We start from the raw sequence: 144179 nt of genomic DNA, 5'->3' as shown, positions 1-144179 counted from the left end.
GAAAACATGACAACTCAAGACTGAGAACAGTAAATATTTAGATGCCGCGAGCTAAGGGATTTGGGGAAAACAGAGACAAACAGGAGAGAGTGTCTTTTCTTTTAACAAACAATTCCTTTGTCCTATATAAACATACAAACCAGCGAAGGGGTGGCTTACTAGACTTGAGTGTACCAGAATTTGGATGTGACCGGTTTTAGTGAAGCATGTTCATTAGTGATAAGAGTAGAATTAGGCCATTCGGCCCATCCAGTCTACTCCGCCATTCAATCATGCACTCCTAACCCCATTCGCCCGCCCTCTCTCCATAACCTCAGACACCTGTATTAATCAAGAACCTATCGATCACTGTCTTAAAAATGTCCATTGACTTGGTCTCCACAGCCTACCGTGGCAATGAATTCCACAGATTCATAACCCTCTGACTAAAGACATTCTTCCTCATCTCCTTCCTAAAGGAATGTCCTTAAATTCTGAGGCTATGACCTCTGGTCCTACACTTGCCCATGAGGGGTGTATTGAACATGGATGTTCTATGTACAATAAGGGTGGCACGGTGGCGCAGCGGTAGAGTTGCTGCCTTAAAGCACTTGCAGCACCGGAGACCCGGGTTCGATCCTGACATCGGGTGCTGTCTGTACGGAATTTGTACGTTCTTCCCGTGACCGCGTGGGTTTTCTCCTTGATCTTCGGTTTCCTCCCACAGTCCAAAGACGTACAGGTATAGGTTAAATGGCTTGGTGCAAGTGTGAATTGTCCCTAGTGTGTGTAGTGTTAGTGTTCGGAGATCACTGGTCGGTAGATTTGTGATTATTACGGCTGTCAGCAGGACAATGGGGAGAAAGCAGGACAATGGGGTTGAGAGGGAAAGATAGATCAGCCATGATTGAATGGTGGAGTAGACTTGATGGGCCGAATGGCCTAATTCTTTTCCTAGAACTAATGGACATCCAGGAACAGTTGCTTCCCTACACGTTTCAGGTTCTTGAATTGATCTGCACTGCACAGTATAATCTCAGTATGATCCTACTACAGCAACGGACAGCCTCTTGCACTACGTAGCTTAGTTTAGAGGTACAGTGATTTCCCCATCTGACCAACGATATACCCGTATACTAATTCTATTCTACACACAAGGGACAATTTAAAGAAGCCAATTAACCTATAAACCTGCACGACATTTGGAGTGTGGGGGGAAACCGGAGCACCTGGAGAAAACCCACACGGTCACAGGGAGACTGTACAAACTCCATACAGACAGCACTAGCAGTCAGGATGTCTGGCGTTGTAAGGCAGCAACTCTACCTCTCAGCCGCTGTGGCACCTTAAATTGACTTATTTTTCCTAGGATGAAGAAACAAGTTTTTTTTCTAATTGTGTTTTGCACTAATATCTCGTTTTTGCACAGTCAACTTTTCTTTGTACTATCTTGCAGTCGCTGTGTTTTTGGTTGTTGTCCGGGTCTATCTGCTGCGATGTTGCTGCAAGCAAGATTTTCGTTATACCTGTGCCTCACCGTGCTTGTGGTGGAAACAAGAGCATCCAGGGAAAACCCACATGGTTGCAAGGAGAACGCCCAAACTCCGTATAAATTCTTACATTCTCAACTCTTGTGAGCAGCTCCTTCAATGGTTTGTATTTTTACATATAATAAAGGAATTTGTCGTAAAAAAAAGACACTCGATCTAAAGAAGGGTCTCGATCTGAAATGTCACCGTTTCCTTTTCTCCAGAGATACTGCCTGTCCTGCTGAGTTACTCCAGAATTTTCTGTCTACAGCCGATCTAATTTGTCTTCCAACACCTTGCCATTTCTTGTTATGGTGGAATTAGTTCGCCTGGACACTGCAGTTGGACTGCTGGACCACGGGAGAAGGAACAAAGGGAAGAGATAAAGACTTTGCCTTCCATCACAGTGTGGAGATGTTGGAGACTCACTGTGATGGATGTTTATGTAAACTGTGTTAAGTGTGGGTCTTGGATTGTTTTGTAATGTGAAAAACTGTAGAAATGATATTTCGTTCAAACCTAGGTTTGAATGACAATAAATTGCATTCTATAAATTGCATTCTATTATAGATAAATTACATCAAATTAATCTCTATCAATTAATGTGTTACAGATTCGGATGCACTGCATGAAACTCTCTTTGGGAGAAGCGTTTGGGGAATCAAAGAACCCATGTCACCTTTCCCTCTGAAGAAGGCTGGAAGCCAAAATAACTCACGTAATATATTATTCTCTAAGGAAAAATCTAATCTGGGTTTGAACAAATCAGTGCCAGCTGAGGCACCGAATCAAACCAATGTTTCTGATTTTGACTTGCAAGTTAGCTTTTAGGGAGTCTTGCACCAGGCCTCCCAAGTCCCTTACACCTCCTATTTCTGGATTCTCTCTCCATTTAGAAAATAATCTACGCCTTTATTGTTATTACTAAAATGCATGACTCCGCACTTTGCCGTCCTGAATTTCATCTGCCACTTCTCTGCTCACTCTCCGAACAGGTCCAAGTCCTTCTGCAGAGTCCCTGCTTCCTCAACACTGCCTGCCCCTCCGCCTATCTTAGCATCATCCGCAAACTTGGCCACAAAGCCTTCAATCCCCTTAACCAAATCGTTAATATACAATGTGAAGAGAAACGGCACACTGCTGGTGTCTTCCACTGTGAAGACCGATGCAACAAAGTTCTTCAATTCCTCGTCATTCCTTAATTTCTTAATTTCCCGATATCTCTTCTCCTGCATCATTCTCCACCCGCTCTTGCCTCTTTATTACTCTTTATTTATCCATAGATAGCTATCCTCTTTTATATTATTGGCTAGCTTCTTCCCGTATTGTCCTTTTAGTTACCTATTGTTGTTCTTTAAAAAGATCCCAACCTCAGGCTTCCCACTAATCTTTGCAATGTTATCTGCCTTCTCTTTTGCTTTTATGTTGTCTTTGACCTGCCTTGTCAGCCATGGTTTCCCCCTGGAATCTTTCTTCCTCTTTGGAATGAAATGATCCTGCACCTTCCGAATTATCCGCAGAAACTCCTGTTCTACTGTCATTACTAAAGCCCCTTTCCGGTCAATCTTTGCCAGCCCCTCCTTCGTGCCTCTGTAGTCCCCTTTGCTCAGCTGTAATACCGACACATCCGATTTCACCTTTCTCCCTTTCAAATTGCAGGTCGGGCAGCATCCGAGGGGAAGAGAGAGACAAGAGTCAATGTCTTCATCAGAACTGGGGTGGTGGGGGAGACAACAGTTGGGTGTAAAGCTGTGGGGAGAGTGGGGGGGGGTGGGGGGGGGACGTCTTTGACAGGGTAAAACCGGGGTGACCATGGGGGTGATCGGTAAACTAGGTAATCTGCTCAATGAGTGAATGGGAATCAATAGAGGGTGTGGACATAGACAATAGGACATGGGCGTTGTGAAATGTGCTCTGGGAAAACATGCCCGGCCGGTTAGGTGGGTGATATCGTCAACTCCTAGAGAGAAAGAAGGGAAAGAAATGGAAATGAAACTGAAACTCAGAAGCCTAGCTGATATCACCGGCGGGCTACCTCTACAGACAGAGACCTCATGTTACCCAGAACTGTAGACTTCAACACTGAGTGCAGAAGGCTGCGGCCTGCTCAGCGGGAGGAAGAGGTGCTGGTGTCAGGACAATAACTCCTCCTCAATGTCAGCAAGAAACTAGTTGTCCACTTCGGGAAACGAGTGGAAAACTCCTGGAGTCAGGAATCAGCTCCCCCTCTGCCACTGGATCCTCCACTCTCTGACCCTCAGACCACCATCAGTGAGGATAGATGACAACACCTCTACAGACAGAGATGCGTTCTCCGTCTCTACTACACTCCATGTGCACTCATGACTGAGCGGCACAATTCAGATGTAACTCCATCTACGAGTTTGCACGCGGCATCACTGTGGTGGCCGGATCACGAACAGTGATGAGATGGAGCACCAAGTGGAGATGGAGAGATTAACAACAACGGTGTCAGGCCAATAACCCCTTCCTCAATGTCAGCAACACTAAGGAGCATTTTCAGTTTAGTTTAGTTTAGAGGTACAGCGTGGAAACAGGCCTTTCGACCCCCGCACTGGCCAGCTGTCAACCCATTCTCTAGCTGTATCCCACACACTCTGGCAGAAGGTACAGAAGCTTGAAAGCACATACCACCCCTCTCAGGAACAGCTTCTATATTATAAAGACTTCTGAGCGGTCCTTCCATAAGCCAGGGTACTGTCCGATTCTCCTCTGCGCCGTTGCGGATATTGGACTTTGTCTCTGGGACTGATGCGCTACAATGCTGTGAACTAGATTCTGCACTCTGTATCTCCCCTTTGCTCCATGTATTCTACCTGAGTTTGACCTGGTTTTATTCTTATTTTCACTTTAGTCTTTATTGCTTTTATGCATACACAAATAAAACACAAATATAACAATGAAACATACAACAATGCAGTGAAATGTACAACAGTGTAGCGGGGGGTCCAGTTTACAATTAATGATGCCGTATACAGAACTATTTTCTTATTAAAACATTTCCCAATAACTTACATTATTGTCAATACAATTATACAGTGTTGATGTCTTTATTTCTATACCTAATCCATTTTTCCCATTTTCTGTTAAACTCATCTTCTTTCACTCTTAGAGAATATGTAATTTTCTCCATGACAAATATTTCCTGTACTATGTGTAACCATTGTCTAAGTCTGGGTGTGTCTGCTGCAAGCCAGTTTCTTGTAATGGCCTTTCTGCCAGCTGTGAGTAGGATTTTAACCAAGTAAAGATCTTCCTTCAGCACCACTGTATGTATGTTACCCAGGTATAAAATTGAACACTTCTTGGAGACTATATATCCTAATACCTCCTTTAATTCTGAATTTACTCTGTCCCTCTGACCTGGTTGTATTCATGTATAGTGTTATCTGATCTGACTGGATAGCAAAGCTTTTCACTGTAGCTTGGTGCACATGACCAAAATGAACCTAGAACCTAAACCTGACGGTGGTCAAGATCATCAAGTTCCCATGCATAGATATCACTGAAGATAGACACAAAGTGCCTGAGAAACTCAGCGAGTCAGGCAGCATCTGTGGAGAAATAGGATGGGTAACCTGGCTGTTTCCAAGATGGCGTCCAACACCGGCGACTATTTGAGTGCTGGCCACAGAAGCAAATCTATGATCACATATCATAATCGCTCCAAATCTCTATTCCCACTGCAACATTTCTTACCCTCAGACTATCCTTGATTGGACTTTGCTGGCTTTACATTGCACTAAACGTTATTCCCTTATCATGTATCTATACACTGTAAATGGTTCAATTGTAATCATGTATTGTATTTCTGCTGACTGGATAGCACGCAAGAAAAGCTTTTGACTGTACATCGATGCTTGTGACAATAAACTAAACTAAACTAAGCTAAACGATTTGGGACAGGATCCTTCTTCAGCCTGAAAGTAGTGTGGAAGGAACTTGAGGTAAGAAAAAAGCAGAACAAAGCAGGGCCGGCAGCAGATGACCAAGGGAGGGTAGAGCCCACAATGGCCCATTGTTGGCTTGGGAAAAGGAGATAATGAAGGGATACAATGATCCGAACAGTGGAACTAGCAGGACAACAAGGGTAGGGGAGGGGAGGTAGAGAAAATGCAAGGGTTACTTGAAATGAGAGAAATCGACGTTCGTATCGCTGGGTTGTAAGCTGCCCAAGTGAAATATGAGGTGTTGTTCCTCCAATTTGCATCCACACAATTGGAGACCCAACACGAGCTTGAGGAACGACACCTCCTCTCCCCTCAGCGCTCCAACCTTCCAGTATCCGATTCCACACCTTCGGATCCCTCGCCTTTCCTCTCCAGATCCAATCTGCTGCAAAACATCCACCTGGGATATTGACTCAGTGTTTCTCTCTCCATCTGCACTGCCCGACCTGCTGGGCATGTCCCGCGGTCCTGCACGTTGCAACCTTGCAACCCAAAATAACTCTGTGACTCAGGTTGCACAGATGCTGCCTGGCCTGCTGAGTGTTTCCATCAATCTCTCTTTGGATTCCTGCACCTGAAGCGCTTTGATTTTCTTTATTATGGTTAGTATCTTTTGTAGATGTCACGTGTAATCTTTTTAATAATTGCTATGACATTAATTTTTATCTGGGTCAAGTTGCTCCGGGAAATCTCCATGTAGAATCATTCTAGGCATTTATCGGAAATTGACTCATGCCATATATATGGTATGATGATCATTGCTCAAGATATTACTGTAATCTCTCTACAGCTCAGGCCCTCTAGTGCTCGAAAATCGTCTTTGCTCTCTTTCCAGCCGAATTACATCCTTCCTACAGCAACATTCCTGAACATCCTCATGTGTCCTCATGCCAGTGTTTTAGCAGTGTTATTGTGGAGGGTATTCCGGGATTTAGTGAACAGTAGGATAAAGGTGCTGTCATATTTTTCCAAGATCAATGGAGGAGTCCATCAGATTGCATGATACGATGCGGAACGATAGAACTTTATTTATCCCAGGAGGGGAGTTAGTCTACCCCATGACAGAATGGGGGAGGAGTTGTACAGTTTGATAGCCACAGGGAAGAAGGATCTCTTGTGGCGTTCTGTGCTGCATCTTGGTGGAACCAGTCCGTTGCTGAAGGCACTCCTCAGGTTGACCAGTGTGTCATGGAGGGGGTGAGCTCTATTTTCCAGGATGCTCCGCAGTTTAAGGAGCATCCTCCCCTCCAAGACCACCTCTCATGCATCCAACTCCGCCCCCAGGACGGAGCCAGCCTTCCTGATGAGTTTGTTAATCCTAGTTTGTTTGCACCTGGGACCCTTGACCAGGGGGTAGACATTGGAAGTTTAGGGGGTAGTTTGGGGGGGGGTGGGGGGGGCTTTATCTTGTACTAAACGTTATTCCCTTTAACATGTATCTGTGCACTGTGGATGGCTCGATTGGAACCATGTATAGTCTTTCCGCTCGCTGCTTAGCAGGCAACAAAGGCTTTTCACTGCACCTCAGTACACCTGACTGTAAACTAAACGTCAACGTTTAAACTAGTTCCATTGGAGTAGCCAAGGCAAGTAACTGCAGCACATTATCTACGTTGGTATACACAGCCTCTTTATTTAAAAAAAAATTATATCTAATCTAATCTAATTAATCAAGAATAGAAATATAAACGAAACAAAACTGTCAAAGAACTTCACACATTCAATGGTGTCTTACTCTGTACTCCTGGTATCTGTCTTTACACAAAACCCCCTTGCCACGCATGTGCCCCCCTGGGGTGATATCCCTTCCCTTGTTTCAACCCCTCGGTGCCCAGTAGCAGAAGGACCCTAGATTGGCACAACTTTGCTTATCACACGTTCTATGCCTGTACAAGACTTGCAGCAAGTCATCCACCCTTGATCACCCTTGATGTCCACTGAACATTTGTTTTCATGCAGTCAATGCTCTTTAAGTCAAGTTGCTTTGGGCAACTTACAGACATAATTGGTCTTTGAAACATATAAAGATAGAAAATAGGTGCAGGTGTAGGCCATTCAGCCCTTCGAGCCAGCACCGCCATTCAATATGATCATAGCTGATCCAAAATCAGTACCCTGTTCCAGCTTGTACCCCATATCCCTTGATTCCGTTAGCCCTAAGAGCTAAATCTAACACTCTCTCGAATACATCCAGTGAATTGGCCTCCACTGCCTTCTGTGGCAGAGAATTCCACAGATTCTCAACTCTCTGGCTGAAAAAGTTTTTCCTCATCCCAGTCCTAAATGGCCTACCCCTTATTCTTAAACAGTGACCTCTGGTTCTGGACTCCCCCAACATCGGTAATTTTTTTCCTGTATCTACCATGACCAATCCTCTATGAATTTTATATGTTTCTGTAAGATCTCCTCTCATCCTTCTAAATTCCAGCGAATACAAGCCCATTCTTTCATCTTGTTTGACCAAAGACAATTCTTTGGTCTTGTTACGGACTAGTAACACATATTACAAATGTTACTGACTATTAACAAAAATTTGTTATTGCTACGAGTGGAAACATTGCCTGTATGTTACTGTACTGGTTATTAAATGAATTAAATGATCAATACAGTGTCTGAGTTTTTGGCCCAGTGGAAGTTATGGGATAACGTTACTGGTGAATTTTATCTAAAGGATAAGACTGCACATGGGCCTTCTCCCCTTCCTCCCTCATTTCCCATCCCGCCTCTTTCTCAACTCTTCCCTCTGAGTCCATTTATCCACAGAATAAACAAGAGAGCCCTGCACAGGAATTCCTTCGATCCGTGCCAATTATCCACGGATATTTCTGTGGAGTTTTGTAAATGTACTGCAGGCGGAAAGGGGAATAAGAAGTTATTAATCAGTTTGATACAGAAGATGAGATGTACAAGACTTGTAGCAAGTCATCCACCCTTGATCCTCATCCCCTTTGATGTCTCGTTCTGACACTGCACCCTTCCTTATCTCTGTGTCTCCCTCTCCCCTGAGTCTGAAGAAGGGTCTCGACCCAAAACGCCACCCATTCCTTCTCTCCAGAGATGCTGCCTGTCCCGCTGAGTTACTCCAGCTTTTTGTGTCTATCTTCGGTGTAAACCTGCTGTGTCTCCCCACGCACGCTGTAGTAACTGTTTATTTCTCACTGTCAGTGTGGTCCAACCTCCCGAGCTTGCCCTACAGCTCTGCGTTTTCCACTTCTCTGTTTCCCTCCACAGAAGCTGCCTGACCTGCTCAGCATTCTTGATTTAGATTCAAACATGTGGCGAACTTGGATTTTCATTTTTTTTAATCATCACCTTTCAAATAGTCACATGTATGTACACTGAACATCTATTTTCATACAATCATTTAGGTCAAGTTGCTTTGGGCAATTTACAGGGATAATTGGTCTTAGAAACATATAAACGTAGAAAATAGGTGCAGGAGTAGGCCATTCGAGCCAGCACTGCCATTCAATATGATCATGGCTGAGTGGGCAAGTGACCCCTTACTGTGAGCTGAAATGTCATCTGTTTCTCTTCTCACTGCTGCTCCCTGATCTGCTAAGTTTCTTGCATCACAAAAATGCTGGAGACTCAGAACTGCTGTAGCTTTGGGAGCAACAACAGCAGCAGGAGGAGATTAGCAAGAGATACGACTGATTGGCTCTAGCCCAAGTGGGAGGAGAGAAGTGAGTCAGTGCTGGGAAAACAGTTGAAAACTGAGGAATTTGGTTTGTAAATTGGTAAATCAGGCAATTTATCAGTCAATTTAAGTAAGACTGCTCTTAGGGAGCGGCAGTGAGTGAAGTGCCCTGTGAGAAAAGTGTGAGTCTTTGGCTCGAGAGTCTTCGGAGAGGAGGCTGAGGAGAGGAGACTACGCAAAACACTGCAGAGGGAGAGACAAAAGAAGGAGATGTCAGGCAAGCTGATTCAGTGTGATGCTTGCAGTATGTGGGAGGTCAAGGACACCGCTGGTGCCTCTGGCTGCTACAAATGCGAAAAGTGCATCCAGGTAGAGCTCCTGAAGGGCCGTGTTGGGGAACTGGAGAAGCAAGTGGATGACCTCCGGTTCGTCCGAGAAACGGAGTCGTTCCTCGACAAGTCCTACAGTACGATTGTTACACCTAAGGTACTGGAAAAGAGAAGGTGGGAGACAGTGAGAACGGGAGGGAAGCATGGAATGCCAACGTCCCCGGGGGTTGTACCTCTTGTGAACAGGTTCACCCACTTAGAAGCTGTCGGGACAGAAGAGGTGTTTACACTGGGCGGCGGACTGGCTTGTGATGCGAATAGGGCTGTTGAGCCAAAACCAAAAAGGCCTAAGGCAGGCAACGCCATTGTAGTAGGAGACTCCATTGTGAGAGGTACGGACAGGGGTTTCTGCGGCAACAGACGGGATGCGAGGATGGTGTGCTGCCTTCCTGGTGCCAGGATCCAGGATGTCACGGACAGAGTGCAGAAAATCCTCAAGGGCGAAGGTGAACATCCGGAAGTGGTAGTGCATGTCGGCACAAACGATGTCGGAAAGAAGGGGATGAATATTCTGCAGCGTGACTTTAGAGAGCTCGGAAAAATGCTGAAAAGCAGGACCTCCAGGGTTGTTATCTCCAGTTTGCTTCCAGTTCCTCGTGCTGGCGAGAGCAGGAACAGGGAGATACAGGACCTGAACGTGTGGCTGAGGAACTGGTGCACGGGGCAGGGATTTAGATTCTTAGATCACTGGGATCTGTTTTGGGGTAAGGGGGAACTGTACAAAAGGGACGGATTGCATCTTAACAGGTGTGGGACCAGCATTCTGGCAGGCAGGTTTGCCACTGCTACACGGGTGGTTTTAAACTGAATAAGGGGGGTGGGGTGTCGAATGGGTTAGTGGAGGATGGAGTTAAAGGGAAAGGGTTTCTTAAATGTGTGAGCGTAGAGACAGAGGGGTGTAAAATGAGGGTAGAAGCAATAGGTAGCAAGGTGAAAAGTAAAAGTGGCAGGCCGGAAAATCCAGGGCAAAAATCAAAAAGGGCCACTTTTCAACAAAATTGTATAAGGGGTAAGAGTGTTGTAAAAACAAGCCTGAAGGCTTTGTGTCTCAATGCAAGGAGCATTCGTAATAAGGTGGATGAGTTGAATGTGCAGATAGCTATTAATGACTATGATATAGTTGGGATCACGGAGACATGGCTCCAGGGTAACAAGGCTGGGAGCTGAACATCCAGGAATATTCAATACTCAGGAGGGATAGAGAGAAAGGAAAAGGAGGTGGGGTAGCGTTGCTGATTAGAGAGGAGATTAACGCAATGGAAAGGAAGGACATTAGTTTGCAGGATGTGGAATCGGTATGGTTAGAGCTGCGAAATACTAAGGGGCAGAAAACGCTGGTGGGTGTTGTGTACAGGCCACCTAACAGTAGTAGTGAAGTTGGAGATGGTATCAAACAGGAAATTAGAAATGCGTGCGACAAAGGCAAAACCATTATTATGGGTGACTTCAATCTACATATAGATTGGGTGAATCAAATTGGCAGGGGTGCTGAGGAAGAGGATTTTTTGGAATGTATGCGGGATAGTTATCTAAATCAACATGTAGAGGAACCAACGAGAGAGCAGGCTATTTTAGACTGGGTATTGAGTAATGAGGAAGGGTTAGTTAGCAGTCTTGTTGTACGTGCCCCCTTGGGCAAGAGTGACCATAATATGGTTGAGTTCTTCATTAGGATGGAGAGTGACATTGTTAATTCAGAAACAATGGTTCTGAACTTAAAGAAAGGTAACTTTGAGGGTATGAGACGTGAATTGGCCAAGATTGACTGGCAATTAATTCTAAAAGGGTTGACGGTGGATATGCAATGGAAGACATTTAAAGACTGCATGGATGAACTACAAAAATTGTTCATCCCAGTTTGGCAAAAGAATAAATCAGGGAAGGTGGTGCATCCGTGGATAACAAGGGAAATCAGGGATAGTAACAAAGCGAAGGATGATGCGTACAAATTAGCCAGAAAAAGCAGCATACCGGAGGACTGGGAGAAATTCAGAGACCAGCAGAGGAGGACAAAGGGCTTAATTAGGAAAGGAAAAATAGATTATGAAAGAAAACTGGCAGGGAACATAAAAACTGACTGCAAAAGTTTTTATAGATATGTGAAAAGAAAGAGATTAGTTAAAACAAATGTAGGTCCCTTGCAGTCAGAAACGGGTGAGTTGATCATGGGGAACAAGGATATGGCGGACCAATTGAATAACTACTTTGGTTCCGTCTTCACTAAGGAAGACATAAATAATCTGCCGGAAATAGCAGGGGACCGCGGGTCAAAGGAGTTGGAGAAATTGAGTGAAATCCAGGTTAGCCGGGAAGTGGTGTTGGGTAAATTAAATGGATTAAAGGCCGATAAATCCCCAGGGCCAGATAGGCTGCATCCCAGAGTACTTAAGGAAGTAGCTCAAGAAATAGTGGATGCATTAGTAATAATCTTTCAAAACTCTTTAGATTCTGGAGTAGTTCCTGAGGATTGGCGGGTAGCAAACGTAACCCCACTTTTTAAGAAGGGAGGGAGAGAGAAAACGGGGAATTACAGACCAGTTAGTCTAACATCGGTAGTGGGGAAACTGCTAGAGTCAGTTATTAAAGATGGGATAGCAGCACATTTGGAAAGTGGTGAAATCATTGGACAAAGTCAGCATGGATTTACAAAAGGTAAATCATGTCTGACGAATCTTATAGAATTTTTCGAGGATGTAACTAGTAGCGTGGATAGGGGAGAACCAGTGGATGTGGTGTATCTGGACTTCCAGAAGGCTTTCGACAAGGTCCCACATAAGAGATTAGTTTACAAACTTAAAGCACACGGCATTGAGGGTTCAGTATTGATGTGGATAGAGAACTGGCTGGCAAACAGGAAGCAAAGAGTAGGAGTAAACGGGTCCTTTTCACAATGGCAGGCAGTGACTAGTGGGGTACCGCAAGGCTCAGTGCTGGGACCCCAGCTATTTACAATATATATTAATGATCTGGATGAGGGAATTGAAGGCAATATCTCCAAGTTTGCGGATGACACTAAGCTGGGGGGCAGTGTTAGCTGTGAGGAGGATGCTAGGAGACTGCAAGGTGACTTGGATAGGCTGGGTGAGTGGGCAAATGTTTGGCAGATGCAGTATAATGTGGATAAATGTGAGGTTATCCATTTTGGTGGCAAAAACAGGAAAGCAGACTATTATCTAAATGGTGTCCGACTAGGAAAAGGGGAGATGCAGCGAGACCTGGGTGTCATGGTACACCAGTCATTGAAAGTGGGCATGCAGGTGCAGCAGGCAGTGAAGAAAGCGAATGGTATGTTAGCTTTCATAGCAAAAGGATTTGAGTATAGGAGCAGGGAGGTTCTACTGCAGTTGTACAGGGTCTTGGTGAGACCACACCTGGAGTATTGCGTACAGTTTTGGTCTCCAAATCTGAGGAAGGACATTATTGCCATAGAGGGAGTGCAGAGAAGGTTCACCAGACTGATTCCTGGGATGTCAGGACTGTCTTATGAAGAAAGACTGGATAGACTTGGTTTATACTCTCTAGAATTTAGGAGATTGAGAGGGGATCTTATAGAAACTTACAAAATTCTTAAGGGGTTGGACAGGCTAGATGCAGGAAGATTGCTCCCGATGTTGGGGAAGTCCAGGACAAGGGGTCACAGCTTAAGGATAAGGGGGAAATCCTTTAAAACCGAGATGAGAAGTACTTTTTTACACAGAGAGTGGTGAATCTCTGGAACTCCCTGCCACAGAGGGTAGTCGAGGCCAGTTCATTGGCTATATTTAAGAGGGAGTTAGATGTGGCCCTTGTGGCTAAAGGGATCAGGGGGTATGGAGAGAAGGCAGGTACAGGATACTGAGTTGGATGATCAGCCATGATCATATTGAATGGCGGTGCAGGCTCGAAGGGCCAAATGGCCTACTCCTGCACCTAATTTCTATGTTTCTATGTTTCTATGAAACTCAGCGGGTGCAGCAGCATCTATGGAGCGGAGGAGAAGGAACTGCGATTTTCCAGCATCTGCAGTTCCTTCTTGAACAAGTTTCTAGCATCTTCTGTTTTTATTTCAGATTTCCAGCTATCTGCTCGATCCCCCCCAACCCCAACCCCAACTTATTTTGTAAGATAAAATGTCAGGAAGATTCAGCTGCCTGAAGTCGCTTTATGAAAGCTCAGGAGTATGTGTCTATGTCCAGAAACGGAACAATGGAATTCTTGCTTCCAGCAGCGCTGAGTCTCAGTCTGATCAAGGGTCTTCGGTGTAAACCAACATCTGCAGTTCCTTGTTTTACAGATTGTGACATATATCAGCCGGTGGAGAACCGTTGCTACTCTTATAGTTTGTGGCAGAGTTTCACCGATCTAAATTGGTGAAAGAGACAAGCGTTTAGCCCTTTTATATTTTCCGAATAAGGGAACACATTCTCAGTGCAGAGGTTCCAGACCAGACTAGTCTGGTGAAGGGTCTCGTCCCAAAATGTCACCATTCTTCTCTCCACTGTCCCGCTGACTTACTTTCTAGATCGGTACCGCCTAGTCTTCGCTGCCTGCTTTCTCAGTTGCCGTTCGCTCTGTGTGAGTTACGTTTAATTTGTATTCTTCCCCCTTCCCCCCCCCCCTCCCACAGGCATTGAACTCGGTGCCAGGGGTTTACACGCCCTTGTCTAACCCGCGGCAACCAGTCATTGCAGCCCAAACCTGCTGAGATTGGATCTGAGTCAACAAGGAAGTGAATCGCGGGCCGGTTTGCTCTATAAAAGCCTGGAGACTGCAGGAGGATCACAACACACTCACTCTGCCTTCAACCAGTGATAAGGAGGTCCAGGACTCGCATCAAGCAGCGCTCGCAGACAAAGGTACTGCAAAGAGACTTCTCATCTCAGTTACTTTAATATAATGTTGTGAGATTTTTTTTTAAATCGACTAATTTTAAATGCAGAATTGCAAAGTACTAAATGGTGTCTGAGTGCAATGTTAGATGCAATGGCCACGTGTAAGAGGCATTTAGTCGGGCATTGGAATGGGTAAAGCATAGAAGTGTACGGTCTTAATGTGGGCAAAAAGGATGGACAAAAGGGATAGGATGTGCGGGCTGAAGAGCCGTGACGGTGCTGTACAACTATTATTCTGGGTTTGTTAATTTGCAGCGTTGGTGAGTAAAAACTAGAATAATACAGAAGGACATTCGGCGCATCTTGGCCCTGCTGGCTCTTTGATTGAAATATCTATTTAATTCCTCTCTGCTCCATCCTTCCATTCCTTGAAACTTTGTAAATATGTTAATATTTATCATATTTTAATTGACTTAATGATTGGAAATTATTAGACGCTGGTTTAGACTTTATGGGGTGGACTTGGATCTGGAGAGCGGTCTGGGAGAATATTACTGATGTTCTCGACAGTTAAATATTTCCCAAAAATTGGTTATGAATTGTTGCAGCTTTTAATAAAGAACTTAAAAAGTTTGCTGCTTCTTTCACTTTAACAGCAAATATTGAGCAACTGTTTAACTCAGCAGTCGTTCAAATTTTAATTAATTTGCAGTACAGGCCAGTTTTTATTGCTGTGTATTTATTGTGAAACTACTTACCTTGCAGATGTAAGGTTTGAGGTGTGATTTAAAAAAAAAAAATCAAATTATTCTGAACCCCTAATTTACTACTCCTTTGTCTGAATCCCTTCGATTTCTACTCCACTGAAAATGATGGGCAAAGGTCTTTGACCTGAAACATTAATTCTGTTCCTCTCCCGCGGATGCTGCCTGACCCGCTGAGTGTTTCCAGCTTTTCTTTTTTTTAATTAAAAAACGTGTTCAGCTCACGACGAGCCCAGACCTCACTTAATCTACAAACCCCGGGCCCATAATAGGGCCCATAATGTTTTCCAATCGACATGAAGGGGACATGCAACAATTCTGTTCTTTTCTTCGTTGAGTTTCTTATCTCCGCCAGTTAACTAATCATTTGAATTACTTACTTACTTACTGCCTATTCTGCCTCCTGGCATGTCGGGCAGCAGCAAAGGTCCTCCACTCCTGGTTGATTCCTTCAGTTGCTGTTTCCGTAACATATGTGTTTTACGAGACAGGGTTGTTAGCCGTGTGCTCAACCTCCAACCTGGAGGACCAGTGGAGCCCTCTTCGTCTCGCCTCTACCCTTCGACCTGTCCAGCAAGGGAGACCCTAACAGCAGACGAATCTCCCGCTGGCATAGCTCTAGGGGTCACTGAGACACACAAGCTCCCCGACCACGACAAGGTTGCAATCCAAGTATCATTTGAATTGGGAAAATCCAATTTAGTGGAGCAAACCTGAATTTCAGTTTAAAATATTCAATAGTCAAGATTGAAATTCTTCCTTGCTGCAGCTTTACAGACACATTAAATGCAACAACACAACAAATAAATAGGACATAGAACAGTGTAGCACAGGCCCACAGTGTCTGTGCCAAACATGATGCCAAGCCCATCACCTATCTATCTGTATATAATAACCCTTAGCCATGTGTCTATTCAAAATACTTCAAAATGTGACTAATGTATCTGCTTCAGCCGTCACCCCCAGCAGCATGTATCAGTCCTTTGTGTAAAATAAAAACTTGTCCCGCACGTCTCCTCTAAACCTTGCCCCTCTCACCTTAAAAGCTATGTCCTTTAATAATTGATTTTTCAACCCTGGGAAAAACATCTGAAAATCTCCCTTACACTAAACATGCAATAAAATATCAGTTAAATTATTTTAAATTGAGAATCAACATGGATCATTTTGATTTAAGATTTTAAAAAACCCATAAAAGTAAAAAAAGTAATGCTCTGAATTGCAGTTAACTTGATTTAAGTCCATTTTATGGTTATTTGAATGCACACCTATGGGCTTGTCAGAGACAGTGTGAGGAGAGAATGATTTGTGGTAACCCACTATTTCACAACATCCGGCTGCTAATTCTACACTCCTTCTTGAACCTTGGTTGCAGAAGAGGCTGTTACTCCTCTAATGCTGTAATTCAAAGTTTATCAGGTGCCCATAAAATTGTAGCTGCCCGATGCCAATTTCCTCATTGCTCTTTGATAGACAAGAAAAACTGGTGTAACTCAGCGGATCAGACAGCATCTCTGGAGAGAAGGAATGGGTGACGTTTCGTGTCGAGGCGCTTCCTCAGACTGCATCTTCAGTCTGAAGAAGGGTTTTGACCCAAAACGCCACCCATTCTTTCTCTCCAGAGATGCTGCCTGTCCCGCTGAGTTACTCCAGCTTTTTTGTGTCTATCTTCGGTTTAAACCACCATCTGCAGTTCCTTCTTACACACTCCTCATTGCTTTTTATCAGCTGGGGCTTAATTTTGAAACATCTAGTTTTGTGTTGCATTTCCCTATCCCTGAGTTTTGTTTAATAAAGATTTTTAAAAATTGCCCGTGGTGTTGACGTACATTGAAAAACAGGAAATACTTAGCACGTCTGTGGAGCACAGCTGTAGTTGACCTTTTGGATTCATAGGGTTTTTGTTTAAAGAATGTAATCTTTTGAAGTCTAAAAGGTTAACCACTCCTTTCTCTACAGATTCTTTCTGAATGGATGATTCTTTCCAGCCTTATCTGTTCTATTTCTGATTTCCAACATTAAAATGTCACTTGGGTGCCGCTGTTAACTATCGTTAATTCAATGCAGTAAAGTAATTTTTATTTTGGATTTGTGGATGGAGTCGGTCACCAAGCAGTAATCGTTTTTGCTGCTTGAATTGGCTTTCCAAAACAGCATCACATTTTATTTTAGGTACACAAAAATGCTGGAGAAACTCAGCGGGTGCAGCAGCATCTATGGAGCGAAGGAGATAGGCAATGTTTCAGGCCGATGTCACTCACCAGCCAGCTTTTGCCCCATCCACTCTTATCTTTTCCAGTCTTTTCCTCTACCCCACGCCCCCCCCCCCCCCCCCCCCTTCTGCCTGAAGAAGGGTCCCGGCCCTAACATCGCCTCTCCATTCCCTTCCACGGATGCTGCCTGACCCGCTGTGTTCCTCCAGTGTTCAGTACCAAAACTGAAGGGTAATGTGGGTGGTGTGTGATATTGGAACTGTTTTGCTCTAGTGAATGGAGTCCTGTTGCAAGTACTCAACATTGCAATTCTTTCTCCTCTCCTCAGGTTAACCATGTCTGTCACAAACCAGGTGTGGCACACGGAGATGAGCGCCTCAGTGGAAGCTCCGGCCGGGACGTCAGTGGAATGCCCGGAGGATTCCATGGAAGGGCTGGAATGCACCATCTGCTTTTCCGCCTATGACAACATCTTCAAGACCCCCAAGCTGCTGGAATGCCAGCACACGTTTTGCTTGGAGTGCCTCTCCAGGCTTATGGCGACCATGCCAACTGAAGAGTCCGCCGATATCGTCTGCCCTCTTTGCAGGCAGCACACGGTGGTGCCCGATCACGGGACCCCCGCCCTCCAGACGAGTCAAGACCTGCTCGCCAAACTCCCCCCTCAGCTACAACTCGAGGAGCCGGTTTGGGCGGAGGGCAAGAAGCTGTGTCACAAGAGCTCTGATGCGTTGGGCACCACTGACCTTTGCATCTGTATTGACATTGGTGAAGGCAAGCAAGAGAACCCGTCTCCTGAAAGCAACAGTGAAGGAAGCAACTGCTTCTCCTTCCTTGGCGAATGGAAGAGACTGGTCCTGTTCATAGTGGTGTTGTTCATGTTTGTTGGCATTGTGTTGTGGCCAATCCAGTGTATGGTCATCACCAAAAACCTCAGCTGCGCCCCTATCGCCTCAGCCACAACAGTAGGCCCAACAACCACACCTGTTCCATTCACCAGACCGTATTGAGCCAGCATCGGCAAGTCAGACGGGAGGAAGAAATCTTGGCGCTGTCAACCATTTGGAAGGTTTTCCCTTCTTCAGACTTGGAGTGTTTCCAAACACAGACCAAAGTTGTTCTGTAACATGGGGAGTTTGTTTTAAAACTTCCTGCAGAGAGACACTAGTGACTTTAACAGCATATGAACATTGAGATTTGTATGTGCAGAAATCCAGTGAGACAAAAATTGTACTGAATCACAGGCAATCCTTGTGGGCTGATGAGACAACAGCTGGTCTGATGTTATTTCTGTTGCCACAAGTTGACTGGAATCAGTTTGCTTCTGTCTACACTAACCTGTGTATGTTTTTTGAGAACTTGATCAATCCAGAGAACTTTGAAAATCTATCAATTACAGTTAATGAATATTTTCTCTTTGACAGAGTTTTGCAAGCACTTTTCAGAAATACCTGTACATAGTTATTTGATAAATATGTAAATCTTTATATTTACAGAAGAAAGCTCCTTTCAATAGTGTGAGGGTTTAGAAATCTTATAGAATTACATAATGTTTCCTCAGCACAAAATGCTATAATGTGAAAAATGAGTAACTGTTGGCAATATTTAAAACAAATATCATGGTCTTCTGGAAGATTGTGTGAAGGGGAGTGAGAGAAGGAATATAGAAACTGAAAATAGGTGCAGGAGTAGGCCATTCGGCCCTTCCAGCCGTTTCACATTTCAATATCATCATGGCTGATCATCCAAAATCAGTACCCACTCTGGCTTTATCCCCATATCCCTTGATTCCCATAGCCCCTAAGGGCCTGTCACACTGTACGAGGTAATTCAAGAGTTCTCCCGAGTTTCCCCTGATTCGAACTCGGAGAATTACGGTAATAGCCGTTCGAAGGTACTCGGGGCTCTCATGGACATTTTTCTGAAAAAACTTCACGAGTTACCGCATTTCCCGAGTACCTGTCGTTAGCATTACGAGCCACTACAGGACATCCACGAGCTCCGACGTAGACCCTACGTACTTACCACGAGTTAAATTTTTTGTAAACTCGGGGAAGCTCTTGAATTACCTCGTACAGTGGGACAGGCCCTTAAGAGCTAAATCTAACTCTCGCTTGAAAACATTCAGTGAATTGGCCTCCACTGCCTTCTGTGGCCGAGAGTTCTACAGAGTGCTTGCTCTTTGTCACACTTCTCCCTAATTCCTCCCTGAGAATTGGAAACCCACATTTTATAAAAGACTGTCACACACATTTTCCTGCCATACATATGACCTGCAATAAGCACACTGTCATTTACCAGGCATAATAATGTGTTTTGCACTGTAACTTGGTTAGAGGTTTGCCAATCTCCACTCTTCCCAAACTGTAACCTTCAAGATTTGCCCAATCTACAAGTTTAAATTTGGCAGGAACTGCAGATGCTGGATTACAAAAGAAGGCACAAAGTGCTGGAGCAACTCAGCATGTCAAGTAGCGTTTCTGGAGAACATGGATCGGCGACGTTTCGGGATGGGACCTACCTGTAACATCCTGGCTCAAAACGTCGCCTATTAAATCTAGATTCCTCAGATTAGTTTTTAATCTGCAGCTGACCAGCATTTTCATTTTCACCAAAACATCTATCTGCTAATGAATTTCCTATTACACATAAAGCTGCTGTTCACCTTTACACATAACACAGTTCCCAGTGAGTTGAGGGGAGACTCCAAATTTTGTAGCATGTCAAACCCTGCCAATACATTTTAAGCACTATCTCTTGGACTGCCAAAGCCAAATTGTGTGTTAATGGGATGTTTGAATGTGAATGATAAGAATATCTAGACCATGATAAACAGATTGGAGTTAACTGTACAGTTGTGCAATGATATACCTTGAGGTTTGTATCAAGGAGAAGTCCCATTAACAACAGCCTTAAGTATGTGAAACTTACTCTTGCTGTTGTGAACTCAGGAAATTAATGCAAAAATCAATACTCCAACCTTCAACTGAACTGTCTCCATGATTGTTCTTGTTACTGGCAAGGATTTATTTTTCATATGTAGCCTAATCTCTTGATATGAGAAATGTGTAGATACAAATAATTTATAATAAACTTTTTATAAAATAGCTTGGCTGTTGCATTGTGATATCTTTATCAGTTATAGAGAATCTTACAACTTCACACCGACCGTGAGCTTTCCAAAACTCTGTTGGTACAGAGGCGTAGAGCTGCTACCCCACAGTGCCAGAGACCCGGGCTCATTCCTGACCTTGAGTGCTGCCTTTGTGGAGTTTGCACGTCCTCCCTGTGACCACGTGGGTTTCCTCCAGATGTTCCGGTTTCCTCCCACATTCCAAAGACTTGTGGGTTTTAGGTTTATTGGCCTCTGTAAACTGCCCTTGTTGTAGAGGGGGTGGATGCAAAAGTGGGATAACAGAGTAATAAAAAGAAACTGTGGATGCACATTTATCCTAAAGATGGACGCAAAATGCTGGAGTAACTCGATGGGTCAGGCAACATCTCTGGGAAAATTAGATAAGTGATGCTCTGGGTGGGGACCCTGCTTCAGACTTGTGGGATAACATGGAGCTAGTTTGTACAAGTGATCGATAGTGGGCGTGGGCTGAAGGCCTGTCTCCATGCTGTGTCCCTCGATCAATCAAACTCATGCACTGTACGAGGCGGAACGTGGGATAAATCAGCATGTCAATGATTTATGCGTTGTCAATTCTAATTCTTTTTAAATTTGATTTTAAACATTAAATTCTATTTAAAACTTGCTTCGCGGAGAAGGAAGTTTTAAGAGGCAGGACATTCAAGATCCTAACATCTCATCCCGTCACATCTGCAGTTTCAGCACTGCTGAATATGAGGTTTGCAGTGCGCAAGTGTTTGCAGCTGGCAGCATTTATAAATCACCTGATTTTGTTTGTTGTTTTTGTTTTAAACCGGTATATCTGCTCGTCTGTCTATGATCTTTGTTCATGCCAAATCCCCAACATGGAAGCTTTTTGTTCTATGCCAAACCTGTTTCGAATGCAACGTGTCATTTTTATCCGCGATGCAGTTTTTAGGTTAGATCGGCAATAAAAAGCACTTCATCCTCACCTTGTTTGGGTGTTCTGAAAGGTGTTGAGTGTAGCTTTGGAATTGCAATACCTTGAGCAAAAGACAAGGTGCTGGAGGAACTGGGTGAGTCGGGCAGCATCTGGGGAGGGAATAGACAAATGCTGTTTCGGGTCAGAAATCCTACAATACTTGGTTATAATTAAAAATTAGTGTTTCCAAACTGACTGCGAATATGGTTCGATAGTGCTTTGTGTTTGTCCCCAGGTAAAATCATTGACCAGTATCTCACTAACATGTTAGCTTGCATGGTGCAAGCTGCTGTTCCCATTACAACAGCACTGTGCTGCAAAATGCTTCATTGGCTCGTGGACTTTTTGGAATGACTGAATTATGAAAGTCATTTCTCTTTCTTCCTCCCTGCGTGGTATAATAGTTTCTGTAAAACAACCCAGAATGGCACAGTGGCGTAGGGGGTGGCACACTGGCGTAGTGGTAGCGTTGCAGCCTCACGGCGCCAGAGACCCAGGTTTGATCCTGACTATGGCTGCTGTCTGTATGCAGCTTGTACGTTCTCCCCATGACAGCGTGGGCTTTCTCCGCGTGCTCCGGTTTCCTCCCACATTCCAAAGACGTACAGGTTTGTAGGTTATTTGTCTTCGGTAAAATTGTAAATTGTCCCTAGTGTGTGTAGGATAGTGTTATCCGTGTGTGGGAATCGCTGGTCGGTGCAGACTCGGTGGGCTGAAGGGCCTGATTCTGTGCTGTATCTCTAAACTAAACTAAACCAGAAATTAGTCTAGCAAACTCTCTGCTTCACATTGCCTAAGATCATACATTTCTCTGGCTTCCACTGCCCAGCCCATCATCGGCTCTGACCTCCCTACCATCGAGGGGATCTATCGCAGTCGCTGCCTCAAAAAGGCTGCCAGCATCATCAAGGATCCACACCATCCTGGCCACTTAGTCATCTCCCATCTGCCTTCAGGTAGAAGGTACAGGAGACCGAAATCTGCAACATCCAGGTTCAGGAATAGCCACTTCCCCACAGCCATCAGGCTATTAAACTCATATATATTAATTGGTATAGGGTCACATTGATCTGATCTGTTCTGTATTTATTTATGCCTACTATATTCTGTTGTGTTGAAGCAAAGCAAGAATTTCATTGTCCTATCTGGGACACATGACAATAAACCCTCTTGAATTCAATGAGAATCTTGCAATTTCCATTGTACAGAATGGGAGGTAATATATGGCCTTTCACCTCCCAATTGCCCGACGTGTGGATATGGGGTTTAATTTTTAAACCAGTTTAAAATCCTCATTGTAAAATAGTGGTGCAAGGCCCTGCAGCAGCCGGGCGAGCGTGCGGACTGATCGCAGCCTGCAGAAGCTGCACAGAGCGGCGGTGGAAGGAACTGACGGCAACACGCGGGGCCAGACCCACCCGCACATCATCCATCCAGTGCCGCCAGGACACCGGGAACTCAGAGTGAGGAAATAAGAAACTGCACATTTCCTTGGCCCAGGATCGGATTTTTCAGAGATTTGGAAGGTGCAAGAGTGTGGCAACACTTAGCGTGTTGTCCCAGAAGAGTATCTACTTCCAATTGAATGATTGGACTTGTGTATGGCTATGGTTTGACTGGATAGCTTGCAGATCAAGCTTTTCACTGCATCTTGGTGCAGGTGACAATAAACTAAACCGGCCACACCAAGTCTCAATTTTATGATGCACCTGACTGTTGTATGCCAACTTTCCACCCCCAACCACACTCTTCCAAAAAGAAAGTCCCTCAAATGCAGTAACTTTCCAAATATATCCTCCTCTTGAGGGCTAATTCCTAATCGCCCACCCACTACTCAACTCACTCCTTATTCTCTAGAGTGGACAGTTCAACCCCACAATCTCTAGCTCTGCAACAGCCACTGTGCAGGAGATGGGCAGCATTATTTGGCTTCAAGCACTTCTGAGGAAGTCATAAGGGAATTGCTACTGAACTGAAGCAACAGAATAATTGAAATATATTGAGATCCACGAGCCACGTGAAACTGCAGATGTTGGAATCTTGAGCAAAACACAAAGTGTTTGGGTAACTCAGTAGATTAGGCAGCAGCTACGAAGGGAATGGGTCAGCAACATTTTGGGTCGGGACTCTTCTTCAGACTAATTTAGTAGGAGGGGGTCTCCTTCCACCTTTTATCCCTCCCTCTGTATTTAGACTTACATCCCACCTCTTCTCCCCTTATCTGACACCTTGTCTCTTTTTCATCTCTAGCCTTTCTCTCTTACTTCATCTGCCAATCTCATCTCCCCCAGTATCCATATATCACTTGCCACAGGCTTTGTCCCACTCCATCATCTGAAGAAAGGTACTGCCTTGAAACATCACCTTCACAGATGCTGCCTGACCCGCTGAGTTACTCCAGCACTTTATATATTGAACCCTATATACAAAGCATGCATTTACACATATCCCCATGGGTCTTGTTTTGTTCCAGTGTGATTGATCCTGAGAAGACCAATTTCATGCTCCATTCCTAGCTGAGCGGATGAGGTGGGAGTGTGTGAATTTTCCATTGCTAGCTGAGCTGATGAGGTGGCAGTGTGTAGCCTGCAGACATGGTGCAAGTGGCACGTGGACATTCCAAAGTAATAACTCATCGACAACAATGAAACTGTGACATTGTTCAATGCAGGGTGGTTTTTGAGCTGGAGAGAAACAAACTGTTCTTGCGATTCTTTTTAAGTCAGTCATGGGATGTGGATATGACTGATACAGCTGGTACATATATTCCATTCCCAATCACCCCTTGAATGTTGCAGTTTCTAAGCATAGGGATGTTCGGGTCAACCACAATGGTGGGTCTCACCCAACTCGTACTACGTAAGGGCAGCGACAGCAAACTTACTTCTCTGAAAAACGCCAGCGTATTATGTTTTTACGACAATTTAGTGGTCACCATGAACAATCGTAGGGTTTTTTTAAGTTTCAAAGTTAAATACTTCAATGTAAATTCCTCAGTTGTTGAGGTGGGATTTAAACTCTTGCCAAAGATATACACATAGTTCTAAGTTCTCCAATGACTTCGTTTCAGGTCGGGACCTTTCTTCAGACTGGGAGAATGGTCTGAAGAAGGGGCCTGACCCAAAACGTCACCCATCCTTTTTCTCCAGAGATGCTGCCTGACCAACTGAATTACTCCAGCACTTTGTCTCCACCATGAATAAGTTGATATTGCTGGAAGCCCATCTCAATTTTTTTAGGCCAGTCAAATAAGATATAGAAAATATGGAATAGGTTAGATCAGTCGACATGGAAGTAGGCCTTTCGGCCCACCGGGTCCAAACCAACCATCGATCCTCCTTTCACATCCACTCCCTACACACCAGGGGCAATTTACAGCAGGCAATTAACCTACAAACCTGCACGTCTTCGGGACATGGGAAGAAGCCGGAGCACCCGGAGGAATCCCCTATGGTTGCAGGGAGGACATGCAAATGCCACACAGAGAGTACCCAAGGCCAGAATCGAACCTGGGTGCCTGACCGGACACTGTGAGGCAGTGGCACCACATTGACAGAACTCAACATCATATTATTTAATTTGAGAATGTCCAGTTTTCTGCAATCTGACAGGCTTATGGGCCTGTTGCACTTAGGCGATTTTTCAGCGGCCTACCGGCAACTGTCAGGGTGGAACACGAACATGCACACACACACACCGCTTCCTTCACCAGCCTGTTATGCAGGTGGGGGACAAGTGGGGGAGCGCTGTCTAAAAAAGCCAAGGTGATGCAGACACACTCCGCGATGAACTGGAAGGTTGGCGCTGTAATTAAGACGGCTAAAGCACAGTGTTCGGTAAGTACTTTAAAAGAGGGGTGAGTAGAGGGGAGAAGGAGACTACCCGCGAACATGTGGCGACTGCATAGTCTCCAGCAGTCGCCTAATAGGCCCATTTGGGACTTTTTGAAGACGCAAGTACGAATATAACTAACTTTATGAATATATGCTTCAACGACCAGTAGAAATCTTTTGGGAGAAAATAAAATAGTAAGGCATACAGAACAGAGAAACCATGAGGATGCCAATCTACCCACTCCTACAATTGGGCACAGGTATGATGGAGGCTGCAACACTGGTGGTGTTTAGCTGGGATAGTCAGAGTAAATTTCCTTGATATCGTGAAAGTGGCCAATGAGTACACTGAGAGAACCGATTGAAAACAATGGCGGATGCTAAGTTAAACCAATTCTTAACAATGGCGGATGCCTCAAACCAAACTCCCTTCTATTGACCTTGCGTCCGGATGGCATTAACATTGAATTCTCCCAATTTTGCTAGCCCTTGCTGTCTCCTCCCCTTCCTTAACCCTCTAGCTGTCTCCTCCCACCCTCCCATCCGCCCGCCCTCGGGCTGCTCCTCCTCCTCCCCTTTTCCTTCCTTCTTCCCCCCCCCCCCCCACCCCCCCATCAGTCTGAAGAAGGGTTTCGGCCCGAAATGTCGCCTATTTCCTTCGCTCCATAGATGCTGCTGCACCCGCTGAGTTTCTCCAGCAATTTTGTGTCCCTTCTATTGACTCCATTTATACCTCACGCTGCCTCGGCAAGGCCAGCAGCATAATCAAGGACGAGTCGCACCCTGGCCACTCCTTCTTCCCCCCTCTCCCACAGGGCAAAAGGTATAGAAGTGTGAAAATGCACACCTCCAGATTCAGGGACAGTTTTTTCCCGGCTGTTATCAGGCAACCGATTCATCCTACCACAACCAGAGAGCAATGCTGAACTACTATCAGCCTCTTTGGTGACCCTCGGATTATCCTTGATCGACTTTGCTGGCTTTATCTTGCACTAAACGTTATTCCCTTATCATGCATCTCTACACTGTAAATAGATCGATTGTAATCACGAATTGTCTTTCTGATGACTAGTTAGCACGCAACAATAGCTTTTCACTGTACCACGGTACCAGTGACAATAAAGTAAACTAAACTGAACTGTTTAGCACCAAGTTAGTGGCAGCTTCCTTCTCATTCGTAATCCCATCTTTTATTTCTCACTGCCACCACCAAACAAATATATCATCATGACTCACGACTGAGTCACCAATGTTACCTGAAAGGATAAATAGAATTGTTATGTTGCAACAATTGGAAACACTAGTCCCACTTTTAAACAATGACGTACATAAACTGGTATGCATTTTGAACACAATGAACTACACAGAGCAACGCAGCGACTGAGGAAGTCAGATGATCATTAGAGGCACATCAGACTAAATATTTCCAGTCTGAAGAAGGGTCTCGACCCGAAACGTCACCCATTCCTTCTCTTCCGAGAAGCTACCTGACCTGCTGAGTCACTCCAGCATTTTGTGTCTACCTAAATATTTCCATTTATTATTGGTGTAAATAATTTAATGTACATTTTAACAGAGAAACCCCTAACATTAACAATAAGAATTGGATTAATCAATAGATGATGAAAATCCCTTCATAAGTTACAACCACATATATCGGCAGGGAATCGCTTTTGCTAAAACAGTACACGAGAGGTTACTTCGGGTATCTCCTTTGCTGGGAACTATAAGAAATTGTATTCACAAATAGTTTTGTGGCAATATAATGGGCTACAACCGATGAGGAAAAGAGGCAATGACTGTTGAATGTAGTGAGAATATAATTGCTCCTGGCAATCGGCACATAAGGAGTGCTTTTGTAAATAGTATTTACTAGCCAAGGTAAAATGTAAAGGAAAATCTGGAACTTCTGTGAGATGCACAAATCTCTGATTTCTCTTCTGCCTGACACTAGATTTGACTTGTTAAGGTGTGATGAAAGAACATAGAGTGTAGAAAAGTACAGCACCGGCTCAGGCCCTTTAGCCCGCAATGTCCATGCCAAACACAATGCCACGTTGATGAGGGGTGATCTTATAGAGGTGTACAAAATCATGTGCGGAATAGATCGGGTAGACACACTTCTTGTCGGAAATCAAGAACCAGAGCACCTAGGTTTAAGATGGGGGGGGGGGGGGGGGGGGGGGGGGGGGGGAACCTGAGGGATAACTTTTTCCACACAAAGAATGGTGGGTATATGGAACGAGCTGCCTGAGGAGATAGTTGAGGCAGGCGCGATGGCAACGTTTCATAAGTGATAGGAGAAGAATTAGGCCATTCGGCCCATCATCTACTGCCATTCAATCATGGCTGATCTATGTCTCCATCCTACCCCCATTCCCCTACCTTCTCCCCATAACCTCTGACACTTGCACTAATCAAGAATCTATCTATCTGCCTTAAATATATCCACTGGCGGCCTCCAGTGGCAAAGAATTCCACAGATTCCATAGATTCACCACCCTCTGACTAAAGAAATTCCTCCTCATCTCCTTCCTAAAAGATCGTCCTTTAATTCTGAGGCTATGACCTCTAGTCCTAGAATCTCCGACCCGTGGAAACATCCTCTCCACATCCACTCTATCCAAGCCTTTCACTATTCTGTAAATTTCATTGAGGTCCCCCCTCATTCTTCTAAACGCCAGCGAGTACAGGCCCAGTGCCGTCAAATGCTTAAGAAACATTTAGATAGGTACGTGGATAGGACAGGTTTAGAGGGGCAAAAGCAGGCAGGTGGGACTAATGTAGATGGGACATATTGGCCAGTGTGGGCAAGTTGGGCTGAAGGGCCTGTTTCCACGCCACAAGACTCTATGACACTAAATTAAGGTAATCTCGTCTGCTTACACATAATCTACATCCTTCCATTCCCTGCATATCCATGTGCACATCTAAAAGCCTCCTTGGCCCATAATATTTATGCCAGACTTGATGCCAATTTAAACTCCTCTGTCTGCATATGTTCCATATCATTCCTTCCCCTACTTTTCCATGTGCCTATCCAAAATCCTCTTAAATGTCACTATTGTATCTGCCTCCACCACCTCCCCTGGCAGCACGTTCCAGGCACCCACCACCCTCTGTATAAAAACAAACCTGTCGCACACATCTCCTTTACTCTTTGTCCCTATCACCTTAAGACGCCACCGTTAGGTTCCTCCACTGATGTGGCAGTGCCTGCGAGGCCAGCTTTGATTTTGCTTGCGGGTCGAAGTCTGAGAGAGTCCAGTAGTGAGAACCTACTGATTGTCCCCTTTAAGTAATGCACTTACACTGCTCTCCCTTGGGCTCCTCAACGCAATCCGCAACCCAGTGGCAGAGAACAGTACAGCGCAAGAATAGGCCCCTTCTGCCCGCAATGTCTGTGCCTTCTTCTTCTTGCCTAACATGATCATGATGCCAAAACCAACTCTTACCTCCTGCACATAATCCATATCTCTCCATTCCCTGCCTATTCGTACGCCTATCCGAAAGTCTCTTAAACGCCACTATCGTATCTGCTTCAACCACTACCCTTGGTAGCGTGACTGTTTAACATGGGGACACAAGAGACTGTAGGTGCTGGAATCTATAGTGACAAGCAAACTGCTGGAGGAACTCAACAGGTCAAGCAGCACCTGTGAAGGCAAAGAGATGGTCGGCTTCTCAGATGGAGGCCCTATTTAACATGCCCAAGCATCTACTGTTCAACTGCAAGGTGTACATATTTTCTGCATTAATGAAAGCAAAGTGATAAAGACCATCAAATGTATCTATTCAATTTGAGTAAAAATTATGCTTTCAATGTTCATATTTGACTTATTTTAGCACAAATATCAGCATAAATTTGTGGTAAAATTGCAATTTTTGAGCACCTGGAAGACACAAGCAACTGGTTATTTTGTGAAGATGTACAGGAGGTGAAATCTAAGTTCATAACTCTTAGGAGCAGAAATAGGTCTGTCAGAATAAATTACACCAGACGTGAGCGACTATCAAACGGTAGCTACTTTATTCACAATAACTTGTCAGATAAGGAGAATAGTCAAGTTAAAAGACTCTCTCGATTCAAAGCATGCAAAATGAAGAACAGCCAGTTCCTCCCACAATTCCCACAGGCCGTACCACTTACGAAAAGATTTCTGTTCCTGTACATCCTCAAAGGAACCAATTACTTGTGTCTCCCAAGTGCATAAAAATGGCAATTTTACTGCAAATATAAAATCTAAATTCTCTCTTTTCAGTCTCTCAGGGAAGAGGAGAGTTCTAATTGGTGTCAGCTTTGCTAGATTAGATCTCAAAAACGTCACTGTTGTGTGTGTCCACTATCCAAGAAGGAGGGTGACTAAAATTAATATCTGGTTAAATATTGTAAATGCTTACATTAACACTAATGTGTAATAACTTTCTATGGTCCTCTTCAGAAAGGGAAAAAAAGTGCTCATGTTCTTACCCATGAGCGCAAGAGAACTAACATCTGGCCCTCATGATACAAAGAAGGTGTCGGAAAGGAAGCTGTGCTCATTAAAAGATAAAGCATCATGAAAGGATCATGTAGATATTGTGTATCTGGATCTCCAGAAGGCGATTGCCACATAAAAGGCTGGTGCACAAGATAAGAATTTGCCGCAATGGGGGAAGCGAGTTAGCATAGACTGAAAACGTGTTATCTTATAGAAGGCAGGGTTGGAATAAATGGGATTTTATGAGGAGTGATGTCTGTGACTAGTGGTGAACATAAAGGATCATTCCACGGCCCTCAATCATTTATGATTTATATTAAGGAGGGAGAATATGCTGCGATGATATTTGGTCTCTGCAATGGGATGTATAGAATGTGCAGAAACTTGGCAAATGGAGTTTAATATGGGAGAGTGTGAGGTTATGTGTTTTGTTAGGAAAAGGGTGGCAAAGTAGCATATCTGGTATAGGTACCGCCTCACAGTGCCAGAGACCCAGGTTCAATTCTGACCTCGGGTGCTGACTGTGTGGAGCTTGCACCTTCTCACTTCGGGGTGCTCCATTTTATCTTCCACATCTCAAAGACATGCCTCTTTAAATAGCCCTGAGGGCGTGGGGAGTGGACGCTAATGTCGGAAAATATGGAACATGGAGAATATGGATAGGATAGCATGCATGTTCTTCAGGAATGCTGCCTGACCTGCTGAGTTACTCCAGCACTTTCTGTCGTCTTCTTGGTTAAAAAGTGAGATTGATCTAATGGCAAATTTGTGGCATCCTCGCTGTTTTTATTCTTTCAGAATTCACAACAATGAAAGAATGATCACAATGATAGACACAAAATGCTGGAGTAACTCAGCAGGTCAGGCAGCATCTTTGGAGAAGAGGGATAGATGATGTTTTGGGACGGAAACCCTTCTTCAGATCTTTTCCCCAGAGTTGCTGCCTGATCCGCTGAGTTACACCAGCTTTTTTTTTGTCTATCTTCAGTGCAAACCGGGATTTGCAGTTCCTTCCTGCACAAAAGAATGATCACCTTAAGTGAGCGGCCTAATGGATAAAATCTCCCCTTTGGGAATAACCAATGTACAGGGCTGGTGATAAAAAGGAAATGTTTATTCTGTCAGACAATGGACACCAAACCTCAAACAGAACACAGGTAAACAAAAATACTACTGCAGACAGATGATTCATCAGGTTATACAGACCACCCCATTGATACAGTTGTACTGGAGCATCAGCTAAGTAAATGGGAGTTACAAAAGGTCTTAGAGCTAATAGTAAAGAGCAGATCTTCAGTCATACTTCACCTTTTAAACACGGTTTATTTCAGATGGGATACTAACATTTATATAACTATGGTACAAGAGTTTACAGTAAATTGGCCTACAAGGCTATTGAGGTTTTATTTGCTTCTGAGATATTTTAACCCATCGCCCTACGAATGAATTGAAGACCTTTACCTCATCATCGGAAGCGAAGATCAGCTCATGCGGCATAATAATGCCTAGAGAATATTTCTGCTATTATAGTATTCCCCATTATAATTAAAAATAATATACTGAATACAGTTTACTTAAAATAATAAGCCTGTAGTTGAAATCATTGTACTGAACGCAGAACAGTATAGGGACAGTCCCTTTGGGGTCTCGCTGGCCCTCCACTCCGCACTGGACCACTTGGACAACAAAAACTCATATGTCAGGCTGTTATTCATTGATTACAGCTCGGCATTTAACACAATCATCCCCTCCAAACTGGTTACCAAACTCGCAGAACTGGGTCTCTGCGCATCCCTCTGCAACTGGATCCTTGACTTCCTCGTCCACAGACCACAGTCTGTTCGTATTGGTGGAAATGTGTCAGCCTCAATAACAATCAGCACGGGAGCACCTCAAGGCTGCGTGCTCAGCCCCCTGCTGTACTCACTCTATACCCATGACTGCGTAGCGAACCACAGTGCGAACTCCATCATCAAGTTCGCTGACGACACCACTATTGTGGGGCGTATCACTGATGGGGATGAGTCAGAGTACAGAAGAGAGATCGAGCAACTGTCCATATGGTGCCAGCGCAATAACCTGGCCCTCAACACCAGCAAAACCAAGGAACTGATTGTGGACTTTGGAAGGAGTAGGAGGGGGACCCACAGCCCCATTTATATCAACGGGTCGATGGTTGAAAGGGTCAAGAGCTTCAAATTCCTGGGCGTGCACATCTCTGAAGATCTTTCCTGGTCCGAGAACACTAATGCAATCATCAAAAAAGCACATCAGCGCCTCTACTTTCTGAGAAGATTACGGAGAGTCGGATTGTCAAGGAAGACTCTCTCTAACTTCTACAGGTGCACAGTCGAGAGCATGCTGACCGGTTGCATCGTGGCTTGGTTCGGCAATTTGAGCGCCCTGGAGAGGAAAAGACTACAAAAAGTAGTAAACACTGCCCAGTCCATCATCGGCTCTGACCTTCCTTCCATTGAGGGGATTTATCGCAGTCGCTGCCTCAAAAAGGCTGGCAGTATCATCAAAGACCCACACCATCCTGGCCACACACTCATCTCCCTGCTACCTTCAGGTAGAAGGTACAGGAGCCTGAAGACTGCAACAACCAGGTTCAGGAATAGTTACTTCCCCATAGCCATCAGGCTATTAAACCTGGCTCGGACAAAACTCTGATTATTACCAACCACTTTCTGTTATTTGCACTATCAGTCTATTTATTCATGTGTGTATATATTTATATCATGGTATATGGACACATTTATCTGTTTTGTAGTAAATGCCTACTATTTTCTGTGTGCTTAAGTAAAGCAAGAATTTCATTGTCCTATACAATGTCCTATCCTATTCCATCCTGGGAAAAGTACTCCAAGTATCTATCATGCCCTTACAAAATGTTTGTTAACTTACCATTAATATCAGATAATCCTTTGTTAGATAGTCATTATTCAGTGCTGACTGCAGAAACATGACTATCATGATCAACAGGGTCTTAAATTTGAAAAAAAATACACGAGCAAACTCTCATTAATTTGGCTATAGTGGTTGCATAAACTAATTTTAATCGTGGAAATGCAATTCCAGAAAAATACTAAATGTACATGAATTGTGCAGAATTACACTTCAGCAAATCTCAGTAGTATAAAAGTCAAAGTTTCTGCAATTTTTTAATGAACAAAATTACCACAATCATTTGATTGCCCTGGAAATAAGGACAAAACAAAAAATCAGATAAACACAGAAAATGCTGAAACTATCCCACTGGTCAGGCACCACCTGCGCAAAGAGGAACAGTCAAGATTTTCAAGATTGTTCTGAGGAAAGGTCATTGACCTGAAATGCTAATGTTGTCATCCCCATGGCTGCTGGCAGACCTGCTGAATATACTAGCGTTGTTTGTTTTTTATTTCAGATTTCTAGCACCTGCAGGTTTCAATCTGCTGAAAAATTAGATCAAGCTTCACCGTGCTCTTATGTGCAATTAAATTTCAATGAAAAATAATAAAATTAGAGCAGGTGGCACAAAGTCCACAATTTGCCTTCTCGGTATCACAGTGGTTCAAATGTGTTAATGCATGAGGAGGCTTGAACATAGTGGTATTCATTGGTGTGACGTTCTGGTGTAGGGTTTTTATAAAGGAGCACACAATCTGAAGACAATGCTGGCCAGTCATTCTCAACAAGCTTGTACAACACAACAGAGTCCTGTGATGGAACAACAGAGGGTGGTGAATCTGTAGAATTCATTGCCACAAAAGGCTGTGGAGGCCAAGTCAATGGATATTTTCAAGGCAGAGATTGATAGATAGATTCTAGATTAGTACGGGTGTCAGGGGAGATGGGGAGAAGGCAGGAGAATGGGGTTAGGAGGAAAGATAGATCAGCCATGATTGAATGGCAGAGTAGACTTGATGGGCTGAATGGCCTAATTCCGCTCCCATTGCTTACGAACTGATGACCTCTTTGGCATTAAAGAGTATCAGAAATCTGCAGAGGTTCGAAACTCAAATTAAAAGCAGAAATCAGAACTGAAAATCGTGAAAATACTCATCAGGTCAGATGACATACTGTATGTGGGAGGAGGAAGGGAGTTAACTTTTAATGACAAAGGTCCTTCAACTGGGTAAGAGGAAAAACAAATTGGGAGGGGATGGTTAAGACCATTGATACATCACTGGTAAGGAGGCTGGAAATCCCCTGGGTAGTCTGTATGTTCTAAACAAGGTCACTTAGTCAATGGGTTAATGGGCGCAGTTAGAAATAGAGAACAGTTCATTGCTCATAATAGCTGTGAATTGAGGGCAGTCACACAGTGAGAACACAGACAAATGAATGCACAAGTTATAACGTGCAGGACTGCAGGACTATTTTGTCCACATTCTAACTCGCTGACTGCCCCCATTGTTTGATTGTAATGAACAGAGGACTGCGTACTTTCTCCCTAATTGTCCCCATGAACCATGCACCAGATGACCGATTTTATAGTTTAGTCCCAGTACAAATCTGGCTTCAAGCTGCCAGAGAAATTCTCTTTGGCATCCCTATTCGTCCTCCATCCTCCCTACAGTTTAAAACAAATGTGAGTCCTCTCCTTCCCAGTTCTGATAATGGGTCTTCAACCGTATTCCTTTTCCCACAGCCTGATTGTTTGTAGCATTTTCTGTTTTTATTACATAAACAGGGACTACCTGAGAATTTCTCAATCCAATGCTGTAAACCTATTTTAGTTCGTTCTCATCTGGTTCAAACTGTAGGACATGCATGTGACCACCATACCCCACCCCTAAGTTCTTGACTCTATCCCAACTTTCCCCACCCGCTGACGTGGTAGATGGAGACAGTGTGACCCCCCACCCCCCAGCAGTTGTCCAACTTGAATAAATCTTGATCAAAACATCCTGCTAGAGAAACTCAATGGGGAGTCGGCCCAAAATGTTGACAATTCCCTTCGTCCTACATTTGCTATTCAACTCGCTGAGTTCCTCCAGTAGTTAGTTTCTTTCCTCCACATTCCAGCAACTTGAATCTTCAACCTAATCTTGCCCTGCCCTTCGAACTTTCCAATGCCCAACGAATATTGATTACGGGAGATAGAGGAAAAAGTGCTGGAGCAACTTAGCGGGTCAGGTAGTATATCAGGTGCAAGTTTCGCTCCACACCTACGCTCAGTCAACCCTGGCCTATGCAATCTCCCGGTTGCCAGACCTTTTAACCTTCCCTCCCATTCCCACACTGACCTTTCTGGCCCGGGCCTCCTCCACTGTCAGAGTGTGGCCACATGCAAATTGGAAGAACACCACCTCATATTTTGCTTGGGCCTTTTACAACCCAGCGGTATGAATATTGATTTCTCTAATTTCAAGTAACCGCTGGATTCCCCCCCCCCCTCCACACCCTAGTCATTCTACTAGTTCCACTGTTTACTTCCCTTCATTATCACCTCTTCCCCAGACAACAATGGGCCATTAAAGGCTTCACCCTTCCTTGGTCATCTGTTGCCAGCCCTGATTTGTTCTGGCCTTTACCTACTTACTGGTCTTTAACCTCCCTCTACCTTCAGTGGGTCAGGCAGCATCCCTGGAGAAAATGAACAGCTGACGTCACCTGTTCCTTTTCTCCAGAGATGCTGCCTGACCCACTGAGTTGCTCCAGCACTTTATGTCGATCTTCGGCATAAACCAGCACCTGCAGTTCCTTCCTGCAATTACTGATCACCTCTCCCTCCAGCTTTCCCAGCTCCACTCAGGTACCCCAGCCAACCCCTTCTGCTATACTCCTGGTCTAATCCTTTTACTGATCCTGGTCTTGATCTTATACTTACTCGGCGCAAACTATCTTCCTACCAATTTGCCCATGTCCCCTTCTGACCACCTCCCCGCATCCTTCGGACTTGCTCCTGCAACATACCAGCCCCTGCCCCAGCATTGGATTCACCAATTTTCCTTGCCGTGAAGGAAAGGCATTTCATTGCGCACGGTATATCCTGCTGCAAGCAATATGTTGGCCCACAACAAATGCCCTTCCGTTTCCAGGCTGATGGTTTCAATGTTTTTTCTACTGCATGTCAAAGTTGCACTACCACTTAATTCCTGCTTGAGGCACTGTTGTCGAGTATATAAATGTATTACTGCCAGGATTGTTGCTATATGGGCAGGTACCACCAGAACATCTTAAGCAGCACTGCAGCTGTTTGCAACATTTATATTAAAATACATTTGCAAAATACAATGTTAATAATTTATCTTTTTTTTTATACAAAAAAAAACCAGGGAGAACATAACATGAAAAAAAGAGCTTATAGTTTGTCAAACATTTATCTTTTTCTCCCCGAAAGCAATGCATAGATTAATCATTAAATTTTAACATAGGAAAATTAAACTCATCCATTTATCAATTCCAAGGAGAGGCACTTAGAAGTACATTTCTAAATACAAGCTGACAAATAACAGTATAATTTAAAAAAATATCTTCCCTACTTAATAAATTAAACAGTTTTTGGAAGGCAGTTTTCTTCAGGCATTTGGTTCACAGAAGTGCAGAGCACAGGGATCCAGAGATAGCTGTGGTTGAACAATCGTCAATGCAGGTGCAGGCCGAAGCTTTATGTAAACAGAGGAAATACTGAAGAGAACAAAAAAAAAGACATGATATGATATGATGTGGTTTCGTTTAGTTTAAAGATACAGTGCAGAAACAGGCCCTTCAGCCCACCGAGTCCACACCGACTGTACACTAGCAATAGCCTAAACACTAGGGACAATTTACAATCTTTACCAAAGCCAATTAACCTACAAACCTGTACATCTTTTGAGAGGAAACCGGAGCACCCGGGGGAAACCTATCTGGCCAGACAGCACCCGTAGTCAGGATCAGAACCTGGGTCTCTGGCGCTGTAAGGCAACAACTCTACCGCTGTGCCACCCCTTATGACACTTTATTATTGCTGAGGTTTGAATATATGGTAGGAGAAATTAGAGTTTGAGAAAACTATTCAAACAATATCGGATGACAAACAGCTCTGCAAATGTTTATGAGATTACCAAATATTTTATCATTAACAGGATATACTGTACCACCTCTTATATGAGCAGTTACAAAATATGCTCTATAATTGTACGAATAGTTTAGGGTTCATTTATATCTTCAAATAGAAGTTCACTTGATTGCTATACTGGTTTGGATGATGGTGCTTAATGAAAGGAATAAAGGACATTCCAAACATTAAAGATGAAGATTAAGCTAAGGGACAATAAGCTGAGAGAAACCACACCATTTATTGGCATTGAGCTGGAGTTTGTTATGTTGACGTGCTTTCAATATAATGCACGAATTGAGAGCACTAATTTTTAGCATGGCTCATACCAGGCAACAAATTGAAGAGCATGCCGTGAATATACAGTGTAGATAGTTGATGACATTACACAATGTGGATTTGACCCTGCCAAAACTGGATTGCAATGATCCAAATTTAACATTGTGTGGATGATTCACAGGAAACCAGTTGATTATCAACTGGATAAGCAAACCCTTGCAAGATAGTGCCGAGTGCGTTGCATTTTACACGTGTGAGTGTGTGGGCTGAACCCCAGCTGCCGGTAGGTAGATGGTAGTGGAACAGAAAGTGGTGGATCAGGCAGATAAAGAGAGGATGCGTACGAAGGAATGGCAGATGCTGGTTTAACCTGAAGATAGACACAAAACGCTGGAGTAACGCGGAGGGTCGGGAAGTCATGTCAGGAGCTCCTTTCTTGTCATACCATCAGCGGCAGTCTTAGTACTTGGAAACAGGCCCTTCGCCCACTGAGTCCATGGCCGATCATCGTTCACCCATTCACACTAGTTCTATGTGTTTAAGAAGGAACTGCAGATGCTGGAAAATCGAAGGTACACAAAAATGCTGGAGAAACTCAGCGGGTGCAGTAGCATCCATGGAGCGAAGGAAATAGGCAACGTTTCGGGACGAAACCCTTCTTCAGTCTGAAGAAGGGTTTCGGCCTGAAACGTTGCCTATTTCCTTCGCTCCATAGATGCTGCTGCGCACACTAGTTCTATGTTATCCCACTTTTACATCCATTCCCTACATGGGAAATTTTACTGCAGCCAATTAACCTACAACTAGATATGAACTATTCTGACTGTAAAGTAAGCATACTCCTCTGAACTCCTACAAAACCTATTCACCATATACCTACATACTCTTGATTTGGAAACCTTTACCACAAAGAAAAATAATTAAAACTACCCTATCTATGTGTCTCATACTCTTAGATACTGTTATCAGGCCTCTCAGCCTGCTTCGGAAACCCACACATCTTTGGGAAGTGGGAGGAAAACGGAGCACCTGGATGAATCCCACGTGGACACAAGGAGAATATGCAAACTCCACACTGACAGCACCCGAGGTTGGGACGACAGCTGAATGTCAGGAATGAGGAAACCAAAGCAAGCAGCGAATATCACAGTGAGAATGATAGAAGGTGCTCAGGTTGTGGTGTACGGAGATCAGGGATTAATTCAGAATGAATAGAATAGAGTCGTGGAGTCATAAATGCTTCAGACCAACTCGCTCATGCCGACCCAAAGTTACATTCTGGACTAGTCGCATGTGCCTGCATTCAGCCCGTATCCTTTTACATGATTCTAATCCATATAATAAAAGGTAATAGAAGAGTTTACCAGCATAGTAGTGGAGTAAAGGCAGGGAGATCGGAGAGTCCACGGTATAGTGTAGAAGGGAACGAGGATTACAGTATGAAGAGTCTGAAGGATCAGCAACAGTAGACCCTTGGGGAAATGAGAGAGGCTGGGCTGGAGACTGAAGGTCATACCCGACCTTCACGGAGTAAGGTGAATGTCAGGCGTATGATTGAGTGAGGAGGATTATAGGTGTGCAAAGCCACAAGAAGAGCCAAAGAGCAAACGCCGCACGGGATAAGAGAGAAAAGCAGCACAGCTGACATCCAAACCATGTATCTTGACAGATGAACAGCATCCTAAATCAGGGTGGGTGACGACACGAATTCAACAGAATCGCGTAAAAAGTGTGCATTGTCGGTATAAGAAAAAGAGGGGAATCATTATTTTTAGTCGCCAATAGTAAAACATACAAAGGTATTGGCCAACCGTTGTACTCAACACCCAACTTCAATTTTTCTGAACGCAATGAAACCTGCTCTCCGTAAAATCAATGGCTCATACTCCAATGAATGGGGCGCCAATTTCTTTCCAAAAATCTTTATAAAATCATACGTACGCAGCCAGTTCACTTGGTGCTTTTATCTTTTTGCATTGCTGCCTCCTGATGCTTTAGAAGTTTTGATGTTTAAATTTTCATAAAGACAGGATGATTCTTCTTTTGACCTTCAGAGGATGAAGAAAATAATAGTAACTTCAAATTCTTTAACACAGACTGAAAGAGAGACAGCATGGTAACAGGCCCTTTAATCCACTGAGTCTGCGCTGACTGTAAACCACCCCTTTACACTATCCTATGCTAATCCAATTTTAGATTTTTTTTCTCCCAGATTTGATAATCTTTTTTTTGCCATTCACATCAAGTCCCCACCCAGATTCAAACGTTCACCTACACTCTCGGGACAATTTACAGTGGCTAACTGACCTGCCAAATCCGTGTCTTTGGGACGTGGGAGGAAACTGGAGCTCGGAAGGAAATCCTTGTGGTCATAAATAGAACGTGCAAACTCCACACGGACAGCATTTGAGATCAGGATTGAACCCAGGCCTTTGGCGCTGTGGGGTCACAGCTCTATTAGCACCATCCATGCAACTGACATAATAAATCAAACTCATCAAGAAACAACTGCAGTTTGTAAGGTATTTTCTCTCTCTAAATGTACTTGAACAGATGCTGCAAATATTTTTATGGATATGTCTCACAACTCGAAAGTGATCATAACAGAGCAATAAACTACCAGATTTGCTCAAAATAAACCATTAGACACTAGTGAAGTGAAAAGTACTGCGTGCGAGCAGAGTGGTTTAGAAGAACATAATTTATGCTTGAAATTCTATAATATTTTGAACAGGTTTGGCCAGTTGCAAGCAAAATATTCAGAGTAGGAGAGTGGAAACTCCAAGCCTCAGTGTATAAATACAGTATCTACACAATCTGCAGTAACACAAGATTACTTACAATGAAAAATCACGAGATGTGCCTGCTTGTCTTTTGGTCTTCACCTCCGTAGGAAGATATCGGATATTAGAATACTCTCGGTCCTTAGTTTTGTTTTTCTGGAACAAACAATGCTCAGATACTTTAAACATCAGGATTGCAACTATCGTTTTATATAGCACTCTGCAATTTTAATCTCCACTTTGCACCCTGATATCCCATTTTAGTTCAAAGTGCATTTAATTATAGCTCTGGCTAAAGGGACACTTAACAGATAAAACACAGTTCAGGCATAGAATGAACACAGCATTCATCACACCGTATCCGTTGACAGTTCCAATTGCCTAGATTACTACTGTGGCACAGTTCAGAAAGAGCAGAGACATTTATAGATCTCAGGTAGATAACATATTAGCTTTGAAAGCAAAACCTCACTCATAACACAATTATATTTCAGACAACCACTATGAAACAATATGAGGTACCCACCAATCCATTCATTTTACACGCAAGATTCAAATTACATTAGTTAGTACAAAAGTAAGCATTAGACCTTATAGAATAGCAGGCTTGTGCTGGGTTCAATAAAAATAGTCGTTTATGTTTACTTTGTAAAGGTTTTTCCAAGTAATGAGAAAGGATTTTCTTTGTGATTATATGTTTTGAGTCATTGAATGAATAATAAATTAGATAATTACCTGTTCTTCCTGTAGTCTTCTCTGAACAGTTTCAATATATTGTTGTACAGCCATGTATATGAACTTATACTGAGCCTCAGTTTGTACCATTCCTGATCTTTGTTTCCGTACTATTTGGATAGTTTTTGGGATGTCTATATCACAGTCCAAACCTATTTGGGGAAAATAATGATTTTGTTCCCGTATTTTTCATTTTGATTAAAATAACCTTCTTTTGAATGCTTGCAGTTACAACAGACACGCTTTGAAGCTGAATACAATCACTACAGGATTATTACCTAATATTGCAACTTAATATAAATCACACTATGAAATTAACACCTAGCATTGCCATGCGTATTTTCCAGATTAGTTGTAAATTGAAAGTCAGTGGCAGAGCTGCGGCCTCACAGCGCCCGAGATCCGGGTTTGATCCTGACCACAGGTGCTGTCTGTGTGGAGTTTGTACATTCTATCTGAGACTGAGTGGGTTTTCTCCAGGTGCTCGGTTTCCTCCTATATTTCAAAGACTGGCAGGTTTGTAGGCCAACTAGCTTCTGTAAATTGCCCTTAGTGTGTACAATAGGAAAGTGGGATAACATCTCCCATTGTCGTCCCTCTTATTGTGTGCGTGTGCATGCGTACATTGACTGTGGGCGTGTATGCAAGACGCTGAATGAGCTCATGGAATTTCTTCCTCGTGCTCTCGTCTGTGGGGTGAATCACTTTTGGCTTCTACTTTGCACATAATTTGGATTTGGGAGAGGAGGGGAGTTTGTGGGAGGAGGGGGGAGGGGGATACACATTCTGGGATCACTGGTGCAGAGCCTGTGGTTCCTCCTTTCACCCTTGTGGTAAAGATAGAAAAAGATAGGTCAGGTCAACACTCCCTGCCCTGCAGCCTTTGTAGACATTTTGACAGAAGCCTTCACAATTGTTTCCAGCAGTGCTGGGGTTTTGTGGACAGCTGCCCCATCAAGCTAAAGCTCTGAAGACACAAGTTGTACATAAACAGATTGGCAGGTGCATGCTATTGAATTACTGTTCATTGTGAACTGCGCATTGCCAAGGGAAACAATGCATTATTCACACACACCACAAATTGCCAGTGATCATGACTGTGTCTCAGTGCACAGGAACGAATACTCGCTGTAGCACTGGTCTTTGGACTTGGACTGATCAAATGTTACATTTCAAAGTAAAAACTGAAAATGGTGAAAATAGTCAGCAACTTAGGCAAGATCTGTAAAGGGAGAAACAGTTAAATATCCAGGTCAATGCCCTTTCATCGACACTAGGAACATGGTCATGTGGGTATTCAGGACAGCTCTGCCATTCAGTATAATTACGTCTGATTAGACTGCAACCTCATTTCTGCGTACTTGTCGACTTGTGGCATTCTTTCATTCCATTGCTTATTAAGAATTGATTTACCATTGTCTCAAAAATATTAAAAATGACTGCTTTCACCATTCCTTGAGGAAGCAGGTTCCAGAGACAGTGAGCTGCACATTGTGGAAACAGGTCCTTCAGTCAATCATATCCGTGCTGCCCTTGCACCAACCTACACTAATTCCATTTGCCCATGCTAGGTCGACAGCTTCTTATGCCTTGCAGATTCAAGTATTTGAACGGATGCTTCTTTAATCTTGTGCAAGTACCTGCCATCGCAACACCTCTTCAGTCAGATTCCTATCACCCCCGGCATAAAACAAATGTCCCTGCTAATCCCTTCTAAACCTCCTATATTTCACTTAAAACCTATGCACTCTTGTCTTTGTGCCCCACCTACAATAGGAAAAAGGTTTATACTATCTACTCCCCTCATAATTTTTTACACTTCTATCAGGTCCCCCCTCAACCTCTTCTGCTCCAGGGAAAACAAACTCACTCCACCCTGTCTCTCTTCATTACCGCAATGCTCCATCAAAGCAGTATTTCAGTGAATCTCTGCGCTTATTTATTGTAGTCTGACAATAGACAATGGACAATATGTGCAGGAGTAGGCCATTCGGCCCTTCGTGCCAGCACCGTCATTCACTGTGATCATGGCTGATCATACACACTCAGTATCCCATTCCTGCCTTTTCCCCATATCACCTGACTCTGCTATCCTTAAGAGCTCTATCCAACTCTCCCTTGAAAGCATACACAGAATTGGCCTCCACTGCCTTCTGAGGCAGAGAATTCCACAGACTCACAACCCTCTGTGTGCAAAGGTTTTTCCTCATCTCCTTTCTAAGTGGCTTACCCCTTATTCTTAAACTGTGGCCCCTGGTTCTGGACTCACCCAACATCAGGGACATGTTTCCTGCATCTAGCATGTCCAAAACTTAATAATCAATATGTTTCAATAAGATCCCTCTCACCCTTCTGAATTCCAGAGTATACAAAACCAGCCGCTCCATTCTTTCAACATATGACAGTCCCGCCATCCCGGGAATTAACCTTGTGAACCTACGCTGCATTCCCTCAATTGCAAGAATGTCCTTCCTCAAATTTGGAGACCAAAACTGCACACAATACTGCAGATGTGGTCTCATTAGGGGACTGTACAACTGCAGACAGACCTCTTTGCTGCTATACTCAATTCCACTTGTTATAAAGGCCAACATGCCATTTGCTTTCTTCACTGACTGCTATACCTGCATGCTTACTTTCAGTGACCGATGAACAAGGACCCCCAGATCTCGTTGTACTTCCCCTTTTCCCAACTTGACACCATTCAGATAATAATCTGCCTTCCTGTTTTTGCCACCAAAGTGGATAACCTCATATTTATCCACATTAAACTGCATTTGCCATGCATCTGCCCACTCACCCAACCTGTCCAAGTGACCCTGGATGCTGGAATCTTGAGCAAAACACAATTCATTTCATCTTCCACCACGATGGAGAACCACTTGAATAGAGAAATAGGTTTGAAGGTTCACATGCCCTACTCCTGCTTCTATTTAGTTTCTCCTTACATCAAATATAAATATGAAGTTCTTACTCCATTTACTCAATACCATGTCATAACTAACACATATCGTTCTCTTATTTTCAGTTGTTTTTTCTGTCCCATGCTTTTTCTCTTTGTTTGCACATGTTTGGCCACTGGTATAAAGTCCTGAATGCAGATATGGGATATTTTTATTTTCTCAAAGTCTGTCTTCCTTAACGCTGTGCTATTGGATTCCTCTAATCCTCTATGATGCTAATGGCTTATTTTAATTTAAACCTAGTTATATTTTGCATGTTCTTTCACAATGTCTCTTTCTTAAAGTTAGCCATCTGTTCTCTCAGTGCGTTGGACTGCTGGGTTCTGTTTGTGCAGATAGATTGGAATTACTTGCATTAAGAGACGAAAAAAAGAATAAAGACATTAAGCAAATGGGAAAACAAGAGATATGTAACAATGTGAGAGAAAACAAAAAGTACGAGAAATGTGTATCAAACTAACAACAATAAGGAAACATTGGTATAAAACTAAGTCATGCTTGAACAATAATTTACCTTAGTGCATCATAATTGGTGATGCATTGCTAAGATCCATATGTTCAAATACAATAAAGTCTTATTTCAGCTAAATCATTGTAGGCAGCTGAGTAGTAGTGGAGGGATTAGCAATGAAACAAGGTATGTTAGCCTTGGGTCATGCACCCAGACAAGCCTAGAGACGGAATGACAGAAATACTTATCCATCCACACAAATGGAGGGTGGGGAAAATAGATATGAATTAAGCGCCCTTATAGGCATTCTAAATATGACTGAACTATTGTAAGGCATTCTTTACAGTATGTGACTATTATATTGTATCGCAATTTCTCCATCTAAAACTATCTTGGTGCATGCAAATTGAAAACTCGTGCTTCTTCAGATGATTAGTAGGCAATTGGATTAGAAACATCTCAGATTATTGCAGTGAGCTATCTACAGTAAGCCAATGGTATGAGATTTAAATAGGACACCAATTCCAGAAAAAATATCCATCTGGAGTCCACTAAAGTTTGGAATCATTGAATAGTATAGAAACACTTATGGAAATGTATAAAGATATGGATTATGTATAGAGAATGATGCACCTAGAAATTAACAATTTCATGTCCTTGTGTTGCATTTCACTTTTTTACTATTTCCTTACAACATAGAAGATGATTCAGCTAATTGCCTCTATGCTGACTAAGAACCTTCCCATCGGTCCCATTCCCTCACATTTCCATTTATCTCACAGGCCCATCAACATCTTCACGACTCTCCTGCCATCCATTTACACACTGGTGCGATTCACAATGCCCAAATAACCGACTGAGCTGCAGTTGTTGGTTACACCGAAGATAGACACAAAAGGCTGATGTAACTCAGCTGGTCAGGTAACATCCCTGGAGAAAAAGTCTGAAGACGGATTCCGACCTGAAACGTCATCTTTTCCTTTTCTCCAAAGATGTTGCCTGACCCACTGAGTTACTCTAGCATTTTGCGTCTAACTGGCCAGTATGCCTTTGGATCCAGGAAACCCCGGAAACCCTTGGAGTTGTGTGGCAGCAGGACTAATCGCTGCTTCACACTACTGACGTGGTTGTGAATACAGTCAATGAAAAGTTATTGCCGTGGATTGTATCACATAGCAATGGGCAGTTGGCAGGCAGTGCGTGTTCACACAGAGTTGTTGTTGATTAATGAGCTATGAGCCATTTTTTAAGTTTGGACCTCATACAGCATGATGTGGTTTGCCGATCCAAGGCTGGAGTGTACAGCAGCCAGCACATGGCCATTATATTTTCCTGAAGTTATGAAAAGCAAATCTCGTACAAAGCTAAAAGGTGATAAATATTTTTGATTATTTTTTGTTAACTTGATCAGTCCCATTCAAAATCACCAGTTCAGATATTCAGTGCAAATACAAACAGCAATAATAAGCAGGGTGCATGGGTTTTTGTATAAAACTCAAAACTGCGATTAATTTTATATTGGGTTCAACAAACTCCAATTTGCCTGTGAATCAAATAGGCATGTAAGATGCCCACCTAGAGAGGGATCCAACTGGAGTATCACTTAAGTGACTGAACGCCATGTTAAGGCCACTATTTATAATAGGCAGATAACTAAGGAACAATAACTAAGAAAGCCCGCCAGCGGCTCTTTTTCCTGAGAAGACTGAGGTTTGAACGCCAGGCTTCTAAACTCATAAACACATCATATATGTTGATTATTTTATTTATTATTGTCTTTTACCTACCAATGTCACTTTTATCTTATCTTTATTTTACCTTAATTTTATCCTTGTAATATCATTGCTGAGGTGACCCGTTGTCTTGTCAAAAACATTTCATTGTACCGTTGACCCTGTGTTAACCTACATATGACAAATAAAACTGAACTGAACTGAGATGAGATAAATAACAAGGGAAATGTAATGCTGACAAAATAAAATTGTTGGGGGAAGAAAGACACACTTTGCAAGCATTATTCATGGAAATATAGAAAATAGTTGCAAGATTAGGCCATTCGGCCCTTCGAGCCAGCACTGCCATTCAATATGATCATGGCTAATCATCCAAAATCAGTACCCCGTTCCTGCTTTCTCCCCGTATCTTTTGATTCCTTTAGCCCCAAGAGCTAAATCTAACTCTCATGACATGACTGCTTAGTTTAGTTTTTTTGTCACCTGTATCGAGATAGTGAAAAGCTTTCTGTTGCGTGCTACGCAGACCAGACTGTGAGAAAATTGTGATTTTTCTTTATTACCTGCATAGAACAAGATCCAACTGAAAAGTTACTCTCCTTGTAGATCATATATGTCCTTTCCTTTTTTTTTCTTACCTTGTCTACTGATGTCAGATATTAACATATCTATGACAATTATGGTTCCTGTTCTCCCAATGCCAGCACTGAGAAGAAATAAAAATGTTAATTAAAAGGGGAAATTGACGGAGAATATCAAGACAGTAGCTTTTGATTGGAGTTCACACACAGAATTTTAAAATGGGTTTAGACTTGGAAATAGGATTAATTTCCATAAATCAATGAGGATACTTAGGAATTGTTAGTGGAGAAAAGAACCATGTTCCATTTCTGTCTAAAATACCGATGAGTTTGAGACTGACAAATCCATCTACATCAAATCTCTCAAAGCCCAGACACAAATATCTTGATACCCCCACATCTGCCAAACCCTTGACTTGACCTGATCTATCCCTCCCTCCCGCCTTCCCCTGGTTACTCCCTACTCATAGACCCCCATCCAACCTGGCGACTGGCTTTCGACTGGAAATCTGCTCCTATCTTAGCACCTTCCCTGCCTCTACACTCTCCATCATTAACTGCGCCCTGAATCAACGATGCTTCCCTACCGACAACACAGTTCAAATGCTCACTCACATCTGATGATCACTACTGATCAACTCTCCTTGTTTTGAATTGACTGCCCTTTTATGGCCATGTTAAGACTAATATTTTTTTTTAACTTTGGACTTGAAGGGTCCAAGATGGCGCCTGAAATGCAGCGACTCTTGTGTACTGATTCAGTGTGGTCTCATATCTTACACTCTTGGACATAGCATGATTGTTCCCAATGTATTGTAGGATTGTCACTGAACTGTATGCAAAAATAGAATTGCACTGCACTTAGGTACATGAGATAATAAAGTTCCATTGAACTATCCTTTAAAGAGGCCGATCCTCACATTGTAGCAGTAACCTTACATTTAGAGTTGCTGCACCCTCTTCAGAATTTCACCCAACCTCCTGCTCTTTAAATTCTTTGATTAAATGCGCAAATTATAGATTTTTACAACTCTGTGGCAATCGAAGCCTTAAGCCTCAAGTGCTACTTTGCCAACATCCAGTTCACTTTGAATATAATGACACAGTCCACAGCTCAGGTTTTCAATCAATTACTGAACTCTCCATTATCCTTGAAACTCCTGCTGTTCGTGTTATGAGATGGAACTGTATGTGGTGGCCAGTTTAAAGTGATCCAAAGATCAAAGTGGAAATTATCCAAGTACCTGCAGTGCACTATAATAGGTCCCATGTCTGGAATACTCTGCTGCGCTCGGTTTACTTGGTCCAGGAAACTCAACACTCCTCCTGGTTCATTGGGAACCCCATGGTCAGGCCAGCTGAGATACTGATAGTGCCATATGTGCCGAGGAAGGTCATTCTGTGTGAAATAAAATCATTAAATGCTTGTCAGCACGTTTTCAATGTCCTGGTCCATTCTGTAATCAAAATCCATCAATAGAAAATGCCGTCCTTTCCCATGTTGAGTATAATGCATCGAACCAAAATACAAAATCGCAATACTGAAGTAACTCAGCGGGTCTGAAGAACAATGATAGGCGATGTTTTGGGTTGAAACCCTTCTTCAGACTGCTCTGACCTGCCCCTCCTCTTTTACAGCTTTCTTTTATGCTCCCCTGCAATCAGCCTGAAGAAGGGTCACGACACAAAATATCACCGGTCCATGTTCTCAGGAATGCTACCTGACCTGCTGAGTTACTCCAGCATTTTGTGCCTTTTATTGGTATAAACCAGCAACTGCAGTTTCTTGCATTACATTAATCTTTTGCTCTTACTCACTGTTCTTCCTCACATAAACAACGTAATTGTATAGGCTCTATTGTCAGGAATCAGCTTGTGCTAGTGTCTGATACTGACATAATTAAAATATGATGTCAGAGTATGTTTGCTGCTCTGAGAATTAAAAAAAAACACCATCGGTAGAACTCCACACTCAAATTCCTATGTCAGTTAATCATATACAGACTGAGAACAATAGTCTTCTGTCATATTTCAAGTTCAAACTCCTGATCTTCAAAGGTAAAAGGTAAACAAACCCATCTCTGGTACAGGAAGTATCAATGTAACCTTGGGAAGAGGGAGTTGAATCACTATTATCCAATAACCATTAACACAAGCTTACACATTTACAATGGCACTTCACCACCTGAAGTTTAAATCTTTATTTTTCTAACTGTGTAAAAATGTGCTTTTGGTCAGAATCATGAAATATACATAGTGAACACTTATCTTACTCTACTTCTGAAACTGTGTTCTGTTGGGTAGGAAAGATGGGGAATGGGATGGGGGTGGGGGAAGGAGATCAGTGTCTTTTCTGCATGACTTAAGAGTCAGGGAATGGACAGGTGAAATGTAGTCAGAATTATTGCCTCGATAAATATGACTACCTAGATACAAGATACATTTATTTGTCACATGTGCCAGTTTGCAGAGTGAAATGTGATCACCATACAGCCAGACAATAAAATAAAGAACACAACACGATAGAGTTCAACATAAAACATCCCCACACAGCAGAATCAAAAGTTTCCCACTGTGAGGGAAGGCACCCAAGTCAGTCATCTTCCTCTGATGTTCACCCGTGGTCGGGGCCTCCGAGCCCTCTGCAGTCGCCTCTACGGGCAGCACGCCGCTCAGGCCCGCTCGCCGGGATGTTGGAACTCCGACGTCGGATTGGGAGGCCAACCTCGGCGACTTGGACCTCCAAAACGGCCACCGCTTCCCACCGGATTCCGCAGCTCCCGATGTCCCCAGGCCGCGCTGGGCGGAGATGCAACGCTGGCGGCCCTCGTCAAAGTAGTTCTCGCCCGCTCCACGGTATATCCAGCGCCCCCCCGCCTCTGCCGAAGCTCTGGTCCGGTCCCCGGTCTCCGGTAGGAAAGGCCGCTCCGATCCATCTGGTAGGCCGCGACTTGGAGAAATAGTCGCATCCTCGCCAGGTAGCGACTGGGAAACGGTTTCCCCCTTACCCTACCCCCTCCCCCACATAGAAAAACAAAAGAATCCCCAAAAGAAAACTTAAAAAAAGATAGGAAAAAACGGACAAACATAATGTACCAAGTTACTTATAAGAAGAAAGTGACTTAACGAAATCACCCTGGTCTTTCCAGGTGAGACAGTGCATCACTTGGACTTCTTCCATTCTAGTGCAGTGCATTTGGTAGATGACCACTTTGTGAATCACCTCCGTTCAGCGACCGTGCACTTTCTGTTGCCTGTCATTTTAATTCCTCATCCCACTCCCACTCTGTCGTGCTGGTTTGTGGGCTCCTGTCCTTACAATGAGGCCTAATGCTAGCTTGAGGGACAGGATTTCATCTGCTATCCTGGCATGCTGCAGCCTCTGCACTCAATATTGAATTCTATAGCTTCAGGTAACTTGATTTCTATGCACCTCATATTCCGGTTGGGTGGCTTACAACCCAACAGTATGAGCACCGAATTCTCCAATTTTAAATACCTACAACCCCCACCTCCCTTTTCACCCTTCTCTTCCCTGTGCCCTGCCCATTTCTCCATTTCCACCTCCTCTACCACCTATATTCCTTCCTCTGGTTTCACAATGTGAGCTTTTCTATCCTTATCTCACACTTTGTGTCTTTTCATCTTTGTCCTTTGTCCAACAATCTGCCAATTAAATCCCCCTCTCACCTGTATCCACCTATCATTTGCCAGACTTTGTCCTGCCTCCAACTTTCTCCCACCCCGCCCCCACCCTTCTACAATCAGTGTGAAGAAGGAACGGACCCGAAACATCGTCTATCCATGTTCTCCAGAGATGCTGCCTGACCCGCTGAGTTGCCCCATCACTTTGTGTTCTTTTCGGTAAACCACCATCTGCAGCTCCTTGTGTCGACAACTTGGTATGTTGGTCTGTATCAGTCGTCTACGCGATATTGGCTCAGCTTTTTTGTTTTATTTTCTCTCCTTACTTTCCCTTTCGGAGTTGTGAAATACAGAGCAGGAAATCAGTCAAGAGCTGTCTTCAGGTAGGAGGTATGTCTGCCTCCTATGCATTTCACAACTCCTGCATTGTTTTATTTGTGTACTTTTATCTATGCCCTCACTCTCGAACCACTCCCAATCACTCAATGATTAAACAGTCACGTCCTGCAGGTCCCTGGCAGTTTTACAAGGTTCCTTTGTCACTTTCCCACTTCTGGAAAAAAACTCACACCTGTTACTCTAAATTAAACCTAAACTCGAAATGTTGAAGAAAATTGTATTCAGCATTGTATTTACCCCATTGCACTACCTATTGATGGTACTCACGTATAGTATTATCTGATTTAATTGGATAGCACACGATCAAAAGCTTTTCACTGCATCTCAGTACATGTGATGATAATAAATCACATTCCAATACTAATTCCATTTTCCTTCCCACAGATGCGGCCTGACCTGCTGAGTGTTTCCAACGTTTTCTGCTTTTGTTTCAGCTTTACACCCACCTACCGGTTATTTTTTGGATTTTCATGCTTTGTCAGAATTAGATGAATGAGAAAACAAATAGGTTTTACGTTGCAGCGTGGATAAATGAGCACTGTGCCCTATTCGTCTCTCCCCCACCTTCTATGCAATTTAAACATATACGTATTCCCTATTTTTTCCAATTCTGATGATGGCTCTTTGACCCGAAACATTCACTGGTTCTGTCCCTACAGATGCAGCCTGTGCAGTATTCCCAACATTTTTGGATTCTTTTTTTCATTTACAATGAGATACCACAAAGGGCATAATATCTGCGACCAGTTAATATGGGGGTTTTTTTGTGTGATATTAAACTCAGGGATTGGCCTGCACACCAAACTTTTACTTTTCCTTGAAAGTGGGTTCTTTGACATCTCCCTGCACAGAACGGCAAAGGATCTTGGATTAAAGTCACATTTGAATAAAGAACTTACAAAAATACAGCATTCACACGTAATTTCACTGAAAACCGTTAAATGGCTTTTCAGTACATAGAGCACAATGACATATCCATCTTAGTCCCGTTTGGAGAGATACAGCATGGAAACAGACCCTTCAGCCCACCGAGTCCACGCTGATCATAATACATCACCCATTCACACTAACTCGCTGTTGTCCCTTACTCTGGACACTAGGGGGCAATTTACAGATACAAATTAACCTATAAAACCTGAACGTCTTTGGGATGCGAGTGGGAACCAGAGCAGCCGGAGGAAATCCACGCGGTCACACAAGGAGAATGTGCAAAGTCCACACGGGCAACACCTAAAGTCAGGATCGAACCCGGGTCTGTGGTGCTATGAGGCAGCAGCCCTACCAGCTGCACCACTGTACCGTCCTATAGAAAAATGCATCCTAATTATCCTGTGGATCAACACAGCGGTTGTAAACCAGCATCTGCAGTTCCTCCCTGCTCATGCTGTGGAACACATTCTGATCAAGCGTTTGGCTACCTGGTCTATTCGTGTGACCTCCAGGTCACGTACAATGTAATCTTGTGCCATGCGTTCTTCCAGATTCCGCACTGAAATCAAGCCATACTCCTTTGAAGTTTCCAAATCTGGCCAGTAGCGAACGCATTTATTCTGTAAGCGGCAGATAATGAAGAATAATAAGGCAATTTAAAAATTATATGGATGAAATTCAACAACAAAAATATTCATAACATACCAGTTCATTTGAATAACGTAGGAAAGCCTCTCGAAAGGACCTTTTTAGAATGCATGCAAACACTTCAGCTTAGTGATGTGCTGTGTACTGATTTCATCAAAGAACATGATTCAATTAAAAACATAAAGTGAGTTTTGCAATGGGGGCACTGAGCCAACATGCCCAGAAATATGCCTATGTCTATTGCCAGGGTCACAAAACAATGCGCACACACACAATGGTCTGAAGCCTAGTTTGGTTGTTGTGCTGTGGTGTACCTGGTTTGGCAGCAAAATAAAATACAAGGATGAGGGTGGGAGAGTGGAGGGTACCAAACTCTGCAGCGAAAGCCATAACGTGATGCTGAGGGACAGGCAATGAGAGATCTTGTGTCTTTACAATAGACGGTCAACCGTCTCAGAAGTCTGCCATCCAAGCTGCTGGGAACATTTCATCGGGCAGGCACTTTGCATCTGCAAAACGATAAAGTCATTCGCTTGGAAAATAAAGTATCAGTGATCTTATATGTGTTGGAGTACTTAGCAATCCAGCGAATGAGTCATGTTGCTTATGGCAGCAATTAAACAAATTGATAAAAGTATGATGGTAATGAGACCTCTACTGGTTATTTGTATGAATGGAATAAAGTCTGTAGGGAGGGCTTCACTTAATAATAATAATAATAAATTTTATTTATGGGCGCCTTTCAAGAGTCTCAAGGACACCTTACAAAAATTGAGCATGTAGAGGAAAAACATGTAAGGGGAATGAAATAAATAGTAGAGACATGACTAGTACACAAAGTAAAGACAGAATTCAATACAAAACACAGTATGAGGCAATTAATGCACAGATGAAAAGGGGCGGGGACGTGGGGCTAAGGATAGGCAGAGGTGAAGAGATGGGTCTTGAGGCGGGACTGGAAGATGGTGAGGGACACGGAATTGCGGATCAGTTGGGGGAGGGAGTTCCAGAGCCTGGGAGCTGCCCTGGACTTAGACAATAGCATAGAGGGATGTTCAAGTAAAGGGAGTATTGTCAATGGGCAAAACTGCTGGTGGAACTCAGAGGGTTAGGAAACATCTAGGGAGAGAATGGGCAGGTGATGTTTCGGGTTGGGATCCTTATTCAGTGGGATCGCTGCTCCGCGTGGACTCGGTGGGCCAATGGGCCTGATTCCGCGCTGTATCCAAGTGAAAAGTCACAGGCAGATGCAGCCAGACAAAGGAAGGGGAACGGGCTGAGTTTGGAGACGGACGATAGAAGAAAGAAAACAAAAAAAAGGAATATTTCCTCAAATTTAATTTACTTAAGTTCTATAAATTCTGAGCCCGTGGCAACAACAAAATATAAATTCTTGACTCATGTAATGGAAAATATTTTCTGGAGAGAAATGGAAAGTTTTCTTGCAGTAAATCAACAATGTCAGGTCATTAAACTATAAATCTTATCTGACAACACTTCTCCGAAGTACCTTGAAGCAAACACAAGTGACAAAAAAATGATATAAACTTCCGAAATCTATGGAATGCATTATCCAAAAGAAATGTGGATGCGAAGTCACTGAGTCTATTCAAGACAGAGCCTGACAGATTGTCAGTAGCATTGAGATAAAAAGGGTCTCGAACCGAAAAAGGTCGCCTATTTCTTCTCTCCATAGATGCTGCCTCACCCGCTGAGTTCCTCCAGCATTTTTTGTCCACTTTCGATTTTTCCAGCATCTGCAGTTCTTTCTTAAACATTGAAATAAAAAAATTTCGGCCACGATCTTACTGAAAGGCTAGACAGAAACCTAAAAGCAAACGGTTAATTCTAGCTCCATTTAAGTTCATATTTATTATCGTCACATTAATGGAGGTAAAATGAAAAGCTTCGTTTTGCACGCTATCCAAGCAGATCGAATATACCATACATAGATACAATCAGTTCAAACTTGAGTAAAATAAATAGAGCAAAGGGGAAGATACAGTGCAGAATATTGTTCTCAGCATTATAGCGCATCAGTTCCATAGACAAGTCCAATGTACTTAATGGAGTACAGGTGAATTGGACAGTACCCTTGCTTACAGCAGAACTATTCAGATAATAGAGAGGGAAAAGCTGTTCCTGAGTCTGGTGGTGCGCACTTTCAAGCCTCTGTATTTCTACAAGATGGGACCAGGGAGAAAAAGGAATGATGGGAGTGGGACAAGTCTTTGATTATGCTGTCTGTTTTTCTGAGGCAGTGTTTAAAAAAATATTGATAATTACCTTTGCAAAGGGTTATTTGTCATGAGGAGTGGAGCAAAGGTGGTACATGTTGACCTGCTGCCTCATGCTCCAGCACATCAGGTTCCATCCAGGCCTCTAGTTCTGGAATTCACATGTTCTCTTGTGATCGCGCGAGTTACCTCTGGATGTTCTGGTTTCATCCCACATCCCAAAGATGTGCTGGTGGGTCAAATATCTTTGTAAAATTACCTCAGTCTGGTGGATGGTAGGGGAATTATGAGGGAGTTAGTGGCGCATACGAAATAATGGATTAAAGGGAAGTGTATGGATGAATGGGTCTGCTCTGATAGCTGGCAATGATTGACATGCCAGTCTCCTGTTATATTGTATGGAAAATACAAATGACCAAAGGGCAGTGCATTTGGCCACTCAATCTGCTTAATACTGGAATATCTGGAAGTATGGAACAAGTGATTGATAAAAATACATCTATTGATGCTCCTGAACACATCATCAGTGATGTAACCTGGGGTCATTGGGTGTTTCGGATCTTTCAACATCAGACACCCTCACCCAGGCGACCCAGCCGTGGGTTGATCAGACCACGACTTGTGTTCAGGTGGCATTCGCTCCTCCCCATGGACCTCCTCTCCTGATCCAGAGCCATCTTGAGGCCTTCTCCGCTGCCTCTGTGGTGTTCTTGATGGCTCTTCTCCTCGCCACTCCGTTGATGCCCAATGCACTCAAGGCTTTGTAGAGCGATTGCCCTGCAAAACCTCTGCAGCCAACCTCGACGGGCATACACCTTGCCTTCCAGCCCTGCTTACGGCAGTCTATGACCAGCTCTTCGTACTTGGTCATCTTCCTCTCGTGGGCCTCCTCCAGACGGTCCTCCCATGGCACTGTCAGTTCCAACAAGACGATGTTTTTGGTCTCCTCTGAGACCAGGAGGATGTCTGGCGTCAGGGTGGTTGTGGCAATGTGCTGTGGGAACTACAGCTCAGGATTTAATTCAGGATTGAATTAAAATAGCTTCCATAAAGCTGCTTCAATAAATTCAGCCTCATACTAATAAGGTGGTCAACACTTAACCTGCACCTTATAATAGCTTTCTTCAAATGGTTCCTTGACTCCTGTGTTGTACATTTTTATAAACATTCTAGAATTATCTTTTGACGCAAGAGGTGTAAACAAAATGTTTATCCATGCAAAAGAAGTTGCTCACCTTTCCTCTTTCTATTTCTTTGGTTGTCATGACAATGACATGGGCATTTTCCTGATAAATTATCTTCCAAAAATCATTGATGGTATTCTGAAGGCAGCCTTGCGTTGCAATGTAGTTTTTACAGTCATCTCCACTTTTTCCATTCTTCAGGTACATGTGGATAAAGAAAACCATTGTTCCAATGTATACCTTTTAGGTTTATTTTGCTCCAGAGGATTGGACAAAATTTCCCACACGTTATGGAACTAGAGCATAGGCTTATTTGGTACCATGTATGATGTTCCACAAATAATGGAAGTTAACATGGCTCATAACTCAATTGCCCAACTCATGTACTTGTGCCACACAAGACGATTGCGTACACCACTATAATGCTGAACTGATGGAAGATTTAGCATTAATCAATTGTCTATTGATTATTGAATAAGGGCACTGACCACCACTGAATATGGGATGAGGCTCAGAATATCAAGAGCAGGAGAAAGGGCAGGGAATTAAGAGGAAAGGAGACATTGTAGGCAGCCCTTTATGGAATGGATGTCCATGAGTAATTCATTTGTCAATGATATTGGTAAATCTAATCCAGATTCAATCCACCAACAGTCCCATAATTTACCACCACTCTGTCACTGATGATCATGGCACTCACTAGATCTAGGTGCAAAATCAATATAATAAATACCGCAAGTAAAATTTATAAATCACTACATCTTGACGGGGAGAAGGCAGGAGAATGGGATTGAGAGGGAAAAATTGATCAACAATGATCGAAAGGCAGAGCAGACTCGATGGGCTAAATGGCCTAATTCTGCTTCTCTGTCATATGTTCTTTTCTCTGTGGCTTTGGTGGTCTATTAGTCCAGTGTGGAACAACCCACATGGCTGCAGCATGCCTTCAGTATCAGCTCATGGGATACAGTCCTCTGGCAAGGTCATTGCGTTTCACATAATATGACCCAAAGATTGCCCGTCATCTTCAATGACTTCATGATCACGAGATTTAAACACATCCATTTCCTCCCCCCCCCCCCCATGGAAGTTACTTGGGTATTCTCTACATGATCTAAATTAGTAAAATTGCTGGTCTTCACAATCCACTCACCAGCTACACAAGACAAACCAGGAGCCACAAACCAGATCATCGCCACAATGACCTTGTCAGCCTTTGACAATTTTCCTTGCAGTTAATATTGTAGCTGATAGCAGAGTTCACTGACCATGTTATCTTCTGCTATGCATTTTCTGAAGTGCATTACAAGGGAATATTTCTTTTACACCTATACCTGACACCAATTGCTTGTCCAGAACCATGAATCATCAAAAAACATTCCACATTTACCTTGTCGCCGTTTATAGACTTAAATAACTTGAAACAAGTCTTGATTCACAAAAGCAGTAGTTGTGTATAAAAAGCCAATCACGGTTGGGGTGGGAGATTGCAACCTTCACGTGGTCCGCCCTGTTTCATCGAATGCAATCAACCCGGCGTGCACAATCAAATAAGATCAAATAGAACAAGTTGTCCTACAACTTTAGGCTGTGCACGCCATACGCAAGAAGAATAAGCCAATCATGGTGATATTTAGAGTAAAAAATAAAGAAATTATAAGCCATCTTGAAAATGAATAAATACTTACTGTGATATCATTAGCATTGATATAATCAGCTCCCACTACACTTTCATCGACTTCCTTCAGGCTAACTCTGGTATTATCAACTATAGAAACAAGGCAATGATTAGGATCATTAGAAGAGATGATTTTTCCAATTAAAAAAAAATTGCTTTTCTGCGATGGCAAACTGGCATTCCAAGAATAAATCGCGCTATATTTAGTATAGCTCTGTTGGACACGGAAGCAAATCATAATCTGATAGCCGCATCGTGATTCATGCCAGCTCATGGCAAATTGTTTATTTCAGTTGCGCACTGTGGAACACTTTACTATAGTTAGTAATCGCAGGAACTAATAGAGATAGGAAACTTTGACTCAATTTATATATTTTAACTGATAAATGCAAGAATAAAACAAATCAATACTACTCATCGTTGAATGCAAGCATATTCTTAACGGTATGGTTTCTGTTGCCATTTGATGAACAAGCTCATCTTCTCCACAAATCAAGCTTTACTATGCACTTGCCTTCCACTAGATTCCAGATAGCATGACAATACAGACAGAAATAGAGTCATACAGCACAGATACAGGCCCTTCGGCCCAAGATGTCCATGCCAAACCAATATGCACCATCTACGCGTCCCATTTGCGCACATTTGGCCCAAATCCCTCTGAACGTTTCCTATTCATATACCTGTCCAAATGTCTTTTAAATGTTTCTATAGTACCTGCCTCAACTACCTCTGTCAGCTTGTTCCATGTATTCACCACTCTCCGAGTGAAATCATTGCTCCTCAGGTTCCTATTAAATCTTTTGCCTCTCACCGTAAACCTATATAATCTGTTTTTTTGATTCCCCTACTCTGGGTAAAACAATATTGTGCATTCACTCTAACTCTCTCATGCTTTACTATATCTCTGTAAGATAATCCCTCAGTCTCTTGTGCTCCGAGGAATAAAGCTCTAGGCTGCCCAACCCTTCCCTGTAGCTCAGGCCCTCGAGTCCTGGCAACATCCTCGTAAATTTTCTCTGCATTCTTTCCAGCTTAATGACATCCTTCCTATCGCAGGGTGATGAAAACTGAACACTATACTCCAAATGCCGTCTCACCAATACCTTGTACCACTGTAACATAATGCCCCACCGTCTATACTCAATACTCTGATTGATGAAAGCCAATGTACCGAAAGCTTCCTTTACCACCCTCTCTACCCGTGAGGCCATTTTCAGAGAACAGTGTATTCCTCAATCTCTCTGGTCTACAACACTCCCCAGCCCTCTGCTATTCACTGTGAAGGTCCTGCACAGGTTTGACTTCCCAAAATCCAACACCTCACACTTAGCTAAATTAAATTCCATTAGCCATTCCTCAGCCCACTTGCCCAGCTGATCAAGTTGCCGGTCTAATTCTTGATAACTATTCTTCACTGTCTATGATACCACCAACTTTGGTTTCATCTGCAAACTTACTGGTTATTGCTTTGCACATTCCCATAAAAACCACAAACAGCAGTCGGTCCCCGAGGCAAACCACTACTCCAAAAATTAATGATAATGTTCACTTACATGGTAGAATATTTTTGTATCTGTTTTTGTTTTTGTTCTCTATTCTCTGGCCTTCCTTCCTGCTATACAATAGTTTATGTTCCTGTTGCTGAAGGAGCTGTTAGAGAAAACATACTGCAATGCATATCATATGCTTGAATTAAATTTGAACTTAAATTAAATTCAGTCAGCTGGACTGCCCCTTTATACGAAATTCAGTGTGCGGCTATATTTTCAGAACGTTAGTTACTTTCTGCTCGGTAGCATGTGGATAATTATTTATTTACAATCAAATAATCCTGAAGCCTAATTTACACTTATAGTTTTGTGACTTGGTGAAACAATTGCTATTTTCTTAGTCGTAGAGTGATATAGAGTGAAAACAGGCCCTTTGGCCCAACTTACCCACACCGGCCAACAATATCCCAGCTACACTAGTCCCACTTGCTTGCGCTTGGTCCATATCCCTCCAAACCTGTCCTATCTATGTACCTGTCTAACTGTCTCTTAAACGATGGGATAGTCCCAGCCTCAACTACCTCCTCTGGCAGCTTGTTCCATACACCCACAACCTTTTGTGTGAAAAAGTTACCCCTCGGATTCCTATCAAATCTTTTCCCCTTCACCTTGAACCCATGTCCTCTGGTCCTCGATTCTCCTACTCTGGCAAGAGACTCTGTGCATCTACCCGATCTATTCCTCTCATCATTTTGTACACCTCTATAAGATCCCTCCTCATCCTCCTGCGCTCCATGGAAATGAGACCCAGCCTACTCAACCTCTCCCTATACTCACACCCTCTAGTCCTGGCAACATCCTCGTAAAGATATACTGAATCCTTTCAAGCTTGACAATATCTTTCCTATAACATGGTGCCCAGAACTGCACACAATATTCTAAATGCGGTCTCACCAACGTCTTATACAACTGCAACATGACCTCCCAACTTCTATACTTAATACTCTGACTGATGAAAGACAAAATGCCAAAAGTCTTTTTGACCACCTTATCTACCTGCGACTCGACCTTCAAGGAACCATGCACCTGTACTCCTAGATCCATCTGCTCTACAACACTACCCAGAGGCCTACCATTTACTGTGTAGGTCCTGCCCTTGTTTGACATCCCAGAATGCAACACGTCATACTTTTCTGTATTAAATTCCATCAACGATTCCTCCACCCACCTGGCCAGTCGATCCAGATCCTACTTCAATCTTTCACAACCATCTTCACTATCTGCAAAACTGCTCACTTTTCTATCAGCTTACTTGCTAATCTTGCCCTGTATGTTCTCATCCAAAACACTACCCAAGAGGCCTACCATTTACTGCGTAGATCCTGCCCTTGTTTGACATCCCAAAATGCAACACCTCACACTTCTTCTTACTCTGAACGGGAAAAAATTAAACTATTGCCGTGGACAAAAAACATAGATTTTTTTTCAACAGAACAAGATACTAAAATGGTGTCCGAGCAGCCTGTTAAAAAAGATTGCTTATGAGGTTTAATGTCATGCGACTCATTTCAGGCACTGTTATATGGCCTTCAGTAGTTCAGGTCACCTCCCTATCACACTTTTACATATGTTTGTGCATAAATTGGCCGTATTTTGGGACCATTATAGGAAAGATGTTATCAAGCTTGAACGGGTTCAAAGAAGATTTACCAAGATGTTGCCATGACTCATGGGGGAGGTTGAGCAGTCTGGGGCTTTATTCCTTGGAGCGCAGGAGATGAGGGCTGATCTTATAGAAGTGTACTAAATCATGAGAGGAATAGATCAGGTAAACACCCAGAGTCTTTTGCCCAGAGTAGAGGAATTGAGAACCAGAGGACATAGGTTTAAGGCGAGGGAGGAAAGATTTAATGGGAACCTGAGGGCATAACTTTTTTTTTACACAAATGGCGGTGGGAACATGGAACAAGCTGCTGGAGAATGTAGTTGAGGCAGGTACTATCACAACATTTAAGAAACATTTGGTTAGGTACATGAATACGGTCGGTTTATGGGCCAAAAGCAGGCAAGTGGGACTAATGTAGATGGGGCATGTTGGTCAGCATGGGCAAGCTGGGCCGAAGGACCTGTTTCCACGCTGTATGACTCTATGGCCACATAGTTAACCTTCTTGTCAGATTAAGGGAGGTGGTAACTCACTAATATGCGTGTCCATTAATTTTTAAAGGAGCATCAAATGATTGCGATAATTGCTCAAGTTACAGGTTACTTAAAGTAATCAAAATGCAAGATTTCATGTTATTTAAAAAAATATCATGACATTTACCTCAAACTCTTCCCAGAAACCTTGTTTGGCCTTTTCTGTGTTATCTGCTGTTTTATTGAGCTCTTTCACCCGATTCTCTATGTTCGCAGCATTTATCCTTGTGGCATTAAATGGCTGTGAAGAAAAAGTTCTGTTAAAATCATAATTTTGTACAGCCAACTCAACTGAAGGGTCATTATAAAATGGAAAAGCCGGATGAAGCGTTACCATCAAGTCTATTAAACAGCTGATTAAAGTATTAATGCATTAAAGTATTAATTAAATGTTCCCATTTTAGGTAACTACCCCCCCCACCACCACTTTTCCCCCCTTTATTTCCTGTGCCTCACCTGGATGCATACCAATTTCTTCCACTATTCCATCTCCCTATCCCCTTTGCCATCCCCAAACCAAACTTCCTCTGGCTTTCAATTTCAAGTCTCATCTCTCCCATCGACCCACAATACCATCAGGGGGCGCCGCATGATGGCTGCCTCGCCAACGGTCTGTCTTCGTCTTTTCCTTCTTTTGTGTTTTTAGTTTGTTGTAAAATGTATGTTTTAGTTTATTTTTAGTTTTGTATTATGTGGAGTGTGGTGGGGGAAAGTTTTCTTGTCTCTTTCCTTGACGGAGATGCGACTTTTTCCGTGTCGTATCTCCGTCGGCACTGCGGCCTAACATCGTGGAGTTGGTGGCCTCTTGTTTGGGACATCTAGAGCTCCAAAACCGCAGAGCCAGCGGACTTTAACATCTTGGAGTAGGCGTCGGCCTTTGGTGCTCCAACCCACGGACTTTAACATCGTTGGGCACGCAGTCTCTGGTGAGAGACTGATTTTGGGAACTCCAAGCTGCAGGAGTTCGACCGCTCCGACGTGGGAGAATGATCGCGGATGGTTCGACTCCCCCGACCGCGGGAGGAAAGGAGGAAGGAGATAAGACTCTATTGCCTTCCATCACAGTGGGGAATTTGGAGGAGCCGCTGTGGTGGATGTTTATGTCAATTTTTATGTAGTTGGGTGTCTTGTTGCTTTTTTGATATGACTGTATGGCAAACTAAATTTCTCGTATGTTGCAAAACATACTCGGCTAATAAATTACGATTATGATCTTCTTCCCATCTCTAATAATAATAATGGATGGGATTTATATAGCGCCTTTCTAATACTCAAGGCGCTTTACATCGCATTATTCATTCACTCCTCAGTCACACTCGGTGGTGGTAAGCTACTTCTGTAGCCACAGCTGCCCTGGGGCAGACTGACGGAAGCGTGGCTGCCAATCTGCGCCTACGGCCCCTCCGACCACCACCAATCACTCACACACATTCACACACAGGCAAAGGTGGGTGAAGTGTCTTGCCCAAGGACACAACGACAGTATGCACTCCAAGCGGGATTCGAACCGGCTACCTTCCGGTTGCCAGCCGAACACTTAGCCCATTGTGCCATCTGTCGTCTCTGGCCTTTGTCCACCCATCTTCCAATCAAAACCCACTGTATTCACCTATCACTTGCCTGGCTTTGTCCTGCCACCCACCTCTCTTCCAGCTTTCTCCTCCCTACTGCAATCAATGTGAAGAAGGGTCCGGACTCAAAACTTAGCCTATCCATCTTCTCCTGGGATGCTGCCTAACCCGCTGACTTACTACAGCACTTTCTGTTTATTGTTTGTAAACCAGCCTCTTCAGTTCCTTGTGTCTTAATTAATGCTTCTTTACATTGAGAGAGAAATGGGTGTCATGGCTACGCACTGAACCAGAACAAAATCAATGTTAACTTCATTATACTTTCACTGGAGATCTGCCACAGCAAGGTCTAGGGGAGATATCCGGAAGTGGCGGCGCTGTGATACAGCTGCGGCTCGCCTGCAGTCTGTCTGTTTTTACTTTTTATGTTGTTTTTTTTTGTCTAGTTTAGTAATTTTTTTGGTTATTAGGTGGTGTTATGTATGTGGGGGGAGGGTGAAACAGAGCTTTCTGTCTCTCCCTTCGGGGGAATGCGACTTTTTGTCGTATCCCCCTTCTCTTCCCCCGTCTGCGCTGAGGCCTAATGGCGGAGCTGGCGGCCTCCAACCTGCGACCGACCTCGAGGGTCCGGAGGTAGAGCCAGCCAGGACTCACCAACGCGAGGCTGGCCGTCTTCGAGCTGTGGCGACGTCCGGGTAGCGGCACCACTCGTCGCTCCGGTGAGGGCGGACGGCGCGGAGCTGAGACACTCCTGTGTGAGCGGCACGGCTACCGGCTGGAAGGTGCTCCGGTGGGGGCGGCCCGGTGCGGGGCTGAGACGCTGCCTTGTGGGCGGCCCGGTGCGGAGCGGAGACGGTGCAACGGCGGCTGAGGCGGCGGCGACCTGGATCCGGGGCTCGGCCGCGGGCCAGTGGAGGACAATGTCGGGAGCTCGCAGGTCACAGGCTGGTGCCTGTTTTCCGGAGCACCCGTTGCAACAGCTGCGTCCGCTGGACTGGAGGGTGGCAGCTTCGACAACCCCCCGGGCCGCGGAGCTTGAACCGCGGGACTGACTTACCATCGCCCGGTGGGGTATCGCCTCGGCGCAGAGGGAGAAGAGGAGGGAAGAGACAGTAACTCTAAGACTTTTGCCTCCATCACAGTGAGGAGGTGTTTGGTGAACTCACTGTGGTGGATGTTAATTTGTGTTTATTGTGTTTTGTTATTATTACATGTATGGCTGCAGGCAACAGCATTTCGTTCAGACCGAAAGGTCTGAATGACAAATAAAAAAAAAAAGGATTCAAGATATGTGGGTGAGGAGAGTTGGTTAATGTTTGTTTATGGGAGAGAGTGTCAGCGATGAAAATGAGGGATCGGATTGTGGATATTAAGCCAGGAATAAAACTGCGGGTGACCAAGAGTTTGATATATTCAGGCCATGTGTCAAAATGTAGGTTGGTAGCAGAGAGCAGGAAGGGCATCGACCGTTAGTGATCTGTGAAGGGTTCGGGGAGATGTTGGATCAACAGACTAGTGTTGGAGAGGCAGGAAAGGGTGTTGGATTGGCTATTGGGGAGTGGGAGATGGTTTTGGCTAAGTTAGATGAGATGCTAGAAGTTGGGGAAGCAAGTTGGGAGGGCTTGACTGAAGACGAGCTTGGTAAGTATTTGCTCAAAAGGTCTCCTTTAGGTAATGTAGAAAAATGAGTGTTTGATAACATCCATACATGGTGAGATGGCATGCAGGCATGGATAGCATTGGACATTACTACACATGTCCTGGATCCTCCATGCTTCAGTGAGGCAGACACATGAAATTCTCAAAGAAAACCACGTTGTGAGACTTGCAGCAAGCGGGATTGTTCTGCAGCAAGCAATGGCATTGTTCTGCAAGCTGTTGTAGACTTGATGCTTCAAAATGGCTCCCTTCTATGTTAGGGAATGTAAAAATTTGAGGAGAAAACTAGAATCTCTGGAAAACCTAGAGAGATGATGCTTCTGGTCATGGCCCTTCTTCAGATAGAAGAATCCCAAGGCAAAAGGTCACCTATTCATGTTCTCCAGGCATGTTGCCTGACCCACTGAGTTACTACAGCATTTTGTGACTCTCTTTTGTACTGTGTTCTTCTATGATTCTGTGACAAGAGGAGCTGAGACAAGGACTGTAAGACATATTTATTACAAATAATGGCATGCTTGCCGGATTCACATTTACTCTTGTCAGTAATAATTTGACTCTGAAGAAAGTTAATTGGAAAGACATGGCCCACAAGTAGGACAATTACAGTACCTGTTTAAGGTGAACGACAATACCAGAAACTTCCACCATTGGGTTTTTTTTGTAGTGTTCCACCAGATCAGTAAGGGTGTCAAATCTTTCACCTCCACCAACATCATATTTTCCAGCCTGCATGAAGGAAACAAAACAGACTGATTCGAAAGTAAAGGAAGTTTATAATATCAACTTGCAGAGTGATTGGGAGCCAGGTGTCTTTCCAGTTTGAGACTGTAAAGACATCTTATCATAAACAAAACACCGATTATTACTGGCTACATATATACACGAGGGTAGAAGTTTTACAGGGAAAGCGTCATCATTTGTTCAAATTCAGGGTCTGATATTTAATTATGTTGCTGCCACCAGCTTGCACTCCTCAAGTTGAATCTCTATCCAATGCTCTCTAAAGCCAAGGCAAAATATTTAGGGTTGCTGCAGAATATAATGCTTTGTTTTCAAAGCAATGCCCTTGTTTAGAATCAGTTTCCTTTCTGGTTTATAATACAGCTTCCTCATTTTAAACAATAAATATGCTGATACTCTGCTGAGCATTAAGGATGTTGTACCGCATCGCAGATGAAAGGTAAAAACCCCTCTTACATTTGTACAACATCAGATCCTAATGTCAGAACGACCCCCTACCGGGGCCATGAGAATGAGATTTACATTTTCCACAGGGGCTACTACGATCTTCCATGGGAATAGCAGGATCATTTGTGCTGCACTCTGAAACTTAATGAAACTGTTTACTGATTATAGTTTTTTCTTTGAGTATAGCCATTTTGTAATTTTGCTGGAAAAAATGTGATTAGTGGAAATCATACCATTTAGGATCGCTGCTGGAAATGTCAGGATCCTCTTACCCTCATAAACCTGTCTGATGCTGAAGGTAGGCACAAAATGCAGGAGTAACTCAGCGGGACAGGCAGGATCTCTGGAGAGAAGGCATGGGTGACGTTTCGGGTCGAGACCCTTCTTCAGACTGATGTCAGGCGGGACAGAGATAGAATGTAGTCGGAGAGCTGGTGTAAGGCTGGTGGGAGAACTGCGAAGGGGGAGGGGATGGAAAGAGAGGGAAAGCAAGGGCTAATTGAAGTTAGAGAAGTCAATGTTCATACCGCTGGGGTGTAAACTTCCCAAGCGAAATATGAGGTGCTGTTCCTCTAATTTGCGCTGGGCCTCACTCTGACAATGGAGGAGGCCTAAGACAGAGAGGTCAGATTGGAAATGGGAGGGGGGAGTTAAAGTGCTGCGCAACTGGGAGATCAGGCAGGTTAAGGTAGACTGACCGGAGGTGATCAGCGAAAACGAGCCTGCGCTTGGTCTCGCAGGGACATGGTGCTGACAGGTTTCTGAGTTTTCATGGATAAGACAAAGTTTACAGGATGACAGGAAGAGCAGAAATATTTGCTTACTTTACTTATTTTGAGTCAAGCATTCTGCTGGAGGCTATTGTGGTACAAGCACTGTGACACCAGCCAGGGAACAAATTTCCATTTATTTGCATATCTTTCTTTCTTTCATTCATTGTTCTCTATTTTCATTCATATTTCTCTACATCATCGTCTATATCTATTGTTTCCCTTTCCCTTGCCTTTTAGTCTGAAGAAGGGTCTCGACCTGAAACGTCATCCATTCCTTCTGTCCCGCTGAGTTACTCCAGCTTTTAGTGTCTATCTTCGGTTTAAACCAGCATCTGCGGCTCCTTCCTGCACAGCGAACATTCAAGACTGGCAGGTCTCTAAAACAATCATGTTGGCAATAGTCCATTTAGGCTTTTATGAGCATGTTAAGTGCCATTTAAGAGGCTCTTGGGCTGGGTCATGGATATGCAAGGAATAGAGTGATATGGATCATATGAAGGAAGAAGAGGTTAGTTTAAATTTAGTTAATTAAGTTATTACATCGTTTGGAAGCTGCATACCAAATCTCGTTGTATCTCTGTGCAATGACAATAAAATATATTATTATAATATTATTATTATTATTATTAAGTTGACATTGTGTTCAGTACAGACATTGTGGGCCAAAGGATCTATTTCTGTGGTGTACTGTTCTATCGTCTCTGTAACAAGGGGAAATAAATTCATTGCACATGGTTAGAAGATGATATGGTGAATATTAGAAGCCTGGGCAACTTTTGCTCATTGTAGGCAAGCTTCAAAGTTTCTATTGACGGTTGCAACGGACATGGGTCCATGCAAACTAAGTGCCCTGCCATTTACCTTAAGACCATAATGATTTAAATGTAGGATACCATCTGCTTTAGAAAGTCATCCTGGAGTTTACAAAATTAAAATGCCATAGGGAAACTTAAATCAAATTTATTAGCATCATGTTAATGCATTTTTGGTTTACTTTTTTTGAGGTTGTCTTTGGAAAGAGAAACAAAGAAGTTGGCTATTTTCACAATGCAATTGGATGATCAGTTAAACACATACTGCTGGAGGCACTCAGCAGGCCAGGCGACATCCGTGGAGGGAAATAAATAGACCGTCAATGCTTCAGATCCAGACCCTTCATCCGGACTGAACAAGTAGAAGGGAGGTAACCTATATGAAGAGGTGAGGTGAGGCAATAGCTGGCTAGTGATGCATCCAGATGTGGGGTTGATTGGAGGATCGCAGGTGGGGGTGCAGGGTGGGGGGAGGGTTCATATAGTGACAGAGACTGGAGGCGATGAGCGGAGACAACAAAGGGCTGTGGATTATAGCATCCGATAAGGAAGGAGGTTGGCAGCAATAGAGGTGGGGGTTAGGAGACCCAATGAGATAAGTGTGTGAATGATGGGAGAATGGGGTAGGGAGGGCATTGGATTGAAGGGTCTGTGCGAGAGAGGACCTGGGGAGATCAGAGGAGAGAGAAAGAAACATTATGGAAACAGGTTACCTGATATGGGAGGATTCAATATTGATGCCATTGGGTTGTAGACTACCAGGGAGAACATGAAATGCTGTTCTTCTAGTCTGTGCCTGGTCTCACGCTGGCAGTGGAAAAGGCCGGAGACCGATAAATTAGGGTAGGCATGACTGGATGTGTGGTATTCAAATTGCTCTTACTAGTTGAAACATGGGAGTTGCTTCGATTCTATAATTTCCGTAGACCAAAACAGTTACGGGAAGATGAATAATAAAACAATTTAAAGCTGTGGTAACAGGTATGAACCACTTGGAAAGTTACTCTCAGTTTCAAACTTTGTCAGCATGACGTTAAGCCAGAAATTAATTTTGCTTTACAGATACTAAAATGTGTCAGAATCCCTAAGAAAATGTTAATTCCAGCCATTCTGCTTCTGTTTTATTTGAAGCCTACATATTGATTTTTCTACAGACTTCAGAACCAAATCTAAACTTTTACAAAGTAAAGATAAAATAAAAAAAAATAAAGGGATATTTGTTGCTGGTTTTTGATACTTGTAATTCCTTTTGGCCAGGGACAATGTTTCATATTTGCTACTGGAAGTAATGAATTGAAGTAACTTGATGTCTTTGGAGGATTTCTCTATTTTATGAACACAGAGCAGTTTTATTTTGTCCTGTTCATTCCTGAGGAGCTCGTTGCGGTTAGATATTGATTCACTGGTGTCGAACTCTGCGAGATAGTTTACCCACATGACATTTCCTCTCATGTGAAAGTCAAAAGTCAACAATAAAAACAAAGTACTGGAAATTCACAGCAGGTCAGATACATCTAGAGAGTGGGGAGCAGAGTTAACATTTCAGATCCACGCCACACCAAATCCTGGCATCACATCACTCCAGTCCTCAAACAACTTCACTGGCTTCCCATCTCCCACCGGATCACCTACAAAATCCTGGTCCTCACCTACAAAGCCCTCCACCATCTGCCCCCCCCCCCCATATCTCACTGACCTCCTCTCCCCCTACCAACCCTCACGGTCCCTCAGATCCACATCAGCCGGTCTCCTCTCCATCCACAAATCCAGCCTCCGCAGTTTTGGGGACAGAGCCTTCTCCAGGGCAGCTCCCAGGCTCTGGAACTCCCTCCCCCAACTGATCCGCAATTCGGTGTCCCTCACCATCTTCCAGTCCCGCCTCAAGACCCATCTCTTCACCTCTGCCTATCCTTAGCCCCACGTCCCCCTCCCTTTTCATCTGTGCTTGAATTGCCTCATATTGTGTTTTGAATTGAATTCTGTCTTTAATTTGTGTACTAGTCATGTCTCTACTATTTATTTCATTCCGCTTACATGTTTTTCCTCTACTTGCTAAATTTTTGTAAGGTGTCCTTGAGACTCTTGAAAGGCGCCCATAAATAAAATTTATTATTATTATTTATTATTAGATCAAATCTTAAACTGAAATGTCAATTCTGTTTCTCTCTCCAGAGATGCTGCCCGTACTTTCAGGTCTTTCAGTGTTTACTTCAGACTTTCAGCAACTTTAGGTTTTTGACTTTTTATCATTTGTGCCATTGAAACAGGGCTGAATTGTTTTATTAATATAATTGCAAAAATTCTTCATCAGATCTCAATGTACAGCAAATAGTGGCAAGAACCACAACTATTTTGTTTTCCTTCCTTAAATCTTATCAACTAATTCAACATAAATTTGTGATTAAATCAAGGACTTTCATGGACCCTCCCACCATAATTGGTGAACTGCCAAATGGCTGAAGTGGTATTAATTTCAATAAGCAGAAAGCATGTGGAAGAATTAGAGGACATTGCTGAGCTATTTTCTTCCTTTCAGAGAGAGACAGTGGTCTAGAGCTAACTGCATGAAATAAAACTGGGTGGAATAACAGACACAAAGTGCTGAAGTAACCCAACGGGTCAGGCAGCGTCTCTGGAGAACAGGGACAAGTGACGTTTTGGCTCGGCTGCCTTCTTCAGACTAAATCTCATCAGGATTAAAAAAGACCTAAATATGGACGATGGATCATAACCTCCAAAGCTAATGACCAAGGGGTGGGAGTTTTTTCTGAGAAAAAAAACTTCTTAACCTGAAACGTCACCTAAGCATGTTCTCCAAAGATGCCGCCTGACCTGCTGAGGTACTCCAGTACTTTTGTGTCCTTGAGTTTCTTAAATTCTAAGCTGTTTTCTTGATTAAACGAAAACAAACATTATAATCTAAAAAATGTAACCAATCTAATCAGCCCACCTGATACCCAATCATCACATGTGTCACTCTTGGTTTGCGATCTCCATTTTCAACTTTTTCTTCATTGGTTAGCACTGAAAGGACAAAATCCCCTGGTTTACTGAGACTTTCTCGCACCAGGAAACTTCCAGGTTTTCCTTTATCAGTCAGAAGTTTTTCAGCATCTTTACCTGACAGATGTCCATGATACCACCTGAAAATAGATCACATTAACAATACAACAGGCTTCCTGCATTTTCCCATCCATTATAACTACCTGTGAACACACACTGAGACAATCATTGTAATATAATTTTCTTTATTGCAGGGACATTTTTGTCCCAGAGAAATAATTGAAGTGTCATGTGAGCCTTTTTAGCACAAGTACAAATCAACGTGTTAACCATTGTTATAAACCGTGGCTTGCTGCTGAAAATCTTCACCACAAAATGCAGCCAATATGATGACTATGATCGACACAAAGTGCTGGAGTAACTCAGCGGGTCAGGCAGCACCTCTGGAGAACATGGCTAGGACGGGGCCCTTCAGTGAATGACCATCCTTTGGAGCAAGGAGTCCTTTTAATGTTTGAAGCACAAAAGCCGGTTTAAAAATTATCAATAAGGTGTGTGTACCATGACGTCATAATCATATTGTGTACAATTCTGGCCGCCCATTACAATATAGGACAGAGGGGCTCTGGGGAAGTTTCAGGAGGGGACTGGATTGAAGGGAATGAGCTAGTTTTGTTTAGCTTCTTGTCACCTGTACTGAGGTACAGTGAAAAGCTTTTGTTGCGTGGCATCCAGTCAGTAGAAAGACTATACATGATTACAATCAAACCGTCCACAGTGTACAACTGTGAGGAGAGGCTGGCCGAACTTGGACTGTTTTCTCTGGAGGGTCAGAGGTTGAAAGGAGAGGTTTATAAAATTATATGCTGCATGGATAGGTAGACAGTCTAAACATTTCTCCCAGGGTTGAAATATCAAATAATAGAGGGCATAGCTACAAAGTCAGAGGGGAACATTTTAAAGGAGATGTGCAGGGCAAGTTTTTTTTACACACAGAGAGGGACGGGTGCCTGGAATCCACTGTCAGAGGTAATGGTGGAAACAGATCCAACAATGGGATTCAAGATGCTTATAGGTAGGTTTTTGAACATGCAGAGATGGTGGGATATGGAGCACATGCAGACAGAAAGGATTTGTTTAAGTAGATTAATCTACAACATGTGCAGCACAGATATCATGGGTGAAGGGCCTGTCCTTGCGTTGTACTGTTCTACTATGTATATTCCATAAACAACACAGAAACTCTTCAACTCACTATGCCTTTGCTGACCAATAAGTATCTGTCTCTACTCATCCCATTTACAAGCACTTAGACCTTCTAGCCTCAGTGATTCAAGTAATTGTCAAGATAGTTGTTAAATGTTGTAAGATTACCTGCCCCCATCATACTCTCAGCAGCACCTGCCCCCACCATACTCTCAGCAGCACGTTCCACATCACAGCCACCCTTTGAAGGGAAATGTTTCATTTGATGCACATCTGATGCTGAAACCAAGGCAGACATGACTCACACCCAGAAGAGCTCATTGAGAAATGCAAGTTCATTGGAAATTGCCTTATCGTGTTTCAATGTCTAAACACCATTTTTAATGGTGTAGTCAGTGCCTTGATGAACTGTGCTGCAGAATCTCATTTTCCTTTTGATGTCCTTTGACATGTTAATCACACATGTTCATGCCAAAAAAAATCCTCCATCTATTGTATCGTAATTAATTTATTTATTAGCCAAGTATGTAAAAACATGCAAGGCATTTGATTTGTCATACAGTCATACCAAAAAATCTATACAGCTTTTGCGATGGATGGATCCAGCTGCTCGTGTAGAATAATCATAATCATTACTAGGCCGCTATCCATACCTCCTAGTAATATAATTTCCACTTTCACTCAAGATCACTTGGGGGCAAAATTTGATGATGAAATTCACTTGCTCTTACTCTTACTTTGGACTTAAGGTGGCCCGAATAATGAAAGGCCTGGATAGAGTGGATGTGGAGAGGATATTTCCACTAGTGGGAGAGTCTAGGACCAGAGGGCACAGCCGCAGAGTAAAATAATGTATCTTTAGAAAGAGGGTGAGAAGTAATTTCTTTAGCCAGAGGGTGGTGAATCTGTGGAATTCATTGCCACAGATGGTTTGGAAGCCAAGTTATTGGGTATTTATAAAGTGGCAATTGGCAGATTCTTGATTAGTAAGGTTGTCAAAGATTATGGGGAGAAGGCAGGGAGAATGGGGCTGAGAGGGAAAGATAGATCAGCCATGATTGAATAGTGTAGTGAACTCGATGGGCTGAATGGCTTAATTCTGCTCCTACGACATGGGAACATGCAGAAAATGCAAAAATCTATTTGTAATACTTGGGTGAACTATTATTGGACATTCATAAATTGAGAAAAACTAGTGAGTGGTCTTAAGGAGGTTGACTACTCCTTCTATAAATCAATGGGCAGCAAGGTGGCGCAACGGTGGTGTTGCTGCCTTACAGTGCTTGCAGCGCCGGACACCCGGGTTCAATCCAGACTGTGGGTGCTGTCTGTATGGAGTTGGTACATTCTCCCCATGGCTTTTCTCCGTCACTTTGCTTTTCTCCAAAGACATACAGGTTTGTAGGTTAATTGGCTTGGTATAAGTGTGAATTGTCCCTAGTGTGTGTGTGTAGGATAATGCTCATGTGCAGTGATCGCTGGTCGGTGCGGACCCGGTGGGCCGAAGGGCCTGTTTCCGCGCTGCATCTCTAAACATAAACTAAAGAGCAGAGAGCAGAGGAGTGAAAAGAATTACCTCTCAGATGTTGGATCTCGGCAGTTCAGGGGGTACTTCAGTTCAATCACATCTCCATTTTTCTCTCGTAGAAGACCTTCTTGCTCTGTGTAATGTTGAACCAACTCTGCCAACGTTGCAAACTTTTCTCCTCCATAAAGATCATAATAGTCACCTGAGTTCTGAATCTTTATGTGCGTTACTTCAACATTTCGCCTGAGAGGAAAAAGTAGATGAAAAAGGAATAGTCAAAATAATTTTCATAATATTATTGGTCTATTTTAAAAATGATCTATTTTAAAAGATGCCAGCACAGCCTTTGTCAAGAGAGAGAGAGAGAAGGGTATTTGAAGATCAGAACCTCGATCCTGGCATTAAACTCAGTTTACTGAGCAGTAGTGATTTCTGCCCTGAAAATTGTTTCTGAAAACTGGATTATTTTTAGTGGACACAAAAGAGATTTAAAATACTATCCACATTGCTTTTGCAAAATCCTGCAAATTCTCAAGAAGAATAAGCAAACTAATGGCAGCATCCTATCCTAGGCCACCATCCCCATCATTAAGACATTTGGTCACCATTGGCCACCTATGTTGGGAAGGCCATGTTGTTCACCTGCCCGATACAAGCCCACTGATACAGCCACCTTCTCTGTCATGGGAGAAGATTACAGTGCAAGTTGGCAATCTGGATCTCAAATTGACACAGCAATAGGAGGCAGAGTGTAATGGTGGAAGGTTGATTTTGCGATTGGGCGTTTGTGACTAGTGGTATCCCACAAGGATCGATCCTGGGACCCCTGTTGTTTGCGATATTCATGAATGACTTGGATGTGGATGTAGGAGGCAAGATGAGCAAGGTTATGAATGACATGATGATCGGTGTTGTTGGAGATAACATGGAAAATAGTCTTAGGCTGCAGAGAGATAGCAATGTTTTGGTGAGATAAGATGAAAAATGGCAGGGGAATTTTAATCCAGACAAATGTGAGTTGATGCATTTTGGAAGTGCTAATGAGGTTAGAACATGCACCACAAATAGTAGAGTTTTAGGGAGGATTTAACAAAATTTCCCCAATCAATAATGGGGTTCAAAAGGCATTTCGGATTCTTGCCTTCGTTAGTCAGGGTACTAAATAAAGAAGTAGGAAGGTTATAATCATAACTTTATAAAACATTTGTCAGACCTCATCTGAATACTGCAAGCCGTTCAGGTCACTAAGGTATGGGAAGGATGTAACAACACTCGAGAAGGTGCAGAGGAAAGTCACCAAGATGTTGCCTGGAATGGAGCAATTCAATTATAAGGAGACTGGAAAAGCTACATCTGTTCTATCTCGAGCAGAGGTGGGTTAGAGGGGACATGATTGAGATAAATAAAATTATGAAGATAGACTGTAGGAAACTTTCAGACATACCAGAGTTAGATAACTGAAGAACATAGACTTAGGGTAAGGAGATTGAGAGGGGATATGAGAGGAACCTCGGTCACTCAGAGGGTTACAAGTACCTGGAATGCACTGCCCAAAAGTGTGGTTAAAGCTGGGTCGCCGACAGCATTTACAAAGTGTCTAGACGAATACTTGTTTAAGAAGGAACTGCAGATGCTGGAAAATCGAAGGTAGACAAAAATGCTGGAGAAACTCAGAAGGTGAGACAGCATCTATGGAGCGAAGGAAAGAGGCGACGTTTTGGGTCAAGACCCTTCTTCAGACTGATGTGGGGGTGGGGGATGAATACTTGGATCGCTTGGGCATTGAAAACTAAGGACCAAACACTACTAGGCAATGGATTAATGGAGAAAGATGCCCATAGATTGGTGTGGATGAGTTGGGCCACAGGCCCGCTTCCATGTTATACGAACGCTGGCCAAATGGCGTGTTTCCAAATGTTGTAGGATTTTATTACCAGGCAGAGGCAAGGGGGAAAAAAGAGTCAAGCATTATGAAGACGTGTAACAGTCCTACCGACTACCAGGAAAATCTGGTTCATGAATGCCCAAAATAGAAAGTGAGTATCAGAGATGATTTCAAGAATCTGAAGGCCATGTGTCATGACCTGTGCAAGCAGCAGAAGAAGTGCACCACCCCAAACAATGCACCCACCCATCTGCCCTTCTAATCACCTCCTGCCCCATCGTGGAAGAGTCTGCTGTACGCATACTGGTCCCATTAGCCACCTCACAGACAACAAAACTGAAGTAAGTTATAGTTGTTGATGCACAAGAACTGCTTAGGAAGAAGCAGAAGAATGAAAATAAACACACTAAATCTGTGCAGTGGGATTTTGGTTTTAATTGCACTCAGAAAAAACTGTTAAACTGTTTTATTAGGCAAATCAAACAAATATTGTCCATCGCCAATATTTTGCAAAGAGCACTTTTTAATTATTTCCCTGAAGCTGCATACAGTCTAATATATTTTACAAACTGCAGAACAAGTGTGTGGAATATATCAAATTTCCATGACAAGGTAAAGTTTTCAAGGCCAAGAGAAAATTCATTTTGTGGAAGTTAAATTGCTGTAGGTATAACTGAAAATCATTATTCAACGAGAAACATGGAAGAAATATGGCATTGTTATAAAACTATGGTTAGGCTGCACTTGGAGTGTCGAGTGCAGGTCTGGTCACCTCATTACAGGAAGAATGTGGAGATTTCAGAGAGAGTGCAGAAGAGGTTTACCAGGGAGCTGCCCGATCAGGGTTATAGTTATGAGCGAGGGGAAAAACTTGGATTGTTTTCCCTGGACTGGAGGCTGAGGGGAAACCTGATAAATGTTTATAAAATTATGAGACGCATAGATAGGGTAGGTATTTAAGAAGGAACTGCAGATGCTGGAAAATCGAAGGTAGACAAAAGTGCTGGAGAAACTCAGCGGGTGCAGCAGCATCAATGGAGCGAAGGAAATAGGCCGAAACCCTTAAATAGGGTATGTAGACAGTCCGAATCATTTTCCCCAAGGTGGAAATGTCAAGTGCCAGAGGGCATAGCTTTAAGGTGATATGGGAAAAAATGATAGGCGATGTGCAGGAATGGATTTTAAACATTTTTTTTTTTTTTTTACGGTGATAGGTTCTTGGATATTTACTTATTTAGCACAGAATAAATGACTCACTGTTTCGAGAACAGTTCACATAACTATTTAAAGCATTTTAATTCATAGAGAAAACCCTGCCTGAAAACAACTTTGTGATAGCTTTGAAAGAATGGAAGGGAAGGCTTTATGAACAGAGGCTTTATGAAGGGAAAATATCAATATTCACAAATGTATTATATTTATTGGTTAGCCCATGTTATTTCACAGGTAGATCTGCACAGGAGCTACTAATTTTCTGGAAACATCATGTTTTTAATGAAAGAAGAGAACAAAATCCATCACGCCTGACTATCCCATACTGATTCTGGATCACACCTCTGTGTCCAAACCCCTACTTGAACCAACTTCCCAGTTATGTTTTGAATTCTGATTTTTACGGTTCATAGAAACATAGAAAACATAGGTGCAGGAGGCGGCCATTCGGTCCTTCGAGCCAGCACCGCCATTCATTGTGATCATGGCTGATCGTCCCCTATCAATAACCCGTGCCTGCCTTCTCCCCATATCCCTTGACTCCACTAGCCCCTAGAGCTCTATCTAACTCTAACTATCTAACTCTCGCTTAAATCCATCCAGTGATTTGGCCTCCACTGCCCTCTGTGGCAGGGAATTCCATAAATTCACAACTCTCTGGGTGAAAAAGTTTTTTCTCACCTCAGTCTTAAATGACCTCCCTTTTTTCTAAGACAGTGGCCCCTGGTTCTGGACTCGCCCAACATTGGGAACATTTTTCCTGCATCTAGCTTGACCAGTCCTTTTATAATTCTATAAGATTCCCCCTCATCCTTCTAAACTCCAGTGAATACAAGCCTAGTCTTTTCAATCTTTCCTCATATGACAGTCCCGCCATCCCAGGGATCAATCTTGGTTCAGAAACAAAACCTACAAGCTGGCTGTTAAATCAAAACAAATAATAATTTATGGTGCAGAAATAGAGGGACCAGATGCTAAATACAGTGTTTTAAGTATTGTGGAACCAAAGATCCAAAAATGTTCCAAAAAGAGTCTGAAGAAGGGTGTCGACCCGAAACGTCACCCACTCCTTCTCTTCAGAGATGCTGCCTGTCCCGCTGAGTTACTCCAGCATTTTGTGTCTATCTTCAATTTAAACCAGCATCTGCAGTTCCTTCCTACCCAAACATGTTCTACACAGAGACCCAAGAACCTCATCAAAACATATAAGATCATCAGATGTCTTGTGATGGGGCGGTGAAGAAGGCAAATGTTTATCTTAAGACAAGATTTTAACTTTACAGAGTGTTATTTCTTTTCAAATCAACACCTCGCCCCCACACGTCCTCTGTGAAGCGAGTAAACAGTAGTGGAAAAGGTCACAAGCTAATTTTGTTTTCATATCAATTTTTTGCTAACCAATTTCTTGGTAAAATATAAAAGGAAGGCTTTTTGGTTTTGCGGAGCATCTCCAATTATAGAAATTGCAAATATTTAATTGAAGTTTAAAGATGGATGAGTCAACCATGCATTTATAGTATCACTTGAATTTGATTTCAATTTGTAGGTTTTATAAAATTATACGCAAGGATTTTTACCACCTGTTTCTTTATTAACCACTGTGCATTTATTAGTTTGAATTAATTCAGAAACATATTCAATTAAAATTTTACTTAAGTGCACATCATCTGAGCAGATGCGAGCGAATCTTGCCACCATTTTGACTTTTTTTATTTCCAACACCAGTGATAGACTCACATAATCAACAAAGCTACAGTATGAAACTGTGTCTCTATTTGTCCAAGTGAAAGTGCCCAACTTTAATGCTGATTTCATTAGATAATGTGGGGCGGCACAGCGGTGCAGAGGTAGACTTGCTGCCTTTCAGCGCCAGAGACCCGGGTTTGATCCTGACAATGGGTGTTGTCTGTACAGAGTTTGTACTGTGACTGCGTGGGTTTTCTTTGGGTGCTCCGATTTCCACCCACACTCCAAAGACATACAGGTTTGTAGGTTAATTGGCTTTGGTAAAAAAAAAAAAAAAAAAAAAAAAATTGTAAATAGTCCCTAGTGCGTAGGATAGTGTTAATGTACATAGTGATTGCTGGTTGGAGCAGACTCGGTGGGCTGGAGGACTTGTTTCCTGTATGTAACAATACGCTGTATTGTTAAAGTCGAAAGATCCATCCACTAAAACTACTGCATGAAGACACTTTGAACAGTCACAATTGCACAATAAAATGGGATTTATCATAGTTTGGCTTGATACATTAAAACAATTTGCCAGTGTTCTACTTTCCAGAGAGACCTCCGGGTGTACTGAATACTAAAGGACCAGTCAGGACATTAAAACGATACTTACCCAGAATGTTAAGACAATTACAAGTCAGATTAAATATGCAGGCCACAAATTGGCAATGCATGAGATATCTGTCCGTTAGAGAAGCCACCCAGTGCAGGGAATATAAAACACATCTTAGATCTTTCTCGTGTCTGGAACTCAGCTCTTTGGTGCTTGCAAAACCCAAGCTGAATGATAAGGATGACACTAAAGTGGGTGGTATCTAGGTAGCAAAGATGGTTATCAAAAGTCACAGCAAGATCTTGATCAGCTGGGCAAAGAGGCTGAAGAACCTACCTGCCTGAAACAGCCACACATTTCAATATTGTTGCCAAGGTATCTAAATATATAACTTAAATATTCTGTAGCACAAATATATTACAAACATGAGGTTAAAGTTCTGGTCGGCCCATAATCGGAAGGATGCGTTGGCTTTGGAGAGGGAGTAGAAGAGGTTTACTAGAATTATTATTGATTAACAAGAGAGAATTAGCTGCTGTATAAGTGTAGGAAAGAACTGCAGGTGCTGGTTTCAATTGAAGATAGACACAAAATGCTGGAGTAACTCAGCAAGACAAGCAGCATCTCTGGAGAGAAGGAATCGAGACTTTTCTTCGAAACGATCTATAGTTAAATATAGATCAATATTCTATAAACTATCTATAATTAGCTATAAGGATAGGTTGGGCAAACTGTGATTGTTTTCCCTGGATCTTCAGAGGTTGAGGGGAGACCTGGTAGAAATAGATAGGGATATGGGGGGAATTGATATGGTAGACAGTCAGAACCTTTTACCAAGGGTGTAAAGGTCAAAGACTAGAAGGTAGTGCTTTATGGTGAGAGGAGCAAAGTTTAAAGGAAATGAGTGGGGCAGATTTTTTTTGTTTTTGTTGCACAGAGCGTTTTGGGTGCTTGGAAAGTGCTGTCAGGGATGGTGGTGGAGGCTGATACAATAGTGGCATTGAAGTGACTTTTTAAAACACACATCAATATGCAGGGAATGTAGCGATATGGATCATGTGCAGATAAAGGAGATTAGTTTAACTTGGCAACATGTTCAGCAAACACGTTGTGTAGCTGAAGTGCTTGTACCTGTGGTATACTGTTCAATGAACAATGATAACTTGCTGCACAATATACTACTATTGGTAACTGGAGCAAAAAACTCTAAAATTGCTGCAGATCCAAAATAGAAGCAGAAAATGCTCGAAACACTCAGGAGGTCAAGGAGCATCAGTGGGTGCAGAAATAGGGTTGACTTTCCAGATCAAGGACTGTGCATTTGAATTGGAAAAGTGAGAAAACAAGTGAGCGAAGGCTACAGGACATTGTGAATTTCTGTGATGTGGGGTAGATCAAAGTTGTCAAGGTAATAATTACTTCCAGCAGTTAGATTAAAAAAATTGAAAAAGAAAGAAACATTGTTGAAGATAAAAGTGGTTTCCTGTTGTTAAATTCAATAAGAATTAAATTAATTATTAAATACTAATATTCAGTCGGGTTAACAATTTCCTCTAACAATTTTGTTCATCTGTCTATAATGGGCTGTACATTTATGTTTTTAATTTGATTCATTTCTTATTTTTTGAACTGCCAGTTTTACTAGGCAGCTTTAGTCGGCACTTTATCATTCCCGTTCTTCTCTCTGCAAATAAAACATGCCTCTTTGTTTTCCTCATTACTAATGCGCACACACACACACAATCTGAAACAAACCGTGAAGATGCTGAAAATCTGAAATAAAACAGTGGTGCCGCAGTACAATCGCTACCTTAACAGTGCCAGCGACCTGGGTTCGATCCCGACTACGGGTGCTGTCTGTACTTAGCTAGTACATTCTCCCTGTGACCTGCGTGGGTTTTCTCCAGGATCTCTGGTTTCCTCCCATGCTCCAAAGATTTACAGGTTTGTAAGTTAACTGGCTTGGTTAAATTGTAAGTTGGCCCTAGTTTGTGTAGGATAGTGTGCGGGGATCGCTGGTGGGCCTGTTTCCGCGGAGTATAAATAAACCAAAATAAAACAGATGGAATGATGGAAAAACTCAGTGAGGCAGCATCCGTGGAATGTTTCAGGTCAAAGAACTTTCATCTGAATTCAGGCTAAGCGACAGCGGAGGTGGGTGATGAGAAGATTAGAGGGAATATCTGTAATAGGGTGAAATAATGTACTCACTAAATGGATATTTAAGCGCCTTTATCAGGGCAAAGTGTTGCCAATGTTCTAAAGATTGAGTGACATTGCATTGCCTGACGGACTGGGATTTGCTGAGCTTAGCAGATGCACGTTGTGTTCCTCCACCATACTGGGTTGTTTGTAATATATTTTCACCACAGAACATATTCCATTAAATATTTAGATATCTCATTGAAGACCTCTGACTTGAAACATTGACTGTTTCCACTCCCAATGATGTTGCTTGAACTGCTGAGCACTTGCAGCATTTTCTACTAGCTTTGAGTCATTCTTCTTTGAATAATTAATCTTTGAGTAATTATGGGAGAAAAGTATGGGCACATTTCCTCATATACTGAATCAAGCAAATGCTTTTAGCTTTGCATTCCACATAAATGACAAAAGTATTTTGAAAAAATATATTCAACAGTGTTTTAAAGGAATCGAGACCTATCCTGGTCTGCAAAAAACCACGAGCCACTTGGATAAATAACATAAATTTAAAATGAAATTGCGCAAGTTGATAGAATGCTATTTTAATTATATTCAATCCTAATTTAATTAAATATATATATTTGGAATCATGGTCTTCAATGGTTCAAGGTTGACAATTATTCACACAAATTAGTCAATGCAATTTCTACCAAAAAAATGAGACTGTTTTTGTCATCTACTTCGTTCCGCCACCCACACATAAAGTCGGGCTACAAGGCAAGGTCGGATCAGAAGGACAGATATCATCTGCATTTCCTTCAAAAAAAATATATGCGAAGATCATGAAAAGTAGGACAATGGAGAAGATTTTTTTATTTTGTAGAGTCTTCTTTCTTTTAGAATGGGGGAGAATTAGAGTCATAGAGTGATACAGTTTGGAAATAGGCCCTCGCAGGGAGTCGATGAGAATACGAGAGGAAATGAGGCACAAGAAAATAAGTGACGGAATGAAACTGATGGGAGTGGCCTGAGTGTCGAGTACAAATGGGTACTTGATGGGTCAATGGGAAAGCAGTGGGCTGAGGGGCCTATTTCCATGCTGCGTGACAACTCTTGTTTATCATCTTCATCTTAATATCAGTTATGTAAACACAGTAAACCTCTGTTTATTACAAGCATCTGGAATTCCCATGCACCAGCAAAATTAGTTCAAATAGTGACATTTATTTCAAGTGTTCTAAAATAAGAGTGAAAAGATCGATTTAGTTTAATTATGCTTATACTTAAGGGCAGTGCAGTTATCAGCCACTCTTTGAAGATTTTGACTTCAAGTGATGGTGAGCAAAGACTCACCATCAAAGATCTTAGAGCGGGTGAGCAAACATCATCCGCTCTAAGATCTTTGATGGAGAGTATAGTCATCCATTTAATTAAACGTTTCTGTATCTGCTGTTAATACTGTTCAGCCTTAAAATGTAGTGTAGGAAGAAACTGCAGATGTTGGTTTAAACTGAAGATAGGCACATAAAGCTGAAGTAACTCAACGGGTCAGGCAGTATTGCAGTGTAAAACAAGAGTCTTTAATAAGATCAAGGAGATGATAAATAATTAAACAATGTTTTGAAAAATTGCGATTCTCATGCAACCCCCTCCCTCCTCCAATTTCTTCGGCACAGTTGATGCCCTCCTTTTGATTGTGGTGATTTCATATTTCCACCATGGATATCTTTGCCCTGAAAAAGCCAGCTTCTAATTGCAATGGCTACAGTCTCCAACAGCCTGTCGTGAGGCATGGTGAGGACATTACTGGAAAACCAGTTGATAGGAAGAGAAATGCTGACACCCAGAGCACTTATTTGCTTCACAACGCTTATGGGACCATTGATGGACACAGCAAACAATACGCTGCAGTTATGTCATGTCCCAGGTTGCATGACTGTCATTAAAACCTCTAGAACTCCATTCCATTCTCCTACTTATCTGCTCTGACAATCAGATTGGCCATGCCAGAAACTTGAAGATGTCTTCTTTTCTCGTCAAGCTATCTTATTTTTTCCATTCCCACTACTGTTAACAGGGCACTCCACCAAGTTTCCTCTATTCCCTGCACTCCTGTCCTCACCTTATCCCTTCCCGGCTACAATGGGAGGGTCCCTCGTGTCTTCACCTCATTAGCCTCAGCATTCAATGGATCATCCTCGTAACTTAGGGACAGTCATATAGCATGGAAATTGACCTTTCAGCCTAAATCATCCATGCTGACTAAGATGCCCCATCTAAGGTTTCCCCACTTGTCTGCGTTTGGCCCATAACGCAGGTTTTTGATCCAGTGACGGTGTAGGAACGCCAATTTATTTCCATCAGGATGGTGTGTGCCCTGGAGGGCAACTTTTAGCTGGTGGCTTCCTATGCTTTTGCTACCCTAATCGTTACAGCTGGTAGAGGTTGTGGGCTTTCATGGGACCCTTCTTCAGCCTGATTATAGGGTCTGACCTGAAACGTCACATAAACATGTTCTTCTGAGATGTTGCCTAACCCCGAGATATGTTTTTTGAGTATGCGTGTGAGAGTGTGAGTATGTATATATGTATACACACGCACACACTGTATACATGTGTGCATACTTGTGAGTATGTGTATATATACACACTGAACTTTTTTCTCTCGTTTATCATATTATTTAGAGTACTATGTTTACATATTCTGTTGTGCTGCAGCAAGTAATAATTTCACTGTTCTATCTGGGAAATATGTCAATAAAACATTCTTGACTCTTAACCCACTGAGCTACTCCAGCCCTCTGCAGCTTCTTACTGAGATACCTGATGGGTTGAAGAACAACTTTGTGAGAATGTTTTTAAAATAAGTTCGCAAAAACAAGGCTACATTGACCAAATTCTGAACATGATTATCAGGGCCGGCACTGTAATAAAAGAGATTTTGTTCTCCAGAGAATGGAAGTTTTATTTAGTTTGTAACTGACTCGAGCTTAACGGGTACTTTAATACTTCCTATATTTTAGGTGTTAATATAATTGGCACTATGCTACAACACTACAATTTGCTATAAATAGTTGACAACAGTCACACATCGTATGGCACTTGGTCCAGTGCCAGGTTGAAACTAGGGGGTGCAGAGGTTGAGTCACACATGCCTTCCACTTCCCTAATGAGAGAGATTCTCAAACGATAGTTCCGCCTCAGCTGCTTTAATGCCTCCCACATTGAAGCAGTAGAAAAACAAGCATATAAGAATTCTATGCCACAATTCAACAATGCTGTGACTGGAAAAGTAGTAATTGCACTATTTACACATAAACCGGCATTTTTTCTGGTCTGTGACCTTTGCTTGGCTTTCTAGAGCGCTAATGAACTGTGTGGCATCCTGGTACTCGTTCCAAAATGATGATATAATCTTTGCATGAAAGTTCACCCATTACAGTGCCTTTGTTCCAATACAACAGCAATTTCATACAAGAGGGCCTTCACTCACTGGAGAATGATTCATTCTGGACCAAGTCTTTGGCTCAACAGCTCAGATTTAGTCATTGCACTTCACCTTTGAACTAACTAGTCTACCCCATCAATAGAATCATGTACGGTGAACTGAAGACTTGTTCCTGTGGTTGTGGGGATTTCAGTTTTCATGGGTGACTCTAATCTACATATAGATTGGGCCAATCAAAATGGTAGCAGCACTGAGGAGAAGGATTTCCAGGAATGTATCCGGGACTGGGTATGCGGGACTGGGTATGCGGGACTGGGTATGCGGGACTGGGTATGCGGGACTGGGTATGCGGGACTGGGTCCATCGACTGGGTATGCGGGACTGGGTCCATCCTAGACTGGGTCCATCCTAGACTGGGTCCATCCTAGACTGGGTCCATCCTAGACTGGGTCCATCCTAGACTGGGTATTGGGTAATGAGGAAGGATTAGTTAACAATCTTGTTGTGCAAAGCCTGTTGGGCAACAATTACCATAATTTGTTGCCAATTATGGTCATTGTTGCCCAACAGGCTTTGCACAACAAGATTGTTAACTAATCCTTCCTCATTACACAATACCCAGTCTAGGATATACCCAGTCCCGTATACCCAGTCCCGCATACATTCCTGGAAATCCTTCTCCTCAGTGCTGCTACCATTTTGATTGGCCCAATCTATATGTAGATTAAAGTCACCCATGAAAACTGAAATCCCCACAACCACAGGAACAAGTCTTCAGTTCACCGTACATGATTCTATTGATGGGGTAGACTAGTCACCCCTCCTTTCAACATCTCCACTGACCTCCTTACCCCTCCTCCACACTGCTTCCTCTCCCAGTTTGACCTGGTCACCCCTATTGAAATCTCCAAACTCATCAGCTCTTCCAAACCCACTACCTGCTCCCTCGACCCTCTCCACACTCCCCTGCTGAAGTCCTGCCTCCCCGTTCTCTGCCCCTACCTCATTAATCTCTTCAACTCCTCATTGTCCCAAGGAATTGTCCCCTCCGCTTTCAAAACTGCTGCTGTTACACCAATCTTAAAGAAACCTGGTCTTGATCGAGTCTGAAGAAGGGTTTCGGCCCGAAACGTCGCCTATTTCCTTCGCTCCATAGATGCTGCTGCACCCGCTGAGTTTCCCCAGCAATTTTGTGTACCTTCTGGTCTTGATCCCTCCTCTCTCATTAACTACCGCCCAATCTCAAACCTCCCCTTTCTTTCAAAAACCCTGGAGCGTATCTTTGCGTCGCAACTTCATTCCCACCTCCTTGCGTATAACCTACTTGAACCCCTCCAATCTGGCTTTTGCCCCCTCCATAGCACAGAAACTGCTCTCCTCAAAGTCCTCAACGACCTCCTCACCTCTGCTGACACTGGTTCCCTCAACATCCTCATCCTCCTCGACCTGAGCGCAGCCTTCGATACAGTGAACCATAACATCCTGCTCACCAGACTCAAAGACCTCGGCATTGAAGGCTCTGCACTCAGCTGGCTCCGTTCCTACCTTCCCAACAGATCCCACTTCATCTCTCTCCACAACCACACCTCTGCTACAGCCACAGTCACTCAAGGCGTTCCCCAAGGCTCCATACTCGGCCCCCTCCTCTTCATCATCTACATCCTCCCCCTTGGTCAGATACTCCGCCACTTCAACCTGGACTTCCACTGTTACGCTGATGACACCCAGATCTACCTCGGCACCAAATCCCCCCACAACACCCCCCCCCCCCCCCCTCTCCCATATTTGTCAGCTATAAAAACCTGGATGCAACATAATTTCCTCAAACTCAACAGCGATAAGACAGAATTCCTCCTCATAGGCTCCAAAGCCACACTCAGCAAAATCAATAACCCCACTCTCACCATCGACGGCACCACTGTCTCCCCATCTCCCCAGGCCCGCAACCTTGGCGTGATCTTTGATTCCACCCTCTCCCTTGAGCCTCACATCCGCCATGTCATTAAAACCTCCTTCTTTCATCAACCGACTCCAACTGGTCCAGAACACAGCCGCCCGACTCATCACCCACACCAAATCCTGGCATCACATCGCTCCAGTCCTCAAACAACTTCACTGGCTTCCCATCTCTCACCGGATCAACTACAAAATCCTGATCCTCACCTACAAAGCCCTCCACCATCTGGCCCCCCCATATCTCACTGATCTCCTCTCCCCCTACCAACCCTCACGGTCCCTCAGATCCACATCAGCCGGTCTCCTCTCCATCCACAAGTCCAACCTCCGCAGTTTTGGGGACAGAGACTTCTCCAGGGCAGCTCCCAGGCTCTGGAACTCCCTCTTCTAACTGATCCGCAATTCCGTGTCCCTCACCATCTTCCAGTCCCGCCTCAAGACCCATCTCTTCACCTCTGCCTATCCTTAGCCCCATGTCCCCCTCCCTTTTCATCTGTGCCTCATATTGTGTTTTGTATTGAATTCTGTCTTTACTTTGTGTACTAGTCATGTCTCTACTATTTATTTCATTCCCCTTACATGTTTTTCCTCTACCTGCTAAATTTTTGTAAGGTGTCCTTGAGACTCTTGAAAAGCGCCCATAAATAAAAAAAATTATTATTATTATTATTATTAATATGGTGGAATTCTGCATTAGGATGGAGGAAAGTGACACGGTTAATTCAGAGACTAGGGTCCTGAACTTAAAGAAAGGAGACTTGAAGGTATGAGACGGGAATTGGCTAGGATAGATGGGCAAATTATACTTAAAGGGTTGGCGGTGGAGATGCAATGGCAAAGATTTAAAGACCGCATGGACAAACTCCAAAAATTGTTCTGGCGAAAAAATAAAACGGGGAAGACGGCTCAACCGTGGCTAACGAGGGAAATCAAGGATAGTGTTAAATCCAAGGAAAATACATAAATTGGCCTGAGGAAGAAGCAAACCGAAGGACTGGGAGAAATTTAGAACTCAGAGGACGCCAAAGGGGTTAATTAAGAGGCGGAGAAAGAGCACGAAAGAAAGCTTGCGGGGAATACAAAAACTGACTCTAAAAACTTTTTTGTAAAAATGAAAAGGCTAGTGAAGACAAATGTAGCTCCCTTACAATCAGGGACTGGTGAATTTGTAATAGAAAGAAGAAATGGCAGAACAGTTAAACGAAACATAGAAAATAGGTGCAGGAGGAGGCCATTCATTCTGAAACATGCAGTAGAAACATATTTATGTTTTTGCCATTTTGAACTTTAAAATCATCGCAGTCACGCTCCCACTTGCCAGCCGTGACTGGGCAGATGGGGGTGGGTTGTCGTTACTCGCGTCACAACGGGGATCTCTGGCAGCACAACGGGAACCCCTCAGTCGCGCCTGAGCAGTTGGAGGCTATGGGTCAGTGGTGGAATATTGCAGTGGGGGGGCCCAACGGATCCGCAACTGGTCTCGTTCATTCTAATATCCTACCAATTCTCCTTTGATCATATTGTTGATTAAGAGGCAATTGACGGCAGCTAATTTAGCTTACCAACATGCTTTTTCTTTTGGATGCTGGAGGAAACTGCAGCATGCAATAGAAACCCACATGGTGACAAGGAGAAAGTGTAACACAGACAGCTTGCTAGGTCATGATGAGACCTGGGGATGTGAGGCAGCATTGCTCACTGCTACACCTTCATCCCACTCTTGTCCTAATACCTGCTTAACTGTCCATGGTTGAATGTGATATGGATGCAATGATTTGACTGGATCAACCATTCAGGGATTTGCTGTCTTTTTTTTTTTTAAACCAGCATCTGCAGTTCATTGTTTCTAAATCTTGTTCTAGATGAATTTGAGCTTGTAATGTTTTGTTGGAGCTGGATTCATCCAGGCAAGTGTGGCAGTGTGGTTCACACTTCTGAACCGTGCTTTGTTGAAAGCAAAAAGGCTACGTGTCAGGTAGTGGACCACTTGCCACAGGATACCCAGCTCATCACCTGCTCTTCAGAATAAAAGGACATACCTGAAGAAAGGAGATGAGGAATTTCTTTAGTTAGAGGGTGGTGAAAATGTGGAATTCATTACCACAGATGGCTGTGGAAGCCCAGTCATTAGGTTTTTATGAGGTGGAGATTGACAGAATTTTGATTGCTAAGGGTGTCAAGGATTATGGGGAGAAGGCAGGACAATGGGGTTGAGAGGGGAAATATAGATCAGCCATGATTGAATAGCAGAGTAGACCCAATGAGCTAAATGGCCTAATTCTGTGCCTATGACATGGCCAGTTTATTTATGTGTCTGTTCTCTAATTGATTTTCTGGTCAATGTCTCCCACAACTCACCCCCCTCCACTGGCCCATGATATTTTGGTTGGGTACAATTCTACAGCTGATGGTGGCCAACAATGTCCACCTTTCATGGATGCCAATGTTGATCTGATGGACCTGATCAGTTTTTAATCTCATTAGCTTCAAGCAATGTGATTGTCCTTGTCCTCATTGTGAAAACTATGTTTATGACATAGTTAATAATAATCAGCATAGGAAATTAAAAGTCAAGATGTAAATCATAATTGTCAAGTTATTATTGCAATGTACATATTCCCTATCTCTCCCTTTTTTTATTCAGAGTCATAGAATGATACAGCATGGAAACAGGCCCTTCGGCCCTACTTGCCCACACCGGCCAACATGTCCTAGTTACACTAGTCCCACCTGCCTGCATTTGGTCCATATCCCTCCAAACTTATATTATCCATGTACCTGTCTAACTGTTTCTTAAATGTTGGGATAGGCCCTGCGTCAACAACCTCCTCTAGCAGCTTGTTCCAAACACCCACCACCCTTTGTGTGAAAAAGTTGCCCCTTAGATTCCTATTAAATCTTTTCCCCTTCACCTTAAACTTGCGTCCTCTATTCCTTCTATCCCTTTATTTTAAGTTGTAATGATTCCCCTTTGTTTAGTTTAGTTTAGAGATACAGCGTGGCAACAGGCCCTTCGGCCCACCAAGTTCGCACCGACCAGCGACCCCCAAACACTATCACTACCCTACACACACACACTAGAGACAATTTACATTTATATCAAGCCAATTAACCTACAAACCTGTACATCTTCGGAGTGTGGGAGGAAGCCGAAGATCTCGGAGAAAACCCACGCAGGTCATGGGGAGAATGTACAAGCTCCATACAGACGACACCCATGGTCAGGATCAAACCTGGGTCTCTGGCGCTGTAAGGCAGCAATTCAACCGTTGTGCCACCATGCCACTCTTTACTACTTGATCTAACTGCTAATGTAAAATTGGTTAGCTCTGGTTAATGTAAAACTGTTCAGCACGCAACAAAAGCTTTTCACTGTATCTTGGCACACGTGACAATAAATAAAATTAAAATTAGCCCAAATGTGGTGTCAAGCCAATTCATTTTAATTTCATGTCACATAAGAGACAACATTTTAAACCCATAATTATATTCTATTATTTTAATTATTATTTTAAACAAATGTTAATGCATATAGGTTTGCAAAATAAATACATATTCAGCATTAAAACTGCATAACTGAAAAATGTACCTGGCCTGAAGTCTCTTTGAACTAATCTACAATATTGATATTCCTACCACTAAAACCACAGACCACATATTTAATTGAATTCACATACTACACTTCAAATAAGCATGAAGCTGCACAATGCAGTGCCCATCAGTGTAGCAGTCTGCTCCTCAATGCCAGAACTAGAGCAACAGCTTTATAGATAACCAGTTTAAAAAAAAAAAAAATGATCAGCCACATTTACTATCTGATACTTGCACAGTTCTACGAATCAAAAGTGCCCAGCTGTTTAATTTTCCAATCCTAACACATTCAGAAAATACCAGCTGGATATGTAATCAAAATAGACATTGGACCGATTTTTGAAAATGTACAAATATTGACAGATGGTTCAAATATTATCTCCCTATCCCAGGGACAACAATTAACTTCAATTATTGCATTTAACTATTCATAGAAACACAGAAAGCAGGAACAGGGCATGCAGTCCTTCAAGCCTGCTCTGCTATTCAATAGGACCCTCGCTACTCATACAAATTCAGTCCCCACTCCAGCTTTCTCCCCATATCCCTTAATCCCTTTAATCATATGAACTCTGTCCTACCCCCTTGAATATATCTAATGATTTGCCTCCAGTGTGTTGTGGTAAAGAATTCACCACTCCCTGGGAGAATAAATTGCTCCTCAGTCTTAAATGCTCTGCCCCTCATCCTTATTCTGTGACCCCTGGTCATAAGGTCTGTGATCGGAGCAGAATTAGGCCATTCGGCCCATCAAGTCTACTCCGTCATTCAATCATGGCTGATCTATCTCTCCCTCCTAACCCCATTCAACTGCCTTCTCCCCATAACTTGGCACCTGTACTAATCAAGAATCTATCTCTGCCTCAAACATGTCCACTGACTTGGCCTCCACAGCCTTCTGTGGCAAAGAATTCCACAGATTCACCACCATCTGAATTTTTTTTTTAAATAAAAAAATCTGCCTCATCTCCTTTTAAAAAGAATTAACTCTGAGACTGTGTCCTCTAGTCCTAGACGAGTGGAAACATCCTCTCCACATCCACTCTATCCAAGCCTTTCACTATTCGGTACTTTTCAATTAGGTTCCCCCTCATTCTTCTATACTCCTGTGAGTACAGGCCCAGTGCCGGCAAATGCTCATCATAGGCTAACCTGCTCATTCCTGGGATGATTCTTGTAAACTTCTGGACCCTCTCCAGAGCCAGCACATCCTTCCTCAAATATGGTGCCCAAAATATTCCAAATGTGGCCTAACCAGTGCCTTACAGAGCCTGGTCCCACATACCCTGTCAGCAGGAACATCCCTCCTGGTTATGGGGTAATCTAGGCCCATGAGAGTTTTGTCGGCTTCCATGTGATCTCCTTTGAACCTAAACCCTGATCGATCTGCCCCTCATAAGTCATGCCTTTGCAGAAATCAATCTGGTGAACCTTTGCTGGATAGCCTAGATTGCAAGAACATCCTTTCTAGGATAGGAAAGGTTTGGAGGGATATGGGCCAGTTGCAGGCAAATGGCAACCTGGCCTGGACAAGGTGGGTCTGTTTCCGTGCTGTATACCTCTATGACTCGGAACATCGTTCCTCAGATAAGAAGATCAAAGCTACAGTCTGACAAAGGCCCTATACCATTGCCAAAAAAAAATAATTTTTAAAAATCCCCCTTTTATACTCAAATCCTCACACTGAAAAGGTCAGGTCCATCATTTTCTACATATTCCAAATGTATTAAATAGTTACGCTTATGCTTGACACATAATGGGGAATGTTGACAGAATGGAGAGGAAGTACAATTAGATAAATTAGACTTTAACTTCAGGCCACGTGAATTTATTTTCCACCGTTCCATTGTCTTCTACCAGCCACTGAAGGGAAAATGAAACACACACAACAGGTCACACTGCATCTGCAAGGGTAGAAACATTCCAGTTTAATTTAGCTACTGCATGGAAACAGGCCCTTCAGCCCACCGTGTCTGCGCCGTACAGCGATAACCACACACTAACACTAGCCTATACACATTAGGGACAATTAACGATACCAAGCAAATTATCTTAGAAACCTGTATGTCTTTGGAGTGTGGGAGGAAACCGGGGATTCCGGAGGAAACCCATGCAGTTCACAGGGCGAATGTACAAATTCCATACAGACAGCAAGCGTTGTCAGGATCGAACCCGGGTCTCTAGCGCTGTTAGGCAGCAACTCTACCACTGCGCCACCGTGCCTCCCACCATGATCTTTCATCAAAACTGAAATGTAGCATGTTTGATGATGCAAAGAAAGGGGAGATAACAAAAACAATCGTTTGGAGGGCAAGAGAGATTAAATGAAACACTGAAGCTGGGTGAAATAAGTGGTAAAGGTATAACTGAATAACAAAAAGTAGGTCTGGAAAAGTTGTATATATTTATATATGTGAAATGTGAAACTGTGTGAACTTACTGGCAGAAAGGAGGAGATTAAAAATTACACGTTCGAACTGTGAGAAACAAAGGTTGCGGGCTTTGAGTGAAAAACAAGCTGGAGCAACTCTGCCTTTCAGGCAGCATCCAAGGAGGGAAATGGAAAGAAGACATTCTAGGACAGGACACTTCAAGATTTCCCTCTACAGATGCTGCCTATATTGTAGGTATGTTGCAAAGCCTACCTGAAGCGTCGTTGAAAATCTGCCGTTGTGGGTGTGCGCGATTTTGGCGCCGTTTAGAGGGGGCGGGTTTAAAACGCGATTTTCTCTAAGCTGTTCCAATCGAAAATGTTCAGCCTAGTTAATTATTAACGAAAAATCGCTGGAAGACCCCGTCGCAAAAGCTATTATTAGTTTTAAAGGCCTTGAATAATAGTTATAGTAGTTTAAAAATCAATCTTTAAACCCGCGACAGCCAGCAACCGCAGGGTCCCATAAAGCAAACCACAGAAGTTAGGTTGTATATTTTTACATTAAAAAGGGCTTTTAAAGATCCTTTTATACAAAGTTTAATATTGCGAGTAGCTCAATTTGGCCCCATTATATCCCGCAGTATTTTTCTCGGCATTTGGGGCACAAATCTACCGCAATGTGAACGTTCTAAACCAGCGCGTTCCACAGGGACCCACTAGAAAGCTGATTTAAAATGGACTTTAATTTGCAGCAATTGAACACTAAATTCCTTCCATTTGGCCTATAAATGAATGTAAATGAGATTTAAAAATCATGTTTTATTGTGAATTATTTGTGAATATTATTTGGACATTTAGGCTATTTAAAAATGTTAATCATTTATTAAGAAATGGATAGATGTTTAGATCTAGTAATTGAAGTCTGAAATTAGCTACAATTAGGTAACTAACTAATTATATGCTTTAATTTCAGGTCATCCAAGTAAGATTATTTTATATTTGTTTCAGAATGCTTCAATCTATGATAACTGAAAATTTCATTCAGTTCTCTTAATTTTTAAGAAAGTTATGGGCTTTTGACTGTTCACGATCACAGCTTTTTTGTAATGTCCATAGAAAATCAATAGGGAACAAGATGCTCATTTCCCAGTATGAAAATGGCCATAACTTTTTAAATACTTGAGATATGAAAGTGAATTAGGTGTCAAATTAAACTTATTTTTATGCTTTATCTGATGGGATAAATTACAGACTTGATTTTTAAAATCTCAAAATTTTGTAACATTGCTATATATTGAGTTCTTCTGGTACTTTGTTTTTTTGCTCAGGATTCCAGCATCTGCAGTCTCTATCTCCAAAGGCTGGAATTTATCTGGGATTGCTGAAATATTCATAATCGGGTGTTGTTCCTCTAACTTATTTATTACATTTCAATTACGGTGTATAGGCCGAGACAGGGAAATCAAAGGGTTGGGGAAGGTGACAGACAAATAGAAGCTCGGGATCAATGCATGTAGTCCAAATACAGCAGACACTCAATCTTGTATGTTGTTCGATTTCTTCAATGCGGAACGAATCACGCTGTGAACAATGAATGGAGTATACTGAACTGGAAGGAGGATATGTAAATCACTGTTACGCCCAAAACATGTTTCTGCTCTGCAAGGTATCAAAGGATGAGATAAAAAGGCAGGATGTGATATCTCCTGCGATTGAATCTGGAAATACAATGGTAAGGGCCACAGGCAGTAGTTGACATGGAGGAGTGAACAAGAATATCCTAAAGAGAATGTATAGGAGGAAGTATAAAGACTTATTGAGATACCATTGCATTGGAGTTGGCCGAAATGATCAAGAATGCTCCATTAAAGTTGGAGGTTTCTCACCACTCACGTTTTCAGATGCAGGAGGAGACCATTAAACCCATTGACTTCACTTGATTCTCCCATCCACCCACGAGATATGATTTAGTCACTAGCATGCTTATAAAAGTGGGAGAAACCAGAGCAACACGTGGAAACCTAATTGGCTACAGAAAGAACATACAAACTTCATACAGAAGCACGGGAAATCAGGATTGAACTCGGATCACTGGAACTGGGAGAAAGCAGCGATAGGTACAGGGCCAACGTGTCACCCAAGATGAAGATAAGGGAATCCCCATTGTTCTTGGAGAGAGAAGAAAGCAAGAGCACAGTAGTGCTGGAAATGGATCCTACAAGCTATGGTGGAGGGAACCCATGGTTGTGTAAAAAAGAGGACATAACAGAATCACCAAAGAGGAAAGTGGCATCACCAGAATGTATGTACTGAAAATAGAAGAATTGATAGAAAGGAATGGAGTTCCTATTAGATGCAGGATGTTCAAAATAGCTCTGATGACTGTTCAGATGTGAAACTTATAATCGTTACAGTAAGTCCTGTATCAGTTTAGCCGTGTGAGTTTCACACATGAAGGAAATCGATTGATCACGCCAACTGCATTATGGAGTGTTTCGTGTGGCATGTCCTGAGCTCAGGTGGCAGGTGCCTGCCCCTCTACAACAGCAAAGGGCAGAGAGATTTTAATGTAACGGCAACTGATATTCCAATAAAATCTTGACTTTTGGAACACAGAATTCCTCAGTGGAGATGTGGATTCATTTATGGGAGGCAGTGATAAGGCAGGTAGTCTCAGATGAATAGCTGTCATCGTAAGAACGTACAAAATAGAAGCAGGAGTGGGGAATTGGATCCCCGATGTCTGCTCCACCGTTCAATAAGATCATGGTTGATATTTAATCTCAGCACCACTTTCTGCAATTAACCACATATCCCTTGATATGCTTAATAATGAAACATCTATTGATCTCCATCTTCAATATGCTTATTAATTGAGTCGATAGTCCTCTGGGTGAAAACATTTCTTCACATTTTTGTTCTGAATGGCTGACTCCTTATTTTGAGATGAGACCCCACCTCGGGGAAATATAAATTGTGCATCTACCACAAAGCCCCTGAAGAAATTTGTATTTTCCAATTCTTCTGAATTCTAGAAAGCGCAGTCTGCTAATTATTTTTCCACACGTGACAAACTCTTCATTCCAAAAATAAATGTGGTGATCCTCACTGCGTTCCCTTTATCACAAGTATTTATGCCTGTATTTAGCCAGGAAGACTTGACCGATATGCATTACGCTGAATGCAGCCGTGCTCAGCCTCCGTATAATTGCAATTAAATCCTACAGTAACAATGGACTTTGCCTTCCCAATTTTTTGCTGTACCTGTACATTAACATTCTGTCAATTGCATATATACCAGGTCCTCTTCGACACCTGGGGTGCTGTCTGTACGGAGTTTGTATGTTCTCCCCATGACTGAGTGGGTTTTCCCCAGGTGCTCCAGTTTCCTCCCACACTCCAATGATGTACAGTTTTACAGGTTAATTGGCTTCGGTACAAGATTGTAAATTGTCCCTAGTGTGTAGATAAGTGCCAGTGTACAGGGATCGCTGGTCGGCTCAGACTCGGTGGGCCTAAGGGCCTGCTTTCGTGCTGTATCTCTAAACTAAATCAACATTTTTCAATCTTTCACCATTAATAAAAATACTGCCTTTAACCAAAATGGGTGATCTCACATTATATTCACGAGTAGTTGCTCTACTCAACAGCCAAAAATCTGTAGCCTCCATTTGATTTGGTATTTTGTTGGTTCACATGCTAGATCAATGGTGATTTATCATTAATGTTTATTATTAATGTTTAGTGTTTTCTGAGTCATTCGTAACTGTCACTGTATGTCATGTTGTTACTTGTGGGCGGAGCACCAAGGCAAATTCCTTGTATGTGAATACTTGGCCAATAAACTTGCTTACTTACTTATTCTGCCTGCTTTCATATTCACTTGGTCTATCTACATATTCCCTGAAGCCCTCTGCATCCTCCATGCAGCCCACATCCACACCAAATAGTAGTTTTGCATCATTATCAAATTTGGATTAAACACACTTGATCCCCTCATCCAAAGCACCATATAGATGTTGAACAGTTCAATGGTTCTTTATTGTCACTTATGCACAGCATTGAAATTCTTTTACACAACCACAAAATGCAGTCGCCACAATTTTGGCGCCATTTCAAAAAACACAACAGTCCAAAGTTCCTGGAGCTACCCCGATCCAAGTAAGCCCAACCCGACGTTCCCTCTCCTCTGTCAACCACCTCTGTGTCCCAGGGGCACCTCCTGCAGCTGACCTTGAAGGCGTGGAGGCAATACCCCAGTCCTTCTCCTACCGGCCCACTCCTCTCATCCGTTGCTACCAGCAACTCCCTCCTTGACTTTGTTCTTCGGGGCTTTGAGCTCCCCCTATACAAGGCCGCTGAGTCTTCGTTCTCGTCAACCGCCGGCTCAATCGTCGGACACTTTGGCCGCCGGGCTCTAATTTGTTCGTGGCGGCTGCTGGCTGGGTCCAGACTTGATCAGATCCAAACGGGCCACCACATCCTCTCTGACACGGTTGCGCAGTTGGAACCCCAGCACTAATCCACACACAACCCGCTGGTTACAGTTCCATTTCCAAAACTGACACCTTTGTAGGCAATCTATATTTTCTGTTCATGTCAATAAGTTACTCACATTATTGATGTCATTTTGTTTAATAATCTCGTATATCTTGATTAGTAAGGCTGTGGTTATAAGAGGTTATGGGGAGAAGGCAGGAGAATGGGGTGGAGATGGAAAGATAATCAACCATGCTTGAATGGTGGAGTAGACTCGATGGGCTGAATGGCCTAACTCTGCTCTAATGCAGTCGCTTGTATCACATCTTATCAACGCCCTTCTGTAAGTCCAAATAAACCGCATCAATTTATTCATGCTTATCCACCCTGCCAATTGCAAGTTTTTAAAAAATCAAGATGTCAAAAAAAACTACTTTTTCATAAGTCCATGTTGACAGGACCACTTCATTATCTTTTTTTTGAATGCCCTTTTATCACTTGCCTAACAATGGATTTTAATATGTTTCCACCTTGCAGTTGCTTTTCTCATCTGTATAAGCGGCTGGTATCTATTGCCCATCGAACACTATCTTCTGAAACCCCACACCTGCTTCTTTGTAGTCACATTATCCTGTTGCTTGTGACCAATGGATTCTACAGCGCTCCATCTAATGGATGTGTCAATATCCTGCCATAAAGTGATCAAATAAAATTTCCCCTCCCAATACATTGCATTGTCTAAACTTTAGTTCTTCATCTCTGAACTAAAGTTCCTCACATTGCAACCAATTCCAAAAGATGTGGTCACCCATTGATCCTGATGTTTACTATCAGTGCCCACATACTGCAGCAGCTTACCTACCCTACCATTCCTGTTTTTAAATATTAATTTAACCTATTTATTGAATTCTGTCACTGTCACCCGAGTGGTTAAAATCCTATTTTGGTTATCGGAATATGTGTACCTGTATTTGTATTTGAGGAGAATGATACTTCATTCTCAAATCACATGACCATTTTCATTTTTGCCTTGCGTGATAAAGCTCTACAATTATAATATAGTTATTTACTCAACAGCGTACTGAAAAATAGATAGGAGATACTAATAAAGAACACGGAAAATTAGGAATCAAATTTTTAACCATTAACTTGGCAAGCCCATATAATATTTGTCCTTTTGTTTCTTAGCAAATTTCTGCTAATCATGTCTTACCTAATTGATAAAGTGAAGTCACCCGGGTTGCTTTTGCTGGGCCGAGCTAGGAAACTCCCATGAACTCCTCGACATAATAAGACCTGTTCTGCTTCAATCCCTGTTATATTCGGATGGAACCACCTGTGCAAAAGAAATAACCAAAGCCTTTAAATGCTAATAAAATGAGAGATAATCTGTCCACTGATAATTCTAACATCTTTTTTCATTAAATCATTGGCAACAAATAGTTTTCATTATGCAATCTGAAACTCAGCAAGTCAAGAATGCTTCTTAATACTTGGTCAGAACATTATAATAGCACCTGAATAATCTTTCTATTGATTTTGGATACTTTGTTAGAGAAGTGATACATAGTTTCTTCATGGTCTTTTCATTGTGCAATCTACTGTTTAAGACTTCCGAATTTCATTGTGATATCTATCTATACTATTAAAAGTCTCGACGTGTTTTCTGTCTGCCTGTGAGCTAAGGAGTTACGCCAAAATGGTATACTGTAGCGCAAACATTTTTTGCAGAATCTAACTCAGCTTTTTCCCCCGTAGTCGTCGTATCAAGTTTCTTCACATTTGATGTTAAATCTCACTTTATTGATATTTCAAGGTTTAAAAAAAAACAACTTTAACAAGATTTTTACTGTTAAAATCCTTCCTGCCAGCTTCCAACAAACTTCGATACAAAGTTGCAATACAGGAAAACTGTGCTTCCACCAACTTTTCACCTGAATAGGATATCACAGGCCTCCACCTGACATTTGCAACAATGTAGCCATCATACAACACTAACTCCAGCTCCTGGCAGGATCGGAGGGGGAGGGTGAATTAGTATTGCAATTGGGAAAGTCCAATTGCAATTTTTTTAAGCCCAGTGGTGGGGGAGGCAGGGGAGTGCCAGAATTTTATGTTCATCACCAGGTGGAGTTGGGGGACCATGCCTCCCATGAGAGCTATGGGTTAGTGGTGCAATATTGCGTTGAAGGGGTTGCATTGGGGGACCAGGCCTCCTCCCGTGTGACAGGGACCCAACGGGTCTCAGTTGGTCTAGTATTCTTTAAAAGTAGTCATGGAACAACACAGCACTGGAACAGGCCCTTCAGCCCACAATGTCCATGCCGAACATGATGACAGGTTAAACAAATCTCGCCTCCCTGCAAGGGATCCATATCCCTCCATTCCCTGCATTGTTAGGCATATCCATGTGCCTCCTAAACGCCATTATCGTATTTGCTTTCACCACCACCCTGGCAACATGTTCCTGGCACCCACCACCCTCTGTGAAAAAAATTAAAATCTTGCTCCGTGCATCTCCTTTAAATTTTGCCCCTCTCACCTTAAAACTTTCCGTCTAGTATTTGACATTTACATTCTGGGGAAAAAGGCTGCAGCTTTCTAGGATATTCTTATGATAATCATTAACTATTAACCAGCGAGCACATAGAATGATTAGAAAGAAGTTTAAAATAAAACAAAACTATCTCAGCCAGTGGCGAGAGTTTGGAACTCATTATCTGAAACAGTGCGGAGGCAAAAATTCTCAACACATTTAAAAACAATTATTACCTGGAAGGCGATTGGACAAAGAACTAGGGAGTGAGATGAACCCGTCCATTTTTGAACAGTTGCCACATGGATCAAAGGCCTTAAAATGTTCTGATTCTACAATTCGAATAATGCTACAATTCATCGGTTAACTTTTCCTCCTCTTTAATTTCCTCCCTCCTTTTTTTTTTAAAGCCAATTCTTAAATAGTCCCAAGTTTTTTTGCCCTGTTTTCAGATTTTGTGTTTGGAGGTGCCTTAGGATGGTTGTCCAAGTTAATATTGCTTTTTAAAACTGCTGAATAAATGTAAGGTGTTGCTGCTCAATGGATGCAGCAAAGCAGGACTTATTGAATGAGTCCACTTTCCATATTCCGTCATCACTGATAATAGTTATTAACAGTAATTACTGCTGTCAATCATTTCAGTGATAATCATTATTAAAAAGGTCAGTCTATTGTAAACTCAGCTTGGATTTGTAATATTTGTCATTCGCTCACATAATCATTTTAACGTAAAAACAAAAATATGGCAGACCATGGAAACTAAAAATATGACAGACCAGTGGAAAATAAAATCAGAAGAGGTTGGAAGTGATTATTGACGGACAATATCACAGATTAATTATGCTGATTTGCAAGGATGTGTGGTCAGACCTCTCCACGATACTATTAAAGACATGATCCATTTCTTTGTTGGGTGATAGAATGACAGGTTAAAATTAGCTAGATTGTATTTGGTCTGCGTTTTCTAAACAAGACATGCCTGCGCAATTTTCCACTGTGGGGTCGATAAAGTTGTTGTTGTTCTGAAATAACTTCATTTTGTAGCATCATGGATGTTGCCTGACTGCCTGACTGATTATTTCTGGTAATTTCTGCACTGGATCTGCTTGGGTTAGTAGTGCATCTAATTCTACAGCACAAGTCTTCATCACTTCAAAATATTGTCTGGCTCCATTGCTTTTGCTTTATTCAGTGCTGTCAGTATTGCTTTTTTCTCTCTCTCCAATGTTTTCTGTGCTTAACATATTTGCATACTGCAAAAATGGTTTTCAGAAACCTGTCACCATTATCATTAACACTATTCATTGCAGCGAATGATTAAAATGTTTACCAAAAACCATCCAAACATACTTGATACTTTCACAGTTTACAATTAACATTTTAAAGAGCTGTTAACCAAGTTGGAATAAAGCCTTCACTTTCTAAGTGTAAACTGTAACCACAACTGTGAATTGGTGAAGACATCACCGTTTGATATTTGCCCATCCAATGGGAATTCAATTGATAATTCACAATTTTCAAGAAATGTTCTAAAATAATGTTGAATCAGATACAAGAATTACTTGTCAAATATAGAGCCTATTTTTCATGAAGAACTGTTATTGCACCTTCACATCTTTGCTCAAAATCCCATTTAAATAGTTATGAGTTTTGAAGGAATCAATTATAAATACCGTGTAGTCAATCTGTATAATGCTCAAAGTAACTATATCTCTTCATATCAGATACAACGCACAACAGAAATCAATTATCACATCTTCACATTTGCTTTTACTGCACTTTGTGGCTAACCATATTTTCCACCCAAAACTCATCCAATGTTCCATTCACCAGAAACTAAATTCAGCAATAAATTGCGAGCATCTCTGACAAGTTGTCAGGTTTCCATTAAAGAAAACTGGGTCATTACATATTTCCACTGAGCAGTCTTTACACCTAGCAAGAGAGAATTGAATTTCTAAAACACAACCACTTCAGAAGCAAGTCAAGATGTTTTTTTGGGGGCTTTGCTTATTCCTTCAGTTACGTTGGAATATTATGGTAATATTACGTTAGAATGATAGAATTTGATGAAAAACTCGCTTATGAACGGGCCTAGATCTAATCGAATTTGCCAAGTGTTGACCATAGTGAAAATGTGCAGGGCTGGCATTTTCCGTTGAATGTTGGTAAGTTTATGATCCTGCAACAACACTGCACTCTCCCTATGTACAGTACATTAATAACTTCCCTTATGGAACAATGAAAGTTTCATCATAAGATAAATATCGCCAGAGTATCCTGATGCATAAAAGGACTAAGGTGATGTCAGCATTTGACAAGGCCATCGGCTTTCTTCTTCAAGGTTGCAATTGTGGCTGGAGCAAGTAGCAGATTGCAGTGAAGACTTCAGTACTGAATTGTTAACATCTCAGATACTACTCCTTACTGATCTTTTGATATAATTCATCGCTAAAAATTCTCCTTCACTTTCCTTTTTACCAGCTTGTCCTGTTCTTTATGCCACTGCACTCTAAAGGGAATGCCGTTTAAAGCAACCATGTGTGGGAAAAACTGTTGCATAACATATCTTTGTTAAACTGTCCACCAGCATTTGGCACACCAAAGCTTGTAAACTGAAGTAAAAAATGTAAATAATTGTAAAAAGGACTAAATAATAGAACAAACCTAACAAAAGCCAGAATAAATCAAATAGTATGGAACTTACAAACTCCCATTTTGCAAACCCTCTGTGACATTGGACGGCACAGTGGTAGAGTTGCTGCCTTGCAGTGCCAGAGACCCAGGTTCAATCCTGACTACGGATGCTGTCGATACAGAGTTTGTACATTCTTCCCGTGACCATGTGGGGTTTCTATGGTGCTCCAATTTTCTCACAAAGATGTACATGTTTGTAGGTTAATTGGGTTTGGCAAAATCGTAAATTGTTTCTAGTGCATAGGATGGTTCTGGTGTATGGGGTGAGCGTGGGTCGGCACTGACTCTGGGCCGAAGGGCAGTATCTCTAATCTAAACTAAACTTGCAGGCATCAAATGTAGATAGCCTAAATTTTTGCACATATCAAAAAAAAATACTTAAAGGAAGAGTTTACCACAGAGCTTCAGAAATACTGTTTATGTCAGAGAAGGCAGCACATTTTTTTATAGTTGCCCATTTTAAATATCAAATGATCACTTCAGAAAGCTGATGTTCAAGTCAAAAACACAAAAAAGATTTAAATAAAAAAGGGTAGCAATTCGATAGCACTAGAGCTCTGGAAAAGACACATTTATCTGCACCAGTTTTGTGCAAGCACCCCTGTAACAAAATTGTATTCTTCATGAAATGCAAGGTATGTGCAGAATAGAAAACGTGAAGGTGGCTGCTCCACAATGATTGATGGAGGAAGTGTTCGGTGAGGGAGGGTCAAAATACAGGACAGTATTCTCAAAGTCAAAGTAAACCCAGAAAGAACACGATTCTTAGTCCATCTCTAATAGAGAACAGATCTTTATCTTGTTATAGCCTTTTCGTGCACTGATTACAATCGATCCATCTTAATAAAATGATCGCAAAATGAGATTGAAAATCTTATATTTATCCTGACCAAAAAAACTGGAATGGATGCAAGCCGCTGATGGCAATTCAAGACTGCAAATCACTTTTGCAAAAATTCAACCTCTCACCTTTGAGCACTATACTTGGTAACATGTATACGACTTAGGTGCTGGGGAGACACATGTGGAGATGTTACTTTGTGGCACAGCTTCTTATCTGGAATGTTTGCTGCTGAAATGGTGCACATGACCAGGGCAGACTCCAGAGTTGCTGTTCGGAATCCATCCACCAGGTCTTTTCATAGAGACAACAAACGTCCTGGCTCTGAATCTCCAAACGGATAAATGTGGCTCCCCATGCTGATTTAGACTTGAGATACAGCGCGGAAACAGGCCCTTCAGCCCACCAAGTCTGCGTCGACCAGCGATCACCGTACACTAGCATTGTCTAACATACTAGGGACAATTTAACCAAACCCAATTAACTTACAAACCAGCACTTCTTAGGGGTATGGGAGGAAACTGGAGCACCCAGAGAAAACCTATGCAGTCACAGGGAGAACGTACAAACTCCATACAGACAACACCCGTATTCAGGATCGAACCCGGGTTCCTGGCGCTTTAAGGCAGCAACTCTACCAATGCACTGCCCACTGATGAACAGCATGATGATAGGATCTGGTCACAGTCAGAGGAGAGGTTATGATATTGCCACCATGAAGCATTAGTCAGTGGTCCTCCACAGATTTATCATCCCTGTGTGACTTTTCATTTCTGCTTCACTGGTCATATAGATCTGATTTGATTTTGATTTAATTTATTGTCATTGTCTTCAATTAAGAGACAACAAAATTATTTTTCCCTTAGTCATACAAAAAATAAAATAAAAAATAAATAAAAATGTGCTCGGATAATAGCCGCATCCTCGCCAGGAAGCGACTGAAGGATGGTTCCCCCCTTACCCTACCCGCTTCCCCCACATAAAATACTGAAAAAAAAACTTTAAAACACTCTAAACATAACAAAATTAAAAAAAAGACAACCAGACCGTGGGCGGAGGCAGCTAGCAACAGCGCCACCAGATGTCCAGTAATCCATGCGTAGAACCTGCACCATGTGCAGATTCAGAGAGGAATTAACCTATAATTTTCCAAAAATTGAAAACTGTGGAAGCACGTCCAGTGGCTCGACTAATAACCTGATTTCCCTGAAGTTTGAAACTCCTCGATTCTGTTTGTTTCAATCGGAACTGTTGGAAATCTCACTTTAACCCTACACCAGACACAGGCAATTATAAAAGAGACGTTTTGTGGGTCCTATTGAAAATGCAGTCATTGTAAAAAAAAAAATGGACAGTTCCTGAGATATTGATGTAGTTTAGCTTAGTTTGAAGATACAGCATGGAAACAGGTTCTTCGGCCCAACAAGTCCACACCAGCCATCATCGATCGCCCATTTGTACCATGATCAGCCATGATCATATTGAATGGCTGTGCAGGCTCGAAGGGCCGAATGGCCTACTCCTGCACCAATTTTCTATGTTTCTATGTACTATTTCTATGTTATCAAGGTCCCTACAGGCAGTTTTACAGAGGACAATTAACTTACAGAGCCACATATCTTTGGGATGTGGGAGGAGACCAGAACACCCGGATGAAACCAGAACACTCGGAGGAAACCCAGACAGTCACATGGGGAACGGGCAAACTCCACACAGACGGCTCTGGAGGTCAGGATAGAACCTGGATGCTTGGTGCTGGGAGACAGCGGTTCAACTAACCGCACCACTGTACTGCCCTTGTACTTGAATTAAAGGGCAAAAGTGATGCACATGTTGGCCATAACACCATTATGGTTGCATAACACTGAATCACTGAATTAGCTGCAGATTTTATTTTCAGATAATTAAATCATCTAGAATTTAAAGATATATGCTAGTCTCAGTAATGACTGTTAAATTAATGGATTAAACATCCTGCTGGGAAGAAAATTTGTCATCCTTTCCTCATCTGATCCACGTGTAACTCCTGACCCACAGCAATACAGTCGATGATTAATTGCTCTATAAAAATGCTGTGCAAAAACACAGCAAGAATAAAACATCTCTGACGATACCTTGGTAAATGCAAGCTTATCAGCAAGGTCAAAAATTTATCAAACCACATGCATATGGTCAAGGTTAGTAAATAAGTTATTATATCTCATTCCTCTTCAATGCATCACCAATCTCACATCCTGCTTTTAACTATACACCCACATAGCTACTCCTAACAGCAACATAGAAACTATGTGCAGGAGTAGGCCATTCGGCCCTTCGAACCAGCACCACCATTCAATATGATCATGGCTGAAAATCCCAAATCAGAACCCCGTTCCCACTTTCTCCCCATAGCCGTAAGAGCTATATCAAACTTTCTCTTGGATACTCCATCAATCAGGCACGGGACTTAATCTTCATATGCCCTGCCAACTGCCAGACTCACTCCAACATTCATACTGCTACAACGTTAATCATGGCAGGCATATGTATTGACAACTATGTCCTTCGTGGCTCAGGCAGCTCAGTGAATATTGATGCCAGTCTCTGTGATAGTCAATGAAGTGCACTGACCTCAGACCATGTTATCGCTTTGCTACTGATTCAAGTGAACTGCTCTAACCTCATCCCAGTTGAGACAGAGGTTCATATTAACCTCCTCCAATTTCATTGCCGCAGCCCGTGTTGCCGATGTGGCCTTCTATACATTGGCAAGACAATACATTCAACGAACACTTGCGCTCGGTTCGCCGAGGCCTGCTCAATCGCTCAGATATTAACTGTTCTAACTACCCATTCCCACAGTGACTTTTATGTCCTGGGCCTATTCGATTGCCAGAGTGAAACCACTTGCAAACTGGAGGAACAGCACCTGATATTCCACCTTGGTAGCTTACAAGCTAACGGTATGAACATTAATTCTCCAATATTTTTTATAAACAACCCTCCCTTTTTTCTACACCCCCTTTTCTGTGCCCCACCTGGACACTCACCCATTTCTCCCCTTCTACCTACTGAATATTTCTTTCTCTAGCTTCATAATTCACTTTTTCTTTTCTGATCTCACACCATTTGCTTATTAAACCAGCCTCCTCTCCCCCATCCCGCTTCACCTATATCCCGCTATCACTCACCAGGCTTTGCCTTGCCCCACCTCTCTTCTAGCTTCCCCACCCGCCAATCACCACAATCAGTCTGAAGGGTCTGATCCGAAACATCATCCATCCATGTTCTCCAGAAATGCTCCCTGACCCACCAAATTATTCCAGGAATTTCTTTTTTTTTTGTAAATTAGCATCTGCAGTTCCTGGTCATAGAGTCATAGAGCGATACAGGGTGGAAACAGGCCCATCGGCCCAATTTACCCGCAACAGCCAACAATGTCCCAGCTACACTAGTCCCACTTGCCTGCGCTTGGTCCATATCCCTCCAAACCTGTCCTAATCATGCACCTGTCTAACTGTTTTTTAAAAGATGGGATAGACCCAGCCTCAACTACCTCCTCTGGCAGCTTGTTCCATACACCCACCACCCTTTGTGTGAAAAAGTTACCCCTCAGATTCCTGTTAAATTTTTTCCCCTTCACCTTGAATCCATGTCCTCTGGTCCTCGATTCCCCAACTCTGGGCAAGAGACTCTGTGCATCTACCCGATCTATTCCTCTCATGGTTTTGTACACCTCTATAAGATCACCCCTCATCCTCCTGCGTTCCATGTAATGGTTACCCAGGCTACTCAACCTCTCCCGATAGCTCACACCCTCTAGTCCTGACAACATCCTCGTAAATCTTTACTGAACCCTTTCAAGCTTGACAATATCTTTCCTATAACATGGTGCCCTGAACTGAACACAATATTCAAACTTTTAATTCCTTCATCTAAATCATTAATGTATATTGTAAATAGCTGCGGTCCCAGCACCGAGTCTTGCGGCACCCCACTCGCCACTGCCTACCCTCAAATTCACAGGAACTGATCCAGAATCTATAGAACTATTGTATGTTTTAAATGTTTCTTAGTATGTCTTATGTGGGGGGTGTTGGGGAATAGGGGAAACGGTTTTTCAGTCTCTTAACTGGACGGAGACGTGTATTTTCTGTGTCGCATCTTCGCCCACCCCCCTCGCGGCCTACCAACTGGATTGGCACGGCCTTACCTACCAGACACGATGCCCAGACATTCAGCAGCTGCGCAGTACTGAATTACCATCGTGGAGCATGCGATGCCTTGCCGGGGATCACCTGTGTTGGAGCTCCGGAGTGTTGGGCCTGCTGACTTTAACACCGTGGAGTTGTGGTCTGCGGAGCTTCTAGCCGCGGGCGCTGACTTCAACATCGCGGAGGCCTGGGCTCCCTTGCCGGGGAACACCAGTGTTGGAGCTCCGCCCAGCTCAGCCTGTGGACTTCGGAAGCCGTGGTCTCCGGTATGGAAGTACTGGCCGATTCGGAAACTCCAAGCCGTGAGTGTGTTCCTCCGTTCTGACGTGGGAGCTCCGACCATCCCGGCGAGAGGGCCTGCACATCAAGGCTGTCGGCAGCGGCGACTGTCGAGGGTTCAGCCCCGACCACGGGTGGATAAAGAGGAAGATGACTAAACTTTATTGCCTTCCATCATGTGGAAATGTGGATTCCTCTGTGGTGGATGTTTATGTTAAACCCTATCGTGTATTGTGATCTTTTTATTCGTATGGCAACTCAAATCTCACTATACAAATTGGTGCACGTGACAATAAATGTGAGCTTGAAATTGAACATTGGAAAATGCTCACCAATGCATCAACAATTTCTAGAGCAACCTCCTTGAGTACCCTGGGATGCAGACCATCAGGCTCTGGGATTTATCAGCCTTCAGTCTCATCAGTCTATCCAACATCAATTCCTGACTAATGTGAATTTCCTTCAATTCCTCCGTAACCCTAGGTCCTCTGTCCCCAAGTACATCTGGGAGATTGGTTCTGTCTTCACTAAGGAAGACACAAACAAAGTGCCTGTTCAACTCGTCTATTTCCTTGTTCCCCATAATAAATTCACCTGTTACTGTCTTCAAGGGACCCACATTTGTCTTAACTAATTTTTTCTCTTCTCATACTAAAGAAGCTTTTACTATCCTCCTTTATATTCTTGGTTAGCTTACCTTCATACTTCATCTTTTCACCCTGTATTGCCTATTTAGTTACCTTCTGGTGATCTTTAAAAGTTGCCCAATCCTCTGGCTTCCCGCTCATCTTTGCTATGTTATACATCTTCTCTTTTATTTTTATACTGTCCTTGACTTACCTTGTCAGCCACGGTCGCCTCTTACTCCCCTTAGAATCTTTCTTCCTCTGGAATGAAATGCTCGTGCATCTTTTGGATTATTCCCAGAAGCACCCGCCATTGCTGTTCCACCGTCATCCCTGCTCGGGTCTCTTTCCAGTCAACTGTGGTCAGCTCCTCCCTCATGCCAACATAGTCCCCTTTGTTCAACTGCAATATTGACACTTCCGATTTTACCTTCTCCCTCTCAAATAGCGAATTAAAACTTATCATGTTATGTTCTCTACCTCCTAATGGGCCTGTCCCACTTAGGTGACTTTTTAGACGACTGCAGGAGACTATGCGGTCGCCACATGCTCGCGGATGGTTGCCAGGTAGTCGCCTTCATGGTCGTGAGGAGTTCCCGCATTCTGGGAAACAGTTGCGGCCTCTTTATGCTCGCCACAAGTTTATTAAAAAATTAGCGGGGACCAGAATGAAGCCATGATGGAAAGTAGTGAAAATTCTCGTGCCCTAGGCGCAGTGGTAGTGGGTTGCCAGGAGGTGGAAGGTTGTCAGTAGGTTGTAGCCGGTGCTGACCGGTGAATTTCATTGGCTCATTGTTGAAAAAAAAATGTAAACAGTAGTTTTCAGAACCAAGGATAACCGACCGGTAATGTTAATGTCTGCCGAGCTTCACAGGCATGTATCTCTGGCTGCTTAAAAGTTGTCACCACTCCCTCCCCCCACCCCCCTACTTTTAAAGGACTTACGTGCCCCTTCCCGTATAGTGTACTTTCACCATCTTAATTACAGCGCCAACCTTCCTGTTCATCGCGGCGTGTGGCTGTATCACATTGGCTTTGCACCGTGTGAATTTCACTCAGACAGCACCCCCCCGCTTGCACGTGCGCATGTCAGTTGCCGGTTTTTCAGGCGACTTCACAATGGCCTGAAAAATCACCTAAGTAGGACAGGCCCATAATGGTTCCTTTACCTTGAGTTCCCTAATCAAATCCGGTTCATTACACAACACTAAATCTACTAATGCCTTCACCCTGGTAGGCTCCAGTACAAGCTGCTTTAACAATCCATCTCAGAGGCACTCTACAAACTCCCTTTCTTGGGGTCGAGTACCAACCTGATTTTCGCAGTCTACCTGCATGTTGAAATCTCCCATAACCACCGTAGCATTACCTTTGTTACATGCTAATTTTAACTCCTGAAGCAACTTGCACCCCATCTCCAGGCTACTGTTTGGGGGCCTGTAGATAACTCCCATTGGGGTCTTTTTACCCTTACAATTTCTCAGTTCTATCCACAATAACTCTACATCTTCTGATTCTATGTCACCCCTTGCAAGGGACTGAATTTCATTCCTTACCAACAGAACCATCCCACCCCCTCTGCCCACCTGTCTGTCTTTTCGGTAGGATGTATACCCCTGAATATTCAGTTCTCAGCTCCGATCCTCTTGCAGCCATGTCTCTGTAATTCCCACAACATCATACTTACCAATTTCTAACTGAGCCTCAAGCTCATCCACTTTATTTCTTTTACTGCATGCATTCATATATACCATTTTTAATTCAGTATTCACCTCCCCACTCATATCAGTTCCTATTTCACCTGACCTTACTCTCTTATCCCTTCTTGAACTTTCCGTCCCATTAATTTGGGTGCCCTTCGTAACTTTTCCTGTATTCTCGACCCCTTTAACTCCATCCTTATACCTCCAATTTGTCAACTCCCCCCCACCCCCCCCGTTTTCTCCAGACACGCTGCCTGACCAGCTGAGTTACTCTAGAATTTTGTGTCTATCTTCTTCGGAATAGGTGACGATTCAGTTGGGACCCTTCTTCAGAGAAAGTACGTTTTTTTTAAAACAAAATCCAAAATTGACTGGGTTGCTGTTCCTAATACCTGCGTTTCTTTCCAGATAAGTTAACAGACCAAATTTAAAATCCTAATTTCATTGAGGTTCAGTATTGGGCACAGAGGGAATGTTTATAATGTATGAAGCCCTCTGGTTAGAAAATCCTGCAGTCAAACCAGGATTTTTCATCACTGCTCTATACAATTGTTAGGAAATAGTGTAGTTAATAATAGAATATGCATCTTATTAGAAATCAATTCAGATAAGACATATCATATATTACACTATACTGCTTTATAAAAGTGTTTGAGTTTGTAATAGCATTGGCAGCCTGCAAGGAACATTCGGCACAAAAGATCAAGATTGCAGTGACCTTTATATGAACAACTTTCACACAAAGCTGCTTGCCTTGAGAGTATGTGCAGGAAGGAACTACAGATGCTGGTTTAAACTGAAGATAGACAAAAAGCTGGAGTAACTCAGCGGGACAGGCAGCATCTCTGAAGAGAAGGAATCGGTGACGTTTCTCGAAAGCCTTTTGTGTTTTTCTTTGCCTTGCGAGTATTGCAGCTTGCAATACTACACTTTCATTGCCAATGCCTTCACGCGGCTGTTGGATCTACCCAGGAATCAGTAATATAATTCAAACAAATGGCATCATTTTTGATGTGTACACTATCACTTTTAACCTCACCAGCACTTTTCTTCATGCTTCCATTGCCTCGGTGTTGTCAGACCATTTGTCCAATATCCTGGCATGGATGTGCAGCACTTTTTTAAAATTATACATTGAAAGAATCAAAACCATTGTCTTTGAAATACTCAAATAACTCTACAGTATTAAGCTTTCGCCAAAATTAATGGTTATCAGAAGTGAGGCCAAGTTTTTAAACCAAGCATTTCCAAAAGTTAAAGGCAGAATGCAAAACCAAGTTGATGCATTATTCTGAGGAATGCAGTGATCATTTCCCCAGCAGATTTTAATTTACAAACATTTTGTTGAATAACTTGCCATATTTTAGCGCAGTGGTCTAAACAGTAGTTCAGTCACTCGAATGTAAACTGTCATGTAAATGGACTCTGCGACAACTCTGGAAATTAAAAAAAACCTGAGAATGCTGGAAATGTTCAATAGGTCAGGAGGCAAGTAGAGTTGATATTTCAGTTTGATGAACTTTCAGCAATATTTCCAGCATTCTCTGTTTTTACTTGAGATTTTCAGCATCCACAGTTATTCATCAGGTATTATTACTAAATTAGGGAAAACATACCATTTTGCTGAATGCACAAAATTATTGCAGAATTAGAATTAAATATTGCAATGTCCAGTCCATTTTCTTTTAGTAAAGTTCATAGAATAAGCTTTTGGTTCTCGTGGTAAACTCGGTTCCCTCATACTTTTTATTGTCTAATTAAAACAAATGCAGAGAAGTTTAGCAACAAGTATTATAGACACTGCTGAATTTTGGATATACGAGATAAAAATACATTCTTATCCATCAATAACACATCACTTCCTTTTTAGCTCACTGTTTATCTTTGTTGTAAGACACAACAGTCGTACATTAATGTCATTTTCATTTCTTCATGATAATGCATTCAGCCCATTGGCACATTTTTCGAATTATATGAAATACAAACTTCTTAATATTAATAAATTACACCAGCTGGATAGGCATAACATAGAAGATTTTAAAAAAAGCCAATTAAATTATCTATGTAATAGTTGCAGAGTTGGTATTATATTTGAACATTGTTATTTTGAACCAATATTTAGTTTAGTTTAATTTGGAGGTACAGCACAGAACAGGCCCTTCGGCTCACCGGGTCAACACAGATCAGCGATCACCCTGCACACTAGCACTATTCCTATATTTACAATTTTTCCAAAGCCATTTAACCTACAAACCTATATATCTTTGGGATGTTGAAACCGGGCACACGTAGAAAATCCATGCGGTCATGGGGAGAATGTGCAAACTCTGTACAGACAGCACCCGCAGTCAGGATCAAAGGCAGCAACTCTACCTCGCCACCCTATTAAGCAGTTTTGAAATTTGTCTCCATTTTCTTCTTTTTGAAATTTAAAGCAAGAACTGGTCATCTGCATCTCTCCCTTCACTCACTTACCCGAAATTATTCTTTGACAAATTTAGAAAGGATACTGAAATCAGTTCAGAATTAGCATACTTAATAATTCACCTTCTTTCTGTAAATGTGACACATTATATCCAGTCATTTCTACTAAGAACGGTCAATGAAAGGGAGAGCACCAACATGTAATGCAAGTCTCACGATCGAGGGAACATTATGAAGAAATGTTGTCTTAGGATCTCTCGACAGATTCAGCTCATTTCTAAATGTAATCGTAACTGCTAAATACCACTACGGAATGTGTAAAGGTAAATTTCAACACCAACTTTTGAAATATATTTAATCAAACTTAAACGCCAGAAAAGTAAATTTTATCTCACATTTGTGAATGTAAATTTACTTTATACCCTGCAAATAATCCTTTATAATGAACTATGTTAAAGTTAATTAAAACAGCTAAGTTAAAATAAAGCACTTCAAGGGAGTATAATCAATTTAAACTAGAGATATATATGTTTTAAGACACATTTTGCCCAAGAAAAGTTACAAAGAATGTCTTAATTGTTATGGAGTGGTTGTTGCAGTTCATCAGTTAAACACGCAGCTGATAACAGTGGAGTGATTCAAATCAGGAACGCTACGAGGCAAAATTGGAGAAGTGTAGATAACTCAGACAGTTATAAAGATTGAAGAGTTTAAAGAGATGGCAGATGATGAGACAGTATGGATGAGCATTTTAAAATAGAGCTGCTGCTTAACCAAGATTCAATATGGATTAGTGCGCATAGATGGGTGAATGAGAAAATGTAAGCCACAGTGTTTCATTTGACCTCAACTGTGGATGATGAGAGAAGTGAAAATAGTCAAGTGTGCCATGGAATAGTCAAAGCTGGATCAAACAAAATTAATACATATGGGATTTATAGCATCAATTAAGGCAAGCCGGATGGAATAAGGAAATTGTTCCGAAGTGGAAATAGATGGTTTAAACAATTGGTTGATCCATATCAGTGGCTCAGTTATGGGTCAAATTCACCAAAGTTGCAAAAAAACATGGTTTAGCATCACAGTTACCAAGTAGAGGAATAGAATCGATGTCTTCAGGGTCTGAAGTCTGGGGATCAGAGTTCCTATCGCTGACCAAAGTAAACCACTTTGGTTCTATCCCACATTTACTTGGGAAGATATTCCGCCTATCCAGTCAAACGGACGGACTAGAAGTCAGCCGAGTCTGTAAGACAGAGAGGTCAAGCAAGTGGTAGAGAGTTAAAACCAGGCATTCTTAACGTACATGCAGAGACTAACCCGGCTTTGCACGAAATCATAAGTGTGTCAGGGGTTATGGGGCGAAGGCAGGACAATGGGGTGGAGAGGGATAACCGCTGACACCCTTTTGATTTCTTGCAAAACACAGGGTTGGACTCTGCATGATTGAATGGCGGAGCAGACTTGATGGGCCGAGTGGCCTAATTCTTCTCTGGAATTTATGAAGAGACAGTATGCAGATGAAGAATAGGAGAAGTAAATGTTTAGTCCGCTGGGGGAAATACCAAACATAATGTCACACCACTGTATGAGATATATATTGGCGCAATTAAAGATTTTTCACATCATTTTACAGTAATTATATGCAATATTTCAACCTAAGGATTTTCATTCTAAATTAAAGAAGCAAGTATTAATTCAGTAATCCTCCTTTCACTGACAACTCCTGATCCCATACAGGGAGAATGAAAGCTGTAATCTATCATATAATGAGACAATTAATAGATGATTAAGCTGCATCACTAAAGCCGTAAATAATGTGAAGTTCATTTATGCCACAAGAAAATTCCCGTGAAAGATTGACTCACATTTTGTTCTTCTCATTTATGTTGGTATATTTAGACTTCATTGCACCACAAGCATTCAATGCAGCGGGCATTAATACATGTTGTGTTTGTGAATGGAATTTTATTCGAATTTAGGTAACACATGTAACAAGAATTATGAGAACCACTTAAGTTACAACTATATTCTAATGGCAAACTTCTTAGTATTATTTCAAAAAATAGAGATAAAGATGAAAAAAGTCACCATATGGGCTATATTTGTATGGGAAGAAACTACAGATGCTGGTTTACACCGAACACAGACACAAAAAGTTGGAGTAACTTAGTGGGTCAGGCAGCATCTCTGGAGAAACGGACAGGTGAGGTTTTGGGTCGAGAAGGGTCTGGAGTCCGTAGTCTGAAGAAGGGTCTTGGTCCAAAACGTCACCTATTCTTTTTCTCCAGAGATGCTGCCTGACCCGCTGAGTTACTCCAACTTTTTGTGTCCATCTTAGGGGCAATATTGACTCTGTTGTAACTTGCCATTGCACAACCACATTAGGAATAATTTCAGGCTACTCTTGGTATTTTGCTGACTTAAGTTTTACATCTTATAACACATTAGTAATTCAACTTATAAACAAATTAAATTAATTAAAATTTAGAACTACAACTGAAGTTTGTAACACTCAGTAAATCATCCCATAATGCATGATGCTTAACATGATCTTTTTAAACAAGGTACAGTGGTGCAGACTTAAGTTGGGGGTTAAAGGTTCTGTTTTGAATCCAGGTTTTTAACCAGAGAAAGGAGTGTTAAGGTGTTTCTGCACTGCTCAGAAAGGCAGAAGTAGCATCTAGCTTAGAACATCACTAGACACTTAGAAGTAATTAACAGCCTCGGTTCTGCTGTATAGAAAATGTGACAAACTAATTTGTTCATAGATGCTCCCACCATATTACTAGTTCATTAGTGATGATTAAGAGATCATATCGTCAAAGACATAGTGGATAGTCCCCATGCTTTTTATCAGAGTCTCTCATATTCATTAGAGAGAACTGGAGGATTAAGAGCCTGTTCCACTTACTCAATTCTTTCAGCGACTTGTCGGCACCCGCAATGTTGCGGGATGATGCCTGTATGGTCGTGAGTTGTCGCCCAAAGAGTCGTACCTTTTTCTGGTCGGCGCTGGATTTTCAACAAGTCGCCGGGAAAATCGCGTAAGTGGGACAGGCCCTTTAGGCTGTCACTTCACAATGTTTCATCCATTATTTGTAATAAATGAAAAAGAAAATCTTTGAGTTGGTTTTCACAGCACTGCAATAAATGCTCCCCCATCAATACAAAATGAGAATTATTATCTATATTGTCATGAGAATTAGGTGATATGGATTAATTTATTTTTTAACAAATTCTATATTTTCTATATGTCAACAATGACAACAAGCCTCAAAGATGGCGATTAAGTCTCAAGCTTCTGATCGTGTCAGAATGCAAAAGTAGAACTGTAGCTGAGATCAGGGAGAATGAGACAGTTTTATGTGCTAGTTTGTTTTCAATAATCAAATATGAAACTAGCTCAAGATCACCATACACAAGCCATCGCAGTGAACAAAAAACTACCTTTGTTGTTGCTGGAAGGTTATATGAGCTGTAAAATGCTGTTTCTACTTCTGTAAAACTACCTTCACACAGAGACAAAATGATTTATGGCTTTTTCAATCTCATTCCACCATTTTTCTCAAACCAAATCAGTTAATGTTTCCAAAGCCTAATTCATAAAGCAGTGTGGATACCCGTTAATGCACTTTTCAAAAAGAAAATCCCTTTGATACTTAAATAACGTGAAGGGAAAGCAAGACTAAGTTTACCATTGTACGTTGATGTACAATTCTGTCATTAAAAAAATATATAGCTGTATGTTTTTATATGCATACCTAGAAATTCACCCCGAGGCAGAGTACAACGTGCTGACACATTATGCAACAGGGTTAGTGCTACTGACTGGGAATGAATATCTAAGTGATACCGTTTCACACACTTGTGCAAGTTGTACCTTGTTTTATATGGTAACAAGATTCAACAATTAGGAATCGGATGAAACTAGATAAAATTGTCACATCAACATTTTTTATTCACTTTAGATCTTGAAATTTTTGAATTTTGAAAATGTTGCCCTAATGACCATAATTCAAATTTATTGCAATGCAAAGATGATACGACAGCACAAACTGAGGAACTTGGTCCCACACATCAATATGTTCAGTACTTGTGTGAAAAGGAGAGCAGGTAGCCATCAAGCCATTAAGTAAACTAATTCATTATGGGTTCTGTGTCAAATTGGTACATGGATGTTCGGGATATGGGCTAAATAGTGTAGCTGGGACATGTTGGCTGGTGAGAGCAAGTTGGGCTGAACGGCCTGGTTCCACGTCGTATAACTCTTTGACTCTAATTTGGTAACATAAATGGTCCTGTACAAAGAATGTTTTTAAAAGGCAAGTTATTGAATTGAAAGGTTTTTTGAAGTGAATGCTTGTGTGTTTCTGGCTGGTGCGCACAGTACACTATAATTAGCAAATATTTCCTAATATGTAGCTCTATAAAAATCCCTATATTTAAATGTAATAATATAGAAACTGCTAACAGTTTACAAAAATATTTTACTGCAGTTGAAACAGCAAAAGAATATTTTAAAGTTCTAGAACTATCAGACTACATATTGAGAGCTTGTAACCGATGTCAAATAACCTTTCTCAAAATTAAACCTAGTCAGAATCAAAGTGTTGCAGTCAACTTTACTCACAGATGGTTGTTAATTTGTGGGCAATAAAATAAAGTACTGATTCACTGAGAAATAAAGTTAGAATTATTACAGGAGGGGAAGTTTAGACAAAATAGTTAAATACCTCCAGAATATCAGCTCTCGGCTGTACTCACTGCTGTATGCTTCACTCTTCCAAATTGAACAGAACTAGATGTACAGGGACGTATAGTTGCAGTACCCAATTTACATTCACATATTATGCTAGTAGCCAAATCATAAATATTTTTTTATAAATTTCATGATAATGGAATAAGTAACTCAAATGTTAACAATAAACACAAATTTAGTTTTAGTTTCAAACAAAACTAAAGATGTATTAAACATTCAGAAGTTTCATTAATCTTTCAATACCAGTTTCTGCAACATGCTCGCACTTAGCAATATTTTAATATTTAGAGGAAGAGACCCTGGATATATCTACTGTACAGCCTCTGCATTCATATGCAAATGAGACAATTTTCATGTTTACTCTTTATTTTTATTTTTTTAATTATAATTAAAATAATTCTGAAATTGAAAATTAGAGTATTGAAATGAATACAAAAAAAAATTCAAACAGAGACATTTTAAAAAGGGGAAATATTCTCCAAAATACTAAAATTCTCAAACCATGTGTTTGTATTACTCAGGTGCAAACTATTTCAAGACTAAAGGGTTTGATAGCAGCCTACAATATAGCAATATTCCCAAATTGATACTGAGTATTCCTTCAGCTGGAAAATTCCTCTTTCTTTATTACCATTACCAGCAACAGGCAACGTCAAGCCTACCAGACATTCAATTACAATTTTAAAAAAATAATCGAAAAAAGATAAAGCACATTTTCAATAAGAAACAAATGACTATATCTTCCATACCTCACCATACTGTCCAAAGCTCTTCAGCCCTACACATAAAGCCAACAGCCGTTAATCCAGATTAATATATAGAAGTCAAAAACTTCTAAACAGCTTGTGGAAATAGAGTGGCTTAATCAGGATTTGCCGCTTGGTCAGAGAGTTAGATGAATGCTATAACAAACAGGTTGCAACACTAGTTTAGAGATACTGCATTTTATATTAGGAGTGTACCTCAGTATAGTTGTAGGCAGTGACGACAGCTGCTTCAATGAGGTTGTGCAGCGGAAAAGGAAATCAGATCAAAGTCCTATCTCAGAGAAAACAGCAGACATTTTTAGGAAGTAACACACCACCAGGTCTAATGCTGGTTCATGTTATAAGACATTTAACAACTTAAGTTTCCTTCAAATATTTACTTGTTAAAAAAATGCACAATTGTTCTGCTTAGTATTTAATGAATTGGTTGAGAAACAACATCTTTGCCCAACATTTCATATCATGTAATTGTAACATGAGCTCTTAAATGTCAACTGACTGTATAACCCATTTTTATTTTCCTGCTTGGTAATCTTGCAGCTATCAGCATGAAAGCATGTACAGACAGATAACTTGGATGAAAATATTTCCTCATTCCCTTTCAAGCATAGTATGTACAGAGCTCCAAAATATTCCACTTACTGCAATATACAGATTTATTCTGAAGTTTAATTCCCAGATTGAGCTACCAAGGACTGACAACTGCTGTAATAATGTTAACATCATTTGCAAAACGGCCATGCCGTTACAATATCAGGACTACAAAATAATGTAATATTAGTTCCATTGTATTTGAATAAATTATATTGTTAGCCAACAAAAATAAAATAAAATAATTTTAAGGACATAGCAACAACTAAGTTTTAAGCAACTGATGTCAATGACTGAAATTAGCTTCAATAAATGTATTTATTTGACAATTATAGTATTTATGGGGGCTGGGTTGTGTTCATTTACTCTCTGGGAATACCAACAACATTCTATATTAATATAATTAGTATTTCTAAAAAATTAATGTTCTGTGAGGCACAATAACAACTCCTTAATGGTTGAATTTTCATTTTGAGTTGCATCTTATCGTGACATAAATAATTCTGAACCACTGCTAGGAGCAAAAACTTTTCAATATTATGCACCAGTTTTCATATCTTGAACACAGACACAAAAAGCTGGAGTAACTCAGCAGGTCAGGCAGCATCTCTGGAGAAAAGGAATATGTGACGTTTCGGGTCGAGATCTTTCTTCCTACATGGTTTTCATATCTTGCCTTACTTTTGAAAAGGGGACGAGGTTACAAGCTTCTGCTGCGTAATTTCAGCAGCAGCTTTAGAACTTTAGAAGCACAATTGTGCAGTATTTTTCACAACAGACATTCTTAAGCGGCCTTTTCACGGGGCGACTTGACGCAAGAGTTAACCAGAGTTTAACATCGTGGGAACCTCGTGCGATAACAGTACGGCATTCGTGGACCACCGTGGACCACCGTAGCGCTAACGGCAGGTAATCGTGTATCTTGGTCACTCGGGAGAAAATTCAAGAAAGTTTGAATTTCTCCAAGAGTGACTTGTACACTTGTGGTTGAGCATTGCAACATTATATGGACGTAGTGGCCAGTTCAATATCCGTAATAACTCTTGCGGGTACCGTGGGAACTCCTGCGAACGGTGAACCCGGAAGCTGGACAGAGGGGACAGAAGGTGAGTAAAAATTGTCTTCTGTGGGATTGAATTTAAAAAATAAATAAAAATAAAGATTTGCATCCGCATATGGACATCAACTTATTCATGAGTTATGTTAATGAGATTCAAGAAAATAACTATAATCTTTAAAAGGGACTTTAAAAGGGACTTTACTGAAAGGTTACGCATTTTTATGGTCCGTGAGAAATTTTTCACATGTACTTCTTTGAGAGATACAGGTCGGAGTCCTCGCCGACTAGCGATCGATGCCTTTCCGAAGCAGGGTCCGGAACGCTACCAATCAATGTTGTACAGAGACCCGTGTAAGGAGTGAACTGCACATGCTGGTTTAAATCGAAGACAGACACAAAAAGCTGGAGTAACTCAGCGAGTCAAGCAGCATCTCTGGAGAAAAATAGCTGATGTTTCGGGACGAGACACATCTTCAGACTCAATTCCGATTAGGCTGTCTGAAGAAGGGTTCCGATTCGAATCGCCACCTATTCTTTTTCTCCAGAGATGCTTGCCTGACCCGCTGACTTACTCCAGCTTTTTATGTTTTTCTTCCCAGATTCTGACTTACCTGCTGAGTTACACCAACATTTTGTGTCCTTCTGTGCGTATTAACCAGCATTAACCAGCGTCTGCAGTTCCTTTAGACATTACCTAACTTCAGATTTTAGAGATATAGCGCGTGGGAACTCCTGCGAACGGTAAACCCGGAAGCTGGACAGAGGGGACAGAAGGTGAGTAAAAAAGGTGGTCTCAATATCGACAAGGGAACATGTGTCCTTCGAGGACGTCCCACCTAATTGTCATTGTTGGATAATCTTTTTAACAGGAACACTTGCAGAGATGGCTCCCAGAAAATCTCAAAGAAAGGGGGTAAAGCGTGTCAGAGATGTTTTTGCCATGTTGCTCTATTCAGTTTCTATATTGTTTCAGTTTCTATATCTATATTGTTGCTCTATTCAGTTTCCCAGGGAGTCGGGACGGGACTGGAGTTGGGAGGGAATGGTGGGGGAGTCGAGGGAGAGGAGGGGGAGACAGATGGGGGTGTCTTCATTTACTGGCGGCGGGTGTCTGTCACTGAAACAGGCAGGTGAGATTTCACATCCACCTTGTGTGTGCCTCTCTCTCTCTCTCTCTCCCTCCCTCTTACACAGGCTGAGAGACTCTGCCTCTGTGAGTGTACGTCTCTTTCTCCCCCTCTCCCACACACAGTAAGACCGAGGTACTGTGCTCAGTCCATCTGTGTCTCTCACATACACAGTAAAACATGTCTCCAAATGAGCCAATTCAACCAAGGGAGGATATTTATAGTGTGTGAAAAAAAAGTAACATCATTTGTGTCACGTGTAGTTCACGATGTTCATTCAAGATTTAACGCGAAAGCTCGGGAGACGGACAAGTCACTCGCACAAATAACAGAAATGCCGAGTACCGTGGGAACTCTTTATCTACCCCCCGTTATATCGTGCGAGACTCGTGCTGGACCACGACCATTTCACTCTGGTGACATCTTGCGTCAACTCGCCCCGTGAAAAAGCCCCATTACACTTCTCTGATGTTGCAAGTTTAATCTTGAGATTATTCTTTGAAATCAAAGCATAACATTGAATTGTGGCTTTCGTACAGTTACCTTGAAGCAATGTGCAAACATTACAGAAATAAATTGCACCATTTGGCACTATTGTTATTTCGAAAAAAGATAATAGCCCATAACTTTATTTAAGAGTAACAGTTAAACAATGATAGGGACCGTTAGGCTATTAGTGTTCCCTGTTAGAGACAACTTGACAGCAACATTTAGAGTACACGCAAGCTGTTAAGTGCGAATTCTAGAAAATACTGATAGTATTTCCCTGCTGTCAGATGAAGTGTACTATAAGAGCCCTTTCTTGAGAGCATTCAGCAAACTGAGAATACCTTTAAATAATTACCTATCAGTGGCAATGTAAAACAGAATGAAAACATTATTCCTTGTTGAATGAAGTGCAACTAACGTTCAAGACCATAATTACTGCTGAATGAATCTTGCAAAAATGATAATTTTATTTCTAGATTTTAATTTCCTCAGTTAATGAGTTCAAAAATTGTGTTTTAAAATATATTTATTTGAAAAAATATATCCCCAGGGTAGAAACAAGGAACTGTAGATGCTGGTTTACAAAAGAAGTGCTGAAGTAACTTAGCAGGTCAAGCAGCATCTCTGGAAAACATGACTAAGTGACATTTAGTGTCTGAAGAAGGGTCCCGACCCGAGATGTCAACCATCAATGTTCTTTAGGGATGCGACCTGACTCGCTGAGTTACTTCAGCAATTTTTGTCTTTTATTATTAATTCCCATTTCTCCTTTAATATCACGTGCAATCCAATCAGATTTCACGCCTTCTAAAATAGTTTTGTATCCTCATTTCCTGTCCATGAAAATTTTTCATTCCCATTGTGATCAGCTGCTGAATGCTCGATACCAGAAATGTTCTATCAGTTTGACAAAAAAAAACAAACAGCTGGAGGAACAGAGGTGGCAGAGGGATAGTCGACTCCCAGACTAAGACCCTCCATCAGGACTCATATGTATTTGGTCAAGCTGTGCTTTTTCCTATGCCCTGTTGACTTAATTGGAATAGAATTGTTAAGTACATTTGCCATTAACATGCAAATGGCACACACAAAATGTGACGGATTTCTATCCTATATTTTGCAAAGGTCAAGGTATTTTTCCCCCCACTTATTGTGTTTCACGAAAAGTAGAATATAACGCGTGCAATCCTATTAAACAGAGGACTTAGATTCTTATACTCTACAATATTTTGCTTACATTTAGTTTGTAAATATTCTACCTCCCAAACCTTGCTTTCTAAACATAATTAATTGCAGTGATAAACAGGAAATTATATCATGAACTTTACTCATCTCAGCAAACACTTGTGGATTGTATATATTTTGAAACATTCCTTCTCTCCAGATATGCTGCTGAGTTACGCCAGCATTTTGTGTCTACCTTCGAAAAGTAAACTTTGCCATTGATGAAGACAATGTATCGAGGATAGTCTATAAATAAATATTGGAAAATCAATGCAAAAATCAAATTTTATCTTTCTCATGGGTAAAACTATTTTAGGGTAGCAGAATATTAAAAATCCTTCATTGATGAAGAACTTAGCACGATCACAACTGAAGAGCTTTATGAAGGACCCTACTGTCACGAGAAGGCAAGTTTTATAGCACCTAAAAACAGGCGTGAAGATAACAATTCACATCATATGTTTGAAAAAGTGTAGTAAGTGCAGTGAGATTAATAGACAACATATTATTATGATTTTAAAGTCCAGCCAACTATCCTGTTGCTTGCCTCGGGAATGATTCCAAATGTGACTCTCATGCCTGGTAATTTGCTCTGCTTAAAACTTTAAGTGGTGGTGCATTGTATCCATGTCAACTGTATCCATGTCACTGTGGAGATGATTACAATTAGTTGAAGGTATGGCAAAAGGAAAGGTTCCATCATTTGCAGACAGTACAAGAGGCTGAAATGAAGAAGAAATGAAGTCCTCTGCCTGCATGAGGCTAGGCAGGATATTTAATTTGGAGAAAAGGTTTTGTACTGGCTTTTATTTTGGTATTGTAATGAAGTGGAAGCTGCATTGGTCAGGCACAGAGGAAAAGAAAGATGGGGACTGTCATTGAAAGAGGAAGTGGGATTCTGTTTATTGTAAGTAGCCCAAAGCCTTTATTACAGATAAAACCAGCCAGGAAGTGGCTCCTCCTAGTTGCTTTCTCCCTTCCTCTTTCTCCGTTACAGCCATTTCCAGCTGTCTGCTGACAAGAGCTGAGTATAGCAGTGATCATCCGCAGTAGCGCGAATGTGGGACCACTGACACAGCACGTTAATGATCTTTTCTACCGTTATGCAGGTGACAACATAGCATTTATGAAAAGCACAATGACCATGTGAGTGTGTATGCTGCATACTAGAATGAAACTACATGGTTAATGGTTCAAGATGGTTACACAAATGCTGCATCTTATGTGTTTTGGAATTATGGACTTTCAGCAGATCCCTCAAAGCACTGGAAAGGTACCACAATTAGAGTCCTTGCAAATTCCTCCAAATAAACTGACAAGGTAGGTGAACTAATGTCATTGTCCTCTCCTAACCCAGTATCAAGGCCATGATCATGCACAACCACTTTCAATGCATCAGCCACACCTCTCTTTGCCTGAAAACAGACTCCCAAAGCAAGCACTCCAATCTGAGTTTCAAGTATTCAAGGCTAAGCCTGCCTCCCCCCTGCTTGCCCCCTAAGACCGGAAAACCAGAGAGGAGGCTGGAGAGAGATGGCGGCAGCAGTGGACACAAAGAACAAAGGGCCGGAAAGAGGAACTCGAGTCTTTCTTCCACGTCCTCAAGCTCGACTGTCGGAGGCGGCCCCGGGGCACAGAGATGGACGACTGTTCCCTGGCCGTTACAAGGATCCAGTCCGAAGCGATGGCTGGAGGCCCTGCAGCAGCCTGGGCTCAACTGGATCAGGCGCCACACCAAGAGACCGAGCTAGCAGACCGGACGCGGCATGCAGCAGCACGGAGCGGTGGAGCAGCAGAGGCAGACTCCTGCAAATTCACTTTGCCAACCGTCAGGTCAACGGGCCTTTATGGCCAGCTATACTTAAAGGAGTATTAACTTCACCAACAATTTCCATCCTGCACTCAAATTGACTTGGACCATCTCTGACACCTCCCTCCCCTTTCTTGATCTCAGTGTCTCCATCATAGCAGATAGACTATCGACTGACATCCTATAAACCTACTGACTCCCACAACTATCTAGGCTACACTTCTTCCCACCCTGCTTCCTGCAAAGATTCTATCACCTACTCCCAATTCCTCCGTATATGCAGCATCTGCGCCCAAGATGAGATGTTCCGTACCAGGACATCCGAGATGTCCTAATTCTTTAGGAAACGGGACTTCCCCTCTTCCATCATAGATGAGGCCCTCACTTGTGTCTCCTCGGTACCCCAAAGGTCTGCCCTTGCTCCCCCTAGTCGCAACAGAGACAGAGTCCCCCTAGTCCTAACCTTTCACCCCATCAACCGTTGCATACAACACATAATCCTCCAACATTTTCGCCACCTCCAAAGGGACCCTACCACCAGTCACATCGTCCCATCTTCACTCCTTTCAGCCTTCCGCAGAGACGGTTCCCTCTACAACCCCCAGGTTAAAATCCCTTCTCACCCAAACCACCCACTCCCCAGGTACTTTCCCCTGCAATCGCAGGAGATTCAACACCTGTCCTTATACCTCCTCCCTCGACTCTGCCCAGATCCCCCGACAAACCTTTCACTTGCACCTCCTCCAATCTCATCTACTGTATCCGTTGTTCGAGGTGTGGATGTTGATGCGAGACCAAGCGTAGACTGGGCAATTGTTTCGCTGAACACCTTCGCTCAGTCCGCCTGGACCTACCTGATCTCCAGGTTGCCAAACGCTTTAATTCCCCTTCCCCAATGCAAATTGGAGGAACAGCATCTCATATTTTGCTTGGGCAGCTTACAACCCAGTGGTATGAATATCGATTTCTCTACCTTCAAGTAACCCTTGCATCCCCCCTCTTTCCATCCCTCCCCTGCCCAAGTTGTACCGTGTTCAAAGTCGTCTTGGTGAGTCTCATTGTCCATATTTGTTTCACCTAGTCCACAGCCAACTAACAAAGGCCCATTTCCTTCATCATCATTACTTCTTTGCATATCTTTCTTTCATTTGTTCTATACCTCTCAAATTCCCTTGTTTCCCTTACCCTTAACACTCAGTCTGAAGAATAGTCTCAACTCGAAAGTCACCTATTTCTTTTCTCCAGAGATGCTGTCTGACCCGCTGAGTTACTCCAGCATTTTGTGTCTATCTTCAATTTAAACAGCATCTGCAGTTCCTTCCTATAGTTAAAACAACTTGGACTTTGAAAATGGCATAAAAATCTGGCGACTCTTGTATGCTATCTCAGTGGATTATTTCTATACAATTTGTACTTATTCTAGAATTGTGCTTATGTATAGCAATACATATGTTGTATGCAAAAAAGAAAAGAAATTCACTGTACCTCAACACGTGACAATAAAGAATCACTGACCATCGAATTAGAAGTAAATTTATGCACAGGCATTAAATTGTAGGTGTTGAGACAAATTTGTCAAAATATCTTCAGAGTGAACTTGTGTAACCATTTTGAGCTTCATTAGTCACAGGTCTATAAAGCAAATTGATCAGATAGTGCTAGAAATAAATCCACGCCTCAATTAAGAAGAACCCTGTCAATAAATGATGTTCACTTGATCAAAAATCTAAATTAATTAAGTATTTGGAAAGAATGCACTGCCTGGTATTTACATTTTTACTTTACCTTGTCTTACTTGACATTTGCCTACGTCTAAATGCAGTTCAGATGACAGGATTTTGTCGAGTCATGCTACATCAGGGTGTAATAAATAACCTAAGGAAGGCATGGCTTGCTGACTCTCCAAATATGTTTCAACTGGCTTCCCACGGAAAACACTGCAAATAGTATAAAGAATATGATGAACGAGAGGAAAAAAAAGTTAATTCGTTGTTACACAATCCATTACAAGCCTGTTTTCTTATTAAAACTTTTCCATTCCTTCTACTTCAATTAAGATCTGCTATTCCTCTGCTGGGTACCTGCTTGTTGAGGCACAGAAAGAAGAAATTCAAAAGAACTGTCAAGGCATAATTGTAATTGTGGCTGTCCTTTGCATAGAAAAATTACAGCACCAATGAAGCCAAATTAAATGTGCAGTGCATGACAGGTTAAAAAAATGTTTTGTTTGAAAGCCTATTGATGCTAAATCTTAAATCAGGGCAACATGTTTTGCATAGCCCAGAATGGGAAGAGGCATCAAGTAAGGAGGAGCAGGCAATGATGTACATGCAAAGACATGTGCTCACAATCGTTGCACTATGTGGTTTTCTGGTCCAGTCTGATACAGCTAAATTTTGTTGCAAGACACCCATATCTTTTCACACTTTTGAAACCACATGTCCCTCAGTCTAGCTGGATAAGTGTCAACAGATCATGACGTGTTCAATTGATAGGAGAGGCACTCTTGTCACCCCATTGTGGAGGAACACGAGCTGATCATCATAGGTTTGAGTGTCAGGAATTGGCAAACTGTAGTGTCTGAATTTGTCGTACATTAGGGTTCACAAGTAGCTAATCTGTTGCATTAGATCTCACCTCCCCTCATTGCACTGTTCTTCTTTGCCAACGCACCTATTTCACGAATGTGTGCCTTCCTTTTACCATTTATCATCTTCAATATCCAATCCTCCTGGGTGAGAACCATTGATATCCTGAAAGCAAATTGCTCTGCAAACATCTGCCGTACACCCTTAAGATGGCAACTTGTACGTGACAACCACAGGTAGCCTACATTTTTGTCACAGCCAGTTAATTGGTTAGATCAAAGGCAAGCTTTAGTTTACAATATCGAATGAAGACTCCTCCACTGGATCATAAAACAGCACAGCACAGGAACAGGCCCACATTGTCCATGCCAAACGTGATACCAAATTAAACTGATCTCCTCAGCCTGCACGGGATCCATACCCCTCCATTCCTTGCATCCACATGCGCCTATCTAAAACACCACTATTGTATGTGCTTCAACCACCACCCCTGGCAGCACATTCCAGGTACATTTGTGGACGTGGAGATGTTTCCAGTTGTGGGAGAGTCTAGAACCAGAGGGCACAGTCTCATAATAAAAGGACATACCTCTAGAATGGAGATGAGGTGGAATTTCTTTATCCTGAGAATGGTGATCCCTGGTATTCATTGCCAGACAGCAGAGGAGGCTGACACTGGTTATTTTGAAAGCAGAGATTGACAGACCCTTGATTGGTAAAGGCGTCAAAGATTATGGGGAGATGGCAGGAGTATGGGGTTGAGAGGGCAAATAGAGCTCAGCGATGATTAAATGGCTGAGTAGATTTGAAGGTTCAAATGGCCTAATTCAGCTCCTTATGGCTTGACTCTGTGCCTCTGGTATTACTGCATGTACTCAAATAACAAATTACTTGTACCCTGTACTTCAAAATTGCAAGATTTTCATTGAATCTCACTCAAAAGCCTTAACCTACTCATGAAAAAGAGTGCCCGATGTTTGTCTATGGCACTACAATGGTGAAAACTATATTCTGCACCCTGTATCTTCCCGTTTGCTATATCTATTGTACTTATGTTTGACTTGATCATATTTATGTATAGTAAACCTAAACAATGCAGGCATGGAATAATTAGTTGTGGACTGCATTGTCATGACAGATGATTGACAGCATCACTAATAAGTTTGTTGCCATATTACTCTTATGAGTAGCACTTGGATAGTCAACTATACTGCTGTACATAATACAAGTGCTCTTATTTAATTCTGTTTATTGAGAAAATTCATTTTAGTCAAGTATTGGATTTTATTCATCCTTGAAAGCAGCATTCATGCAGGTAGCTATACAGAATCCGTCCGTTTCCTAAATTACCCTCAATACGTACATAATTAGCATGTGCCTCTTTCTTGATTCAGAGATTCCTTGCCAAGCTAGAAGTTTGCCATCAACACTGCACTGGCAAAATTCCATTAGTGGGGATGGACGGACAAGTTTGAACCTGGTTGATGTTGCATCCAAAGGCCATGTTGCCCAAAAACACAATTATGCCCAAGTATTCATGTTGTATACGTCCTCGAAAATGAAAGACAAATGATGACGTATTAGGCCCTTAATGTAGATGTTCCTGGCCAAATACTGGAATGTAGTCATGACTCTTGGTACAAGACAATGCAAAAACCAAGTGATGTCAAGGTGAAGCTTCAATTCTCCATTTATTATCTTTTTGTCTGGATGCTGAGCCCGTGGACCAGGCTCTCACATGAAACTCCAGGCTATGAGGTGAAACTCCGGCTACATTCAGAATGGACCTTCCTTTATCACTGTTTGCTGATATGCTTTATCTTCCTCCTCCCACTACAGTTGCTGGAGGTTTTCTACACAGATTCATCATATTGGACTGATTATATAGCTGACAGAAGAAAGTGTAAGATCCTTTCTGCTAAATATTGTATTGCAAACCCTCTCATCTTCATGACTGCACCAAGCACTTAGTGTCTCCATGGCTCTGGCTGTACCAACACTTACATGCTTAACAGTAGAGGGTGATCAATCATGGGAAAAATTGATGGAAAGGGTAACTTTGTGGAAGGACAGTGAAATATGGCACCCATCACAAAACACCTGTGGATAAAATACTAAGGTCCCTGGAACCTGCCATCAAATCAGTTTTTTTAAAGCAACTAGATGTTCAAAGAATGACCCAAGCAATTATAATGCGTGTTCACAAAGGGAGGCTGGACTACCACATCAGAACAATTTATAAGCCCACAATCCTTGCAAATCTGCATGGTAGGTAGACAAAAGTGCTGGAGAAACTCAGCGGGTGCGGCAGCATCTATGGATGGCAGTGTCGGTTGATAATCTCTGCTATTAACTTTGCTGTTGTGCAAGTCGCACTAATTTTAAGTACATTTGCCTTTCTTCAAAGCATTGAAGCCTTCAGTTGAAAAACTTGTCTAAAATCAAAGGAGAAATCAGATGCTGGAAATCTGAAACTAAAACAGATTAATGGTGTAAGATTAATCAGCGCCTAACAACCGTAATACGGGCAGTACGCTGAGTTAGTGCTGCCTACTCATTCCCATGATATTGATTGATGGAAAGACACAGCATGGAAACAGGCCTTTTGGGCCACCGAGTCCATAAAGCAATTTTTGCATCCATTCACACAGAGGACAATTAACCTATAGACCCGCATGTCTTTGGGATGTGGGAGGAAACCGGGGCACCTGGAGGAAACCCATAGTGAGAATGTGCAAACTCCACACAGACAGCACCCATGGTCAGGATCAAACCCAGGTCTCTGGTGCTGCGACGCAGCACCTCTACCAGTTGCTCCACTGTACAGACCCACAGCAAACAATTTCCAGGAGGGCAGAAAAAAATGCTTCAAGAATGTCCTAATTATCTCCTTCAAAATGGTAATCTCTTTACTGTGACTTATGGGAATCTCTAGCTCTCCTGTCAAACAGAAGGCACAGACACTTGGGGGTGCATGCTGCCGGATGAGGGAACAGCTTCTTCCTTTCCATTATCAGGCTTCTGAACGGACCTTCCATAAGCTAGGGCACTGTCCGATTCACTGCATTGAGGACATCTGCACTCTGTATCTTTCCCTTTGCTCAATCGATTGTACTCGAGTTTGAACTGATTGTATTTATGCAAGGTATATCTGATCTGTTTGGATAGCATGCAAAACAAAGCTTCTCACCATACCTCAGTACATGACCATAATAAGAATAAACTTAAAACTGCCAAAACAAATGGAGAATCTTCCAGAATGGCTTCAAACACCAAACCTTATATAGCCAGTAGAATGTGGAGGCCAAATATAAATAGTAGAAAGAGCTCGAAATGATCAAATCAACCAACAACTTTGCTCGGTCCTGGATACCTGTCCGATCCATGACAGTCTGTAGATCCTGCATGGTATTCAGTGACCATTGACCAAGGAGACCAAAAGTGGAATCCAGTCCTCTTTGACACATGCCACAGCGTAAAATAAATTCACAAATTTCATTACATAACAATGACATAAAAACACACAGGATCATATTACAGAAATCATTTTACCACATTCAGGAAATTATGGAAATAAATTGTCACTAATATGTTAATAAAACCTTCATTTCTTAACAAGAAATAAGGTAAAGTTCCAAAATATTCTACTTTTCTTGGGTCTATATTAGATATTGTTGAAGAAATGACAATTGATGTATATCCTAAGATCATTTCAGCACTGCAAGATGTACAAAATATGTGCTGAACCCTATTACCAGGTGTCGGTAATGAGCCAACACTAACAATGCTGTTGCTTATCTTGTTCAGCAGCACCATGGAATCTATTTTCCTGAATGGCTCGAGCCAGACAAAATTGGAAAACATTGATTGAATCAAAATTCCACCTCTTTAAATGATGCAACCAGGAGATAGAATCATGACAAAAGTTTTGGAACTGGCTGGAGGAAATTGCCTATCACAAGCAAGAGCAGGACCCATCATTTTCTAGTGGAGCCTGAGAAGCATAGGTAGTTGAAATTTGAAAAGAAGAGAGACTCACTATGAGGAAATAACTACGGTGATATACAGGCACATGTTAGCAATAAGGAAAATGCAATCCATGTCAATGTGAAGAATCAAGCTTACAGACATGTATCAATGCAAGAAAGGTGTTCCATAGCTTCAAATGTGCAATCAACATTAGTGAATACTACCTCTAACCCTATCTTTAACACAGTCCTCCATTCACAAAACTACTCCATCCAATATACAGTTACTGATTTGTCAACAATTTCACATGTGAATGTGGAGCCAATATCCACATGGCTCAACACAGCGCCACACTTACCATTACTCCGTCTCATTGCGACATCTCACATCTTGCGCACACAACGATCTAATCAATATTGAAGGTACCTGTATATCAACCAAATTCATTTCACCACACTTACTGATATATTTCCTTCTCTCTTTTAGAACAGGGTAGGGCAAAACCAAAACCAACAGCGGGAATAGTCCAAATAGTCCAATAGCAGAGCTCCAAATGCTCACCAAGAGTGAAGAAGTGGACTGACCATTATTGGACTATCACAGAACACAAAGCCAGTTACAGTGGAAAGACCTCACTATCACATTCTTTTCTAAATACAAGATGAAGTGAAAGCGGGCATGTGCCTCCAACCCTACTCCTCATCACCATAACTCTACACGTACCTTTCTCCTTTCAGATAATCAAGAGGTCACTCCTAGCTGATAGGCAATGGCTCTGCACCAAGATAACGGTGGTAGAGGCTTATTGGTCAAATTCATGCCATAAACACCACATATTACAGGAGAATTTCGACGAGAATCTCATTGGGTTTCCAACAGGACAAGCACAGGAGGACATGGCCAACTACAAAGCCTCCTTCTCAATGGACAAATACAGAGAAGGGGGAAATAGGGTAGTGGTTTGGATGACCTACCCTCCAAACTTTGTCTAGTACTGATATGCTTACACTGACAATCAATGCATTGCGGCTATCATTGCGTAGTTGTAGAGACCCTCTACAAGCATCCCTTCAGCCATGATGACACTGATCTACAGATACAAATAAAGATCATTGGCATTGGGAATTTACTAGCTTCAGAACATTGGAGTGGTAACCGACATATGTCATATTTCCTATTTACATCACACTACTGCATACGGGACATGATAACTGCTCTCTACTCCACACTTGAACTCAGAGCTCATGTTGAAACAAAGTCTATCAATTCCTGAACACCCATACTTTGTGGCCACAGGCAAGGAATTCTCTTGGTCAAGACATGCATTAGGGGGACCTTGTTCTTTATGAGGCAGTCGTTGAGGCTTATTTCATTTTAATCACCAAGAAAAGAGTCTTCAGAGAACAGTGCAGACAAGCTGGTTCACTGTTGCTCCTGGTCATTCTAGACAACTCAATTAAAACTAAGCTGATGAACTAGACAGGACCTCAGTGAAAAGTGCCACTCAAGTCAAGTCACATTTATTTATATAGCACATTTAAAAAACAACTCTCGTTGGCCAAAGTGCTTTACATTTGTTATAAGAATAGCACAACAAAACAGACTACATACATATATACATGTAGCCCTCACTCAGAGGACGTCAGGAAAGGCTTGGGAGTATAGATAAGTCTTTAGTCTTGACTTAAAAGAGTCGATGGAGGGGGCAGTTCTGATGGGAAAGGGGATGCTGTTCCACAGCCTAGGGGTTGCAACCGCAAAGGCGCGGTCGCCCCTGAGCTTATGCCTAGACCGTGGGATATTCAGCAACCCCAAGTCGGCCGATCTGAGGGGCCTGGAGGTGGAGTGGTGGGTGAAGACTTTTTATGTAGGTGGGGGCAAGCCCATTGAGGGCTTTGTAGACATGGAGGAGTATCTTGAAGTTTATACGGAACCGCACAGGGAGCCAGTGGAGAGAGGCCAGGATCGGGGTGATGTGGTCCCTTTTTCGGGTGCCCGTCAGGAGTCTCGCTGCGGCGTTTTGGACCAGGTGCAGGCGGGACAGGGAAGATTGGCTGATGCCAGTGTAAAGGGAGTTGCAGTAATCTAGGCGGGAGGAGATGAATGTGTGGATGATCTTTTCCAGGTCATCAAACTGGAGGAATTGTTTCATTTTAGCTATCATCCGAAGCTGAAAGAAGCTAGCTTTTACCACGGCATTGATTTGTTTGTCAAATTTCAGTGCAGAGTCAAATATCACGCGAAAGTTTTTTACGTGAGGTTTGAGTAGTGGGGTAAGGCTTCCAAGGCTGCCTGCTATCATTTTGATTGAGTCCGAGGGGCCGAGAAGGATGACCTCAGACTTACTCTCGTTTAGTTGGAGGAAGTTCTGGGCCATCCAACACTTTATATCCTCGAGGCAGTGGGTAAGGTTAAACAGATTTGATTGGTTTTTGGGCTTCAGGGGGAGATAGAGTTGGGTATCGTCTGCGTAGCAATGGAAGGAAATGCCGTGCCTTTCAATTACTTGGCCTAAGGGGAGCAAATACAGGGAGAAGAGAATGGGGCCAAGGATGGAACCTTGTGGAACCCCACAGCAGAGATTAGCTGGGGAGGAGAATGAGTTGCCTATGTTAAGATGCATCAGTTTATAAACGGCTGCATAATACCTAAATTGGGCACAGTTCCCTCACAAGAAGTGCTGCAAGATGATGGGATAGCATCTACTCACTATCCACCATGTCAAAAAAAATGGAGTAGTTATTTGTGACCTGTGACTCAAATGATAATGACTAGAGAGACCAGAACCCCAATAATGACACAATAGCATATTGCTATTTTTCTGCTACTATCTCAATGTCCATCAGTACCATCTTAGCAATATGAAGCAAGTTCACAAAAACAAATTGTTCGGTTGTAGTACAACTAACTCATTTAGCTGTTTGTTTCACAATACAAAATGAAATTGCTTATTCCCAGAAGGTGGTCATGGCAATTTTATAATTTAGTAGAATCCATATGGTGTATGGCATTACTAGACCAACAAGATTAACAGAAAATGTATATGTGGCCTTACAATTCCCATGTGGCAATGCAAAGAGATGACATTACCAGATCTTCTGAGATGTGCCTCCCTTTCATTTCCAAATGCTACCTCTATGTTGGAAAAATTGCAGGAATCTTAATTGCGTTATCTGAGCATAGTTTAGCTACATATCTTAATTATCTGAAGAAGGGTCTTGACCTGAAACATCACCTAGTCCTTTTCTCCAGAGATGCAGTCTGACCTGCTGAGTTACTCCAGCTTTTTTGTGTCCATCTTCAAACTAGCATCTGCAGTTCCTTCCTCCACATCTTAATGGTGTTAGCCGAGCAGTTTCCCCCATTCATTGGGCTTTGCCTTGGCACCCCATGCTTTTATAGCCCCCATAGACCCAATCATTTTCACCTAGAATATAAACCAGCATTCTACCAAAATATTACAAATAGAAACAGAATTAGGGGTATGCACTTCACCATATCAAAGCTGAGGCTCTAGTTCCAATTGTCATCAATCAACAATCTTTTCTTTCCTTCAGAACTTTAAAATAATGAAAGCTACAAGAATGACTGCACAATACCATGGATGCAGACTGGATAATTATAGAGCACTGTAGTTGTAATCAAATAATACATCAAAGTTTATGGAATAGTATCACTTTGTATATATTCCAGCTGAAATACAGAATATTAGCCAAAGCACAAGTCCAATCCATAATGTCTGGAGATGTTTAGGAAGCTTACAAGGTCCTTCAAGATGTTGACTCTTCAGTCATTGGGAATGTAAATGCGGATACCCTGATGAACATGCCATTTACATTCGGAAGGCCTTAAACCCATTTCTACATTAAACCAAGACTGTCTGTTTTCACACGAGGATGCAATAGGTCCTTAAGCACCAGTTTGAAGAAGGGAAGGAGTGTTTGCCCTATGGTTCCTAGTCAACATTGCTTTATCACAAAGTATTGAAGGAACAAGACAGGGCAGGGAGCATCTGTGGAGGGAGTGTACAGATGCTGTTTCAGGTTGGGATGCTTCTTTAGGCTGATTGTAGGGGTGGGGGGAGAAAGATCAAACAAGGGGTGGGGTCTGAACAAAGCCTGGGAAGTGATAGGTGGCCATACCCTCACCTTTCTTTTCCAGCTTTCTCCTCTTCCCCTAGTAGTTTACAAAAGGATCCCGACGTAAAACATCATCTGTCCATTCCCTCCACAGCTGCTAAATTCTCCCCGCACTGTGTGTTCTGCTCAAGATTCCAGCACCTGCAGTTCATTGCGTCTCCATATTGTTTTATTACATTGCTGTTTGTGAAAGATGGCTGTAACGTTTCCTACATTGCAATAATGACTATACATTCAATAATGATCAATTTCAATGTCTTGAGATCATGAAGGCTTTAAAATTGAAAGCAGACGAGCTTAACTAACAGGTGCACAGGCAATGACCTCAAAAGACTTTCCTGCATGGAAACTTAGTGTTTGCAAATTTCATCATAAAGGGAAGAGCTGCTTTTCAAGTCCTTGAGGTTGTTTAAAACACACTATGTAGTAGTTCTGACAAAAGGGTCTCATAAATTGGAATGTTAACTGTCTCGGTTTCCACACATGTTGCTTTATCTGCTGAGTTTTTCTCAGATTTTTTCGGTTTTTCTTTCAGATGTCCTCTATTGGTAGTGGACAACTTAGCTTCATCACTGTTGCTGCAACGTACCTGGTGACCTGGACTGCTACATTTCATGCCCTCTAGTAAAGTTTGGGTTTTGTTTTGCCATCTTCATTATTTTAATCCCCTAAAATTATGTTTCATTGTTTTTGCTTTCAACATGTTAAAAAGGAGAGAAGATATAAATATCTAGTGTGGCATAACCACTGAATAATGAGATCCTATATACTGTGTCAAGATAAGATGACAGTCTGCAATAAGATGAGCTTCTTTCTTCAATGCAATCAGGTCAGACACAGCTTAGATGAATAAATCCTACCTGGGATACTTACTGATATGCCATAACTCACATTTAAACAGATCTCACTGTAATTATTCAGAATTATACAAATCTTGTATTCTGTTGAAGAATGTTTAAAACTAAAGATGTTAGCCTTGTTAAATGCAAGTGTTTTAAATAACTGCTACTGTTACTGACCAGATGGCTAGAATTGCAGCAACTTCTCAACAAGAAAATGATGCAGTAAAAGGCAAAAGAGAACAAAAGATTTATTTCAGAGTTTATTATGCCTTGGTAAATTCAACAATTTATTCATACATTTCAATCATCATTAAAACATCTCAATCACATTCCAAACATAGCAGGCCTATTAACTTTAACTGTCTGTCAATTGCCAGAAACAAGAACTGGGTAGAAAGAAAGAGATAAAGTCATTCCTAATGAGTATACCAGGATTTCAATACAGTTTGGAACAGTTTAGAAGTGTTTTGCTGTTATTATGTTTCGTTAATAAAATGTTTTAGAATTATACCCATTTTTGACACTTGAGTATTAAGATAGTAAACCGAAATAAATAACAAAACCTAACAAAAATCTCAGGGTTATTTATATTTTTATTTCCACTAAATAACAGTAACTGACATGGAATTAATAAATTTGGAAACAGTAAATAGGAATGAACGTGAAAGGTATTGTTAATTCTTACACTACTCCCATCTGGAAATAGGTTGTTCCCCATTGAATTTATTTGGTGTCGGTGATGTTGAATTAGATAAGCCATCAGAAAAATGTACATGGTTCATATATTTATGGATTTAATGCTAGGGATAGCAGCAGAATGCTCCATGCAAACATAGGACCTTCAAAACTCAAAATACTGCATGGTAAATTACAGCTAGATCACTGCATAATAAAGTCTGGGTTATTTTATCCGAAACATCTGACGAACATGCTCCTAACTCTACACTAGCGTGCACATAAATGTGGTCTAATACAGAAGTTTGCAGTACAAAGCTTGTTTTGAGAATTTTGAGCATGGTAGAAAATAATTAGATAAGAACGTAAAACACAGAAATTCAAGCAAAGTAGGTCAGACTTCTTGCCTCCTCTGCCATTTAACAAGACCATGGCTAATCTTTTACGTCATTACCACTTTCCTGTCCTAACCCCACATCCCTCATTTCCTTTGACATCTAACAATCAATCTCTTTCTTTGATATACTGAACTGAACCTCCGCAACTTTGAGCAGTGAATGCACAGATTTACTATTTTCTGAGAAAAGAAATATCCTCTTTCATTGAAAGACCGACCCTTGATTTTTGAGAGTGTGACTCCAACTCTGGATACCACATCTTGGGGAAACCCTCTTTAACAATCAATATTCTACTAATTTTGTATGCATCAATGACATTGCCTCATTCTCATTAAGTCAAAAATTTTTTTTTTAAATCACATGCCTAGTAGCTCATTTATTTGTCCTTATTCACCATCCAGTAACCAATGTTGCAATCCTTTGCAGTACACCCTCTGTTGCAAGTACATCTTTTCTTTGATAGGGACAGCAGATCTGTACATATTGTAACAGACACTGCTCACCAGGTCTCTACTTGTCAAATCTGTCTGAAGAAGGGTCTCCATTCATCATCCATTCCTTCTCTCCAGAGATGCAGCCTATCCCGCTGAGTTATTCCAACATTTTGTGTCTATCCTCTTGCAACCAAGGTATATAGACCATTTGAGCAAAACACAATGTGTTGTAAGAAATCAGTGGGTCAGGCAGCACCTGACAGTGGAGGGAATGGACATATGATTTGAGTCAGGGCCCTTCTTCAAATTCTGTGACTTCGTCAGAATCTGAGCATGGGTGTCTGCTCAAAGCTTCACCTGTCCATTCCCTCCACCGATGCTGCCTGACTCATCCTCCAGCACTTTATGTTTTGTTTGAGTCTCCAGCATCTGCAGCTCCTTGTGTCTTTATACAATACTTTAGTGATTTATGCACAAAATTTGTCCCTCTGAAGCTTCAAACCCGTCATTAAAAAAAAGACCTTTCCTTTTTTCAAGGAACGATAGTGGTTAACTCATATTCTCCACGCTATAGACCATTTGCCATGTCCTGGGGCATTCATTTAGCCCATTCATTGCCCACAAAGTACTCCATAGCTGCTGTCTGGCCCACTGAGTTACTCCAGCATTCTGTGGTCTATCTTAAGTGAAAAGCAATTGTTCACTGGTGCAACCTCAGTGCAAAGAGTCATTTTATTGCCTGCTGAGCACTTCTGCAAATTAGCCGGGGATAGCAGGATGCGATTTCCAGTGGCAATTTCACTTGGCACCCACAAGTAGCAGGAAACACATTCACTCCCATTGTTAACAATGGGAGCTGGGGAACAAATCAGTGACCTGAGGTCTCTACTTTGCAATCTTGTACTCCTACCAAAGTAACCGCCTTGCCAATGAAAGCAGGTGAAGTGGGGGGGGGGGGGGGGGGGGGGAAGGTAACTGGAGCGTTGTTGCCCCTTGTCTCCTGGGAGCAATGCACCGACCGCCCCATAAGAGTAATACAGCTTGGAAACAGGCGCAGTATGTTTCGTTGGCATCTTCTCCGAGCTAACAATGAGCTATTCTACATTTTCCTTGCCCTTCATCCCCTTTGATGTCTCGTTCTCACACCTTACACTTCCTTATCTCCGTCTCTCCCCTGACTCTCAGTCTGAATGAGGGTCTCGAGCCAAAACTTCATCCATTCCTCTACAAAGATGCTGTCTGTCCCATCCGAGTTGCTCCAGCATTGTGTGTCTATCTTGGGTGTAAATAGGCCCTTCAGCCCAACTTGCCCACACTGGCCAACACTCCCATCTACACTTGTCCCACCTGCCACACCCCTCTCTAAGCCTGTCCTATTCAGGTGAAGATAGACACAAAAAGCTGGAGTAACTCAGCGGGACAGGCAGCATCTCTGTGATGTTTCAGGTCGAGACCCTTCTTCAGACTGGTGAAACGCCCCAATCCCCAGCTACTGGAAATGGGGGTGCAGAGAGAGAGAGAGAGAGGGTAACCTGCAGTGGTTGAGGTCGCAAGGGGAGGGAGGGGGTGGCATGGTACTTTATTCGTCACATGTACCGAGGTACAGTGACATCCTGGGTCAGCCAGAGTTCAGGGTAAGGGGCGGGTGGGTGAGTGAGGTGGAGGTGGCACCGAGGGCTCAAGGTGGTGCTGCTGGAAGCAGGTACCGGGCACCAACCGGAGATAGACACAATAGAAATAGTTTGGATAGATAGTTTCGTGTATCTTGCGTTTTATGACGAGGATAGACACAAAATGCTGGAGTAACTCAGTGGGACAGGCAGCATCTCTGGAGAGAAGGAATGGGGGACGTTTCGGGTCGAGACCTTTACCGGGAGGTACCGCGGAGGGAGGGAGGGGGGGGCTGCCTTACCTCCGGGATGTCATGGCTGCTGGCGCTCGGTCGGACGGCTGGAGGGGGGAGGGGTGTGAGTCACTCTGTAGGACGGTGATGCGAGCGGCCAGAGAGACCGAGCACGACGCCTGCCCGCCGCCCGGTGACTACAAACCGTCCTCCCGCCGCCTGGCGCTCCTCCCCCCACCGCCAGGCCCCTCCCCCAGCGCCCCTCGCCCCGCCCCCATCAGCTCCCCCTCCCCCCCACACTCCAACCGCCCATCACCCCGCCGGCTGGTGCGCGCAGCACTCCGAACCGCCTCCACCCGTCCCTCGGCCAATCACAAACCGCGCCGCTCGCATAGCAACCAATGGGATGCTAGCCGGCAAGCCGCACACCCACCGCCGCCCTATCAGACCAAGTCTTCAGCTCCTGGCCAATCATAAATCGTTCCGCTCGTTCAGCGACCAATCGGATGCCAGTTGCTGCATCCCCGCTACCCTATCAGCGCTTGCCCTCAACTCGTCTGACCTATCGCAAAGCGCGCCGCTCGCTCGGCGCCACCCTCCCCCCAGTCGCCGCCCTATCAGGTGGGAGTGAAGGTGGGCAGGTAAGCGCATGCTCTCGCACACACTCCTTCCCACCTCCACACAGCCGCTGGGAGGCGGCCGGGCGATCTCCTGGAGCCACGGGTTCGAATCCCGCCACTGCGGACTTTAAATTATAACAAATAAATACAATAGGTATGAAACAAATTTCCTATCGTTGTGACCCTTACGCTACCAAATAATTGTAAAACCCAGGTGCAGAAACGTAGAACTGCAGCGGGTTCGAATCCTGCCATTGGGCTTTAAATTCATACAAATCAATACAATTGGTATGAACCAAATTGACATGACACGTCCAAGCTATTGTAAAGTCCAGATGCAGAAACAAAGAACCGCAGATGCTGGTTAATACACAAAAGAAAGGTCTCAGCCCGAAATGTCACCTATCCATGTTCCCCAGAGATACTGCCTGACCCACTGAGTTACTCCAGCACTTCGTGGCCTATTGTAAAACCCACCTGGTTCTCTAATGCACACAGAAATTGTTGGATGGGCAAATCCTTCTTTGGTTGCTTCAAACCCAGTAATATTTTAAAATAGTTAATCTGGCTAGAAACATAAAACAGTAGTAACGGTGAAACAACTGTTTTACCTTAAAGGAAGACAATCTGTTTATTTTGTGTCTATGGTGTAAACCGGCATCTGCAGTTCCTTCCTAAACATGTTTCTTTTAGCTATCTGACCTGAATGTGACTACGAGCACATTAATGTGATTGAAGGCAGTTGTAAGTGGACAATAAATGTCGCTCTCACCAGCAACACAATGAAGCAATAAAAATAATCTCAGTCGAGGTGGCAGTGGAGATAGGGTTTTATTCCCGCCACTGTCACTTCTAAGCACAGAACATGGGGGCAGGTCATTTGGCCTATCAATAGAATCACAATTATCATAATTCCCAATGCTATATTCTTATTCTCTTTCCTTATCCTTGATGTTCTCTACTTTTAGAGATGTAACTACCCCCTTAAAGATATCCTGAAGGCTTAGAAATTCATGCACTAAAGGAACATTGGATTATGAATGAAAAACTGAAGTTGCACTTTGGTACATCAATTGAAGTTGTTACAAGAATCTATATGGATGATGTCATTATGTGTATGATTGGCACTGGTAAAATAGACCTGTCCTGGAGAGAATTGGACGATGCAGTCCCTCATCTGGTTTCCTAATAGACATGACTTTAATAAGAAATTGCTGCAAACGTTTCAGAATCTGCATGAAAAATGCATGTAATTAGAAAGGATGTCCATAACCTTCTTTCAACTCATTATCCTCTCTCAACAAAGAAGTAATTTCGTCATAAATCACTGACACATCTGCTCCCCCTTCCAATTTATCATATCTTTTACACTTCATGTCTCTGTCTTTTCTGGGGTACAGAATTCCAAAGAGTCACGACCCATCGAGACAAGAACTTCCTCTTCTTCACTGCCTTAAATGTGTAACCTTTTATTTGGAAACTGTGTCCCATGCTAACTGATATTCCTACAATTCCCCTTAGATCCTTGTCTGAAGAAGGGTCTCGACCCAAAACATCACCCATTCCTTCTCTTCAAAGATGCTGTCTGTCCCGCTGAGTTACTCCAGCATTTTGTGTCTATCCCCTTATACCCTTGTGTGTTTTAATCAGATCACCGCTCATTCTTCTCATTTTCGATAAGAATATTCACAACCAACCTGTTTCCTTGTGTCAATGCCTTATTCCCAGGTATCAAAGCGGTAAATCTCAGTGCTGCCTCCAACACAAGTAAATCTTTCCTAAATATAGATACCCAAACTGCCTGTAGTTTCCGTGTACGAAGGATCTGCAGATTCTAGTTTAAATCTAAGATAGACACAAAAAGACACGTTTTGGGTCAAGACCCTTCTACAGTCTAGCCCGAAATGTCATCTATTCCTTTTGTCCATGGATGCCATCTGACCCGCTGCGTTACTCCAGCTTTTTGTGTCTATTGTCTGTAGTTTCGTATGTGCTATGGTGATTTAGTTCCCTTATATTGGATTTGCAACATATTCTCTTCTCAACCAAACTTTGTGAAAATAACAGAATGGTTATGAAGCCTATTTACAGTTCGGAAAAGTGGTAATTTTTCTTCTTTGATCTTGACAGTCACGTTACCTCTCAAAGCTCTGCAAGTCATTTGTGTTGGGGATGCGACCAAATTTTTTTAATTGACTCAGCTGAAGTTTGACTCAGCTGAAGCTGAAATTATGCAGCTTCCTTGCCGCTGTAACACGCTCAGCATTCACTCTCTGCATGAATTGCGACACAACTTTCGTTTTGTTGGTTTCTTGCAAGTTTTACATTACAGAAAGTCACAGAACCTTTTCTTTCCTATGCTTATCGATTTTCAATCGGAATGCAGAAGCTGATGAAAGTCATTTAAGCAATTGGATATGATACAACTGAGATGGGAAAGCATCACAGAGACACATCAAATGATTACAATTTCCAAGCCATGTTCACAGATGGATTCAAGGTTGCTCATTTACAGCATGAAAACGACCATCTCATGATTCCTTACACAATGATAAATTCGGATGAGACATTGTAAAAAGACATTCACTTACTCCCTGATAATTGGATGAAAATACGCTATTTTTGTTAGCTATGAAATAAACTAGAGTATTTCTGGTCTATTCACTATGGCACAATGGCAAAGCAAAAGATGGGAAATCTTTACAGTTTCAATCCAACATGCTCTAAAGAGTAAGGAACTGCAGATAGACATAAAAAGCTGGAGTAATTCAGCGGGTCAGATAGCATCTCTGGAGAAAAGGAATAGATGACTTTTCGGGTCGAGAACCTTTTTCAGATCGAGAGTCGGGGAAAGGGAAACGATAGATATGGGCGGTGATGTAGAGAGATGTAGAACAAATGGATGAAAGATATGCAATAAAGTAATGATGATAAAGGAAACAGGCCATTGTTCGCTGTGTGCTAGGTGAGAACGAGTACAGACAATGAGACTCAACAAGACGACTTTGAAACTGGTATGACTTGGGTGGTGGAGGGATGAAAAGAGAGGGAATGCAAGGATTACTTGAAGTTAGAAAATTATTCATACCACTGGGTTATGAGCTGGCCAAGTGAAATATGAGATGCTGGACCTCCAATTTGCATTGGGCCTCACTCTGACAATGGAGGAGGCCTAGGACAGAAAGTTTAGTGTGGGAATGGATAAGGGAATTAAAGTGTTTGCAGATGTTAGTTTACAAAAAAATGTATGCACAAGAGACTTGAGAAACTCAGCAGGTCATGAAGCATCCCTGAGAACATGGATAGGTGATGTTTCGGAATGGGGCTCTTCTACAGAATAATGTCCACCAAGAACATTTGTACGTTTTATGATGTATGACGCTGGTATGACACCTTATGCTGCTCCATTCCACCAGAACTAATCCCAAACTTCATGCTTGTAACCTAGAACAGTGCAGCACGGGAAAAGGCCCTTCAGGCACAATGTCAGTGTTTATCTGGCCATGATGCCAAGATAAACCAATCTCCTCTGCCTGCACATGATCCATATCCTTCCATTCCCTGCATGTTCTTGTGCCAATGTAAGACCTCTTAAATGCCACAATCATTGCTTCTTCCACGACCATACATCGAAGTAAATGCACTGTGCATTCCAGCCACCCACCACCCCGAAGTAAAAAACTTGCCCTGAATATCTCATCTTAAAGCTATGCCCTGTAGTCTTTGACATTTGCACCCTGGGGGAAAATGTTCTTCTTGCCTATCCTATCTGTCCCTCATAATTTTATGTAGTTCTATCAGTTTTTCCCTAATCTCTAGGTATTATAGATAAAACAATCCAAGTATGTCTAACTCTTCCTTTTAGCTGAAGAAGGGTTTCGGCCCGAAACGTCGCCTATTTCCTTCGCTCCATAGATGCTGCTGCACCCGCTGAGTTCCTCCAGCAATTTTGTGTACCTTCTTCCTTTTAGCTAATACTCACTAATCCAGGCAGCATCCTGGTAAACTTCAGCACCCTCCCCAAAGCCTTTGCATCCTTCCTGTAATGGGGCGACCAGAACTGCACGCAATACTCTATATACAGCCTGACCGAAGTCTTATGATGCTGCATCATGTCTTCCCAACTCTTATACTCAATGCCCTGACCAATGAAGGTAAGCATATTGTACGCCTTCTTTACCATTTTATCTACTTGAACCAGACCCCAAGATTCCTCTGTACATCAATGATGTGAAGGGTCTTGCCAACAACTGTATACTTTTTCAACCTCTCAGATTGCTACGCCTCACATATGCACATCATCACCCAGTAAAGAATTATATTTTGGTGAATTATAATGCTCCTTTCAAAGTATAATGTAGAAAATGGAAATATGATATTTATTTGACCTCTCTAAATGCCATGATAAATACAGGAAATATGTGGATTTAGATAGAAACTAGACTAAGTGGGACCCGTCGGGTCCCAGGTTCACACGGGAGGGCTGGTTCCCCAACGCAATATCCCACTCTCCACCAATTCCAATATTGGTGGCCAGTGGGGGTGGGGGGTGGGGGGGGGGGCTTTCTCAAGTCAAATCAAGCACAGTGTAGTCCATTTCAATTCAAGTAAATCCATTTCAAGTCAAGTCGATTCAATCCATTTCAATTCAAGTAAATCCATTTCAAGTCAAGTCATTCCATTTCAAGTCAAGTCATTCCATTTCAAGTCAAGTCAATCCACTTCAAGTTAAGTCAATTCACTTCAAGTCACTTCAAGTCAAGTCAAGTCAATCCATTTCAAGGGCAGGCCAAACAACTCATTGCATTGTCATTTAATTTCCAATTTTGCATTGCATTTCAAGTACAGGCAGGGCAGGCCAAACAACTCATTGCATTGTCATTAAGGGCTAACAAATCATATATTGCAAGTACATTGCAGACTCACAGTTGATTCACAGCTTCGAATCACAGCTGTGGACTCTCCCTCGCGATCTTCCAGAGTGACTGACTCATGCTTCCAGAGTGACTGAGTCATGTCCAGGCATCCGGGGTTTTATAGTCCTGCCCCCCCCCCCCCCCCCCCCCCCCCCCCCCCGAAGGGGCTTTACCTTCATCATGGTGATTGACAGGCGAGAGGACCAATCAGCTGATCTCAAGATTTTTTTAACATTCATAACTTTATTTTTCATCGATCGGAAAAATCCTCGGGGCTGCCTCAGCGGAGGAGGACTGTGAGTAAGATGGCCAAAAATCATAGTGATATATGGTAGCGTTTTTTTCTAAAATCAATATACAGTTCAGACAGGAAGTGATCAAGATGAGACTTTTAGTTATATAGATGACATGTTACATTGCATGGACACATGCATCTCTAAATCTGTGCCTTCGTGCATATGGAAGTATAGTTTTGGAATTACTCTTGATAATATTCTTAATGTATTCCAATGTTTCCTGTAATTATGTTCACTGAGTTTAATTTAAATGGCTTAATATGCACATCTGAACCAGGCAAAGTAAATACCTATCATTGGCTATCACAGTTATTCAAGGGTACAGTCTCAACATAATCTCCAAAGGTAGAGGTTTTTGTGTGAATTAACTGCACTCCCTAGTAAACAAATAAACAGACAAACACGGAAACACAAGTGATGACACATGCTGGAGTCTTGATCGTAACACTTCATGTGTAGTCTTCTTTGACTGGATACCATGCAAACAAACCTAAAGTAAAGCGCTGGAGGAAGTCAGCAGGTCAGGCAGCATCTGTGGAGGGAATGGACAAATGATGTTT

The 144179-nt window shown here is 42.3% G+C and overlaps 2 protein-coding genes across 4 annotated transcripts; one reads left to right on the top strand and one right to left on the bottom strand.

Moving 5' to 3' along the window:
* Positions 1 to 14214: 14214 nt before the first annotated feature.
* rnf223 (ring finger protein 223) lies at positions 14215 to 19038 on the top strand. The gene is made up of 2 exons (XM_033048011.1): positions 14215 to 14343; positions 17625 to 19038. Exon 2 carries the CDS (start codon positions 17632 to 17634, stop codon positions 18304 to 18306), a length of 675 nt encoding a protein of 224 aa, XP_032903902.1. The 5' UTR covers positions 14215 to 14343; positions 17625 to 17631; the 3' UTR covers positions 18307 to 19038.
* Positions 19039 to 35556: 16518 nt separating this feature from the next.
* Positions 35557 to 138008, bottom strand: LOC116990326 (tyrosine-protein phosphatase non-receptor type 11-like). 3 transcript variants are annotated; one of them, XM_033047846.1, is made up of 17 exons: positions 137857 to 138008; positions 96984 to 97106; positions 72449 to 72643; positions 69784 to 69806; positions 69614 to 69687; positions 64500 to 64616; positions 60785 to 60898; positions 58522 to 58618; positions 56976 to 57055; positions 55339 to 55482; positions 51707 to 51838; positions 47489 to 47643; positions 46302 to 46369; positions 40517 to 40668; positions 39840 to 39937; positions 38940 to 39046; positions 35557 to 36307 (listed from the first exon to the last, which is right to left on the bottom strand). In XM_033047846.1, the coding sequence occupies exons 1-16, from the start codon at positions 137868 to 137870 to the stop codon at positions 38962 to 38964; spliced, it is 1671 nt and encodes a 556-aa protein (XP_032903737.1). In that variant the 5' UTR covers positions 137871 to 138008; the 3' UTR covers positions 35557 to 36307; positions 38940 to 38961. The 3 variants fall into 3 exon arrangements, with proteins under 3 accessions (XP_032903737.1, XP_032903735.1, XP_032903736.1); XM_033047844.1 differs by having other exon boundaries at positions 69614 to 69806; XM_033047845.1 differs by lacking the exon at positions 137857 to 138008 and adding an exon at positions 116581 to 116805 and having other exon boundaries at positions 69614 to 69806.
* Between the last annotated feature and the right edge of the window lie 6171 nt (positions 138009 to 144179).

Source organism: Amblyraja radiata, chromosome 31, assembly GCF_010909765.2.
Source record: "Amblyraja radiata isolate CabotCenter1 chromosome 31, sAmbRad1.1.pri, whole genome shotgun sequence".
Lineage (NCBI taxonomy): Eukaryota > Metazoa > Chordata > Chondrichthyes > Rajiformes > Rajidae > Amblyraja > Amblyraja radiata.
The sequence above is the reverse complement of the archived record's forward strand: the minus strand, read 5'-3'. Positions and strand labels throughout refer to the sequence as shown.

Coding starts and splice junctions, on each gene's coding strand:
- rnf223 (XM_033048011.1), top strand. CDS start 17,632: ATGTCTGTCACAAACCAGGTGTGGCACACGGAGATGAGCGCCTCAGTG.
- LOC116990326 (XM_033047844.1), bottom strand. Junction 57,056..58,521: donor ATACAAAAATATTCTACCAT/GTAAGTGAACAT, acceptor TTGTTTCTATAG/TTGATAATACCAGAGTTAGC. Junction 40,669..46,301: donor ATCTGACATCAGTAGACAAG/GTAAGAAAAAAA, acceptor TTCCCCAAATAG/GTTTGGACTGTGATATAGAC.